Here is a 144,179-nt window from a genome sequence, read left to right as displayed (position 1 = left end):
GAGGGGGGGCATAATGGAGGATTGTCTCTCCTTTGTCCTTTGTCTTGTTTGTTTTGCACACTGTGACCTTCCTGTAAGGCAGCGGACTCAAATGGAGGAGAGTTCATTAAAGCCAGACGAAAGTGAACTTCACCGAAAAGCAGGCGCTGAGCCGAACAAAGATAAGTTGGTAATATTCCGGAAAAGCAATAATGTCCAACAATGTTCTCAAGCACTTTATCGGCGCAGGATTTCTCAACTGCAGGGCCACTTAGCAAATTTACTCTTTCATTTTTCAGACGGACGAAAAACAAATTTCTCGGCACAGAGAGGACTCTGCGGCGTCGATATCCAGCAGAAGAATCAAGCGAGTATTACTGTACGACAAATGTGTCACAAAGTCACCCAAAGACCTCCAGTGGCATGCAGGAATCTCTTTAAGTGCAGCAGCAGTGTTAGCCGGTGACAGGTATGTTTTTGTCTTGCTCGGCAGTGTGTGATGCCGAGAGTGCCCACGCAGAGCTCTTAAAAGCACCATACAAGACCCAGAGTGTCAGAGCACATCACCGCAGCCTTTTAGAGCCACAAAACCCTCTGACAGCACCAAAATGGCTTCTCTTGCCTTTTTTTTTTTTTTTCCTGCACTCCGCTCGGCTCCTTATAAATGACCACATTCAAACCCTGTATGGCTCTTGACAGGCCTATGAATTCTTCTTCCTGAATGGCCCAGTACGAAAAGGAATACACATGGCTATAGGGGGGGCGTGTGAGGGCATTCTGTTCAGACTTTGTTAGAACAACTTAAATGGTTTTCACTTTGATGGTAAGATCTCTTTGGGATGTCGAGGAGAGCCGAAAATGGTCAAATTGAAAATTGTGGAGGGCAGGCGTGGAGTTGCACAAACATTATGGCATAGTGCATGATTTCAATGCTCATATCGTATAAAGGACCCTGCAGGCCAAATGTATGGCGTTCTGCAAAAAAAAAAAAAAAATAGGCTAATACTTACTTTAAACCTATATTTGCAAAGTCATATTTGCAGAACTCATTGCTTCTTCTTTCTTTTTTTTTTCTCCCATCCCCGCTGTTTTTGGGCACTTTAGATAGAGAGATCTCTCCAGCAGAAGAATGAGGGGAGTTGAGGAAAAGGGGCAGATCGGATGACTGCGGCGATAATGTGCGAGTTTGCCAGTCAGGTCTGTCTTCTCTAGCAGAGGGGAGTCCCACGGAGAATTAGCCATGCTGGGTTTGACACAGAATACCCACCCAGATAAATGGCAAGGCTCTGGCAGGACATATTTTTGGGATTAACTCACTGACCCAAAAAAGTGATGTCCGCAAAATGGGATCACCGGGCACGGCGGAAGAGAAGTAGCCATCTCTACAGCTGTTCCCAGCCAGTGTCAGCCAATGAACCTCGATCTTTCAATTACCGTCGTTCAGCTCTCAAAGAAAAAAGGCCCGCCAGGGATTATTTGTCCAGTGCGAAGCTGCCAAGTCATACACGCGGCTAGCCAAAGCAAAGGTATGGATTAACCATCTCCATTCAGGCAAAACTAGCTCTTATGAAACACTGTAAAGAAACAAAGTGGGTTCTATTCAGCGTCTACGATCCTCAAAGCTCAAAAAGGAAATGGCAACATTCATTTTTTTTTTTTTTGCTCATTTAGACCACCACTGATGTTAATCTCCCTTCCTCATTTGAACTCTCCGAGTCTCCGTCTCCTCTTACTCTCTGAGGTAACATTCACACATCACACACTGCAAACGTCCACATGGTCTCCGTGTCTTTGAGTGTTGTGTTGTCAGTGTTTCATGACTTATTCACTCATTTTGTCCCACTCAGGGCATCAATATTTAATAGGGATGGAAGCAAGGTTCCCCCTTGTTTTAATGAAAGGCAAGGCGCGCATGGCCAACACACAGACGTGCGCGCGCACACAACGCAGTGTGTGAACATGAGGATTGTCTGTGTTATAATTGCTTATGCTCACTGCTGTCCACCCGAAATGTAGTCTACTGAGACCCGCTCTCAGTCAACCAACAACAACTACACTAATATGGAGTCTAAACAGATTAGTAATTTTAACTAGCATTAGATGCTAACGCCTGTTAGCTACAAATGCTACACTTATTTCAGTCAAAGAAAAGAATAATGTCTTGGGGTTAAACAGGGATATGAATTTAAATGTGAAAATTTATTGATTTTAAAATAGGAATTCAAGAAACATGTGAAGATTGTACTTCACAATATGCCTAAATTTTTCCTGTTAACGCACATACAGATTGCAATTTAAGGGCCTAACCACCGATGGGGTGTCAAGGTTGACACTTTGACATGTAGGCAAGAGAACTTGAGTAGATAACCAAGTACGCAAAAGCTCAAAATCTATACCTAGGATGACATTTTTGATGGAGATTCAAATAAATATTTAACTGCACCGGTTTCCTCCGTTCTCTGAGTATCGAAACCTGGCTATAACTCACAAGTGAAACTATCTGCATATGATCTTAGGCTGCGTTTAGGCAGGTAAATCAATTGGTATAACCTCGCGCATTTAAAGGGCAAGCACGACTGCATTAACATACCATGTTACTTGATTAGCCACCGATCGGTACGCTCCCACAGCTATATCAATTCCACAGTTAACGCTCATCAAATCTAATCCTGGCTGGAAGTCCCCACGCAGCTCGCTGTCATATCCCCTTGGCAGGTTGCATCTAAACTGATTTGGCAACCTTTTGTCTTCTCTAATCTGGTCAAATCAATGGAAGCATTCGCCCTTCATCCAGTGTGGTGGGGGCTGGGATCAATATGAATATTGATCAATAAGTGGTACTGGATGCATTGGGAGGTCGGCCAGACCTCGTCAGGGTCAGGGCTAATCAGTTTAAGTTGCCCACAGGCAGTGAAATGGGGGCTAAGTGAAGTTTAAGTAGTGACCTGGCCTGCAGAGAGGGTCCTTGGATCCTTCTGCATCATGGAAGCACCCACAGAGAATGAAGGACTGAATAAAGGGACTTTTATTTAGTACGCCAGATCTTTAAACGGATCTATGCTAATGCACCGCGTTTTCACTCGCACTTAAACTGAAAGAGAGAATTCCATATTGTGTCTGACACTGCAGGGGAAAAATAAAGTGTTTTGCTTTCATACCATTCTTTCAAAGTTGTTGAAGGAAAACTTCCAAAATAAAGATTTTGGTATTTATTTACTACACTTTGTCTAAAAGGCAGTCCATGCAAATTAGTCTTAATTGTTTTAAATTAGGCATGTCAAACTCATTTTAGTTCGGGCGCCACATAGAGTCCAATCTGATCTCAAGCTGGGCAGACCAGTAGGATAATAACGGATACCTAATGACAGCTCCAGAATTTTTTTGTTTTAGTGCAAAGAAGAAAAATAAGTGCAATTTTAATGTTTAGTCCTGGTTCTCAGTGTTGTGCTCTGTCCTTTTTTCTAACTAAAACAGTGAACAAATTAGGGATATCAGTTATTTTCACTGAAAAATTCTGGTCTTCTATGTAATTTTCACGCTTTGCAAATTCATGTTGCAGGCCTGATTAGACGCTCTTGGGGGGCGCTTTTGGGCTGCGGGCCGTATGTTTGACACCCGTGTTTTAGATTTCAGACTTCTGTTCTGGAAATGTAACCAAAGTTGTGCATATTTAACCAGGAAATACTTCATGTGTACCACGTAAAATAGCACTAAACAAGTTATGTCCATAATTTGGACATATAAAATGTATTTGTTATTTCACCTTTATTTAACCAGATAAAAAAGACCCATTGAGATCAAGACCTCTTTCACAAGGGTGACCTGGCCAAGAAAGGCGGCAGCACACGTCCACAGATAACACCCAAACAACAACAACCACGAAATAAACATTAAAACAGAAATGCAAACAGGACCAATGGCTTTGGTAACAATTTAAAAACACAGGCACTAATGAAAGGATTTCCGTTGTTGGTCTTTTAGAATACAGCGAAATGCCTCAAATGAGAGAAGTTCAGACATTTTCTGTTCAGACTGAAATGTATTCCGAACACGAGGGACAGCCAGGTGCGAAATGTCATTAGATCTTAATTCTCTGAAGAAAAGAACATAAATATCCAGGGAAATGAATTTCCTTGCAACAATATGACATTTAAATTGGTTAGTGGGTATCATATCGTTTAGCCAAAAAGACACATAGAAGCGTTTTCTGGGCCGATCCATCCATCCCCTTCACTACTCTGTAAAAACTTAGCGTGGCTGCTCCTCGAGCCAAAGAAGTTATTCTTTGGTTGCTGGGGGTTTTTCGTAAAGCACAGGCATTAATGGAACCAGTGATTTTGTTGTTTTTCAGTTGTCTGGAGTGCAGCTCCCTATTTTAAATCCAATGCAGATAACAGTGGAGAACAGATTAGATGGAGCACTGACGAATGAGACGTGGCCATGGTGTCAACACACACACACACACACACACACACACACACACACACAGACAAAACAAGCCTTTAGGGGGGTAATTAACACCGGGTTAGTGTATCTAACCCCAAAATCTGTTCCCCAGAAACATGTTTTAGCAAATCTGCTGACTTTATTTGTCACTTCTCTGTTTAACTTTTTCCCTTTTTCATGCTGAACCTGTAACTTTCCCCCTCCCCTCCCTTCGCCTTCCCCTTTTCCTCTTCTCTCTCTCCAGGATGTACGTCTGGATGCCTGGCCAAGGTCAAGGATACGCAGAATCATTAGAACAGAGGAAGCTGAAGGAGACCTCCAAGGGTCCCATGACGTGAATGATAACACGCTGTATTCTCTGCAGTTAAAGCACAAAGACCTTATAAAACGAGAAGGAAAAGAAGGGGGAAAAAGGAGGAAGTAGAGGACACAGACATTGGAGAGGAGGAAAACAAGAGCATGGTGAGTTGCGGCGGCGTCGGGGCAATAGATGACCTTTTCAGAGAAAGCCCCTTACACAGTCTTGGGCCAAGGTACACTTTTATTTATAGAAGGTATTTATAGAAGCGATTTTCCCGAGGTTATCCTGAGCAAAATGCCAGTTCTCATTACCAGCCGGGTCCTGCCTGTGCCTCATTTTACGGCTGGATGAGCCCAGGCAGCGGGGGACCCAGCGTGCAGCCCAGGGTCACCTATTAAATCCTCATGTCCAAGAGAGCACCGTCATGCACTTCTTGTTCTACACTGGGTGGGGCTATGGAGCAGCAAGAATAAGAGCGGAGCAAACGGGCGGCCAGGTGTGTGTACGCAGGTGTGTGTGCTCGCCATTGTGTTGGAGAGTGATTTATTAACAGAGCATGCCATTAGTAGTACTGGAGTGTGCCACTTAATGTCCCTCCTATTTTTCAGGTTATGATTACATTTTGAAATACTTGTAAAAAAAAATGAAATAAGTAAAATGTCTCTCATTGTTACAATGTCCTACAGAGCAAAAACCTCCTTTTGTTTTTTTGTTTTTTCAGTTACACTTCCCTGACTGGCATAAATTATCACATTTGTGAAACAACTGGAAGCATTTATGGTTGTGTTTGCACACTCGAGTCCGCCGCATCTTCTGTGACTCGTTCCTGAGTCGACACCAGAGTGCCTTTGTGCGTGGATGAATGTGTGTGAATCTCATCGAAGCTGCCATAAGTCACCCTGGCGAAGCACCTCGGGCCTTTCCGGTGGGCCCTGGGAGCCTCAGCATGGGGTCATCATAGCTCAGGGAAACGCAGACGACGTGGAATGTCAACTCAAAGACATAACCAGACATGTGCAGGTTTCAGAAAAAGAAAAAAACACACACACACACAAACGATGATAATAGCAAAGAGGGGCAAAATGATTGCAAAAAAATGCATGCTTTGTAAATACAAAGTGTTATAATTTAAAAGAAAATAAGACTGCGCTGACGACAAAAAGCCAACGAAAGAATTTTTCAACCTGGTCCCTTTTCTGGACTAGAAATAAAATGGATGATGAGGCAGAAAAATCCACCACACCTGCAACATTTTGCTGGCGTCTCTGAACAGGAGGAGTGCAGAAGGTACAGAGTGGACAGATACGGTATGGTACAAGGACAACAGAAACCCTGGGGAACTGCACCCCGTTCACGCAGCGCAGCGTCAAAGGAATCTTCACTTCTCACTTTTTAGTCTTGTGGGAGTCCGAGAGCATAGTGCCGATGACAGATCTGAAGGTCTAAAGAAAGTCTGATACCGGATGACCTGCTTACCATAATGGTTACTCCTTAAAACGTATTATCTACGTTTATCTACGTAAACATATAGTTGAATGCTGCATGAGCTCATTGGCAAACATTTTTGATTCCCTTTTTCTCCTCCTTAGCTTTGGACGTTAATGTGGATTCTCTGTTGCCCCTTTGAGGCTGTCAGATGAGACACCATCACACTGGGTTCTGACAGGATGCAGTAGTAATAGCGGCCGGTGTAGGGTAACGGGGCAAGAACCTTCCTGCAAAAGATCGGCACACACGTGCACTTCTGCGGCTGCTGCAGATGCACGACAGACACTTTGTGTTTCAGGCCTCTCTCAGCTATGCTCACTCGAAGCATTTTGGTTGCATATGGCTACGATGGAGTCGATGGATAGAGAGCAAAGAGAAAGAAAGGATCTGGCTTGCAGCAGGCCTATATTTCAAAGCTTTACCCAGATTACAGTGGAAGATGTCTAATCTGTCGGTTGCCATTTCCTCCCACTGAGGAAGAAATTTGGTTAGATCAATTTTTTTAAAAAATTTTTATGAGGGGGAGATCCGACCACAGGTTTGACATAATCTTTATCTTACTTCTTGGCCTCATCATCTCACCAGCAGGACTAGATTGGTGCCTGTCAGGGGTTGGCTGTTGTCCCACTTCCCCTCCACTTCCCTCCCACCAATAACTGATTGGCTTATAGGATCTACCAAAGGGCGGTAATTCTTTCCATCCCGCAAGGCTTTGTAACACTTAGCATGAATGGAGAAGTTCCAGGGGGAGGATAACTTATGCGAACTTGCTGAGTTTTTATTCTTACGGGCAAATTCAGAAATCCAACATTTGTGCGACTGTAAAAAAGACACGGCAGACGGATGTCTCGTGTGTATTTTGATCAGTTCTGACTGCACCGACTTTTCAGAACTTCTGCGTTAGCCTCAGTGCTAACTAAGCTGTTGCTCTTACACAAGAACATTCAAAAAGACACTACTACCACTACTATCAACAGTAACCACATGTGTAGCTGGTGTGTAGATAACTAATGGAAAGGACCAATTTGTAAGCTAATGTGAGTTTGTTTATGTGATGTCAGAGCAAATGTTGCGCACCGTTGCAACTTTTCTTACTCATTCTAAACTTTGGCATAGTCCCTTCGTATATGCATGTGTGTTTAAATAGGATGCACATTTTCAAACGAGTGTTATATTTGAAATGGTTGCTAATAGTTTTTGATGCCACAGTGGCTTCCTGTCTAACTGATTGCTTTTGATTGAACGTATTTATGCATTTTTATCAGGTTTTCTACATTATTTATTTGATCGCTAGTTTGAAACTTTACATGCTAATTTACTTTAGAAATATTTGGCGCAATCTAAGCCCAAGCAGAGCTCGTCTGAATGAGACAGAAATAGCCTTTTACTCCACACATGCCATTCATTAATAACTTAAACTCTCCGGTTAATCTGCGGACGAAGAACACCAGTGGATGTGGCTTATTTTCCTTGGAGTGGTAAAAGACAAGGACAAGGAGAAACTTTACACAGCAAATTTAATAACAGACACATGGTCCGGGAGTTGTCTGACTGCTGTGCTCCCACAATCCACTGCACTGGCAAAGCGTGGTATCTTCATTTGAATGGTGTCTCTCCCGCCCGCGAGCCTCGGCAAATTAGCTAAAAATCTTGTTAGCCATCAACATCACGCTCAGTATCGGCCATCGTGTGCAGGCCCTAAAGGTGAGACCACCTCGCCCTCCTGCCTCCGCGCCCAGCTACCTTTCCAGAGCCACATAATTCCCGGCGTTCCAGTGTTTGGATGTGAAGGAGCAAGGTCTGTCCCCCAGGGCTGTTTGCCTGCCTGTCTGACATCATAGACTGCGGCATCTTCTGATCCACCAGCTCATAGAGACGATCTGACAGGCTTAATTTACAATGTCAGGCCTTTCAAAACCATTTCCCCCTCACGCTGACAGCAATCCTGCATTTATAAATTAGCAGAAACATTAACCTTTAGACTGATTATAACGTGTTCCGAGGGAGGCAAATTAACTTCCATTTGTTAATGTCAGATTTCGGGTTCAAATGGTACCAAAGAAAATGAAGTAAGGAGATTGAGAAGATAATGTGATGTATCGCGTGTCCAAAAATGAAATGTTTTGTCAGCTCTTGATGATGAATATGATATTGTTTTTGAGGTAATGTGAAGCGTGTTGCACAGCAGGTGAAACTTGGTAATTGCAGTCATGCTCTCATCACACGCAGCACAAAGGTCTTATTGTTTTTGGAAAACACGATAATGTGCGGTGTCTTTTTTCATTTCGCGAGATGAGACCTTCCATAATGAAAACATAGAAAATTAAGAATACGCAGATAAGATTAAAAAAAAAAAAAAAAAAAATACAAGTAAAGGAAAACCACAATACTGCAGATGTGATTTCCTCAACGGGAACGATGCCAAATGAGAGAAATAAGAGGTCTCCTGTTTGTTATTAAAATGCAGCATTGCTGTTCAGTTACATCAGTGTAATTGCTAACTTGTGCCTATCAAACACAGAAAAGTCTTCACACATTGGCATGTAACAGCTTGTCATGAGGAACTGTTGCAGTAATATTTGTGGCTATTACCCTAATTAGAGGAAAGCACACAGATGGTGTTGTTTCACAAACTCGCAGACTGAGAATCAAAATGTCATCACTGCCAAAATTAGTGATGGTCTGAGAAAATAGGGGAAAGAAACGCATCACTCTTTCTAACGGCCCAGTTTTCATTTTCAGAACTTCTTTCTTCTCTCCAAGTGAAGCTGACATTAAATGGCCTCTCTTCCTTGATGAAAAAACAGGGTCTTTAGTGGTGAAACAATGGTACTTGGGTACCATATGCTGGATTTAAACGCTGCAAGACAGCTGTGAAGCCTGAGTGTTCTTGGATGTGGGCCAGCTCCCAGAAGAAGCCTTCCACTGGTTGGAAAATGTTTCCAGTGAGAGCAGGAAGAAGCCACTTTTCATGGAGCAACTTCCAGATGCAGGACACAGAAGATGAGTGCATCTGTGTGAGAGAGCATATGTGTGTGCATGTGTGTGTGTGTGTATTTTTCCATGTGTATGCCATTACAGTACATTGTAGTCAAGCGCAATCTGTGTCGATATCTCTAATGAAGCAAGTAAAAACGCGGGGATTCTGCAGGTGGACATTATGATTAGCTCACTTTTCCTCGACCGCTTTGGACATCTTATTTATTTTGGCAGACATTTCTAAAGACTCTACTTTGCCTGTGCTTAAATATCAATCACTTTTTTTCTTCTTTTTTTTTTTTTTAAAAAAAGAAAACTTTACCAAGAAAGGTACATCTTCCACTTTAAAGACAAAACTGAAAAATAATATCTTGTATTTCTGTTCAGCCACCCAGGAGGTGAAAGGTAGATGTGCTGCTGCACTGTTTCTGACTCTGACTTTATTACTTACCCCCATTGAAACTGTCTGTCAATCAAATCATGCTCCTTCACAGACTAGCCCAAGGGTAGAGTGCTAGTGCACCTCCACAACAATGTTACATTGTTCACTACATATAGCATATCTACCGCGGAGAGACGGAGGATTCAATAAGGAGACCATAAGGTAAGACGATCCCCTTTGTTGAAAAGAATGCTGAAGATTTTATATTGCAGAGGTGAGCTTTTATGTGATGCTTGAACATGGTTATGATGAGGTGAGAAGTTTCCAATAACTGTTTTTTTTTTTTTTTTTTTTTTTTTTGCCTTCAGCAGGGATTAAACAGAATCTATGCCCAGCGCTGGAATCTCAGATTACAAATCTGGCTGCCGCCAGGGGGGCTGTTTAACTCACCTTTGTCATTCCGGCATAATCTCCTCACATAATGCCTCTTATGCGGCGATTTTATATCTTAACACGTGTTTACCAAACACGTTGCGGGGGACTTGCTCGGCGGTCGGGGATTTGCAAGAGAACTGGGCTAGGCTGCACGCGAAATCCTACCCGGCCCCCGACAATACCCCTCATCCTATTTGGAAGGGATTTGTTTACGTTTGTTGGACGGCGAAAAGCGAGGGAGGAGGCGCGATTTTCTACCACCTATGAAGGCCTGAGGTGTCTGCAGGTAGACGCAGAGCAGGAGGAAGCTCTGAGAAGGAAACGGCGCGAAAGAAAGAGAATGAGATATTTTCACTGGGAAGCAGCCTGGCATCAGATTCACTCCTCGGGAGCTTTAATAAAACGTGCTCAGTTAGCCCCTACTCATTACTATACTACGAGTATTGACTTTGGCCTAGAGTCATGACCAGATAAAATGGTGTAAGGGCTTGTCCTAAGTGATTACTCCGAATTACAAATCTGTCTGCATGTAACCCAATACAGCCTGTCTGCTGAGCACTTCAATTCACAAAGAACACTTCCACACGCCTTCCGTGCACACATAAACAAATTGAACCCAATAACAAGGGGCTGATATTTAAAAGCATGTATGAACACGAGCGCCTCGCGTGCACCTTATGACACCAGGAATACATACATAGCGTGCGCAAATAAACAAACACGGAGGACAAAAAGGGGCTTTTTCATTAGCTAATGATTGCAAGAACATGAACACCCCAAGCGCACACACACACGCACACACGCGCACACGCGCACACACACTCTCTCTGCTATCTCACAGTCACACTCAGTCATGCAGTGTTGGTATAGTGTCTGGTCCTGACAGTTGAGTTTTAATTGGCCAGGGTGGTGCAGCATGGGCCGCTGTCATGCGGCTGGCAGTTTGAGGGGTTGTGGGACAGGCCCCACCGTGGGGGCTGTCAAACGGCCCACGGTCTCCACGGGAACCCCCGCCGTGGGTGTCCCGCCTCATTTAGGAGCGCACAGACAAAGCGCCAATTAAGAAGGGCTTTAAACAATCAAACAGAGTTCCTCGGGGCCCACAGACACTCCACAGGGCACTAAGAAAGACAGGCAGACAGACAGACAGACAGGCAGGCAGGCAGAGGCGCGCACATTTTCACGGCCGACGGCACACGCGCACGCATGCGCGCAGACAAAGACAGGAAGGTAAAAATAGACTGATCACGACTTGATCTGAAGACATAATTAATGCTTGCTCAAGAGGTGTGCATGAGCGAACTTGTACGCAGGTTTCCTCTGACTGGAAATTAAACGCGGTTGACAAAAAAACAACGCAGGAAAAAAAGCAAAAAAAAAACATTTTCAGCCTTCACCGCAGACAATAAGTCTAAAGCAACGTTTAAAAAAAAAAAAAAAAAAAAAATCTGAGAACTTGCCACGGTCACAACCCTCCTCACATCTGCCTGCGTTTGCCTGCCTCCAGTTCCACGGAAGGAAGCGCCACTGACTGATACTCCCCACTAAACTGATGAACCTTGCATTTTTAAGAGCAAAGCAGTGTCTTTTAATGTATATCTCTGTCACTCCCCTCCTTTTGGCCCATCTTCTACTATGAGCTTCCATATGCCACTTCCATATGGCCCTGCACCCTCTCCTGACAAGCCCGTGGCTAAAGCCCATCCATCATTCTAGGGAGTGCACTCACTTGTTATCAGCTCAGGCTGGCGCTGGGGAGTAGGGAAAGCAGATGAGAACGGGGCTGGGTATAACAAAATTCAGGCAAATTGCCCGGGTCCCTCCTAGAACTATTTTGTCACCGAACACAGCGTCGTTTGGCTGTGGATGTTCTATTCTGGATTCTATTATCATTATCATCATCATTATTATTATTATTATTAATATTTCTCTCCCCCCTCTGGTGATTTGAATGGCAGATTTACAATTCAGAGGGTGGAGATGGAGATGTGGCGCCTTCTCAAGCCTGAATGCTGAGGGAGAATGGGACCATAATGCAAGTTGTCCTGGAGGGGGAGATACAGGCATGCAGTGGAGCTGGAGCACTGGGGAACACTACACCGCTCTATGGTGGAGGGAAGAACAGAGGCATGGTCTGAACCTCAGTAATTTGAAGACTGCACACTTGTAAAAAGGAAAAAAAAAAGATAATAATTATCACAACAGGAATAATAATCGGAATAATGTAACCTTAACAAGCAGTTTAAGTAACTTTACACTGAGTACTGTGTTCGGTACTGCTCATGAGACGTGGAGAAGAGTTTCAACACGTAGAAATATTGCAAGTGAACGGGAGAAATCCGGAGAAACTAATACATCATCTCTCTTATACAGTAGAAAAATAAACAGTGTCCTTAAGACCAGATGCTGCATGAATTCATGATGTTTATCACTGCTAGTATAAACACGGCCCACAGACGGTTTACATTTCTATTAGAGAGCATGTCCTGCACTCTCTCAGTATTAGAAGAAAAATATATTTTCGAGAGCAAGCGGGTGGAAATGGAACACCGCGCTTGCATTATATTTCAATTATGAAAACATTTCTATAAAAGTCATAACAGCGTCTACGAGAGCGGCATAATTCTATACCCTTCTCCCCGCGCGCTTGCGCGCGCAGGAGCAGTGTTCGCTTACACGTGTCGAGCGGGGCCGTGCCCGGCCCTGCCCGAACCGCTCGAACAGAGCGAAATCAATTCAGAAGGCAGGATAAACAAAGTACACCTCGGGAATGATAGCCTTGGTGGCCGCAGGTGCGACGACATTCGAGCGCTGATAGAGATCGGTAAACACCTCGGGAGCGCGAGGAATGAAAAGAAGCCCCGGAATTTTAGAAAAGAAAAAAAGATCAGAAAAAGAAAGCAAGTGGAGCCGTTCACCTTGAAGGGCGAGGACGGAAGACGGCGCGTTCGGAGATAAGGAAAGATGACAAGGACGGCGCGGAAGCGGAGGCACCGTGGCCATTTTGTGGTATCAGTGGTGCCAGACATTCTATCTTGGAGGGCCGCGTGGCCTCCGTGTGCTTGTGTGCCACGGTGGTCACACTAGCAGTCGGCTGTGCAGCAGAGGATGGGTAATTTTAAACCCCATTAACAATGAGCCATATTTATTTATGAGGCTGGCTGTGAGAGCTGGCTCGGTGTGTATTGTTGCCCACACTTCCTTACTTACAACGAGCGTGGGGGACAGACGATCCTCGTCTGAGGCTTCCTGGGATGAGGAGAAGCCTCACTTCCTTGTAGACACCGTGATAGCATGAATTATTGAGTGGGCGTAAGGAAAAGAAGCAACTTAAATGTATTGTGTGGCCTTGTTATCGGCGCCCACCTTTTGTAACCTTTCAGCTTTAATTAACACTGTGGGGATAACGTGTGGGCGGGGGTGCTGGTGTGGAGGGTGCAGGTTGACAGTTATGCAGATCCGTGACACCGCGTGCGTCTAAGCGCCGAGGGGGGATTTTGTATTACTTTTGCACTCTGGCGTCCATGAGAACGCTGTCGAGATGCACACATCTGGGGACGTTCTCTCCTCATTTCCTGCCCTTTCCTGACGCTGCGTATTATCGCAAATATAGTCAACAAGATTGTTTATTAGCTCACATATTTACGACACGCATATGATGGTCCTCATCCAAAACACTTCAAATGTCCCTGCGCCGCGCTTCACATCGGGGCGAATCAAAAAAACCACAGAGCAGCTGCGCGCTCATCCTTTTCTGCCTGTTTTTTCTTTTTTTTTTTTGCCGAACGCTCTCCCCGATCAAACGCTCTGCGTCTGATTCTGCCCATGTGTCTCCGAAACAACAAGTGCCGCCAATATGGCCGCCTCCCTCTCTGCGCTCCCTGGGCGGGACGCCGCGCCGTTGCCCCCAGATAGCTTCAAAGGCCCCCGAAGTGCCGCGCACAACTGACAGGCAGGCGAAGGAGGCGCGCCCGATGTAAATAAACACTCAGGCATTTTACCATCAAAGAGGCGCAGCCATTGTTGTGGTCAGTGTTGTCTCACGTGTCATGTCGGATGATGTGGCAGGGAGCGTGTTGGGTGTTTTGATGTACAGTGGTGCTTTTCGTGACCTCTTGGAGGGTTACGGGAGGGCGGGGGGGGAGAAAGAGGGCGTGCGTTTAACCACAACGCTGGAACTCTATCGATCAAAGTCAAGTGTCAAAACAGACAATTGGGTGATACGGTATCGGAAGAGTTCTCTCTTTGAAACGGCGAAGAAGCGGGCTTGAAGCTCGTCTGGCTTTGCTCTCAGAGACACACACACGCACTTAGCTCATATTTTATACTTATTTACTGGAGACATTCGGCTAAGAAACAGCCAAACAACAGAAAAGTTCAAGGAAGCAAAGAAGAAAGATGCGTTCGCTTGGATCTCGACTCAAAGTAGAGGCGCTATTAGACGAAAGCATTCTTCTGCATCCAGGCTCTAAAAACAAGGTTTATGTTTCACGCTTTAGGTCTCCAGGCTGTCATTCAAAGAGATTTGTATTGTAAGCAATTTTTCTTTCGCCCCGCTTCCTCTTTTTCTTTGTGTGCCACTGGCGACCATCGTAAGAAAACACCTTTGTTTATGTTCTCTGTTCAGAAAGCACCTCCTCTCCCTTCTGCCCAGCTTCTTCAAAAGATGTGTCATCTTTTTACATGATAGATCTGGACCTGCAGGAAAGCCCTCCCTGTCCAGCTGGGTTTTTATTTTTTTGTTTTTTTGTTTTTGTCTGAGGAGAGTGATGGGGGGTCAATGTGGGAGAAACAGAGAGGAGGCAGTGCTCAAAGGGGGAAATGACCAGAGGGCTTCTTCTCATCCTCACTCTGACCATGTTAACCGTAAAAAGTGTGTGTGTATGTGTGTGCGAGTGTGTGGGAGAGAAAGGGTGAGAAAGAGAATTGGGGTCTGAATATTTCCACCCGGCCTTCACAGCAAAGGCATTTCCATAGCAGGTGGTCCGGCTCAACCGCCATCTGGAGGCCTCGATGGCCAGATAACCTTCGCTATTTACAAACCCCAAACTCTGTTTAGACAAACCCTCTAAAAGCCATGTGATGGCCAAAAGAAACTTCAGGCTCACTTTTGTTTTTAACCAGTGAGACCTGGGAAAAGAGAAAAGTCACGCTGAATTTCCCCAAAAACCACAAAGAGCTGGGAACACGTAAATAAATAGCGAATTAGGCTAAGATTGAGCCGTTACGTCCCCGGCATCTCACATACCAGAAATCACAACCCATAAAGCCATTCATGAGGTCGCATATGAAGTAGTTTCCTACTATAACCCTTCCCAAAAAGTAAAAATAATCATTTCATTTACATGCTATTATGTATATGTGAGACCATTTCTCTGGTATGGGAAATGATTTGACAGGGTAGTGTGACGTCTAACAGAAATTAAAGAATGAAAACAAAATTATATCATTTTCCAGATGTTTTGCTCGAATCCGAACTTCCCTCCCGCTTTGTTTCCACTTCTTTGTTATTCCGATGCTATCTCGCAAGATATACAGCCAATCGCTCCGAATTAATGTTTACACATTTCCACCTTTAATTTCTAATATCAGATCTCCCCCGCGCAGCGCATTATTTCATGGGCTGCGACAGGAGCTGGTTCAGGAGTTTGGTTGAAAACTGGGTCATTTGCATTGCAGATACACCTGAGTTCAACGCTCTTTGAATTTAGTTTGAACATCTTTTCCCCCATGCAGCCCCTCGCGTTTCCCTGTGATTGGGAGTGTAATACGGGCCGACTGCATTAAAGCCATTTCCGCTAAGTGAAATATGTGTCCCGTCAGTGCGGCTCATTCATTATTTATCCGTTTGCTCACATCTGAAACAAACCTGGGGAAAAAAACAAAGCTGTTTATGGCCCTATGGGTTGGAGGAGCACTCGCTGATGTCATCCAGGAGATGTGCTGCATGCTGATTTATTCTGAATGTTATTAACCTTTCCCTCCCCGGAAGGCTCTCCTCGCCACCAAGTGGGGGAGAAAAAGGTAGGAGGGGAGGGGGGAGGCGAGTGGAAAAGGTGTATCAGGGATTGGGTTGCTTCACGTTTGTTCGGGTCAATCTGGGCAAACCCCGTTTCCCTGAGTTCAAAGTCGATAGCATGTGGTTTTTCACTGTCCTGCGAGTAATTATGAATGGTAAAATAAAGTCACTATGATATTGCCATAACGGAGCAAGCTCGCCGTGGATGCTTTCCAGATGTCTCTTACGCACTAATGCATTTGCTACAGCAATAAAAATACTTTTGATTATATTTTCATTTCAAGAATAGCGGGAGCTATCATTGCAACTGGAACAAAAGCACATGAAAAGGCAAATGAAGATCAGAGAAACATGATGAGGGGATGGGATTCCAGAAGAACAGCGTTATTGATGGGGCTGCGCGGGTGAGGGAGAGGGGAGAGCGCGAGCGGGGAGATGGACCGCGGCTCTCAGTATGCAAGTAGCGCGGAATTTATCGCCTCGTTGCAGGGGCAAGCAAGGAAATTAAGCGATAAGAAAATCAATTGAATACTCCTGGATCCATATGAGTGTTGCTAATGTTTGAAATTCCCAGTAAATGTGCAGGGAATGCAGCGAGGAGGGGAACGGAGGAGGATGAAGTGAAAGGCTGCAGGAGAGGACGTGGGTGTGTGGGTGGGTGGGGGTCGAGGGGCGTGGAAGAGAGGGTCATCAATCACGTCTGGGTGACACACAATGAAATCTGACCGCAGCCCAAGATGTTTTAATACGGCATCCATTAGAGCCCTCAAATAAATTGCAATTTGGAAAACAGAACATAATACCAGCCAAGTTTTCCTCATCCATCTTGCAGTGTGTCATGTAATGTAATTGCGTTGTTAATTTATCCAAGAATTTCCTTGGTACACCATTTCATCCGCATTGGTTAATTTCCCTGTAGAGTATATTTTCTCCCTTTCCCTCAGTCAGCCCTCCCCTCCTCTAGCTGTATAGCTAGCTGGGGGCAGAGTAATGTTTCTGCTTAGCATGGCATTAGTCGAAGGGCTAATCAAAGCACTGAAGTCTGTGACACTTTATCAATGCCTGGCTGTGCGCCGGCCAGCCTCGCTGTAGTGCAGATCCAATCAGGCCTCCTCCGCCTGTCATTATGCCTCTGTGGCAGCGGGATCACTCAAAAATGCCTGTGGATTACATCAATATTATTGACAGAGTTTGCGGGCATTCAAAGCCGGGCGGTGGCACTGAAAACGCAGCGCGGGGAACAGGGGCCAAGGCGTTACAGCGAGCACCGGGGCCGGGAGAAGCGGGGGGATATGTGTGGGCACGACCGGGGCGAATGCAAAAAAAAAATCAATTCCATATGAAAAAGGAGAAGAAAACGAAGAAGATGGAGCGAGGGGCGAGTTTTGCTTTTGCAAAAACTTCGCACGCAGATTCGGATGCGGTTAAAATTCACCTCCAGGTTTGAGCTACCGTTTGAGTGAATAATTCCAACAGTGACAAGACAAGAGCCCGGGTGGTTTTCCTGTCAGTCGTAATGGGCTGATGACTCGTGTGTGCAACAATAACACCCGAGACATTTTCTTCATTCCTAAAAGTCTAGATAGGGGATTGGCAGGTTTTGACATCCCCCTACAGCTGCATGGCGTGATATCTACAGGTGCTGACCCAAGCCTTGGTTAGAGGAATACCACAGACAATGCACGGAGGGGGACTAATACGGGCCCCTGTTAGAGAAGTCTCCTCTGGCATCTGGGAATAACCAGAAGTTTTCTTACCTCCTGTCACCTGACTGGGGATCTGGAGGAGGAGGAGGAGGAAGGGGGCTGGTAGGTGAGGGTAGGAATGAGCCCGAGGGAGGAAACGGACGAGGTGAGCGGGATACTTTTTTTTTTTTCCTCTCCTGGTGCTGTCCTGAATGCGTCTCCTCTCCCTTCAGACCCACGAGGCCTGACAGAGAGCGAGAAGCCCGACGTGATCAAAGGGTGACAGCGGAGCTAGAAAGAGGAGAGTCGTCCAAAACAAAGGCTCATTCTAAAGTTCCCCTGTGCGAGGTTTCCTTACCGTCTGACAAGAGAGCGGGAGACGTGGACTCCACCCCTCAGGCACCGCTCATTTCTACCAGTGGACCCATCACAGGGAAGCAAACGAGTCCCCGGTATTCAATTCATAGGCAACATCAGGTCCAAAAAATGGACGCATACTGGACGACTTCACAATCAGGCAAAAGATATTTTTTTTACTTCTACTACTACACTCAGATTGTTAAGTAAGCATTTAGCATTACTGATAAAAAAAGAAAGGCACCGTGCAAAGGATTACCGGACTGTATATGTAAAGCTGGATGTGACGTCATCCGTGGGTTCCCGATGAGTGATTCTGAAGCCCAGTGCAGTGGCTCTAGCTGTCACCATCTTGACAGCGCATGACTCGTCCCAACTCCCGGCTAATCAAAACACGGGCAAAGAGGTGGAGCACGAGTATATCCAGGCAGCGAGCCAAACAACTGCAAACATGTTTATTTTCGTTGCTACTTTGTGAAATCTGAAAGTGCAGAGGAATACTAAGCTGAAATAATACATGTCGAGAAGGAGTGGGCAGCGGGTACAGTATTTCCTCCTGATAATGAAGCACTCAAGTAAATGCATTTAATTTAACCATTGGAACACACTGGCTGTAGGGGCCTTCATTTGAAGCTGATCTGGTGATACTGATGTCAGTGTTGATTAAAATTAGAACTCCGCTTCATAACTCACCACATGGGCTCAGCTGAGCTGTCTCCTCCATGTTCTACAAATCTATCATTAAAACTTCAGCGGTTTACGCCGAGAAAATCTCGCTACTTCCTGATAAATCAGCGAAAGAAAGGCAAAACCTTTCATGCTCGTCCAAAAAGCAGCGGCCCTCCAACCTCACAAACCCCAAAGCCCGGGCTGCCGAAAGGCATATTTATTTTCCTGGTTTCCAGAGGTATAATCTGATGTCATTATGTGGATTTGGCTCAGCCGAACAGCGACGCTGGAAGAGGAACGATTATAGTTTTGTAATCAGCGCAGAAAAGAAACTTCCAAGATTTTCTTGAAAGTGGGCATCTGCAGCTGACAATCGTATATATTTCAGTTTTCATTTCGTACTTAAGGAATTCATTGCGAGACAAGACTTTTCACACATCTCCATAGATCACATTCCCACCATCACTGCCAGCTGTCATACACTGACTTGAAGGGCTGCATCAAAAAAAATATGTTTTGGGGTCAGGTTCTGACCAAGATTAAACACTCATCTCTCTTTAGATGGACAATTGCCTGACATCACACTTCCTCTTCCCTTCTTCTTTATAGGAGTAAATGATGTCTCAGGAGGAACCTGGAGACAAGGAAGAAGCACTTGCCTTCTCAAATCCCACAATCTCACAAGAAGCATGGCTATACCATGAAGACGTGGGGGGTCCTTAGAATCTGCACACTGTCTATTTCCCCCACGCAGCCTGTCACGGACAATGCGGGCCAAACAAGCACTTGTACTGTCTGTCCGTTAACATTCTGACAGGTGAAGTAAAAGGTTGACAGGACTGAAATCCAGCTTGCCTACCCCCCCCAAGACACAATCTCCTCGGCTCTTGGTCCACACCGACGGAAGGTGAGAAATAAATTAGTAATAGTTCTTTATCTGTCAACAACAACACAGGCGCTCCTGGCTGCGCCGCGTGATCCACCGGCGGGCTCGCAGAGGGCAACGCTCGGGCTAAAACTTAGAAACGTGTTCAAGAAAGGCCAGATGGGAATCGAATCAATAGCATTTCCTGCTCCTTGATTAGCCAGCGCTCAGGTGCCTAGGTGTAGGCGGCGCCAAGGTCAGAGAGAAAATGTCTATACGCGCGGCATTAACGTCAATTTGACACGAATGAAACTTCACATCCACAGCCTTTGTCAAGCGGTAAGTTAGTTTTCAAGGAGTGGAGAAGAAAATAGAAGCGAATGGTAGAGAGTAGGAAATCTATAAATGTAGTTAACTGTGATAATTGTCATGCTATAATGTAAAAGTAGTATTAGTAGTAAGTATTATTTTTCAATTAGACATTTTCAAACATACTGAAAGATTCTGATATCGCTTTTTGTGATAAATAAAATGATTATCTTATTATGTTTTAAATTAAATTCATTCATTTAGTGCCTGAAGTATCAATTCATGGTAAAACTACCCACTTGAATCATCCAGTATGGTAAGTCTACATCCATCTGTGTTTTTTGCAGTTCTAATGTCCACATTCTGGCCACATTTTAAATGCTATAAAATCAACACAAAATGAAAAAAAAAAATAAAAATAAAAATAAATAAATAATAATTCAGCCAACCACTAATTTATAGATGGAGCTCTTGCTTCAATTTGTTGGCCTTTTGCAGGCTTCATTTTTAACCATCAGGCTTTCATGACCCCTTAAATCTGTCTGTGGAGTTCTACAGGCTGGTAAAATGGTTATGACCTCTTTATCTGTTTTATGGACTCCCCGGCCATTTCAGATGGGCAAAAATCAATGGCATTTTTGACCGAAATCAATCGAATTTACTGGTGGTAATTTGAACATGCGGCAGCGTGTGGTGCTAAAAAAAAAAATACTGACAAGGAGATTTAAACACTGTGGCTGAACTTCAAATTACAGGTATGGGAAAATAACATCACTGAAATGTGTGTATCTTATTTTTTTTGCTTTAACTCAATGGCCTTGTCATACTTTTCAATTTCACGCGATGATAAAAAAAAAAGTGAATTTGTTTTAATGCAGTGCTTCCAACTAGAAGGGGCGCGGCTCCTTTGATATGACAAGACGTCATTGATCATTTTGTTGTGAAAAGCCACATCTTGGTAATCCCTCTCTTCCTCTTGCAGTCACTGCTCTGTCTAATGATGCACAGATTGACACCGCAGCCCCTCCTCCCTTCATTTCCTCCTCTCTGCCCATCTGCGTGAAAGATCCTAGCACACAGTGCTGCTTCTGGATATTCCCTTAAATGTGCCTCCCAGCCTGAGAGAATAAGGGATTAATGAGATAGATTTATCTTTTCTGGTAATACACTCGCCATTGTTTTCGCCGTGCATGTCTTAAATGCATCCCAGAGTGCTTTGGAAGAGGGCTGCATCATTGAGTCCCATAGATCAGTCGTTGGGCATTTCCATTTCCCTTTAGAAATAAAAAATAAAGTAAAATAAAAAATAGTCATCTAGCCATATACATACATACTATTCACTCAACATTTTTAGCAATTTAACTCGAGGAAGTAGAGTTTTTATGCAGTTAAGCTAATAAACAAATGATTCTTTTAAAGTGTACGGATGTACTTGCTAGATAATTGCCACAATTTGTCATATCTGCTTGAATACATAAGTATAATAAACAAATTATATGGTTTTATATGTCTGTTTAATATTGTTGTACTCATATTAATGGAACATATCTTCTACAGTGGATTTTAATTTTGTTAAATCACTTAACAACCAAATGAAAGAAAGAAAAAAAAAAAAACGGAACCGGTTATTAAATGCTCCTCAATTACCCCCTCAATCCATATCTATACAACCTGTGATTGTACAGTTTACCGACACTACATACATGAACTCATCAAAGAGCAATCTGAAACAACCTGGAGCTATATACGCGAGGAGACAATTACAGTGTTCTTAGGAGAGTAGTTAAAAAAAGGCTAAGAGTCAATAATGACTTACATGTTCTTATTTGGTTTCGTCAGAGCTTTTGCCCTCAGTTGGAAATTGTTTTTGCTGCACTGCCTCAAGGAGGATGTAAATTAGCCCAAGATTTTTATATGACCGAAGATGAATATGCGAAAGCCCTATCTTGCAGGACAATTACACCATTTATGTAGATCGCGGACGCGGCACCAAAGAAAAATTGGCGCGGTTAAATTGCACGGTCCGTCTGAAGAAACACGCAAATCCCTTTTAATAAGGCACATCTCCACGGCATCTGTTTGAACAGTCAGCTGCTAATAATAAGAGGGCATACACTGCAATTATGAAGGCATGAATAACACACACACACACACACACACACACACACACACACTATCCTTCCACTGAAATGCAGGGCTGCCTGGGTGGCAAACCAAAAACAAAACAAAACACAGTGACCCCAGAGACCGGTGGGTGATCTGCTAACAGGTGAAGACCCAGCTTTCAGCAAGCCGGGGATCAAGTTTCTGAAAGAAACCTGGGGAGAGTGTGAGAGCATTGATGACTGTTAATGTTCCGCGTTCAAAGTGTGTTTTCCTCCAATCCCGATGGCCTGGAGCGAATCCAGCACACATCTAACCCCAAAGTCCCTGACCTCCCAGGGTGAATGGCAAGTGTTTTGGAAATGTACAGTGGGAGTGATTAGCTCATATTTAAATGCAGCTTAACAGCCGACTTCCTGAAAATTTCATAGCGATGAAGTAGTTGTTAGTATTCAGTCATCCCAGTAGTTGAAAGTCTGTGTGAGAGGCGAAGGCCTTCCGTGATTTCGATTTTTCTTGGCCTCCGTGTTGAGGCTCAATTTGTGAAATAAACAAGATCATATCAAAATATGTGCTCTCTAGGCTTATTTAGCATGCAACCTAACTCTAATTAAACCCAATTCGGCAAGCTGTCCATCATTCCAGCCGCTCTCCCAGTCTTGAAGTGGTCCAAGGATCGTGCACGCGATACACGTTTGATACATTTTCCGTCACCTAAACGCCTGGTGCAGAGGGATGGCCGTGTTCTTTCCTTGAATTTGAAGGTGAGGGGAGAAGACGAGGGCTAATTCTGCAGAACCAGCGTCTTCCGCGGAGACAAATGAGTGATCGCTCCGCTGGAAGACTTAGCCCCAGTGTCACAGTAATGCGCGTGGCTGTCTGAACTTGAAAAGGCGAAGCAACCCGAAGAGGGCTTCCTCCCATGAATCCCTCGCTCCCCTCCGCACATGCACAGCCATCAGCAGGTTAATTAACTGTGAAAGCTGCTCACTTGAAACCTTAAATCACTCATTCAGCGTTCTGTCATGAGCCACCGGCTTAACCGCGCTGACGAGGGTTCCGCCTTGTTTACCCAACACGGGAGAGAGCGCGGCGCGGAGGTGGGGAAGGGCGGAGATTTAGGTGGTGCAGCAAGGTACGGCGCGAGGTATGGCCGCGGGATTTGGACGGCGGCGGCGGCGGCGGAAGGAGGATGTCGGCGAGCGATCCGAGACCACGTGTGGAAACGTCCCCCTGGGTGCCGCAGTGAATGCGCGGCTCCCCTTTCTTTCATATCTCCGTGAGTGCAGGCTGCCATTCTTTGTGCTCGGCGAAACGTAATCTGTTGATTCAGACCGTTTGAATAATAACAGGTGGATTGAAAATTGAGCGCGCTTGGTGTTTTGGAGGTGAACCAATCCCACCCACTCCGCCAACATGTGCACCGAGTGCACCGAGCCTAACGTAAATTCTATAGCGGCGTTAATGTAAAGCATGAATTCATTCAGTTTTATCTCCAAAGCCATCCTCTCCGCTGTAGGGCACGGTGGCGAGGGATTCCCGGCGTCCCACGCTGAATGTGCCGCGGACTCCTCGGGTGACATCTGTCTGCCAGGCAACCGGCCGCAAGCCGAGCTGTTTCACACCTTTCAGGGCTCGTATTATTCCTGTCTCCGTAGGTCATCCATAATATCCAAATGTGTTTGCTTAGGGAGAACTGTGACGTTTGCCTATTTTCCCTCATTAGTCAAGAGGCTGCGGTGGGATAGGCCTCTCTTTCAGAGCAAGGCCCAGCAGAGAGGCTGTGTTCTCGTCTGCTCATTTCTCCTTTTAACAGGTTGGACATCTCAGAGGCACGGGTTCATTTTGTTCTCACTGCAGGGGTATTGAACTGTAATGGCACCCAAGGGAGGGCCGGACTAATATGTAAGGGCTTTCAACAAGAGCAAATATCTGGGACGCAGATTTGGACTCACTCACGCCTTGAAAGAATCCATTCATTTAAAAAAAAGATGAAAAACAAGTTACGTTTCGAAAATGTGGCCTGAAAACGGTCTTTTCCCTTTGACTGCTTAAGTGCTGACAGTATTGACTGTAAACAAAATGACCGATCTCAGCGTGAGGAGGGTTTCCGCCTCCGCCTGCCTTTACAATCCTCTCCCCTTTCTTTGAAACACTACTGGAGAATATGACGTCCATAAATCAGCCCCCCCAAACCCCCCCGTCCAAATAATCTCATAAACTTTTTTACAGTGTAATTCATGCTCATCAGCATTCTTTGTTTAACATTTATGTTTATTGATAAATGAAGATAGGTTTAAATAATTCAAGCCAAACATTAGCTGTGAGCAGGGAGATTAATAATTGATGGGGTGTGTGAAGGGCTGGGCCACTCTGGGAATAGATAATATTAGCTTAATGCAGGGTTGTGTGAACAGGGGAAGTGTAATGGACCCGCTGCCTTTAACTGATGATGGTTATTGTGGCCTGAAAGTTGTTACAAAAGGGGAAAAGGGGTCTGGGTTGCACAGAGGGGGGAAGGGTTGAAGTGTGGTCATAGATTTGGCTCATAGGAGCTGACAGTGCAAATTGTGGTTTTAATAGCAGGAGGTTTACACATTCTACCGAGAGGCCCTAATGGCCAGGCCTGTGCTTAGCGTAAAGGGAGAAAAATGGCCCTGCGCTATTAAAATGAAACTTGAGAAGGTCCTTGCTCTTAGTTTGGTGTTTTCTTTTTTTTCCCCCCAGTCAAAGTCTGTCTCTCCATCACTCATTCTGATCCCCTCCTGTCCATTTCCTGCTCGGGGTCTCACTTAAGTTTTGCCCACACACCCTCAACGTAGCGGCTCGCAAAGTGATCCGGCGCAGTGACCCTGTGTGTGGCAGGCGGGCTCACTTTACACAGAAAACTGAGGACATGACCAGGTCACTCCAGAGACAGTCTGAGCCTGTGGAACACATAATGTTCTGAGTCGATATTGCATTAAATATGAACATAAGACGACCGAAAGCCGAATCCGAAACACTCTCAGGCCATTTAAGGCCACGCTGTTATATATGTGCATACGTTACCAGTCAAAAGTTTGGGCACACCTTCTCACTGAACTGAATGAGAAGGCGTGTCCAAAGTTTAGACTGATATATGTAATATATTTAAAAGGTGCGCAGGACTGTACACACGCCACATTATTGAGGCATTCCTTTCACACAAAAGAAAAAGCGGCAGTGTTAGATATTACCCATATGCTTATGTTAATGGCTGCTTGGTGCCTGCAGGTCAGCCTGCAACAAAAGGGCTTCATTTATTCTCCAAGGGATACTATTCTTGTTGTGCGAGGCTAGTAAAAAAAAAAAAAAAAAGGAAGAAAGAAAAGATGCAGGGGATAATGTGTATCAAAGGCATAGGAGGATCCCTTCATTCCATATTGCTATCACAGCAGCATATTAGCATCTAAACAAAGGAAGCAGAATCCCCTGCAGCACAGCAGTGTTTCATGTGGTCACTCACTGCCTTTATTTATTTCTCAATCCAACACATTTTATGCTGAGTTGAAGAATCCAGTGCTCTACCCCAACCACCCCCAGCCCGCCAAAAAAAAAAAAAAAAAAAATCCTCTCCAGTCTTCGGTGCAAAAGTGTTGAAGTTGCTGCTTCTTCTTCTTCTTCTTTTTTTCTGCCCTCCTTCTCGCTCCCTCTCTTTTGTTTGACTTTATCACGGAGCTGTGACAGCTGTCATCGCTCCTCAGCAGGCCTCAGATCTGCATTTCAAGGTTTGCGGGTTCACAGGTTCACCAGGTTCTGCTTGGGCAGACAACACCGACGGGCTGCTCATCTGAGATCTGTCTCCTGATGAGTCCCCCTCATAAACAATAGGTCACGCACGAATGCACGGCAACAGGGGGAAAAAAACGAGCAACACTTCAGCAACATTTGTGCCACATCCTCTTTAATGTTATTTACTGGGGAATGTATGGTACAGACGGCAATGCCGATGTTGTTGAAGTGATGCTACAGCACATTGTTGTGGTTTTTATGACTTGGTATAGATAATTATCCTTATATCTATTAATTATGCACATGCAACACACTAGAATAGATAGAATTTGTGTATGGTATGCATCAAAAAAGCATTAAGAACATCTATTAAAAGTTGTATTTGGTGTAAATACATATGGTACTAGGTTTATGTATCGTATGGGGTGTTAAAATGTTTGGGCAATGTACAGAAGAATGCAAAGGAGGACAGCAAGAGTGGTAAAGCAGAAGCAACAGGAATGGAGGAGAACTGGGAGCCTTTATGGATAGAAAGAGCATCGACTCTGAAGAACAGTGATTCTAATTAAAGGACAGAGCTGATATGTGTATTGGTCGCCTCCTTAAAGGCACAATTGTCTTCAAAATGTGCATCTGACATATGCCCATAGTCTACAACAGTGGAAGCCAATCCCACTTTTCCACAGCCACAAATTATTTGTGGGGGAAGTTGATCTGGATTCACTCCGTTGGGAGTCGATTATGCCCCAGCAAAGTTCTGCGTGGACGAGAATGTAATCACATACGTCGTCTGAGCAACACTGAGTTAAACTTGTTTATAGGAAAATGGCTCTGTTTAGTTGTAGGAACCCTCCATCTGGAAGCAAAAGTATTTTTTTGGTATTGGTTAAAACAAGCCAACTGCATGACTCATATAGTCTGGCTAAGTAAGGCATCCACTCTAAAGAATTTTATTTATATTCTTATTTGGCCTATTTAGCCTTTTTTTGTTTATACAGACTGTAAACTTTGAACGCAGAGATTAATTTTTATCTGGTGCATCAGAAAGTTTTCACGGTCGCTTCCAAGATTCAATTTCCCCGTCGGGCTCTCTAGAGATGATGAATTCATAGAACCATACTTACTTTCATAACTTGTGTTTGTCCACCACCTCTATTCTTAGAGCCCTTCAGCTCTGGCACACGGTCATTTTAGTCAGTTTACCGAAACACCGTGGGGGGCACTATATGGCTAAATATGGAGAGATTTAAAACACCTGGCTGTGAGTTTATGCGACCACATTTGGCTTGAATGCAACAGACAGTAACGCAAATATGAAATGTTGTTTACTGGAATATTTTCAAATCTGTTTTCTGGCAAAGTGTGAAATTTAACACCAAATCTTTGGTTGATTAGATATTTTTTGAGTATTTTTTTTTTAATTTCCACCACAAATTAAAATTTTGTTAAATACACATTAACATGAATCCAACATATTTTAGAAAAGGATAAGGAATAGCTTAATATTGAATGCAAAATTATAATAATGTATATTTATTAATAGCACTAGGCCGAGACTCTACTTAATCTCTCCATCAGTTTGGGTGTCCTTGGTCTAAAAAAAACCCTTATCTAAACTTTAGTGGTATAGCAAGTTTGGAATATTAGCCCCTAGAGACCCGTTACGGAGAGTGATGCTTCTGTTCATATAACACACTAACCAAACCATATACAAACTTACAGTATGAAAAGAGACAGCTTAACAATCTGACACCGCTACTTTTTTAAAGGATCAACCAGGGCCAGACAACATTCTGGGCTTTCGTTACAGTCCTGACAGACAGACCTGTTTTGATTTTGACCCCGGCTGCTCTCCTCTAACGCTGTCACTGTCAAAACTGAAATGCCCTTTTAAGACGAATGTTTGACTGGTCAGCTGGTGACCTGCTTCTTCGCGGCTCCTGAATGGATGGGCAACATGCTAAGGCCAACCCCGCAATTTGCCAGATCTCGCTTTGACAGCGCACTGAAAAGGATCAATAATAACCTGTCAGGAAGCGGCAGCAATTCGCTCTCATTTACCGATAAAGGTGAGTTTGTGTTTGACGAGTCGTTGAGCAGAAAAATGGGAGAAGGGAAGGATCAGAAGTTGAGATGTTGGAGAATTTTCAACAGCTTTGGTATAAAAATAAAAAAAATAATGAAAAAAAAAAACACTCTCTTTGGTGATGTTTCTGTGTTAATTGCGTTGTCCGAGCAAAAGCACAGAACGTCTGAGTAAAGTCACCATTGTCTTTAGGTTGGGTTATGACCCCCCGGGCATGAGGAGGACTGTGCATATGTAACCAGGCTAATTTAGACAACGCTCTGAGCAAGCTTTACTCCATAATTCACAGGCTTGCTTTGTTTGAACTCTCTTTCTCCCCATCAGACACCGCTAGGTCTGCAGCCGCGCACAACTTCAGCTCCCCGGCTCATCTGGATAGCTGGAGGCCTAGTCGGAGACAGATAATAGACCAAAGGTACAAAGGCACACATATCTCAATACATGCATGGGAGGAAAAGTGCTGGGTCGTTATGGTAGCCTGAGATAGCCCCAGTCCCATCACTTTCTCTGATGTGTGCGCACAAGGGTGACATGTCATTGTCCTCATGCTCGGCCTAAAGCAAAGCTCTTTTGTTGTCGTCTCCGAATGCATAAACCTTTCTTGTCTGGACCTCAAAACAAGAGGACAGGGCAATTATACGCAAAACACCATGGTGTACTTTAAAAGAATATTCTCTTCATTTTTTCCAATTCCTTTCTAAGAGATGTCTCAGATAAAATTGTTTGAATCACTCCATGGAATTGATATAAAAGTAAATATTTAAGCGATTAATTTGTACCAAAATGCATTTTAATACAAATATTTTTCATTTCCAACATTTTATATTAAAAGTTTTTTCCTTTAAGGTGGATGTTCAAGAAAATGTTGGTACAAAACAAGCAAGAGAGACATCAAAAGTGTTTATTTGCTCCCTCAGCTACAAACGGGGAGGACTAAAATTGATAAGCGCTTGACACGATACTCCAGACGAAAAGCAAATTTCAGATCACTTTGGCGAGCCTTCAAAACAAACTTCACTGCCGCCAAACCGCCAAACGTTACCACGGTTCCTCTGTTCCTCTGTGAGCGAGATGACGAGCGCGTTCTCCCAGTTCACAGCCCTAATGGTGTGTGTGGAAGGCGCGCAGCACCGAGTTCCAGGCTGGCAGGGACGCGCTTAGAGCCGCATACTTGTCACAGCCCATGATATGAGTGTTCCTCTGAACTACAGCCGTGAATAATTTCTTCAAGATCCAAAAGTCTTTCTTTTTTTTCTCCTTCTTCTTTTTTTTTTCTCCACACCATCTTTACAGAACCAGTCACCATGTCCTCGCAACTATTTCAACACTTGCAGCGGAGAAAGCAAAGAGATGGAATACAGTAGTAGTCTCTCTTTGTTTAACTGAAGAAAGTTTGCAAAACTGGGCTCAGAACTTGACATTAAAAGAAGAGCGTATGTGAGCAGTCAGGCAGACGGGCTCTGAGAGGGATTCTGGGTAGGAGTTAGCTTATCTAATTGTAAACTAGCGCACAGTGTGTGGACACTCATCATGCACTTGTCAAAACATGGCCGCCTGTGATTTTGCGCCGCTGTGGTTCGGCTGTTTGCTGAAGATTCTGTTTACACCCAGACAGGCCCTTTAAAAAATCCAAACGGAGAGGACAATTGTAGCAATTACCCTCAGACATACTGTACTGTAGGTGCCGTATAGCTGGAGAAGCTACAGAATGAAAAAGACTCATCACAAACCTCCCTTATAATTATTGCATCATGTCCGGGCTCTAGTTTGAGTCCCATCTTTGAACAAACATTTGCAGATATATATTTTGGTCATTGTGGGTTGGACTGGGAAAGCTGAACCATTTATTCATTATTGGGTTTTCTTCTAAACTACAGCTACATTGGGTAGTTGCACATCTATAGTGCTAATACAGGAGGTGGTTATGAGTTTTGTATGTGTCGTTCATGCAGTACGATAAAGATATTTTTATGTCGCTCCTTTAAAGATAGTCAAAATAAAGGCCAGTAATTGCTATTCATAAACACAAACCGCAAAACAGTAGCACTGACAGTCTGCACTACAGTACATTATACTTGTTAACGTACATGGGTCCGTTGACTCAAATGGTTTTAATAATTTATGTCGGATTAGAAAATTCTAATCTTTTCTTTCTCCTGAGGACCGTCACTTTAATGGAACATGACACCTAATGGGAGATCATGGACAAGCTATATTTTTGTACCGTTTTATTCAATACAAATGTGCAGGAAAAGACCAAGAAGACCATTAAGCATTAAGAAGACCGTGCTGCACTTTGTCTTTTCACAAACCATCAGTATCTTAACATTGTCACATGCTAAAACAATGCTAACATGTGACAATCAGGGGTCAAGGGTCAACAATGTTCATCTTGCACAAATGTGACAGTCGAGGGGGCTTTACCTTGTCTGGTCCGGTCTTAGTGGGTGGTACATGTCTAAGTAGGTCCAAAAGGTTCACAGTAGATCATTGTATTGTCACAAGATGTTCAATGTTGTTTACTCGTCCTTTTAGTGGTTTTAATATTGTGGCTGATCAGTGTATATGTTAGCTAACCATTGGGAGGCCTTCATAGCTGCTAGCTCTTTAGTTTGGGGTGCCTGTACATCTAGAATAAAGTCAGGGAACCACCATCATTATATTTCATGTATTTGGCAGCGTCTGTGCTCAAATTCATGGCAATCTATACAGTAGTTGTAGAGAGGCCTCGCTAAAAGCCAAAAAACCTCAACCTACCGGTCAATAGTTGAGCTATTTCCATGTGAATCTAAGCGGCCTGTGCTAGCTATAGCCTGTGTGGTGACAGGTATTATACTGGAAAGAACATGGGGAAAATGAAAGAAAGCAGGAATGTATCCATGAAGTGCTGTTTGAGTGTAGGCAGATGGATGATCTTGATTTCACAATGGTTAGGGATAAGTGAGAAAAGCCTCCTCGCAGATGTTCACAAGCTGGCGTCACAAGAACATCCCACATCCCGTTTTAATAAAGACACGCTGTCCCACCATGAGAACACCCTGATAGCCCACATCTTGCGGTTCTTTTCCTCATATACAGTGCATTTGAGGGAGATGCATCCTTTCGCATTTGCTGGGACATCCTCGCTTGCCAGGTGTCACTAGCCGCGCAGGGGCCAAAGTTGGAGGAAGGAAGAGGCCATTTTGTTTTTCACCACGGAGCCAAAACTGCTGATGGATGCACTTCCTAAGTCTTTATATCCACACACACGCTGGAACAAATGGTGTGACTGTATGCTAATGTTCTTGCTTGTGGCCATGCATTATCTGCTCAACAGAGCAAAAGATTAAAAACAACCTTGGATCACTTGTGTTTTTTTTTGTTTTTTTTCTTTCAAGAAAAAAAATATTTGTTCGACAGCGTTTTGCACTTCTCATTTAAAGCCACGAGGCATTAATGTCAAGTAATGAGTCAGACTAATCCCTCATTGGTTTCTGTGGCTTTGAGCATTAAAACTTGATGCTTCTCCTCGATTCGCTGTAAATGCCTGTGGACCTCTTAACGTGCGAGCCAAATGCCCTGCTGGCTTGGATTGACCGTAATGGATTTGATCCAGTGACAGATATGCAGCTCTCATAAATTGATTTGATCTCAGAGGACACAGAATGAGAGATGATTTTTACAATTGAGACGTCAATGGAGCATAGACCACAACTGAGGGGATGGAGAAAGTCAATCCCAGCTAAACTGGCAGAGGAAGAATCAAACGTGGAGATAAAATTACACTTTATTAGTAACTCTGAACTTCTTTTATGTTATTTATATGACTCTAACTGATGAGTTAAATATATCCCGTACTCATTCATATACAAAAGCATCTATACAATGCTCATCTCTATGAGCATTGTATAGATCTCTATTTTTTTTTTATATTAATTATTGTTGTTTTACCTTTTATTTCAGATAATATGTATGGATAAGTTATACATTAATACTAACACTATTATTTACATATTTTAGCTTTAAAGGTCTGTAATCTATCACTCTACTGCCTATTTTTAAAACCAGTCACTCAGCCAGACAGAGTCCGATTGCTCATAAATTCAGCATCGAATAAAGTGATCAGATTACATTTAATGCGTTTTTTTTTTTTTTTTTTTTGTATCCGCAGGCCTCTGCCATAAATTAAAACCATCTGAAAGCGTCTGGAGTGCATTTCATTTTGCCTTGATTCATGTGCTGTAATATAACCCCTCTCCGATTCCCTGTGTGGCACAGGACAGCGGCGCGAGTGAGCTGAGTGCGTCAGGAGATTAAAACCTAACCGCGAGATTGGACTCAGGATGTAGGCATCAGATAATATACTAGAGATATAATGAAAGTGTAAACAAAAACCTGGCACCGGGGAGAAATGCCTGCTCATAAAATCTCCTCACTCGCCATTGTCTTTCTAACAAAAGAGATTCACAGGCCTGGCGCCCTTCGAGTTATTAACAGTTGACTGAATTACATACTTCACAACTTTAAGTGATTTGAGTTTTGCCCTGGCTTTTCTATTGCCTGATAGCATGTGCAGATGTCCTTACAAGGGCTGAGTAAACAAGGAGCACTTTGTATGGAAAGGATAGATGGAAGGTGCAGTTGGGAACCCTTCCAAAGATCACAACGTGATTGAAAAACTGATCCGCGAATGTAATAAGGATGTCAAAATATTAAGTTTCCTATCTGGACCGACAAGCCAATGAAATCACTTTGGCGCATGCAAGTCCGCGAGAGAAGATTATGACGTGCAAAGCTCTTGCGCTCTGTCACTGCACTGCTGAGCCCTTCTCTTTTGCAGGATGGGTTTACACCTTTGTGTCCTTGCGTGCCCGGGCTCCTGTAGTGATAGATTGGTCGCCGCTTTTCACGTTGGGAGCAGCACTGAATGAGACGCCTGCCGGACAGCTGTGCTGGCACACACTGCGATCCTTGCTGCCAAGTCACAGAGCCTCTTTACCCCCGCTGCTCCCTGAGCACCGCTCAGTGCTTACCGGCAGCCTCTTCCCTGTCGTGCTTCAATGACAAAACACACGTCAGGCTTTAACAGCTCACTTTGCACTGGCTCGTCGGGCCCCGTCCGGCTCTTGCGCTATTGGCTGGGCCGCTCTCTGAGGTGTGTGCTCAGCCAGTGGAGCATATAAGGTCATATTTGATCTATGTTGTTCATATTATTATATTAGATTACCCGGATAATCAGTGCGAAAATGCGGGGACTGCAGTTTCCCGAGCTGCTGAGAGCTGTTGTTATTTTATTCAAAGTCTAAAACAAAGAATTTGCCACGGGGAGGCATCGCACCAAACTCCTAAAAAAGAGCTGTCTGCGTTTTTGAAGACCTTGGATTGAGATGTACATTTAGCTGCAGTAATTGAAGAAGTTAGGATGAAAAATGTAGAGAGACGTAACATAAAGTCTCATTAGCATTTTGCTGTGGCACCAGACTGCATTAAAAAGAGATGATGAAAAATCAATAGCAGTCATTACACCTCGTCTGCGCAGGATAAAATATTAACTAGTTTGAAAGCTGACCTGAGGAGATTTCTTTTCCTCCAGCGGTGAAGGACTTGATGTGGTTATTGGTAATAAACACCTATAGTGGTGCAACTACAAGCAGGGGTGGGATCATATTTACCAAAGAGATGGAAGATGAGCAGTTAGGTATAATTAGGCCAACTTGCTTTTCTTGTGTGTTATGTCAGTCCAGCCGAGGTGTTTGAGCAGCGAGCATGTTAAGTAATACAAACCCTGGGAAATTCAGTTCCTGCCTTTGTAAGCCCGTGCTGACCCCAGACTTCAAGATGCATATCAAAAGTGCACCACGGCTTTGTGCAAACATCTGTCAGTGTCATCGAGTTACTTTGATCACTCCAAGCTACTTCAAGTGTGAATGCAAAATCTGTTTCTGTGGCATGTTATGATTGTCTGTATGAAAAGCACAAGTCTGAAACAGGAAGCAGATGATGTCATTAACCAGATTCTCCATACATTGTTCCCATTCTCACTGTACTTATCCCTCCAGCCAAGTCCCCCATTCTCTATCTTTTGTGAATGGATTCCCTGTGGAAGGATCGACATGGATTTCACAAACAATTTATCCCAAATTGCAGGAAAATTGGCTGCAGATCTTAAGGAGAGGACGATGAGGAGGAGGGGGAGTACGAGGTTAGGATGATCCACAGGGTATTTATTCACTAAGGCTCTCATGGTCGTTCCACAGGGTTCTCCCCTTTCAAAATAACTCACAGCCCCCCTTTAACCCCCCCCCCTCCAAAAAAGAACCCCCTCCTTCATTCGCCGTTTCAAATGTATTAATGGGCCGGAACCTTCCTGGATGATCTTGGCCCTCTCCCTAATGAAAACGCTCTGCGCCTGGATCCCAGCGCAGTAATCAGGCTCTGGCCTCCAGAGCACTGGGGCATGCAACATGCAGAGCAGGAAGAGCCCCAGTGTGACCCCACACTGTGTCCTTCACTCACCCCATGTTGCCCTGCGCCCTCTCTGGCCTGGGCCTCTTCTCCTCTAAAGCCCTCAACGCCAGAGGCCAGAAGAACTGGACCTCTGCGGAGCGAGGAGGAAAATCCAGCAGTTTGATAGACTAGAAACAAGGCCCTCTAACAAATCTGCTGCTCATGTCAGACTTTACTCCAACGCACTTATGTAGGCGATTACAGCTCACTGTACTGTACTGTGGTAATTAGAGCCAATGAAAAAGGAGATTATTCACATATTTTGTCATGTTTGTCTGACATTGTTCTGCCTGACCTGTTTTCTGATCAATTTCAAAATGGACCTCAATGAGGAAAAAGCTCCTGTTTCAAAATATTACATCATGTTTAGCTGTGGGAGCTGTGTATATTGTGATATTGTGAAACCGCCTTCGGGTATCTCGGATGCATCTTCGGATCAGGCCCCTCGGCTACCGCGAACAGAGGCTATCCACATGAACACAGAAATAAAAGCCTTCCATTTCCCAGTGAGGTGTCACCTTTAAAAGCTGATGGGGACAAAACAGGAGCAGAAAACCCACGTCTCTCTCCGTGTTTAGCCTGTCGGTAGCCAGCAAGCCTTTGTTTGGTCTGTCCTGACAGCTCTCCTTTAGTCCTTTAGCCTCCCCCCTCCTCCTCCTCCTCACCAGGCCCCCGGGCCTTCAGCCTCGAGGTAAGCCCGGCCAGATGTGGCGACCCGGGGTTCTTTACAGCTGCACGTGTAGCAGGGGCACTAAAATGATGGGGCAGTCGCCGGGACGTGCATCATCTGTTTTAACTTGTCCGTCTTCCCTGACAGACCCGCTGAGTGCTGTTTTCATTCCCCTCGGATAATATCTTTTACAGTTTCGCAAAACTGTCAGCGAACCCGAAGCGCCGAGCCCCACCTGCTTGGTTGTTGCCCATCACCCCCTAATGACAACCAGACACCCTCAAAGACAGGGCACCAAGGTGCTAACTACCCCACAGAGCTACAGTATATGTACCGTACATTCGCCGGCTCGCAGTTTCCAGTTGGGGAAATTTCTTCGGATCATTTTAGGGCAGTTGAAACTCTTACGATTTTGTCTCGTTTTGGGGGGGGAAAAAAATAAATAAAAAAATCCACTTTCAGATAAGTGCAACTCTTTGGATTCTGCTAAAACATCCACCGCTCTTTGAGGCCATTTCTAGAAACACTGCCGATCTGAGACGCGTAATAATCTAATAGAGGGGCGATGCCACTCAAAGTCAACGACACAAGATAAACTCTGAGGACCATTTTCGCAAATCATGAAAAACGCCCCTCTTACTTGGGTTTATGCGAGAGACATTTATGTGTGAGCACTTCCTCGGGGGCAATTTATTTGAGAATAAAAGAGGAGCCAGCCTTCACATGTGTTAGTGGAGCGTGTGACAACTACACTATGGTCTGCATTTGTTTTTCTTGGGTACTTCCATTCTCTCTCTCTGACCTTGAGGAGGTGGGGAGGGGGGGGGCGAGGACTGGCGGGCAATTGTCTGGTGTCTCGAATAGTTAAGTCAGACACTTCGCCGCTCTACAAAGAACTGTAGCCGCTCTAACTGCTCAAGAAATTATGGAGAAAAGATAATGAAAGAAAATCTGTCAGATATGAAGAAGTCTCAGCTTTTTAGTGTCAGCGCTCAGCCAGGCATAAAATGCTCCATTTAGACCCCTTTCGAGAAACAAAGCTTTCTGGCACAGCCTCACAGGTAGTGATTGTCTGAGAATGTAGGGAAAGATTTCCATTTCGTCCCAGCCCCCCCCCCCCCTCCTCATCTCTTTTTCCTACACATCCAACCTTTTCTTCTCCTCAGCCCTCCCTCTCTCTCTCCCTCTTTCTCTCTCTCTCTCGGGCTCATGCGAGACTGTAGCGTTCGGCAGCTCAGCCAGGAGTTGTGAAGCAAACTTGGTGAAAAGCAGCAGGAGATGAATCTCTTTAAGTCCCCTTGAACAACATAAAACAGTCTGGGTTTCCATTATTCAGGGGCCTGTGCTGCTTGTTTACAGTGGAGTGGGCCCGCTGCACCTGCACTCCGGATGGCCTGACAGCTTGATGGGCCCTTTAATGGTGATTCACTGGCCAGATCTATGTGGATAAAAATGGAATTCTGGGAGAGCAATCTAATAAGAAAATAAAGCGCTGAATGGCTGGCTGTTGGATGGGCTTGCTGGGCCCTGTTCACCAGACCATGCTGGCTGGAAATCAAATCCAAACTTTGATCTTGGGGCTTTATTACACGCTATCACCTCAGCTATGGGTCCCTTCAAACAGAATGTCGCAGGGTCAAGTATTTGGTACTTGAGTTTTACCTTTTAAAACTCGGGTTTTAACCTTGATGGTCTGTAAACAGGAATTCAATCCCGGGCGTGGAAGATTATTCGGATGTCTCTGGCGGTGTGCCTGCGGTGAGCTGTATATTCTACGCAGAAAAGAAATAAAATATCAGGCTGGTATGGAGCTATAACAACAGCGCTTCTAAGCCGCAAACGCTACTGTAAACAGAGCACATTGGGTACACACTGTACTGCGCGTACTGCACAGAATAAAACGCAGACACCACACTCCACTGATTGCTTTCCACCAAACAAATGTATGTATTTTCAAAAGCAGAAAGTAAAAACAGACTTAACGTGCAGAATAATGAGTCAGGAAAGTTGAAATAAAATATTTTGTGCCTCTTCACATGAAATAATTGCGATTTGCGATTTATCCTCGATAGAGAAAGTGTATCTTTATTAATCAGTCTATTTCAAATATAATTGATGCGTATAAATAGTAATAAAAAGGCTAATTTAAGGGCAACAGCGTATTAACAGATGCAAAACAATTATTATTTCTATATGGCAATTAAATCTTTATTTTCTATGTATCTTATCTAATTAGCTTCTGACCTCTGAAGGCATCCGACCCTGCTATTTCCAGCCCCTCTTCGGCGAGGTGTAAGGTAACCAGAGGCGGTCCGGTCTCTAAGATGTTCAACAGCATGTACCCATTAAAGGCAGCGCATGGGACTGTGCACACACACACACTTCACGCAACCCAAACATGTACAGGCACATGAACGTCTACAAACGCTCGCACGCACACAAACACACAGATCCGGGGCTCTAACTCGCAGCCTGCATTGATCTCCCTTGTCATATATCATTAATGAGGGTATTAAATCCATGTTAAGGAAGCAGGAGGCTGGCTTTAAGCGAGGGTTTTCTGGAGCGGGCTCATAACACAAAAGACCCTCGCTTGAAGTCTCCCCAAAGGACGGGCCACTCGCTCCCTGGCTCTCCTTGGATGAGGAGCGCGTTAATGGAGTGATGTCATGGTGGCTCATATGACTGCTACCGTCCAGGGACGGAGGGACCCATAAGGCGACCCTGAACCTTTGAACGTTGATGGACTAAATCACTAACGGTATAACTGCTTATAAAATCACACAACAAGACTGGAAAATTTCCTTTTAGCTGTTGTCTATTGTCAAATTTGGGATTTTGTAGGTAGTAAAAAGCAAAGGTACGGTGCAGCCTGATTAAAAAAAAAAAAGAAAAACGTTGTCATACTGTACACCAGATGTATTGATCAGGCTAAAATTCTCCCCTATGCGCCTCACCCCCGGGTTATCATCGCATCATTACCATCCGGAGTTTGGAGAGACGCTACAGTATGATATGGCAAATGGACTTACTATTGATTTTGTCAGAGAAGGAGAGAATGGCAGATGGAGAGGAAGTCAAAGGAGAACATCTGGAAGGCGACAGGGAGAAAGGCGGTGTATGAAGGGCCCCGGATGACAGATGATACAGAAGGACAGCGCGACATATAATCCCGGTTAAACGCGTCTGAAGAAGAGCGGAAAAAGTAGAGAAGAGAGTTTGAATTCCGGGCCAAACATATACGCAGAATGTGCCTTTTTTTTTCTTTTTCTTTTACACTCTCTTTGCTGTCATTACAGATAATCAAAAAAGACAAAATGACCATTTTTATCTCTTAAAGGAAGGCAAAAGCTGCGGCACGTTACTTTGCTCTGACTAATCCCATTATGAGAAGGAGTCTTTGCTTTGGAGAGAAGCAGAGGTGTTAATGTGATGAGCAGCGTGAGAGCTGAAAAAAAAAAATAATAAAATGGGGCAATCCTTCCTTTCGGGAAAGGGATATCCTGAGGCACGGCTATATAGACCTTAAGTGCTGACAAAGAAGATATTGTATTTTTCCAGTAATCCTTTTAAACACCACAGGGCAGAAGCATGCAGCTCATTTCAGAGTAATGCTGTTAAATTTCATTGAGGAAAGACTCCTATTGTGATTTTATCAATCATTTACTACAAGCCTGACAGAATAATGTGAATATTCATGCGCTTAAAAGTCACAGCGTGCTTCTTTGAAGAGGGAGAGAGCGAGAGAAAAATCTCAGAAAGTAAAATAATGGCAGCAATTCCTTCAGAATCAGGTCATCCACACACACACAGACACGCAAGAGACCAATATTTTTTTTTCTCTCCTTCTTCCCACTGGCTCGGTTTGTTTTGTTCTGCTTGATTAAGCAAGAATGCTGGAAACTGTATGTATTGTTTCCGCACCATGAGCAGTGTCTAAAATATTTGCTGTGCATTAAATACTTTAGCAGACAATCAAAATCCTTTCAGCACTCCCCATTACCGTGAATAGGCTTAAGGGAAAATAATGTGCTGGGCATGCCGGTTTCGGAAAACATGTCAACAATTCGTCGTCAGTGGAGTTTCTGCTGTCAGGTGGAGCTTACTAGAGGCTACGATTAGCGCGGATTTGTGTGATGCACCATAACCTTGACACTGAACTGTGAAACCGCTTCACGCAACATTCCAAAGCACCCGTCAATCACCTCACACCTACGAGGATAAATATCCATCTGCTAAGGCGGCCCGATGTAAGACGTGCAACAATGTGCTCTGTGTGGCTGTTTTAGCTGCAACGGGAATATGTTTTGAAACAGATTACCGGCTGCGTTTTGTGTGTTTCGACATCACGGCTGACAGTTTGATATACAGAAGTCAACGTTACTGACAAATTGACCCCATGCAATTACTTGCAGGGATTGTGGTTGACTTAACAGAGGAGTGTTCGTGAACTCTTTCCCCGTCTTCGCTTCACTTTCTCAGCGCGGACCTTGAGGAGGCATATACAGCTGCATCGGATGCTGGCTGGCTGGCTTGGCCCCCCCCCACCCCCCAAACCAACCCCTGTGTCACGAGACCCTCTGACCAGACAGACTTTTCATTATCACAGGCACAGGTGGATCCTCAGTCCGAGCCGTTCCGCTGTTCAGGCTCCGGCCGCTACGAGAAGGCCGCCGTTAAGAGTAGAGGTTATGTGAAATGTGAAGGGAAGGGAGGAAACACATTTTTCAATACATTAATTTTTAGGAAGCATCTTTCACAAATGTCTCCGCTATTAGCTGACCCGCGGGGACGCGGCCGAATGAGTTTCACCCAACGTTCAAGGTGGGATAGCAGCTTTTAGGAAGGACGTCGGTCAGAGAGCATTCGCCTTAATAAAACTCTCTTTAATCACTCCTGTGACTCCCCCCCCCCCCTCTCTTTTTTTCTTTTCTTCGACCCGTGTGTGCATGTAGGGAAGAGCGCGAATTTTTACTATGCATCGATTTAAATCTACTCCCTTCGACTTGTCAGCAGATAAAAAAAGGACGCAAAGTCACAGGGACTACAGTAGCCAAGAGGAAAACAAAAAGGACATAAACCAATTAACGGCTAGATGGATGTTTGGATTTATTGCTGGGTTTTTAACTGGACCTTTTCTTTTTCTTTTTTTTTCCCTTCCCCCGACAGAAACTGCACGTATTTCATGGAGTACGGGTGAGAAATACAGGAAGTCTGGCCGCTTCACGGGGGGAAGCTGGAGGTGTCATAAGGCCACCCCACCGAGAGGAAAGATGGGCAGAGCTGCGGCGGAGCAGTCGGGGCACCTCACAGGAGACCAAAGAGGATTTCACACCAGTTGTGGACGATTGTTTCGGTTTATCCCAGAATTTATCTCTGGGTTATTAACAGCCCCGCCTTACTGGCAGGAGAGCAGCAGCACCACACTACTGTTTAAAGCCAATGTTTCTGAACTGTATTAGGTAACAGTCAAATCAAATTACGATTGTCGAGAACGCTTTTGATATAGCACTGAAGACTATTTGTGTTTTCGTTAGGTTAACACACTGACCTTGCCTCTTGCCATTCCTCCTGGATTAAGGGTTCTGGCAGGGCGGTGGAGCTGTCAGTCACCAACATGCCTGGGCTCATCATCCACTAATCATCGGAGTTTATAAAAGTCACTCACCTCTGACAGGTAAGGATGACTGATACCTCACAGCGGCAGGCATCGACATGCACGCTATTGCACCAGAAATCAAAACAGGAGGAAGCGGCCACGCTCCATTCACACCGATTGGGGAATAACTCCTCGACGAACAGATTAAAGAAAATATTTTTTTATTATTATTTTTATTTTTTTTTAGTTCGGACGATGGAATTCACAACAGAGTTTGACAAAGGCTGGCGTTCCCGTTGACGTCTCTTCATCCGTCTCCCCGTGCCATCGGGGCTCTGGTGGGGGGGTGGGGGGGGGGGTTGAGAGATGAGTGGCGTGGCGAGGTACGCGTTCGCCCGCTGGTGTGACGTAAGGGCAGTGTTTATGCGACATCATAAATATGCATGTTGCTTTGCGCGGCGCAGGGGCATTTATGACAGCGGAGTGACAGTGTTTGCACTTTCAGAGGTCATTTACCTGTCATCCGCAGTGACAGCACGGATGAACAAGGCTGAGGACAAACACACATCACATCCTGACAGGACAGTTTTAAAGCGGCTAAAGGGGAGTTTAATAAATTTAAAAAAAAAAGAAAAAAACAATAACTTAGTGTTTCCCTCGAATTGTCAAACGAACAGATTGGGAAAGTTTAGATGAGGACGCTGCATAAAAGTCAGGAAAGGTATGGGAAACGCAGTGATGTAGTGGTGTGAAGGAAAGAGATAGGAAGGGAAAAAAAGTTCTCTTCGGATATTTATAACTGAAACCCAAAAGCAAAAAGACATAAAAAGACAAATATTCTCCCAATGGATAGATTTTTTATTTTATTTTATCGCTCAGCTTTCGATCTCCAGGATACTGTCCATTGAGGCTTATGCACTCTACAATATAGCGCAACACTGCACTTCTGTTTCGCATTATCATCTTTTTTTTTTTTTGGACAGTATTGTGCTACTTTGGAGTATACATGAGCCCTCGCCTCAAAATAATATTTCCCAGACCTAAAAAACTGGCCAAAGCATGTGGTATCACTTTGATGCGAGACTAGAAAAGGCTGATATCATCAGGCTTTGTGACCTGATGCTTGTCCTGTGGATGTATGAAGCCGTTAGGGAGATGTCTGGGCTGTGATGTCACGCAGAGCTGGAGACTTTAAACAAAATAATATTCAAATACTGCATAAATTTCACACTGTAAACGTTTTAAATTACATAACCTATTAGAACATATTACATTAAATGCGCATGTCGTGGAATAAACCCAGCAACTATCGCTACTCTGAGACCAGAACAGAAAACCTCACACAGGGTAAGCGACGTCGTCTTAGAAGGCAAGGTTCGGGCAGAGATGGATGAGCCTCTTTCCCGGGGTCAACACAGGGCCTGTCAAAGGGAGGTGCTGATCGGCCGGGGTGAGCCCTGGATATCTGTGCCCCCCCCCCAACCCTCGCTCCCGCCTCAGACAGATCATGTGATGTGCAGAGCTATGTCCAAATGAACACAGGTGCTCTGATTCGTCCTGCATGTTCCAGCACAAATCCCGGCATCCAGGGGATCCGCACTACCCCTCCCCGAAGACCATCTGCCCCCGGGGATCTAATGTCAACACCGAGGGGAAGTTTGGAAGCCGGGGTGGAATCTAAAGCACTGAGTCAGAGGTTTTAGAGCATGTGAGCGAAAGCTGGGACAGGCTTTCTTTGATATCGCTACAAATGTATTTGACCAATTACTTTCCGCAGTGTAAAAAAAAAATAAAAAATCTTCTGCACAATATGCTAACATAACAAAGTCTTTCAGCCAGTCTCTCCTAAGGGGTACGCAGTGAGTTATAAAGCATTATGTAAAATAATAGAAGGGGGTCGTACAGGAAAGCAACATAAAGATTTGTAGCCACTACTAATCACACGTGTCAGTAAGCTGAGAAACTGATAAAGCCCACTGAAACCAAACCCTGCTGTGCCGGGACTCACAATAGCTCACTGTTTCCCTTCTTGGATGCAAGTCTCAACAATCTCCTCTCACTGGGTCAAAGTGTTACATGGCACAAGTCCAAACATAGGCCTACAATAAATAGAGAGTACTTCAGAGTGCTCAGGGCCCTGCTGCGGAGGGACAGTGTTTGGATAGGCCCTCCCTGTCTCATCCGCATGCACTGAAAAGCTGGATTAATGAGCTCACATGCGGCATGTTAGATTTATGTATCTCACAGCGCTGATCCGTCTCGTTAGCCCGCCGCTCTCTATCACAGGACGGGTCTCCCACTGACTGACAAACCTATGTATAAAGAATTTGGAACTTGACCCCGTGACAAGCAGTAGATCGCATACGATGTTTTTTTTTCGTGTTTACGTGGTAGGAATTAGTAGCTTCAAGGGCTTTTGCTTGGAGTTTGTCCACCGTCAGTGTGTTTTGAGCAAACAGGATTAGTTATGTGTGTGTGTGTGTGCGCGCACATCGGGGCGCGTGCATAGCTGCGTATTGACAGTAAATTGTTTTGGAAAAAAAAATCCAAATAGCGGCGCTGCCTACGGGAGAAGGAAGTAATACTTATGTATGGCGCGTATATTTACTGTAAAGAAAAATTGGGCGTGCTGGAGGTGGATGCCGAAAAAAACAATTTGCTCCATTCCTCTCGCCCGCCTGGAGCTGGGGCTGATCTGTTCCTGGCATAGGCCCCAGGCACTGAGAGCGGAGATACACTCCCTGAAATTATCAGCCTGGAGAATAAATACAAGTCTATCATGGCTCAGCTGAAAGACTCATTAGGGGCTGGAAGGACAGAGGGAAGACGGAGGAGTCGGAGGATGGTGTAAGTTTGTTTGCGCACGGGTGTGTGTGTGTTGGGGCCGAACGGGGGAGAGAGCATGATCAAAAGCGAGGGGGAGGCAGGAAATGATGCAAGGCTGTAAAAAGACAAACTGCTGCTGATGCTTATTTTCACTGCACTCACCGCTAAAAATGGACTAAGGTCTGAGGCCCAGAAAGGTTAGGGCTGATGCCTTGGAAATGACCCGACACTCCAAATAGCCCCCCTGCCTCTGTCTAAACGTCATTGTGTGAGTACCGCCTGGAATACAGATAGTTCCTTTGGGGTCAGGATCCCAGGAGATGGATATTTCCCCCATGTCCATATCTACAGAGGAAAGGAAATATTAAACAACTCCACCACACATTGATCTCTCCGACCACAGATGCATAGACTACTTTCTAACTGAAATCCTGTCGATCCAGGAAGCAAGCGAGGCGGAGTAAGAGCGTGTGTCTTCGACGTCTATATTTAAACAAAAGGACAAAGAGAAGCAAAAACTGAGGCAAAGTGAAAGAGTTCAACAAACAAAGACATGGATAGCTACACTCTCGAACCGGAAGGCAAGAGGCAACGAGGAGACATCAAACTGTCAGAGTTAGTCTATATGCGGCATCTCCATAAACTGCTGGATGCAGAGAGGCCCGGCTTGAGGCCAGGGCCACGGTCCTGCGGAGAGTTCCACTAAAGTGAGCCCGGGGGAGTCCCGGGCCAGGTAAAGTACTATCCCAGCAACCGCTCCGTCCCCTGCAACTAGAATCACAGCCCATGTAACAAACGAGACAGAGCACATCCACCACTGTCTCTCGGAGTCATTAACAGCCTTCACTCACGAAGATTTATGACCTCATGATAAATGCGTGTGTGACTAAGTACAATAAAGACACTTCCATGGATAACAGCTTATTTTTGTCCTGGCATGGCCGAGCGTGCTTCACTCTCTGCAGCGCTGAAGAAGAAAAAAAAAAAAAAAGCTGAACAAAATCTGAGGCCCATTTCTGTGCAGCTTTTTTCCATTCACAACCACCGCATACTTGCTTTTTATTTAATGTTTGTATGATAGATTTAACCTGGGCTCGATGCTGCTATAAGATCTATACCTTTAAGCTAAAACAGCCTTCTACTAAAAGGTAATGGAAGCGATAAAGGGCTCGATGCGCAAGTCAACTTGCAGCGCGAGGGGATGCACACTACCGCGCAGACACGTAGCACTATCTGGCAAAAGAACACGGCAGGTAATCTGAAGCAGTTCCAGGACTTTGTGCTGCTTAGATGGCTCTGTGCCTTGAGGGCCCGCTAAACACCGCTCCCTTGGCTAAAACCCCGCAGAGGGAGAATGAGGGGGAAATCAGCGGCTGAGCTCATCCAGGCCTGCAGCACAGAGCTAATAGCAGTAACCCTCACCTGTCCGCGAAGACTCCTGCCTCCATGTGTGTGTGCAGTGTGTACCGTGCACAGGAGTGTGGAACTGGGGGAAAAGGGGGTGAAGGCCTGCGCTCATATGTGCGTGCGCGAGCGCGCGCCAAGAAAAGCCCTTGCCAAAAGCGCAGCTGCCTTCGCGTGACGCACGGTTCCATTCCATCTGATCTATCTATCTATCCGGAAAATGAACAACCCGCTCTTTTTTTCTGCGGTGTCTTTCACTGACACCGCCCCCCTTCATCTCTCCCTCTCCCTTTCAAATCTCTCCTTTTTTTTCTTTTTTTTTTATATACTCCATTTGCTCTTTATCTCATAATTTCTTCCAGTCGCGCCGTCTGAATCTTCCCTCCAGACTTATTGTGCAGGACACAACCTGAAGCCCCGGCCATCCTCCCGTGGAATGCCATTAATCCCAACATTCCCGTCGCTGTCCAAAGTTCGATGATTAGACCGCGCTCTGGCTGCAGAGTTAAGCCACAAATTCTGATGAAAACGTACCGCCGCCTGCACCTTCCTTCTTCTCCTCCTCCTTTTATGCTGCTGGCACGGTACAAGCGCGCAGGATGGATGGAAAGTGCGGTGGAAGGAGGTGCTGCCTGCTCAATGCCAATACACAGCAGAATGCAATAAAAAGCAGGCATGTATGTTGGAAACTCACCATGGGGTAAAAATAGGGTCACAGCAGAATCTCCTTAAGCAGAGCAGCTAAGGGAACTGGGAAAATTGTCAAACGATCATCTATGGTGTGGAAAAAGTGCAATTCAATGAACAACTTCAAACAGTCTGATTACTTCAACTCCCACACGGGTGGGTGGGGGGGCACAGACAATACCATGCAGTATGATAGATCAGACTCTCTGCTTGGGAAGCATGGAAGAGCGAATGATCACGGGGGGGTGGTGAGAACTGCAGCTGGAGATTTGGAGGTCCCTCTGCACCGCGCGAACGGGCTCCCAGATTTTCGGGGGGCAGCTGAGAGCAATTTTTTGCAGATGGCACAGCGATGTGCTTGCGTCGGGATTATAAATTGTTTCTATTGTGTTCCTAAAGCCTGCTCTCATTTAGCCTCATCCTATCTGCGCCTATAATCATAATCAGTAACCGGCCCGTCCATTTTAACTTCTTTCGCAAACGTCCCCAGATTGAAATCAGCTTTCGGAGGACTTCGTTGGGCGCGCTCGTTCAAACTAAACGGCGTTCGTACTTTCTGACTGAAGGTTATCGCGCAATCGGATGTTGACCGAATGAAAAAACAGAAGCCCTTCAACAGAACGCCGCGACTCAATTAGGCCCTTTAACCGAACCACGGCAAACAAATCACTTTGTTGATCAATGTCTTCAATAATTAAATGCTGGGCAATAGCTTTTCTGTTTGGCTGCTGTCAATACGGCTGAAATTTATTTCTCTCTGCCTGTACAGGAAGTCAATTTTTACAACCTTTTCGATTTTTGACTGTGAAAGCAAATAATTTGAATGCAGCAGTGAGGGGGAATTAAACAGTCTGCTGTGTAACTGCAGACTATGATGTCTTTACAGGTTTTTTTATTTTTATTTTTTTCTGCTGCAACATTAATCAATAGCTGAATTCAGATATGCCCTGTAGTCCTTAACCCCCGTTCACTATACTCGAGGAATGCTGGTGCACAAGGCCAAAGATTTGCAGTATATGAATATGATATAACCATCCAGCAGTGGTGCTATCCACAGCAGTAATCTAACATGATGAAATGCATCCTCTGAAAGCATTTCAGAAAGTTTTCTGCAAGGGTTTGACTGTGTCTCATGCTGTACTCTCCCTCTGGATAAGACTGTATATGATTATTTTCTTCTAACCTCGGGCTATTTACTACACTTTACACTGACGAAATAACTTACTTTCAATCGGCAACCCGTGCCCTCTTTGTAAGGTAATTTCCCTTGCTGAGAATGGAGCAACCAGAGGAGGAAGCAAAGGGACAAATTACCCTCAGTGTCTAGACGGGTGCACGGGCAACAACAAAGACTAACCTCTGCAGAGAGCACATCTGAAGCAAGAAGACAGGCACGCGGTCAAATCTCCAGGCTGCACGAACGAGGGTTTACAGAGCGGCCATGCAACATATAGCATTTGTACCTGCGCGAAAGCAAACAATCAACAACAAACAGAAATGAATAATAACGTTGTCGGGCAGTGGAAGGAAGAGCGGGAAACATAAATCACGCAAGTATCACAACGCAGCACCTCCATCTGCAAGGTTCCCTAGGGAGAAGGTCTGGGTAGACTTAGATCCTGGACTCTCTCAGAGCTATGTAAATCATACCTGCCGCATTAGACCCTCTGCTAGACCCCAACAGCCCCCTTCAGACACTAGTCCCCTGCTCAACTGTTAATTCAACCCAGAAATCACTACAGCCGCTGAGCCCATTGCTCCAACCTAAGTCTCAGAGGAAGCGCTCTAACCCCAGCCACAAAACTCCAGACCTCTAACCTCAGCTCCGGCACTGCAGCCCTGAATCACGGTTGCGATGCTGCAGTGTCTTAGGTTCTACCTCAGTCCAAGACCCAGCCTTTCAATCACAATCACGGGTTGCTTTTGAAAACTATACTACATGCTACAGTATGATAAATTGATGCTGCCATAGTGAGTTTGCCTCTCAGTTCCTTGAAATTATAATAAATACGCACGAAAATGCAGGTAGTTAAGCGGAGGAAGCGAGAGAAGAGTTAAAAGTTTAGCTTTGGAGTCTATATTTGATCCTTCCAGACACTTCATTGGGAGCCCAGCAGGAGGAAAAAAAAAAAAAAAGTTGCTGTTGATGGAATGCAGCCATTTGTTTGACCCTTTGGCCGTCTCAGGGAGGAAGGCCGGAGACAGGTAGATATATGGCCAGTTTGTTATTGTGAATTCCAGATCCTGTGATTATCTCCGACTCTCAACCTTCTGGAGTTTTTTAATCCGGGGATTCCTGAGACAGTTCACTTGAGTCGCTGACGTCGCTCCGCGCTCACCTTTCTCTGAACCCCCCATCCCAACGCCAGCGCACACACGGCACAAACACACACAAGCTGCAGGATTCCCTGTTTAAGGGAAAAAAAAAAAAAAAGAAAGAAAAAAGAGGAGGAGTAGGTGGGGAGGTGGTGGTGGTGGTGGTGGGGGGGAACGGTACCTTACAGATTCCAGGGCCGGGGTCAGGTTTCGTTTTAATGTCCGTTCGCATGCGGACGGGGGGCTGTGGGAGCGGGTGGCTGGGGAAAAAACTGGGGTTAGCGTGGAAGGGTGTGGGGTTAGCGGGAGTTCCCTGTGGCAGCCGTCCATTCTGCACATACAAACCTGCTGATGTCACACACCGCTACTTGGAGGCCGGGTGACGAGAAGCAGCTTTTAACTGCTGCTGATTTCTTTCTCTGCGCTGATGGGAAAAAAACTGAAATTACCGTTCGCTCTTTCAAAAAAAAAAAAAAAAAATGACGATAGACTAGACAAACAGGAGACCCTTGATAGCTGAAACTTCTAGACAAAAGGAATCAAGTTTCTGCGCCTTTCTCCAAACGAGAGGTGGCTGATTGAAACCAGATAAGGTTCAAATGGAACTGTTAGGTCCAGTAATGAGATTCCCCGAGTGTATGTTTGGATTAGGTGATTACAGACCTTGCCTTCCTCCTCGCAGTCATTCACACATGCACGTGGACACACTCCGCATGTAATACACGCATGCAGGCACCAACAGTGAGGAGCTGAGCGCTACAGGCTATCATTAGGGCAAGAGTTCAAGAAAATGGTGAAATACAACTCTGCCTTCCTGTCTCTGTACTTTTATAAGAAGGTGTAGCGGAACAAAAGGAAAACGGTTTATGAAAATAGACACAGCCGGCAGAGCCTAAACAATAGGCCAGCTGGTTCTTTTTGAACGTAATGATCCTCGCGGCTTCGCACAGGCGTGACAGGGTCTGCGGAGTTACCAGCTAATGTTAAAAGACGAGCGAATCTCAATAACGGAACCTGAATGTGGGACAACCGCCCCCTTATGTATGGAGGGAGAGAACTAAATAATGTTGTTTTTCCTCCATCCTGGAAAAAAAAATCTATTTGAATTATCAGTTTAAATACTGCATTTGACTAAATTAAATCTTTTATAACGCAGCATAGATCTTCCACGCTGCCAATGTGCCCTTGGTACTCCTGGCAAAGTATATTGACATACGTTGAAAGTTTGTAGGCTTAGGTATTCAGAGGAAAAAAATATGCCGCGCATAATTAGGTGATGTTTCCATTTTTTAACTGCTGGGACAACACTGTCAGAGAGGCTTGCAGCAGCTCACTTCAAGAACGGTGTGTGTTGTGTGTGTGTGTGTATGTGTGTGTGCGCGCATTGTTCTTTTGAAAAGTTTGTCACAGTGACAGCGTCACCGGGGTTTTTGACATCGCCTGTCATGCTGAAGATCTCTGCTGCCTCTGTTGCTGTCACTCCTTATCAGCACTCATTTCTTAAGTTTATGCTTGCAAATATTCAAAAACCGTATTACCATACCTACCGCTGCCAGGGGGGCAGAAATGAAAGGAGGCAATAATCTCTCTCTTTCTTTATCTGCGAGCTATCCTTCAGCAAAGTATTCTGAGCTAAGGATTTTCAGCGGGCTTATATGAATGAGAAGGATATTAATGTTTTGATTGTCATCTTTTTATTTTTTTTTTTCTTCCTAAAGTGATCCAGCTTGTGTTCTCTATGGCAAACACTCTAAAGTTATTCTTTTAATACTCCTCTAAATTATTCTATTTCACCTCAGGTTAAATGGCATTGTCACAAAAGAGCGTATATAAAATTATTAAATACGGCGCACAATAGTTTGGGGAGTATGGGGGTGGCTTACATGCACATTTAATTGCATTACAAGACAAACACTTAGCACCATAATGCAAAATCACAGCAGTACAATTTCACAGTGCTTCCGCACAAAAACATGCCGCCTGGCATGCATTTTGGCATATCCATCACAATGCTCCTATCTGCAAGGTGCAGGGTAACCTGATTTAAGGGCAACTTATTGGATTTGTGGGAGGGACAGAGAGGGGTGGAAGGGAGAAAAGAAAAACAAAAGGGAAGGATTAATCACGATGCGGCGGCCTGACAGTGCCTACAAAGGCGGCCATGAAACAGTTGCTTGACGAGAGAATGATTGCAGGATCTGCAAGTAACCGGCTGCCACTGGCGATGTTCTTCCTCCAACTCAACTTGTCAGGTGTAATCATTTTGTTAAGCTTAATGTTTTATGCAAATGCACTTGGGGAGAGTTTTGTCAGGGGGCTGGTTGTTGTTTTTTTTTTTCCTCTGTTGTGTGATGTATGTGCGGGTACGCAATGTGGTTCAAGGGTGTATGTTGTTGTGTGCGCGCGTGTGTGTGTGAGGTGGAGGTGGTCCGCATTCGGCAGCGCATGTGTGTGGTATTGTTTTTAAGCGCTCTGAAAATATTTGCATTCCTCTGAACCCTGCCTGTGTTGCCCTGATTATTTCCTGTATGCATCAGGGTTTTCTCACATGGAGATCACAGAGCTCAAGTCACATCACACGCCCGCCTGAAGAGGAGGGAGCCAGCGCTCGCGAGCGTTCCTCCAGCCCCCAGCCTGCACTCTTTCAGCGGGGAGGGAAGGATTAAAGGATCAATGTGGAGAGGAGAGGACGGATGTGTTTATGCACTTCCTTGGCTGCAGAACGCAACTGATTTTCCACTATCTGCTGTCACGAAGCTCAATATATTGGCCTGGTCTCATTATGATATATAGAGCCATGTGTCCCATTTGTATGGATAGACTTGGTGGAATCCAAACTAGACTTTCAAGGTGACCAAGAAAACTCCAATATCAATATCAAAATCAATATATCAATTTTCCATTTCTGTCGCCACTAATATATAACAGGGCTTTTTTTGGTGTTATTTATGACCACAGTAATCACCGCTACAGTTCCCGGTTTGTAACAAATAATAGGTGGTACAGTATATCTTTAGGAAGAAAAAGGATGTCACTGTATCAGCCCAACAATACCCAGCAGACACAAACATCAAGCCGTACTTATGGCTCTCTGGAATCAAAAAAAAAGGAAAAAAAAAAAAGAAGTGTTTCATCCATAAATATCCCAGGTAATCATCTCTAAAAGCCAGCAGAGGGAGAAGAAATGCAAGTAGAAACCTAACATGGCCCCCAGGTCCTCTTTATGAACTCACGCCTTTTTGTACTTTTATTGAGCTATATCATTTTTTATGGTTCATCATCATCATCAGAGGATCTCATGTGCGAATCAAAGTCTAATGTCGGGGCTGAGGGAGGAAAGAAGTCGGGCTGAATGCGGTCTTAGCCGCGGGTTTCATTTTCAATCGTCCTAAACCCCCCCACCCCTCCACACACACACACACACACACACACACGCGTGCCTTAATTCGCTGCCAGATGCAATAAAACGGATGTAGCCTGTGGAAAGCGGGGTGGCTGCCTTATCTACGAGATGATATTCACTGCCTTCCCTTTTTTTTTTTTTTATCACCTTTAAAACTCCCTCACACTTTTACACAGCCGCCTGAATCATACGCATAGGTTCACTCTTCCACACTGTGTCAGTCACTCAAAGGCAGGGGAGACGGATTGAAATTTATCTACACTTTTAAACACTTCGCTGCTTTGAGTGAAATTTGACAAATTGCTCATTTTAATTCCCCAAAGAGGACATGCCCCTAAGCTTTCACACTATGAGTTTAAGTTACATCCTTTTCATCATTGTCTTCATTTTCGAACTGTTTTGAATGGGAAGTTGAATGTTGATGATTCGTGACTTTTGACAATTATTTTTGTGTCCGAAGGGGAAAACGCTACGTGACATTTAACCCTTCGGTTCGGTTGCGCATCTCCCATGTGCACAGAAGTCCCGCTGAAAATATCCGAGGATCCTGTTTGAACTGACATGACCTACAACGAGGGAATAATAGCGCAGAGGGGAAGAGGGAAGTCTGATGTAGTTCACGAATGTATGCGAACTATTTTCATTCTTTCGCTGCCAACCTACGCCGCCGAACGCAAAAATCAATCCATCACGCGCCTTTCAAGTTCAGAGCTATCTGTTGTCCTGGGCGTGATTAAGTGAGTGATTCGGAAATTATGGCGGCCTCGGGCCATTTACGAGTCAACAATCGGACCGAAAGCTACTGTGCGTCTAAACATGGGTGGTGCCAGAGGTACAGTACACACTGCTCTGTTTCTTATCTGAGTTTAGAGCTAATGTGAGAGTTGTTTTGGAGGAAGGGAAACCTAGCAACCGCAGATGGCCTCCACGTGCCGTTCATCTAGCCATTTGTCTTGTCGGCATGGTTCTCTGGGATAGTTTTTCAGAGGCTGTACTCAAGGAAAACAGTTCGACGGAGGAAATGACATTCAAGCTCAGGATCTTCTTTACACTCCTTGTATAACCTAGGCTTAAAGGGTGACTCCACCGATTTTGCACACATTCTTTTACAGAGCCGGAAGAGCACAAGTGCATACGTGGCATCGGTGGGCACCCTTATAATATCATTAAAGTAAATATTTTTTAGCAAACCAGTGCACCAAAGATTGGAAGATAATCAATAGAGGAGGAAAAAAAATCAACAAGAACTTCCAAAAGTTTCTTTTATTCTAAAGAGAGAAACAGCCTCAGGCTCAAAGCTTTTTTTGGACTAACGCGGGCACTCATACAAACTCATAATCAGCACACGCACGGCCAGCGCTCCTCCTGTCCTTGCTCTGGCTGGCTGCTGCGTACCGCAGCTGAATATTCATTCTTTTTGCGAGCCGGTTCTGACGTCCCTCCTGCACATAAGCAAGCAATGAATAAAGTGCAGAGTCCAATAAACACCGGATAGTGTGCAAAGTGGATCTGAAATATGGTAATGAGAGTGTCTGCATGCGGTTGGACTGCAAAGCCAGACCAGAGAGGACAAGCAGTGTTGCAAATGACAACAAAGGACTCCAATACTACTGCACAGGCAACAATAAAGTGGCATCCATGGGTGCAATTACAGAATTACTGGAGTGGTGTAGTGGCTTTTTTTTTTTTTCTCATTAGAATATTACCTCTGGCTCCCAAAAGCAAGTTGAACCCCATTACGATGACCTTCACTAGTACAGTGCTCATTAAAGAATGCTGAAATGCTCTTTTTCATCTGTGGCCGTAATGAGGGGACCAGTGTACATATCAATATTGGATTTTATCAAGAAGGACCCAGGCAGCAATTACAAAGACCTTTTTGAAAAGTTCACTTCTATTATGCCCCTCTACCACTGGTAATGACATTGTGGCCATAATCGCTCCCCCATGTAGTTAATATCAAATATGAAACCAGATATCAATGGCCCCAGAGACGGTGTGTCTGTGTGTGTGTGCAAACATGTGCCTGCATGTAAGCACTATCACAGTGTAAGCAGGCGCGTCCTTCATTGCATTGTGTCTTTAATCTTTTGATATTACAAGCCATTCATCATTCCATCCTGACACCTTTATAAAATAAAACATACAGTAATTAATTTTGCTAGATGCGGAGAGCGGGAGAGAGAATAGAGGAGGGGAAGGGGGTGATGAGGAGATGGTTACGGAGACAAGGTTTGGAAATCCAAAGTTAAGATTAAATTTGTGTTATTTTATGTGTCACATCCAGTGGGAGGAGGGGGGGAAAAAAGGGTTTTTAAATCGTGGGTGAGTCAAATCAGAGGGAGATTAATGAAGCTAATGGCGTTAAACATCAGATTAATCTGCTGATTTTATGCTTGATTACTGAAATACAGGTGATTTCTCATTTATCAGAATGAATGCGCAGGGATATCAGACTGTTTGTCAGATTTAACCAACGATAAATATCAATTCAGCGCGCAGATGCTGTAATATCCACTAAATTACAGTATGTCATGCTTCCCTACACATGGCCTCACGAGTTTCTACGCAACTGGCTCGTAAGGAGGCTGATTTTAATACGCCATATCATAGATTATTATTGCTATGTTAATCACAGGCGCTAAAGCTGAACTTCCAAAATTGACCGAGGCAAGTTTTCCATAATAAAATATTTTTGGAATCTGATACACAGGTGTATATTTCACTACAAATATAAGAACCCACTGGCAGTATATATATACACACACACACACACACAATAAGGACTGCACAGAGTGTATAACACAATACACTGGATGTTTTCCAGGAAATCATTACAGCTTGCCTCTGCCTGTCAGTTGTGGGCTACACATCAGCCGGCTTCACACACCACCATGCTCCTAACCCCTCCAACGCTACTGCAGACAGAGGAGATGGATGCTTACACGGTGGAAAGTATGAAATTAAAAGGAAGAGGCTGATAAACTGACAGCAGGCACCTCAGGATAGAGAAGCAGGAGATGGAATGATCTACCTGACTAGAGGGTGGAGCACTGGGCCGCTGAGGGGAGGCTGATGGATGTACGGCGTGAGGGTAAGATGTTTGCCTGTGAAAATGTTGCTGTGTTGTGTGTTCTTTGTTTCGTTTGGGATATGCATGTTTATACTGTACTGTATGCACTTTTTTCATGGATAGATATTGGTATAAAAAAACAAAAAACAAACAAATATCAATAATGTGTAAAAACAGGTTACACTTTTTCAGTAACTAGAAATGAGCTATTTAAAGATGCACCGGTGTTCGGTGGTCTATAATCCAGAGGCCTTTTCAACTCATTCAGATCATGTTAATGTTAGCAATGACATACACGATCCAATAAATAAATAAATAAAAAATCTGAATAATTCCTGAAGATGAAATACTTATTCTTTCCTCAGATTGTTGGTACCGGTGGATTATGGATAATAAAAGAATTTTACCTGTTGTTTATCTCAGGTCACATCAGCAAAACCTCTGATTGAGTGACGCTGGCAGACGAACCGAACCTCTTGAGCGGCTCTTTGAAACGTACGAACAATGGGAACTGAGTCGCAGTAACGAGCAGTTCTAGCTTTTGTGTGTGTGTGTGTTTCAGACAAATTTTAAAAAATGCCGCAGTATCTTGATGCACTTTTGCGATGACAAAAACAGTAAAGCAAAGTGTAAAATCTGTACGAAAATTACAGCGTGCTGAGCAAGGTCTTTTCCGAATTTCCCATGTGATTAACAAAATCACAAATTTCAGATTCAAAGTCAGGTAGCCCACCAACAGAATGAGGATTGAATGATTCTGATCTCACCCTACCATTCCTCCCGGGGATTCATTCTCAGATAAAATGACTTCTCGGGGCCGGCATCTTGAAAATAAATAAATATCTAAATGAGCCAGTCTTTTAAACGTCTCTCTAAAAGTGAAGGATCCACAATAAATGGCTACTTCTCATGAGCCGTAAACCCCATCTCTAAGTATTGCTGTATATACTTTATGCGGCGGCGCACATACAACTTTTAATACTGAGACTCGGGCTTGGACCCTGCCAACACATGTGTGTTAAAATTTAAGGGGCAACAACCAAGACATTACTGTAACTAATTTCCTTAGACCTCCACGTCTCTGCGGCAAATGTTGAGGATGTAGTGGCCTTTCGAACTGGCTTTATACCTCCCTCTTGCCTTCCCTTCCTCTTCTAACAGTGGTAAGCCCCCTGCGCCCCCCTCGCCCTGCACTGGCCGGCTGCTCACCCCAGCACAGGTGTTTCCCATTGCCAGTCACAGTCTCCTGCCCCAACACCAACATTGTTTTAAGGCAGAGGACTCTGGACTCCTTCCAGGGGCGTCTGACAAGCTATCGGGCCCATGTTTATCTGCACGCATAAAACTGCATGCATCGCAGTGTCTACTCGCTCAGCCTCTGGGGACAACATATGGTTTTAACATTAGTTCGTCTGAATGAAGTACAAGAGAATCAGCGAGGCCTTTAGCTGCTTTAAAAAACGGAACCCGAATGTACGCATCATGCACTGTACACAGTCACAAACACTACACAGAACAAGAGCCGTGTGATTGGGGCTGTTACCATACCTGCGTTAATGGGAGCAGCACGCATGCAGTCATCTTGATAATTTAATTTGAGTGCGCCCTGAGGTGGAGCAATCTTTATTTCATCGGCTCAAAGCAGTTTCTTTCATTAAAATGTCTTCTTGTCCATCAGAAAGAACCTGTTCCTTTTGAGATAAGCTGCTGCCGGAGTTCATCATAATTGCAAATGTTTGCCCATCATGTAAAGACCTTGTGGGGTCTAGTATTCTTTGAGATGAAAAAGGTTGCCATGCATACAAATCAGGAGAAGTGACAGTAATTCCTGCCAACGTTTTCGATTAGTGGAAATTCATAAAGAAGTGTCAGAGTTTCTCTGACCTACAGGGTTTTATCATTTGGCCTCAAAGTGTGTTATAAACACGAGTAATTCCAACCATATACATATCCCCAAAAAAAGGCATGTTTTTGTGTAGGTCGCTTTAAACGCCAACAATTTCAGTGCACTCGAAACATTTAGACGTGAAAATGAGTTTCGCCGTTGACTTGAGTTTCAGACTTCTACTCTCTGTGTCTCCCACACATTTAAAGTATGCACATTAATGTACACTGGGAAACACACATGTAAGCGCACACTCGTCTGCCTCACTCCCACGCGCATTTCATGGCGTAGACGGGACTAACTGACAGAGATTGCCGGGTAATTCAAGCCAACATGATTGACTTTATGATCACTTTAAAGTCCCAACTGGTCTTTATGCTTTCAAGAAATGCCAAAAGTTTCCTGCACAAAAGTGGCAGGGAATCAGGCATGAAGGGAACAAGAGGTAGAGAAACCCTACAACTGCTTTTCACTCGAGAGCCCACCTCCCTCACTCTTTCCCCCTTGGCACTTTTAATGGCATAAAATTATGGGCCTGCAAGAGCGACAACAACTGTCTAGGTTTAAAGCATAATACGTTGACAGGAGTGACACGGCCATTTTCTCCTCCTCCATTAGCGTTGAGACGTGGCCACCTCCTTTTTGCTCTTAAAGAACCAACCACACTGGCAGGCTATAGTTGTCAGACGTCACTTCCTCTGTCATTACCCGCTGACACACTGACTGCCGATGCTTTCATACTGACAGAGAAAATATATCAAGGATTCTGAAAGTATTTCAAGAGTGGTTCCCCCGTATGGTTATGTTACTGCAAACTAATCGCTAGGTGGATGGAACTCAGAACAGAGAAAATAAAATATCTGGTGTGCTGAAAGAGGGCTTCAGCACCCCATGTAACACGAAGGCCAACGTAAACTAAATTTTCTGTGGCATCATTGTCAAATGACTTCATTAGTCATGTACTGTAGGGTTTATTTTTGTATTCCCTTGCAAAATTCAGCCCGTTACAAGCCAGTTGTGCTCAGGTCCGATTAGTTGACTGGACTTTTGCCTTCTCAAAAAATAATATAAACTCCCCTTCTCTTGTGCATTGCCTCCACATTTTTGATCCACGCTGAGACGAGCTGTAGATTCTAGTGTTCTACCTTCTCTGCGAGTCGCCAGGCCCGGTCCAGATTGAGTTCCAGCTCGGATGCAGCACAAAATCTCGCCCACAGCACGAACAAACTTCCAAAACTGCCAATCCGCAAGCTAAAGACGGCGACCGCCAAATCCGGCAGAGTTCGCCTCTGCGGCCTAGGAGAAACGGAGAGAAGAAGGAGAGACTGCACGATTCAAATAAACTGGGAGAAGATCGTCACTCATGGAGAATTTCAGCGGAGAACGTTGGCTTCGCCGAAACCACATATGAGCGAGGCCTCTGCGGAGAGAAGGAACAACCTCCGAGCTCTGACGTCAGCTTGTCTCCGCTTAGCTGTGCATCAAAGCAAAGGACTGGACCTATGACCCGTCATTAGCTCCTCAAGCTGGTCATGCGGCATCATGTTATTAATTGTGGCACTGAAATGCGTTGCCATATTAACCAGCTCACGCTTAATGGTGTTTTGATTAACAGTCCCCAAACTAAAGCGACAGTGAGGTTAATGGGAACTTTTAATAAGACCTTTAAAGCACGTAGTGTACGTGTGTAAGTCTTTACAGAGATTACACACAAACAGTCATACACATAATTAATAATACTATCCCTACTCATTGTATATCGTCTTACTGCGTGCTTTTCTTTTGGGGGGGGCAATCATAGTAAGCATGGAAAATAAGACTGAATGGCCCAGGAAGCCTCCGCTGACTTGTCTGCGTAGAGCCTCATTAGGGACATTGATGGATGGGCTATTGCCACCACTGGGCTCGCCCAGAAAAGCCCTGTGTATTATTAGTGTTTGCGTGTTTCATAAACTGACACTTAATTACAGGTGCAAAATCATACCACGTACATTAACGAGTTACGGCCCATTGAGTTTAATGCGGCCTGGATGTTTAAGGGTAAGAGGAGACGGAATGCGACGCTGTGACCAAGAACTGGTCAAGGCTTGATGATTTAACGTTCATGTGTCACGAGGGAGAGACATAAATAACGCGTTTGGAGATTCTATAAAAACCTATAAAAAGGATTTTATTGCAGAAAATGTAACCAAAATTAGACGCGCTTACTATTGGGAAAATAAATAAAAGTCTTTGAGAAGTTGAAAATACAGCGATTGACGGGACATTTGTATTTAACCCCCCGAGACCCGGCGTCCTCATATGGGGACGTTACTTTTTAGGTTTGCTGCAGCTTATTCCACTTCATTTAGACTGGTTGTCATCATAAGGAGACACTTTTGTCTGCCATGTACTCGTAGCCAAGGGTCAATACACTGTTTATTTATGCTTATTAACTTTTCTAGTTTGATATGACATGAAAACTTAACAAATTCACAAGTACTCATTTGAGGACGTCGGGATTTCAGCGTTTCCAATTCTGCTTCTACATTAAAATAAACAGTTTTATATTTTAGTACACACTGGTGACTTAAATCGTAATATATAGTGTCATCATATCTGAAAGAAATTAAGATGCTTTCCAAACAAATGCTTGGGTCTCAGGAGGTTAAAGATTTTAGTTCCAGTTGTGGGAAGTCGAGGTCTCTTAAAATAAGCTGAAGAAAAGGCAAAAGTTTCATTAATCACTAACCTTTAAACAGTATTAAAAAAAAATGTTGTGAAGTTTTCAAAACTGATTAAAAAACAGAATGAAATGAATGAATGAATGAAATGAAAATATATTTGGAAAAAAACTTACAACATCTTCATTTACTGCAAGAAACAGCTGATTTTTAATTGACTATCAGGCTTTGTGTTACAGGGAACTCATCCTTCCCTTCCCCTTCACACACGCACACACAAAACTGTAGTTGTGTATCGGATTTACAGCTGATAGTTTACTTTTATACCAGAGGAGGTCATACGATATGATATTTTCTGTTTCCCAAAATGGCTTCAGCCAAGAGCCCAGACGTATAAAACATACTCCTGACAGCGATACATTTCACGTGATGACACTACTCTGAAACAATCTCGATATTGCCTTCCCCTGTCATAAACAAAACCCGACCACAGTTCTGTTCGCCGGTGTGTGTGTATGTGTATGAGTTGCTGTCCAAGTTGTCTATCCAGTGTAGAGAGGGAAGAAGAGAGGAAGAACGGCAGAGGGACGTGGAGGGGGGAAAACTCTCTTATTCTCGGCGGCGGCGGCGGCAGACAGAGAAGGTAGATGGGTTCACTCTGGGGAGAGCAGTGGGAATGGTTGTAAAATGCACAACTCCATGGTAACTGAAGTAGCTCTGCTGAGAAAAGAAACAAAGCGGGAGAAAGGGCGGGAGACAGGAAGGAGCGAGGAAGGCTGAGAAAGAGAGGAGGAAGGAAGAATGAAAGAAGAAAGAAAGCAAGGGAAGGGAGGCGAGCAGGCAGACAGAAAGGGATGGAACAGACATGGTGGGGGGTGGGTGAGGATGGAGGAGAGGGGGGGGGGATCTGGCAGGTGCTTCATCATCTGCTGAGGCATTGTCAGGCCGCCCGTAAACAGTCATTGGGCTTCTCGAGGGAGCAACCTTCTCCATAACTAGCACAGGTATAAATCTGCCTCTTAGCCACTAAATTAGACACATTCTTGAGAGAGCCTCGCTGTGCAAGTGCTGCACAAACCTGAGGGGAAAAGGGAAGACAGAAAATTAAGCTAATCCACCGAGAGTAGTAAACGAGGTGTATGAATAAGGTATGGCCTGTGTGAATTTAACCAGATGGCCACTTTGATCCACATGAAAAATTGTTAATGTTTTCTCAAGCAAAGCTGTTATGAATAGTTTCTTTACACTGAGCAAGAATTAATTTCCCCCCACCGTCGCGAGGAGCTGTCACTGCATCATGTGCAAGTGCCTGCTGTGGCTCCGAGCCCAGCGCCGAGTCCAAGGTCTGCACTCTGTCACCTCGTCACCGTGTTTATCCTCCATTACAACTCCGAAACCAGTGACACGCCCAAGACTCCCTCTCTCTCTTTTATTTTTTTTTTTCTCAATGAATTTCTCTGACCTCTAATGTGGTGAAATTGTGGAACAACCTGACACCTGGGCATCATTTTTGGCAATTACAGGAGCCGGTGACGGGAGGAAAGGTTTCCAAGTGCTGTGACGGAACGTTGATCTGCGTTTTTTTAAAAGTCATGTGGTTCTGCACGCTCCAGTCTAAAAGTATCCGCCGGAATATTTTCCCCCCCGATAGAAGGAATGTGACTGAAATTTCGTTGCGACGCAATGAAAACGTCAGAGGAGTGAGAGCAGAGGTAGGGATTGTTTACGTGGCGCATATATTTGCTCAGCGTATCTGAAAGCTATCTGCAGCTCCGAGCAACTTTTTCTGAAGTCGGAGGTCAGGTTTGTCATCGAAAAGCCCGGCAAACATGGAACTGAAGTGCGCCGCTATGTGTCGTAACAGGATGTTAATCTCAAAAAACACTCCATCTGTATTTGCTAAAGCGTTGCCCCGCTCACAACCTGTTTGCTGAAATATCACTCACTCTGGAATCCTCTTGTAGGTCAAATCAAAAAGTGGGTTAATCCTCTGGCATTTTTCAATTCAGAAAAATCAAGTAATGAGACTTTATTTTTATAACACAAAAAATGGATCCACATACTCCTTATGGTGAGGCTGAAAAAAGTAAATTAAAATAAGCATTGGCAACATAATAAGGAGAGAAACAATCATTTTAACATTCACACACACTGTCAGTATAAACATCATATTCAAAAAATAATTCAACTTAAATACTATTTATTGTATTTTTTAATTACGCTGCACATTGTTTTAACTACGAACTTTCCACAAGGCACTCATCAACGCACGGAGTCTCAGTCGAGGCTTTTTCTAGTCCCACAGCTTAGCGCAACTAGTTCCCCTCTCACACAGTTTCTCAAAAAGAAAAAAGAAAAAAGAAAAGAAAATCCCCACAGGACTTTTTAACATTCTAATAAAAGATCTTTACAGAGTGGTGTGAGTGTGAATTTTGAAGATGATGCTACAGAGGGGGGGGAAAAATAGAAAAGGGGGAGAGAAAGAAAAAAAAAGACGTGAGAGCAAGATTGCTCAGTGAGGGACGGGGGGATTAAAAGGGAAGGTGCTGAGCGTGTTTTGCTCGTAAATCAAGAAGAAGGCGTCGCGGCGTACGGTTAAGTTTGGCTGAATCGCGCTGGGCAATGAGAACGCGGAGCCTCACATGACGCCGACGCGACCTCAGTGTACAAATCTCATCAGAATGAGACACGTAAAAGTTTTTACTTAGTGAACTGAAACACCCCATTTATAATTTTTTCTTTAATTCCCATTTTGTTCTCGGAAATTTCATTACGCATTTTTGACTGATCACGCGAACGGTAATGTGCAGCACAGCTAAATCAACCACGCCATAATCAACCTTTGATACAATAAGCCCAGTGCTGACAGAAATAATCCACTGGCCACCTTCTCAATGAATAATTGATGCCCATCTTAACGGACTAATGAATGAATGTGGTTTGGGTTTGAGTGATAGCCCTCTCATTGGAAAGCTATCCCAGGAGGGACGGGGCACCGGAGAAGGAGGTGCCATCCTCCATAACCTGTATAATTGGTCATTTGACATGAGCGACTTGACTGCGTGTGTCCGTGCGCTGCCAGTGAAGGCTGACCCTTTTGCCCCATTGTTTATTAGCGCCGTTCCAGGTTATCACACCAATTACGGCTGCAATAACAGTGATCAGTAAATGAAAACAGAAAGTATAAAAATGCATACTATTAGCGGAGTGGGTGGGAGGATGACGGCCGGCGTGAGAGTAGTCGTTTGACCTTACTGAAAGCAATTTAGGACAGAACAGAGAAGTCATTTTAGAACGGGAAAAAATAAGATGTAAATTGAGAAGTTCATGCTGTGTGTTGCGGGTTAAAAAAAAAAAAAAAATCAGGTGACAAGGCTTCAAGGCTGTTCCTTGTGTGCATTTGTGTTGGGCTTGTCCAAACAATCATACTTACATTTTAGCACTATTACACGCACACCCTTTTTTTCCACAGGTCTGATAACATTCTCACTGCAGTTTCGGTGTGGCACTCTGACTAAACAATACCTTATTGACATGAGCTCTGGCCTCACAATAGCCACAAAACATCAGGGTTCCTGTTTTTGTTGACACTGCCGGAGCCCTCCATTGAAAGCAAAGTCACTGTGGACACAGCAATGCATAATTGGAGCTCTCTGTCATACAATACAACAAATCAACCCTTTAAATGTTTGTGCATGATAAGGCGGAGAGAAGGCACACAGAAGGGGAGTGGGACAAAGGCGGGCGGTGGTGGCGGTGGCGGGAGGAGGGGTGGGACGGGGGAGTCAGGTGAACAGAAGTGTGGAAAGTTGATGGAAATGGAGAGTTTAGAGGCTGTGGAGTGGAGCACCACTAGGGGACAGTAGTAAGTCATGGACGGCAGCAGGGGTGCGCGTGCAAGTGTGTGTGTGTGTGTGTGTGTGTGTGTGTGTGTGTGTTTGTGTATGCATGCCAGTGTGTGTGTGCGGCAAACACCGAACAAAAGACTTTCTTTGTTGCACTCTCAGATAATAAAAGAATTCAGAAATAGCTACTTGACTGCTTTAGAAAAGATCTTGACAATGCGTTGGCCCATAATGCACAGGAGCAGCTCCGCATTTACATAATCATATGTAATGTAAACCACTACGAGGCTCCTCAGCCAACAAACAAACCGACCGGGGAGAGGGATCCACTTTCCCCTATGGACTTTATATACTTACTAAAAGTATATTTTGCTTCATCTGCTCACAACAATGGGACAGCGTTTGCAAATTTCCGTGGCCTCGTGTGCTGATGACGACAGGAAATAAGCTTCTCGGGTTTGCATCCACTTAAAAGCGCCCGAGCAGGAGGCACAGGTTTTGAGCAGCATTTTTTTTTTTTTTTTATTATTCACTTAAAATGATTCATAGATTTAATAATTGCAGTTTCCTAAAGCAATAAAGCTGATACCAACGCGGAGAAGTCGAAATTGCAAATATTATATAAGCTTGTGTGTTAATGAGACAAAAATAACTGGGACCCTCTTTTTTTTTTTTTTTTTTTTGACCACAGATTAAGATGAATGGCCGGTCGATTTCATGCTCTTACTTGAGGCATTACTGCTTAAAGTATCTGTTCTCTTTGTATGTTAAAAAGGGTCATTTGTTTAGTGACTGGCTTCAGCTGGAGAAGTTAACACCTCCGCGTACCTCTGACGTTAGATATGATTGTCAGGAGGGAGCCACTGTTCCTTTTTTTTTTTTTTTTTGCTATGGTAACCAAGGACGTATATTCAAAACATGTTGCCGCCTCCACCTCCCCCTCCTCCTCGAGCAATTAAAAGCAGAACAATAACAATATCCACCAATGACAGTGGCGTCCGTACAGTAGTTATGCCCTTCGTTAGTTTCACGGCGTTTCCTCATGAATTAGTTAAGACTGTTAATTGCACATTTATTGCACTCAAGGCCACAGAGAGATGCACTAAACGGCTCTAGAAAAAAAAAAAAAGAACACTTGTTTAGGAATCATAAAGCACGATTTAAGCTTTTAGATTACAATTTAACACGGTGTTGGGGTAAATAAATAAAATAAAATAACACATTGTATTTGCTTTTAGAGGAAAATGCTAAATTAAAATGTTTGGCTAATGAGTGAAAACTACACATTGATAGATAAGAAAATTATTTTTGGGACACTTTATTTTGAAGGAAACGTAAAAAAAAAATAAAAATAAACAAAAGGCCTAATTATTCCAGTATACATTCGCCTCAAGTGCTCCCGCAACGTCACTATGTTTATTTTAGAGGCAAGAAAATAAGGCAAATATCAAAATGATCCGGCAGCATAATCTCTTTGTGTTTACACTTTATCATCGCCTTTTCTGATCTCTGGCGTGTTTCATTATGGAGTGATGTTTGAGTGACACCGCGCCGGCTGTCACAGCCATGTGCTGAGGTTCCCTCTCATTTCCAGCACCAGCGACAATAATGACTATTCCAGTGCTAGCCCCACTATTTGTGTTATTGTTGTGGGGTGTCAGACACGGGCCCTGACGTTTGCTATGCTATCAGCAGGAGTGTACAAATACAAACACATTTGCCTGAGTTATTGACCTTTATCTCCCCACTTTCTTGACAGCCTTCCCCAGTTATTGACAATACAAACACATGGGACGACGCATAACCTTTCATTTACAGAGCACTTTCTCTCTCTCTCTCTCTCTTTTTTTTTGTCTCTCTCTGTCTCCCTTGTTCGTTCCTTCCCTCAGTCTCTCCCGTCTCTTCTGCTCTTGCAATTTGTTTAAATAAAACGGGGCAGACAATGGTACTGCTCATTTCTGCCATTTTTCTTTCACTCCAAATTTCAGAGGATAATATCATTAAACCGATACAATGGCTGCTATTCAGCCTTAGATACACAGATATTTCAAGTATTCAATATAGTTTTGACATGCTGACATTAGGGGAGAGCGTTGTTTCCCTATTTGTTTGCTTACAATGTTGATTCCGTCATAAATCTTGGATTCCTAAGGCAAGATGTTTGTCTTTATGATGTTCAAATTACCGCTGAAATATATACACGGACCGCGGAGAAAGTGAAAACGCAAGGATTATGCAAAAATGTGCACGGATAAAAATCATTTTGGAAAACCCAGAATTGCTAATGTTGAAAAATATTTACAGGGTATATGTGACATTAACATTTTAGTATATAGAAAGTAGCTTTATTTATGCAAAATGAGGAACAACATAATTATTCTGAAAATTGGACTGAATCCATAAAGCCATAATAAACAGAATAATTTATTGCGTCTCAATACAGCATTGAATAACAACGGTCATAAAAAACCACTAGTATTCCACTAATGATTCTCCTCCAGGATTTATTGTGTTTTTCAATGTGTGTCCTCTTGCATTTCAGCGTGAAAAATAGCATACATAAAACACGGGTGTCCCCACCAGTCAGCTCCTCTGCAGGTACTTCAGAGCCCCCAAAATTAAATTTTAAACAATCCAGACCATTGTTTGGTGACCATGGTTAATCATCAAGAAACAAAGACATCAAACAATATTTGATAATGAGAAAAATGCCTCCAGGATATTAGGGGATTGGAGGGAGGGGGAAGGGGGGGCGCGGGGTGAGGTGGGGGGGAGAGACACAGCGTGAGCCTCGGCAGCAGAGCTAGGTGGAGAGGCCAGACCAGACACAAGCCGCATTCACATGTCTGTGTGTGGTGATGGCGGGTGTCTGTGCGCGCACACACACACACACACACACAAAAAACATTCACACACATCACAAACTACGTCAGACGCGTGCACACACACACACACACACACACACACACACACACACACACACACACACACACACATTCGCACAACAGATCTTACGGGGGTTTCAAAATAAATTCAAAAATTGTCTTTTTTTTTTTTTTTTTTAAGTTCATGACGAGATAATTAGAATTCGGTGTACGGAGCCAGTGGTGAGATTACAGCTTTGTGAAATTGTGCTTCATTTTGAACTTCACTGCATCACGCCTCAACCCAATTATCTGCAGTTAAAATGGCTTAGTGTGGCTCACAAAACAGTGACAGACGGAAATACAAACCAAAAAAGTTTTCTTTATAGATAAAAAAAAAAAAAAAAGCTAAAAGACTCAACTTTTATCTGCTGTTAAAATATAAATAAATAAATATATATATATGCATACTTGCACAATTCAATATGAAAGGTTACTGCATTTGGACATCCATCAATATAAACTAAAAAGTGTATTCGATTGCAGGACCATGTCATATTTTTTCAAAAAGGGCTTAATTTTTCATTTTCAGTATTTTTTCTGTAATAAATGTAACAGGGTGGTTTCATTTTTCATCAGGCCAGTATAATTAGTGCTAACTAAAATAAGAAGTTGGGCAGACGGGGGAGAGGGAGAGAGGGAGGAAGGGAGGGAAGCAGGGAGGGGAAGGAGTGTTGGGTAATGAGAAGAAAATGTTTTTTTCCCCCTTCTTCCTCTGTCATACTGTTATTGGGTTATCCTTGATTGACGCAGCGTTAACGGCCGGGCCAGATCGAGGCAGATCCAGCAACCTAGGCCGAACGGCAGCATGTGCAGCCACCTCGGTCATGCAAATTGCACCCGGGCAACCCGTTGACTATGATTAATGAGCTTGGGCTGCAGCCTTTGTTTCCGCATGCAGCCGTTTAGAGCGAAATACAATCCCAAAATATTATCAATCCCCTATTAATCCAGTAAATTTGCTCACGTTGCACATGTTGTTTTGAGCGATTTACTGCCAAATGTGCATGTGCGTTTGCACGTGCACGTGAATGTGTATGTGTGTGTGTGCTCAGGGTGAGCGCAATTGCATTTAATTACATGTCCCCTAATTAAATTCATTAAAGGATAATAAAATAAATGGAAGAAACAGCTTTGAAAGCTTGGGCGAAACACATGCGTCTTGTCTTCCGTGATGTAAAATATGGATGTGGGATTTTCAGTGGCAGTCATGCAGTACAAGGGAGATGCATGAATCCGATACCTTGCTAATACTACAGGCATTTCCTGGTTATGGTTTGCCTCATGTTTAAACTGTGATTTTTAGAGCCGAGATCCCAGACTCCCTGAAGATTGGAGAGCAATTCTGTGGTGGAGGGGAGTGAAGTCACCGACTTCACAAATGGAAAAAAAAAAAAGAAAAAAAAAAAGGAACTATTATGACAGTAATGCTGACAATCTATGGTAACAAAATGCTCTCTTTGAATGGTGAGTAATATCACTTGGTGTGGTAAGGAGGGACTAATGTGCAAGGCATGGGAGGGCTCGCAATTTCCTTAAACTGCGTGATGAGTAAAGGAAATTACGCAGCCTCACAAATCTTAAATTCATCGACTGAAGATACTGTTGATAAAAAAAAAAACAAATTTCCCATGCACGCACACGCTTTCCCTCCCCTTCGGAGTTGCACACTTTCCCCCCGCTGCAAGCAAAATGTAAATGTTTTCCAGGCATTAAGGTATATAAGTGCCATTAGTGGCACAGTGCTTAGCACTACAATGGTGCGCCGAGAGCACTGGAGCAGAGATCAGTGCAGCATCTCCTGGATATCAGAGGGAGACATCCTTTGTAAATTCATCTCCTGCTGTGTGCAGGCTTCACAGCTGGTTAACGACACTGGGTGTACCACTGCCCTGTTTACACACAGCCTCCACGGCACTCATCTATCCCTCTGCATCCTTCCCCCTGCATCCCTTCCACTGCCTCATTCAGCTCACACACAGTCCACTGTGCCTCTCATAGTCATCAAAGATCCATCCTGACGCAAACTTATTCAACGCGAGGGTGTGCGCGCACACACCAGCACATGATTAGACCCGAGCAAAATATCTGATCCCCCGGCTTTTGGAGCCATTACAGTACACAGCCTCCCAGCCCCTTCTCTGATTTTTATCTTTTTATACCATCACATTACACTGATCCTTTTATACCTATTACACACGCGGCTCCACACCAAAACCCCTGATCCTCTGATACCTAGATGAGTAAACTGCTCCTCCTGCCCCTGACCTCAGCCCTTTGTAGCAATCAGACCAGACTTCCTCAGAGGCCCTGATCTTATCTGGCCATACCAATCCCACTACACAGCTCCCTTTTGTAGCGACCACAGAGCGCCGAGCCCTTTCAGACCCGGGGACTGTGCCGCTGAACACAGAGCCCGAGACCTCAGCTCATCTCAGACATCATACTACACTGCCCAACAACAATGAGCTCTATTTTCTGATGCGCCATAGGTCAGATAAAGCCTTTCCGCTCACCGACACATTGTTCACCCACAATGAAGAGAACCAAAAGAATGTTTAACTCCACCATAGAATTATTTGATATAGTCGTTCAGGCTCGCACACAATAATGTCAATTTGATTTTTTTTTTTTTTTTTTTTTTTGGGAGAGAATGGCAATGCCTCTTTTTTCCCCTTCTTTTAGAAAACACACACACAAAAAAAAACATGAAATGGACTGAAAATATAGGACATGTATCTGTATCTAAATGGAAAACATTAAAGAGAAAATCTATTAGGCACTGAGGTTTAGCACTGTTCGGAGACTAATTACGCAATAATGCCATTGTAAAATTATATTGATCTCAAGGGATGTATTTGACAAATTGGGTCTTAAAGAATTAGTCCTATCCCAGTGTCGTCTAAAATCAACAGCCCAACCAGAAGCAATAAAATCCAAATACTGATAGAATACCAGAAGTTCAGCCGAAAATGTTACAGCTGTTCTTTTGAGTTCTTTAAATTCAACATTATCTCATGAAATATTTGAGTCTTTTCTCCTGCGGTGTACCATGAGATGTCATTACATATTTTTGCAGCTGTCATTTTTCTAGCACTACCTGGTGAAAAAGGTGTGGATAATTCTGGAGCCCATGGCTGGGAGTAACACGTGAAACCTCCTGTAGGCTTTTAGGAATAAATTAAAGAAGATCAAGGGCGCGCAGTTGCAATCTTCAACCCTGACTCAGTGTTGGCAAAGGTGACACGCTCAAATTTCAAATGGAAACTAACCACTGATTCACACGGGCCGGAGTTAAGATATAAGAATGCTTTGTTTGCCTCTCTCTGTATAATTTCCCGTTTTAATCCTTTCAATCTCTTGCACGTAAAGCTTTAAATAGTGCAGCAATGTATACACAAAAAACGGGCCACTGAAGTTTTGTCAAAATCCCCAGCACTGCCAAGGGAATATTATGTGTTCATTTTAAATATTCAGTTTGGTCCTATCTCAGTCTGTTTATTTTTACTTCCGCCTCTCGGCTGCAGTAACAAATTGAGATAAAGCCAAAGTTAAATCGTTTTGGGAGTCATCAAAAATACAAGTTGTCAATTTCTGCATATTCCTCTGCTGTCATCATCAATAAATGCAACAACAAATGGTTTCCTCTGCCACAATTAGCTAAACTGTAATTCACATACGGAATTAAACCCTCCTTTCTCCCTATCCCTGCGCCTCTATGTCTCTGTTACACGCTTCTTCCTTGAATAAATGAGTGAATTCCAACAACAGTTGGAAGAAAAATACTTGCGTTAAAGGACTGCCTTTACTACTGATACCTGCTTTTCGTATGCGTCGCTGGCAGCTCATGAGAAATCCAGTGCAGTCACACAGTGAGCAACACGTTTTAATATTGACGCCGCCTCGTGCTGCGGAGCAACCAATCATATGCCGGTATACTCAGCGCCAGCGAGGAATCGTCCAATCAGCGCACTGTTCACACAAAAGTCACCTCTTCAACTTCCTAGCGGGAAGCAGCTAACGGGGACTCTCTTCAGGCGTTAGGAATCACAGGTAAACAAGCACCTTTACGTGCTATTTACGGCTCCGGAGTATTTTTTTTTAACATCATGTCACGAACTGTGCGCGTGCAATAACTAATGAAACATGAGACAAGATGTTTAATGTCGTTATTCGTGTGTCGCGTTAGCCGTAACATATCGCTGTGTTTTCTAACCAAGCGCCGTTGCCGGTAGGTTACAGCTGTTTTTGACAGCTGCCAGTCACATGATATGTTGCTCGTGAAACCAGATCCCTGCAAGATCACGAATTAATCTGACTCTCGTGTCTTTTTTTGTTGTACAGATAGACACAACAGTTAATCAAAGATGAGACTGTCTCGAGCTGAATATAAGGAGATAGTGAGATACACAGAACAGCTGAGACCAACACGGCAATGTATGAAGATGCTGAAGGACAGATTTCCAAAGTAAGTGCTACAGACAAGACGTCGTTTATTTTGTGAGATGATTTTAAATGTGGGTGCGTGAAAACACTCTGTGGAGCGTCTCCTAACAATATGACGACAATTTGAGCACACAACAGATGCGATTATAGAGAAGTCATCTGAATACATGAGAGCATGTTAAGGTAAATTCAGTAATGACTTCAACTCCCAACAGTAGCGTCATTTATACCCCCCACCTCATTTTTATCTTCTGTTATTAAACATTTCTAATCCCATCTAATTCACTTGTTATGATCACTAATTAATTCCACACAGGTTTCTGTATGGGCTTGCACCGCAGCATCAGCCCGTGTATTGCCATGCAGCGCCTGCGCGTCCAGCAATCGAAGAGAGAGGTTAATGGTTGTGTTTGCCTTTCTCCTTGACACTGAGGGCCCTCACTTTATTGAATGTAACATGTGTAATCCCCCAAGGCCACCAGGACACCATGGCTGATCCCGTCGAGGTCACTTACAAAGTCGCATGTATTTGGCTCTCCCTACTTCCATTGAGCCCTAATCACCAATGTAGAAGAAGGTATCAGGTCCCCATGGGGGACCGAGTGGAGCTTTAGCTCGCCTTTGTTCTACCCATCAACCATTTACAGAATATGTCATGGGTATGAGGTGCATTCAATATCGTTAATGTGTAGTCGCCCACTCAAGGAGGTAGTCATTATGTTTAATTTGAGTTTCCTTTTTCCCTTTGGTTTCTTAATCCACACTGTCTTAAGCAAACAGTCCAAATGTTTTTTTTGTTTTTTGTTTTTTTTTAAAAAAAGGTGGTACTGGTGGGTGTAATAATTAAAGGAAAACACTGGACCGTTTTCATTCCAATAATTCTGCATGCTCTCTCTCTCTCTCTCTCCCGGAGGTGCTTGCTCTTTTGTTTAGTCTTGCTGGTTATTGTTATTATTTCCTTCACCATAACCAATCTCGGGGAGGCCCTTGCTCTTTAAAAATCCCTGAGTCTCGTCACCGGGCCTGACAGACAGGCACGGCAGCAGTGTTTTCACAGCCTGCGAAATTATTCTGGTTGTCCAATCAGCTGAGCTGGGCTCTGGAGGGTTAGTGATTGGACTGGCAGGAAATCAGGCTCTTAAGACATAACATATCGACTAGGCCATCCATCATCTCTTAGCATGCGCTCAGGCACAGCAGTCAGCCACCCCCGCCCCACACCCCTCCTGTCCCCTCGGACCGTGTGGGAGCCCTGCCACTGCGTAAATATTGGCCAGGCTGGGGCTGCCAGGGCTGAGGTTGGGAGGGAGGAGGGGGTTCGGGGTTTGTTGTGGACAAGCGCGCTTTGAAGAGATGGGCAATTGAGTGGTTTGGTTATAATAGTCAAGGAGTTAGAAAAAAGGCATATGGAAATCATATAATTTCGCCTTGTATTCTGTGATTTGCAAACAATGTTAAGTGAACTGTAACTTCATGTGTTGTCTACCACTTGTCATAACGGAGCCATGTGTCATATTTATATGCCTATTATTTTGTCATGGTGTATAAGCATCAGAATGGTTTTTTTTTTAAGCTTACAGCATGATAATTTTATTAACTAACTAATTAATTTGCAGTTGAGGCTGCGTTTTAATATGATCTGAAATCATAACGGGTATGATGGTACCATTCAGTCACTTTATAAGTCCTCCTCTGGATAAATGAGAGTTTGTGAGCAAATTGCAGATACACATAAAAATTGAAGTAGATTTTGACCGTTTCTATTCACACTGTGACCATATCAAAACATTAATTAACTTAATAAAATGTCGATATAGTTCAGTGGGGGTAGCCATTGTCCTCGGGTCTATGAATGCTAGAGTGAGTTCATTTCATAGTCATTGCTTTTGATTGGGGACTCAAAGGGGAAGAAATGTAAACTTTAAACAAAATGATTATTACAGACCGTTTCAAGGTAATTTCCACGGACGGTCTGTCAGTCTTTTGGTCGCGCTGTGAAAAGGGTTAGTGGGAGGAGAGAGGGAGTGTCCTATAGACAGATAGAAAGAGAGAGATTGCGATGTGGAGTCCCTCATCTGTAACGGCTGCATAACACAGATGTTGGGAGTCATCTGTCAGCCTGGCCTCTCTTGCTGGGCCCGAGCTGCTCTGGGGGGAAAAGAATTGGACACGGTGCTGTCACTTTTTACCCCCACTCACAATGGAGGGACATGCAAATATCAACCCCCATTCTTGCCCTATCTTCCTTGCCCTCCTCTTAGCCAGCCGTGGTGTCCTGTCTGGTATCTGGACTGTGGCTAGGCAGCATGGGCGGGGGGGCGTATGGGGCGGGAGGGCTCATCGCAGGCCGGCGCGGGGAAAAAATGTGACATGAGTCCCATCAGGTCCTTCTCTTGCCACATATTAGAATTGGAAATGATGTGCTGCTCTCTGAGGCCTTGCCTGACTTCCCCTGGGTCTAGAGGGGAGCCCAGTCCTTCCACCATTCGTCCCCAGAGAGAGTCGGTGCAAGGAGGGCAAGATAAAGAGGGAGGGAAGGTGCGAGTCCTCTGTGTCCTTCTGTGCTATATTATGAATGAATTTGGATGTAATGATCACTCCCCCCCTCCCTTTAAAATGCCATTCAGCTCACTCCTCATATGGTTTTCACAGTCACGCGAGTAGGAGGGTGAGGGGAAAAAAAAAAAAAAGGGGGCAGATGCCCTTGTTTTGGAAAATGCTTAAACAGTAAAGTGTGAAGCGTCCCTCCCCTCTAAATACAGCCAGTGCCTCTCTCTCTCTCTTTTATTCTCACACACATATACACACACACACATGCAAAGCTCCCTGGTGAGGAGTCCCTGAACGTTTTTCGAATCGGGCCCTAATGTGCCGTTTTCATCAGCACTGAGGCGGGCTGCAATATGGTGCCGGAGTGCGCTCTGGGAATATGAATGTTGATTAAGCATGCGTTCAGCCTTTTGAAATTCTGAAGAAGTGTCAGAATAATGGATGTTGAGCAAATGTCAAGCATTTGTTAATTTCTCTGTTATTTGGGGTTTATCTAGCATGATCTCCGGGAGGAAAGCGCGGGCCAGGGTTGTCGTGGCATGTGCCATTGATATGGTGATTTCTTGGCTACAGACACTGTTTTTGATGGTGATATCTCGGGATGAAGCCTAGGGACCTGCTCATTGATTATTTATTGCGGTTGCAGTGTTTACCTCTTTGTTTACGTGCTGTTTAAACTTAAGGATTCACGCCAGGCAAAATGTATTAAGCTCGCAAGATATTTAAGTATTTAGTTTTAAAGGGCGTGATAGATTATAAGAAATTATGTTTTTCGTAAAGAATCCCTACGTTTATCTCTCATTTCAGCTTCTTAGTTTAGGGTTAGGGTTGTCAGCTTGTCTTAACTGTATGAGGTAGTTTAGTTATTTGTTCTCACCTTTAAATTTATACATATGACTGTTTTTAAAAGATAAATGTATAACTTTTTTTTTTTTTTTTTTATGGGTACCCAAAACATACAGCGTGCCCAATAATCATTACTAACATTTTAAATATATTTGAGTCTTGGACCGTGGCTATATTTAACCGGGATATTTCCACAACTGTCTCACTGGAATCAATTGAGTTGTTCCGGTGTAGCTCGCGTGAAGTATTCCACAGCTATATTGTAGGCTGGAAGTGGCAATGACATTACCCAGAGACTGATCAAGTGCAGAGCCGGTGGGGGCAGCCCCGGCGGCTTCCAGTGCGCGGCCTCACACTTCTGCCTGCACGTATTGAACAAAACACAAACTGGCAGTTGGGGCTTAGGGGTACAACCCTTGAAGGCGGATAGGCTGGCAACCTAATTCCACAGCTTTATGTGGTTAGATGAGCACTGGAAGGGTGAAGGGATGAATGAAGTGTAAGCGGAGAGGAGGGATGTAGAAAGAGGAGAAGCTGTGCTGAGTTTACAACTTCATGTCAGGCTAAGGAGTTCATGAATAATAGATGCAATCAATTACTTGATTAGGAAGCACAGGAATGACTACTTCCTCCTCATATCGTAGGGACGTTGTCCAAGCACACTCTAAAGATTGTAAAGCCTTTTTGGCTCATTGAACAAAAAACACTGCGGTAAGCAGCTCAAGGTAGGTACGGCTTATAGTGATTATACGGGACACTCTCTCGAAAGTTATGTGGTTGCTCCATTGGAAGCCAGAATAAGATGTTAGTTGTTCCAAATGTTTGACAATGGAATATGAGCTATTTTTTGCAAGTAAAACCAACGCGCAGTATATCTGCTGTAGTTGGGTAACCATGAATGTCCCCCCCCCTGTACTCCCACAGTCATACAAACTCTCAGGGAAACTTACATCCCAGAGTACCGCAGTCCAGCTATAGTGGAGTCCCTTGCCCGAGGTTCTCTTTGCATACTGGGATCAATTGCAGCAGAAGAATGAAACAAATTGCCCAGAATGGTACAAGTTCCCCAGCCACGCTTGGGGGAGTAGGCAATTGGTCAGCGTAATGTGTTTCTTTGCCAGACCGGTGGACGCTCGCCATTTGACGGATAACACGGACCTCATTTTCAGTTTTCCATGAGCCTTTGCAGAAGCAGCAGTGACAGTAATTACATTATAACAATGGCGACACACCATAATAGTTAGAACATATTTTGCCACGAACGGAGCTGTGAAGATCCCCAGCTTTCAGGAGGAATCACAATTAGAGTGGTGACTGTAGGGACTTTCTCGCCATTTTTGCCTCCGTTAGGTAACGGTTCTGACATCTCGGGGCACCTCAGCGGACAGAAATTTTAAAGATTGTAATAAAGTGAAAGAGGCTGCGTAGAGGTCGTATTTTTCATCTATTAAGATAATAGTAGGCGGAGAGATGCCCATGTTGTGCCGCTGCAAAAACTATTTCTGTCCGTGGCCCCCCTAAGGGCTTGTAGGTTTCTATGGACTTCTGCATGAAGGTGTTACTGTGGAGACTGGGGGTGACCATCAGTGAATACAGCAAAGTCAGAGAAATTATTGATTTAAAAAAAAAAAAAAAAAAATGATTACACGTTTAAAATCAACTCTCATCACTTCACATTAATCGTACCAGAGAGAAGGCTACGGTTGTTTTACAGAGCAAAGTAAAACTAACTCGAACTGTAAACACGTGTGCTCAGTGTGCAAGTATTTGTTCGAAGCTCCGTGACACACTGCGCTTTGTGTTTGTTTCTATCTCTTGTCAAAATATATCACATTTATACATTAATGCGTAAGGATTTCATTTATTTATTTATTTTTTTTACTCTCTACACATTTGTTTTGCCGCTGATGACGGTAGGCATAGCTGAGAAACAGATGTTAGCATTTTGCCTATCAGCATGTGTAATTAGCAGCATTTGCATACCGAGCCCAAATTCAGCTGTTTTGCACTTTATAAAATATTGATGTATAGGAAAGTAACTGCTTAATATATTATTGTCTGCACTCTCGCTTGAATGAGGCCTTTAGATCTTGTACAAATCTTAAACATGCTGAGGGAGCGTTCTTTCTACTTATATAGGTGTGGATATGAGCAGAAAGTGAGATTTAAACCGAGCTATATTTTCTTACACTTCCTAAGTCATTTCATCCTTTTTCTGCAAATGGTTTCATGGCCGTTAGTAAAAATATGTGCCGTGCCTCAATTAGCCAGCTCCATGCCCCGAAGAGTCGCGCCATGCAACACTCCCTGCATGCAGATCCACCAAATGCTAAGTACTGTCACAGCATATGATACCAATGCCATTAGCCAGGTGGCTTTCATTACCCAAATTACAGCTATTGTTTATAATTAATTATTTGTAAATAGGAAGATTCTGAATATAATTGATAGCTTGAATTTCCCTCATCTCCTATTAATTAGGTTGATGGGAATTTCAAGGCTTTTCGCCTCATTCTGTCCCCCCTCCCTGCACGTTTAAGACGCCGATGCACTCTGAATACACATGCGAGGCTCAAACTTGAATTTGTGGAATTCGTGACCAGTGGATATCCTAGCTTAATAGAGCCTGAAGCCATGACCAGGCAGCCATACCAGCTCTGTGACAAAGTGAAAGTCCCTAATTGTTTTTAATTTAATCTGCTGCTTTACTATTTTGGGTGCCAGTGCATATTAATGTTCCGTCTTATGTTGTAAGGAAGGGTAATTAGGTTGAGAGTGAATGATTCCCTAACCACTCTTCTGTCTCCCAACCTTCTGTTTCCTGCGTGTTCTAAATTATATCCGAGAGGGAGGAATTTCATTTCTTCCCTTCGCATAAAGGTCAATGTAAGGATGCGGCTGCGGTGTCAAACTGTCTTTCGGTTCTTTGTTTGGTGAAACAAAAAAAAAAAAGGTATTAATTAACTCGCATGTTTACCCTGACGTCTTACCAATACGTTAAAATATCAAGATGTGTTTATTAAAAGATGCACTTTCCCTGAAATATAAATATAAGAAAATATGAAAATATTACAAATAAATTACATAAATGCAATAATTGGTTGTAAATTATCTTAAATTATAACCCAAACACCAACAGTATGTATGTTTCATAGAGAAATGCTAATCATTAACCCTATTTAACATTAAAAAAAGACAAAGAAATTTCAATTAATTTCTTTTCTTACCGTTATAGATAAGACAGAAACCCTCAATGGTAGTAGTACAAGGCAAGGAGGTGGATGAGTTGCTGTAAAACTGTAACGCTCATGTTCAGCAGGCGGATCACGTCCTCATTTTAAGACTGCAATTGGCTTCATATTTTAACATGAACTGAGAATAATGTGCCCAGGAGAGCAAAGGTTGGCTATACATTTATGTAAATCCTGCAGTAACTTACTGTTAATGTCTGTTAAATGATAAAAAAAAAGAAGCGTTACAGCAGTGTTAAACTTGATGGTAAAATGCGGACGACCCCTGGTTTTGATCCAGGTGTCTGCGCTTGCTGCGTGACGTTGCTCTCGTTCCTTTTATTGTTTAGTCACGTTTTCGTACATCTGATTCCTCTCAGCGCTGCGGTGCTTTCGCTCAGTTTTATGTCTGCGTATCTTGATCGAGACAAGGAGGGAAAACAAAAGTCCCCCCGAAGTTCTTGGCGTTTTTGAAACGGGGCATGTTGTTATAGATATTAAGAGCAGTTTACGTCCCTTTAAAGTTAACAGGGTATAGATTTAGCAATTAAGCAGTAATCATGCTCATTATAGAGAGTAATCCATTTAAAACCTAACAGATGTCTTTCTCTGACGGGGGTAGGGTGGCGATGGTCCCATGCCAACAATAAGGCTGTAATGTTGTTAAAATGCTCAGGTGCAAGGTTGAAGTGTGGAAGAATTTTTTTCCCCTCCCTTAAGTGTCCACATGTTGACAGTTGACCATTTAATGGGCCACTTAATTGCAGTGGCCCCTTCATCCCCGAGCCTCATAGTAAATTAATGCTGAGGTGGCAGTGTGTGCATCTTCAAACACTTCTCCTTTGTGACTCTTACACTGTGTTTGTCTGTTGACCGCTTAGAAGTTGAGGATTTTGTTGTTCTCCAGTCAGAGCAATTAAATGGTTTGAAATTAGCAAGGAGGACCAAGGAGGTGACATCGTTGGTGAGTTTTTTTTTTCTTTTTTTATCTGGAAATGGTCACAGATGGAGACTCCAGACAGGAATCGATGTTGGAGATCCTTTTAGCTTTGTCCTGACGTCACACGGTCGTTTCATTGTTCGCGGTGATTGATGCTGAAGGTCCGCGTGGACTCGATATTTTAATGCAGATTGGACGCTTCAGCTGCTCATGAGTATTTACATACTGTGCCATTCTCAAGTGACTTGCAGTAAAATGTCCATTAAATTTAACAGTCAAGTGACTTGAGAGCAGTGTGTGGACACTTGAGGCCACCCAGAGCAGTGTGTGCGCGTTTTCTGTTGATGCGCTCTGTGGAGGTACGCGCCAGCCAATTAGAATTACATCTCTCAGCCGGCGGATGCAGTGGGGACGTGGTGAGGGACGTCGAAGGGACATCGAAAAACGGGCTGCGAGTCCCTTTCCGAAGCTGCCTGTGTTCCCGGTTTGCCTCCGCGCCAGGTGTTTGACATTGACTGGAGCTGGAGATGAATGTAGCTCATGGCAACCCGTGGAATTGAGCGACTCCTGGGAGTCGCCGCCTCGTGCTGCGGAGGTTTCCATTTTCAAAGCCCATCAGTTGCAGCGGGAGGGGAACCACCAGAACGTATGCCACCGCTGACGGTCGGAGGAGGAAAACTTCGTCCCGTGCTACGGCGCAGACAAACACAGACACTCATTGTGGTCATCCACTTTGCAAAGAGGCCTAACCAGACAGCGTAACTGCCAGCGAGGGCCGTGTTTCCCTTAGCAATTGAACGTGAACCGTGTCACTTATTTGCATGAACATCATTCATTTCTCTCCGGTCTCGTTCATACTGACTGTGAGTAAGTGTTTTTTATTGCTTCCGTGCTGCAGCGTTTCTACTGGACGGACAGAGGATAGAGAAAGATTCTCTGTGTGACTGAATGGGGGAAAAAAAAAAAAAAAAAATGGCTATATTTTTCTCATCTCTCATACCACACACACAACCTCCCCCTTTCTTCTACCCCCACGCCGTCGTGGCAGGAATCCTTTGTCAGAGGTGTTCATCTGGAACAACTTTGCCACACTTGTTTTCATGTTCTTTTAGATTACAGGGCAGCTGGCCCCAGCTTTGAAGCTCCCCTCTCCCTTTGTCTCTGCGCAATGCACTCTGGTAATTAACTTTGTCCTTCTTTTATTTGTTCCAGTCACTCGCAGTCCACTCTTCTGAGCATCTTCTCCCTGGAGTACCAGGTTAGAAGTTTTCTTCCTTTGTGAGCCCTGACAGGTGCCTAATTGAATGATGAATGTCCCTTTATTTCTTTGTAATTGAACTGCCAGCTTTCTGATTGGTTTGGAGGATGCCCCCCTCCCAACCATAGCCCCGTTTATTCCGCACACCACCACCCCCCCCCCCCCCCCCCCCTCCTCCTCCCCCTCCTCCTCTTCACGTTCACGTTGAGGGCCTTTGCCTGCCTGAGCCTCAGTGGATGTCTGCCAAGCCTTCCCATCCATCTGTCTAATAACATCTAGCCCCTGCTTATTTGGTGGACCTGTAATAAATTATGCTAAACCATTATTATTCTGACAATAATAATTTCCCCGTGTAGTGCGGCTGCGTGTGCTAAATGTTTGCTGACTCGCACTGTCACTGCTGCTTTCCACGGCTGACAGCGGATGATGATAAATGGCCACTGCCGCCAGTGGCAGAAGGCAGCACAGGCAGAAAATGGAGTCATTTATCATCCCACTGACAGGTGTCAGTCACACTGCCCGTCTCTGCGGAATTACATTTTTTTCTGTGTAGTAGTTTTTAAATAAGTTGTTTTTAACCAATGCTCTTCCTCTTTTATCCCGTGTCCTCCTCCTTCTCGGCGAGGATGGCAATTGAATTGCATGGAAATGTCAGGGTGTGGTATGTGGAATAATGTCACTGTTTGATCCAAAAAGGGGGAAATGAATACAAGGCTCGAAGGGGGGGGGGATGGTGTGCGTGAACAAGGTTGCCTTGGCTCACTTTGACCTCGAGCGAACTTATTGAAATGAAATTACTCTGACCCCAAATCGCTTGCGCTTGTTCACACAGGATAGTGAGCGAAGGAGGGACCAAGGCTGTACAAGCCTGCATTTTAGTCAGGTGGACCTGAAATGGAAAGCACTTTTCTACTTAAATAGAATTTTACACATGCATCATTTTTACAGCTTTTATGTAAGTTATCATTATCATCTGCATTGTTTCTGTTATTTACCTTTTCGTTGGCGTTCCAGAAAAGGACCAAAAGGACGATCTCAAGACACCATGCACCAGATGTTATTGAAAACCACTACCAAAGGTATTACTTCTATTACTGCACATTATATTATTTTATTGCTTTCCCTCTTCTGTCTAGCACTCTCCATTTATTGCCTCCCAATGTCTATTACTATTATTATTTTTTATAAAGTCTTTCTCACGCTCTCCATCTTCCCCGCGCTCTCACCGAGGACAGGACTCGCCAAAGTCACATTAGAGTAGGTGGGCCACCATGACAGTTATAATCTCCACCAAACAAATCACCACCCTCAAGATTTATTCCAGACCTCCACTCGCACCCGCTGAGCCGAAGCTCTGTTCTCCTTGTCAAAACTGCGAGCAGGGAGATAAATAAATAAGGAACCAATCACCGGACATTGGCCTTACACGGGCTTATGATGGGATGATTATCTGTAATTCGATGAATATGGCTGAACTATAAAGGGGAGGGGAAAAAAACAGGCCGTACAGGGAAAATCCTCTTTGCATATTGCAATTAGCCTTTATCTAGCTTATTAGGCCATTGTTCTGAGGAAAATTAGGCTGGATAATGCATTTCTAATCCACTTACAACAACAAACCTCAGAGATGATCTGGGTAAGATCTGAGGGGGGCTGCAGTTTTAGCTGGCGAGGGAAAAAAGGGTTTTTGGGCGGCAGGGGTTAACTAACTATCATATGCTTGTCTGGCTTCAAGGAAATTTGAAGCCCTTCAAGCAGTGCTGTTTTAACCGCACAGTGCCTGCCATATGCCACCCAGGGCAAAGTCATCAGGGACATTAGCATGTCTTGGCTAGCCTGGTCTATCCCCCTCTACCCTTCTGTCTGCCTTTGTGGGCTTTTTTTTTTCACTGCTGCTGTTGTTGTTCTTTGTTGTAATGAAGGTATCTGAGTGAAGCCAAGGCACAACCCACTGCTCCTGTCCTGCTTGCGTTGGCCAATGAGGTAATAGCCTAACCTTTATTTTCTTTTTTTTTTTTTCCCTCCTCTAACTCTATGAATAAACAGGACTTGGTTGCAGTTGATTCTCTCCCTTGTCTGTTAGCCATTACCAAAATTGGTAAAATGGTCTATTATCAATTATTTAATGTAATTAGCTCTCGGCTCCATTAAGCAGATGTGAAAATACTTTTGGTGTTTTATTATGTAATTTTCCAAATTGCGGTTCAGTTTCCACAAACTGCGGACAGGTGAGAACGGGGTCATCGGTTAATACCTCTCTTGATCAGTTCATCAGTTATTTACCTTAAAGGTCAGCGTAGGATCTGGACTCTGGTTTGGGCAGTAGCAAGTTTTTCAGTGGTACAAAACTCAATATAGTAGGTGGGAGGTATTTGTGTACTTGCAGTAAGGTTACTTTAAAGACTGAAGTTATGTTTATTATTTTTTTTATTTTTATTTTTATTCTGCACCCAGTCAGTCTTCTGTTTGAGTAGTATCAAATGAATTACTGTAGACTCATTATAGTCAATTTGAGATAATTACACTATTAGTATTATTATTATTATTATTATTATTGTCATAATTAATTTGGATATGGAAATTCTTGCATTAGCCTCAGTCTCATTTTGATTATCAGAGTAGACTGTGCAACTTCTTCCAACATTTCAATACGCATTTCAATTTTTATTGGCGCTTTCACTATTCAGTGGGATTTAAGGTTTTCTTCATCTAAAATCAGAGCAGTTCACATGCGTCATTGCTACCTCAAAGCTAACTGCCATTATTCATTCTCCATTTAATTGACGTGTGATTTTTTTTTTCTTCTCAAAAGGATTAAATTCAACACAGAGATAACTGTCTATGAGCCATTTAACTGTCATTTTAATATGCTACTTAACATTTAAACCAAGCACTCGTGGTCTCCCAGAATGCTAATTGCTGTAGTTTCATCTCTTTATGAGACAATATATCTTGAGCGGAGGAAAATGATTAACAATGATGAAAACTATTCACGGATATGTTTTTGCCCCTGGAAGGAATCCGTGAATGAAGGTCCTATATTTGCAGTTTTTTTGCATGCTTTATGGGGGAGTTTTATGCAAAGGTTACTAAAACATACTGGCTGACAGTACCAGAACTGGTACTCTAATACTGCACTGTCCTATGTGTTACACCCATTAGCTTTGGGGGCTAATAAAACCCAGAGTTTTACTTAACAATAATTATTTTCAGCAAGAATTCAAGGCTCTGTGAATCTTAGTCACATGTTAAACTCATGAAGTGCCGCGGCCTGACTTGGGAATGAAGATGGACTCGTGATTAATATGAAAATTAGGGAGATGCAAGTACCTGAACTAATCAGGTGGTCCTTATTCAGGCTGGGCCAGCGTTGGTAATGTTGCCATTTTTCATGTGTCAGCTCTGATGCATGTTACCAGCAATCGGAGGCTCTCGTCTTTTCCAAAGGTGTGAATCGAGAGCAGGCCCATAAGCACAAAGGGAAGGGTAGAGAGGAAGGAAGAGAAGAAAGGGAGAAGAAAAAAATGGTAAAAAAAAAAAAAAAATGATAGGGAAGGAAGGACACTGCTGTAGCTGCAGGTTACAGATGCTACATCTGAGAAGCTATCAAAGGTCTTAATGAAGATATAAAACTCTGCGCCCATCCCTTAATTATTATAGACACGTCGGGCCTTTTTTTTTTCTTCTTTTTTTTTAACATGCTGCTTTCGTGGTGCAACATTATGGAGATGTTAACAAACACTACTGTGGGTAAAAAGGCATTGTTTAGACAGAAGCGTCTCTGCTCCCAGCGTTACTAGGAAGCATCAGAGGAAAGATGAAACACTCTATTCTCGCTGCGAGCTGAGGGCAAATTCACTTTTGGTCCCCAATTATGCTAACAAGAGGAAAAATGATCTTTGGCTCGAAGAATGTTGTTTCATAATGAGGTGGCTAGGAATGGCAAAGTCTTAAAGCAATGTTTTAATTCCCCTTATCCTGAGTAGGCTGGAAAAAAATCTAGTGAATGACTAATTTACAGTGTACATATTGTTTAAAGGTTATATGCAATGCTTGTGAAAACGCCTTTAAAACTAATACATGTATTTCCATACGTATGTTGGCTGTTAATTTGACTGTAATAATAATGACTGGTCCATTATCACCCTGTAAGGAATTCATACGCTGCATCGTGCTGATACGAATGTGGCCAGATAGACACTTTGGGCATCAGTCATTAGTGTCCTCTTACCTGTCAGGTCTTCTCCCTGCACTCAAACCAAAAACCTCTCAAGGTGTCTTTGTGTTCAAAGCATGCTGCAGCCATAGGTTCAGTCCTCCCTATTAAGGACCGCATTCCCACAATCCCTCAGGTGTGTCCTATTGGTTCCTGCGGTTTTGCCTTGGAGATCATTCTATGATTAAAGCTTTCCATTGTCTCTTGCCTGGGCATAGAGTGTGCTGCTTTTTCTTACAAGATGAGAGGCTGGGGTTTTCTCTTTGACAGAGGCAAAGGCAATTCAGCCAGGTAGCCCGGCTGCGTAATAGACGATGCGTTGTTCCTGTGGGAAAGGTTATTGCAAAAGCGAGACTTTCAAAGAGCAATTTGTGCCGGGATTGTCAAAAGTCGGGTGAAGGTTTGGAGATGCAAGAAAATAATTTAGAACCATTACAATCATTATTATCTATGTGACATCAGCCAAAGGCGGAGTGGCTGTGCAGTTTCACTGCTGTAATTCTTAGTCTCTTTGAATTATGTTTGCACATCTAGCCAAATATGTGGAATTCAGGTTTGTAAATGGGACAGTTCTCCAGAGAGGCATAACAATTCTGGCATTCCTATGTTTTGAAGTAATACGAACTCCCCATATCGTGTTTTTATTAGGGCTAATCCTCGGTTTTGTCGTTCAATCTCTGTAAAGGTGGATCTGTCTCCAGCGCTGATGGCTCGTATCATCCTGGACAGGTACCTTCAGGGCCTGGACGGTGGAATGCGTGAGTAACGCTTCTCCATTTCTCACTCTGTCCCTTCTATCATTCTTCCCATCAGTCTTAATTGTAGCACTTTGTCTTTTGAATCCCTTTCGGTTTGAGTCCCAATTCCACTCTGGCTGCTGTATTTTCAGCCTGTCCAGTCCTAATGAGAGATAGACCGCGTTTAGTAGTAGCTGCATCCCAGGGCACATGACTGGCAATTAAGTACTAGGAGGACCACCCACCTCTCAACTGCAGTGTGGATCAATGCTAGCTCACCTCATCAGTGTTATTTATAACGCCCCTGATTTCTTTCCTCGCCCTCCCTCATCCCCCAATGCATCCATCTATCCCCTGCCTTCTCCTCTTCCCCCACCCTCCACCCCCCTCCCGTTCTCCGTGCCTACTGCAGGCCACCGAGGAAATTGAGTTGAGGAAAACTGTGGCAGAAAAAGCAAACCTCTCCTAGGTAGTGCTGACGGACACACTGCGGGGGAGCAAAATTCCAGACACAAATATTTTTGTTGAACGTGTCAAAAAGATTTCCCAGAAATGGTGTGAATTATCGTCCATGTACATCCTGGTTAGTGTCATTTTTCTGTCCCTGGCTACAAATTTCATTCATTCTGCATCTCGCACAGATTCTTTTTGGGAAGATGCTGGCTTTATTTTTTATTTTTTTTATTTAGTTTTTTTTTTTTGTACGTGATATTTGTTTATCCGTTCGGAAACCCCTTCTGTGTTCTAGGGCGTCCGATATTACGTATGGCTCCATATCATCTCAGCGGGTCTGTCCTGAGGACTGGTTGCACGTGTCTGTGCGGGAGCCCCGGCGCTTTGAGAGTGAATCGCACGATGTCAAAAAAGACGTGCTTCCAATTTAATCAAGAAAGAGATTAAAGTGGATGTGTGTTATTTTCAACTTCGCCACAGCACAGCCATTTGTCAAAGTCAAAGATGTGATTGCTTTGGACCCACCGTTATCCACTGCCTGTCAAAATACAAGTCTGAGCAGCTTGTAGAACAGGGCATTCATCCAGGAGAAGCACTCTGTCTCAGATAATAGCACGCTGCATCCGTCCATCTCCATACAGTGCAAACATGCTTTATTATTGCTCAGAATAGATTTGTAGCAGATGAACCTTCCTGGATGATCGTTGTTTAATTTCGACGGCGCTGTAACCGCGCGGCATCTCACTTCTGTTCTGCTCGGGGTCTCCTCGCAGAAAGCGATTTCGCAGAAGCCGGCCGGCTTTTACGGGATAATCTAAGATCCAAATCGGCCTGACAAGAACCCATGCTGCTGCGACGACATTGTGATTTACCTGAAGTAAATGTCCAAGTAACATTTTATCCGTTGAAACTGGTTTGACCGTTGCCTGCAATATGAGTCATACGTAACATTTCCAAATGTTGGCGTCATTATGCTGCAGCTCTCCATTGCTGCCATCTGCAAAGTCAGCGGCCGTGAGGGTGACTTCTGTTTTTGACACAGCTTTCCCTCAACCTCCCGGCGACCTGCTCGGCCTCCGCCCGTACGTGAATTGCGACCCACATGGGCGGCGCGGTCCGACTCGTCGAATCCCCTCGCTGCGTGTATATTAGACTCCAGTAATGTGTTTCCACTGTGGAGCAACGCAAGGATAATTGTCTTTGCTGGCAATTAGCTAACAGGTTGGTTCAGTGCTATTGGCAGGCATATCTGTCATGCCCCCCTCCAGCCCCGGACCGCGCTCCAAGTGTGTGTGTATTTGTGTGTTTTAGTCAGACTCCAGAGGGAGGGCAGGCAGGCAGGCGGGCACACTGCAAAGATCAATAGACTTCTATATAAGGGACATTACCCCCAACTGGGTGAGTGGCTTGCTTTTGCCTAGCACTGTCGTTTTTTCTTTTTCTTTTTTTTTTATTCCCCTTCTCTTTCCCTTTGCATTTAAGAGACACAGGAATGGGGCCTCTGGGACTGTGGAATATATGTACAATCACTAGCACCGGATCAATACAGAGTTTTAAATTGTTTTTTGTACCTTCCTTGTTTTGTTTTGCTCGCTTGTTGTCGCCCCCCCCCCACGTACCACCTCACCCCACCCCACCCTCCGCCTCTCCTCCCTCCTCCCCCTCCTCCCCCACCGCCAACAAGCTTCCTCCCTCCTCTCCTTGCAGCAGCTTTGGAGGGAGCATCAGTCAGGCAGAATGAAAGACTATCTGGTGGCGCTTGTAAATGAATCAATACATTCAAAGCCATTTTATCGCATATTGAATATGATATCAACATCCATAATGCTCCCTGCTTCATGAAAACAGACTGGGCAGTAGGGGAGGAAAGGTCACATGTGCGCCCAGTTGATGCAGCCGCGGTGTTAAATGCCAGCGTTCTTTTAAGGGTAGTTTATTTTCCTCAGCGATGTTCTAATGGGGAATTAGTTTGCACGTTCCTGCAAGCACCGAAATCATATAAAAGTATAGAATTAGATAAAAGAATAATGCGTTGTTTTGTTTTATTTATTAAATTACTCATCTTCAAAATTGCATATTGCAGGTATTGCATATGATGAATGTTGTTACTTTTTCTTTCACACTATACATTTTCTAAACTATATATACTTTATAACGATAATATAAAGCTATGAGCAAACTTATAATGTGTAATAATAATAATAGTAATTTTTAACAATGATAATGTGATGTGACATTCAACTACACAAAAATATGAAAAATGTAGTAAAAAGTTAAATGTGTGATATTTATTCATCATATTAATAAATTATATAAATATATATATATATTTTTCAAATGCAATAAAGTCAATAATCCAAATAATGACATAAGTCATAGGTCTTCAACACAAATTTAAATTTCTTTAAATACACATTAACATGAATCCAGCATATTTTAGTAAAGGGATAAGGGTTTGCTTAATATTGAATATGAAATGATAATAATAATGATAATGTATATTAATCATTAATAAATTTAATATAGAACACATATAGTAGGTAGCGGGTCCCTACTTAATCGCTCCATCAGTTTGGGGGTCCTTGGCCTGAAAAACAGTGAAGAACCCTAACATATCTGTACTACAGAAAAGTATAGTGTTTCAAATGTTTACATTGGGATGAATGCTGGTCTATATGAACACATCTAAATCTACAGTATTTACTGTTTTTGTGAATATTACAGTCACACAGTAAACCTCTGTATTGTCATACCAGTTCTGTGTCGGCATAGACACCTCTAAGAAGTCACCAGCAGACACACTGGGGGAGCTCATGCTCTTTCCTTTCCCCCTCCTGCTATCTCTTCATCTTTCTCTCTACTCCTCCTTTGACAGGAGTTGATGTGCCTCTAGATTTAGACATACTTTTTTTGAGGAGGCAATTTTGCTAGCTATTTGACCTTTTCCATTTTCCCAAGGCCCAGCTCCAGATTAGATTGCCGCTCCATGTTTTGTAACTATGTGATTCGACCGCCTTTAAGATTTATTGTCACATTCCTTTACAGAAGCCTTGTACGCAAGGTTATAAATGTCCTGTGTTTGATGTTAACACTGTGAGAATGTTAGTGTCTGCCGCGATCCTTGGGTTCCTTGACGGAATTCATAATAACTTCAGCGTTTTGCAGATAAAACGTGTTGATAACCGAATATCGTATTATGTTCCGTCGCGTAAAATCACAGCTTAATCCGCTATCATTGTTATGGTTCCTCCTCTCTTGTCTTCAAGTGCTCCTCTCTTCTCTCTTTCACCTCTTCACTATGGCGGAGTTCCTGTGTGTATATTCAGCCTCTTTCTTTTTTTTTTTTTCAAATAATGAGAGTAAGGGCACTTCATTAGCAACAGGGGAGGGAGTAAGGAGGCAAAGACAGCATGAGCGCGCGCGCGTGTGTGTGTGTGTGTATGTATGCAAGGGGTGGGTGCGAGGGAGGTAAGCAGCACCGTGGCACTTCACTTGACAAGTATACTAATTACTCCTTTTCAGCAGAGGAGCTCCAGTCAGCCTCTGCCACAGTCTAATGGCCTGACCTGGGAAACCTCTCTCCATAGCAGAGCCTCCCCAGATCTACTATTACTCCAGCTTCACACACACACACACACACAAGCACACACACACATACTAACACACACACACGGAAATGTAGAGTCTCATCTCACCGCTATCAGGAAGAATCAGGTGGAAGCAGATCAGTTCTGCCCCAGTAACCTCTTCAGGGACTGGGCTCCTCCTGCATGGGAGATACCACCTCGTATCATCAACTAGCACCTACGCACAACCACAGATAGCATTAACCCAACCCCCCCCCACCACCACCACCACATCTTTTCTCTCGTCTACCACTCTCTCCTTCTTTCCCATCTTCTGTTTTTGTTTTTTTTTTCTTTTTTTTTTTCCAATGCGGGAGGATAAATTTAAAAGGAGTAAATTGGAAAATCAAATGAGGGCTTTAGGCAGCCGCAGAGATTTGCAGAGCTGTCGGCCAGTGTTGGAGAGCCTCATCCATCATGTCCCACAAGTAGTCAATTCCTCTAGTATCTGTAAATGTTTTCAGATATTAGCCAATTTATATGCTCCGAGATTCATCATGGAAAATCAGCTTTAGCGGTGCACATTATCAGGACCTGTCTCTCCCTTGCTCCATGAAGTTTGATGAACGAGTGCCCCTCCACAGCTCAATGGCTTGCGTGTGAGGAGGGTGTCTGTTTGGGGGGGGAGGTGTGTTTGGAGGGGGGTGGGGGGGTGGGGGTACGCAGCGGAAATGGGTACCGGCCCCCTCCCCACACACGTAGAGGAAAAAAAAAAAGTGGGTTTTTTAATTAATAAACAAACTTGCAGAGGAGCTCATCAGTGTCAGGGCCAATAAGAATCGTCATCCGTTATTGTTTATTACGATCCTCCCTCAACAAATGTTGCCATTTAATGAGGTTTCTCCGCGTTTTTTTTTTTTTTTTTGGTGCGCATTTGCGATAATGACTTTTTCACCCTAGTGGAGAAGAGAAGAGTGCTTACAAATGACGCGGGTAAGCGATGAGGAATCGCGCCAAGGTTGTGTTGCCGTTACCTTGCTTTACATAGTTTTATCTTGTTTTGGAGTCGCATATGAAAACAGGCCCCGTGATTTGTTTACACTGCTTGTTTTCTTTAGCAAATCCCAATGGAGGCGTAGCGTTTCACATCCATTCTTCCCCTCTTCTCTGTTGTTTCCGTTCAGATGTTGACGGTGTGATATGGCGCCTTAGTCAGAATTTATACCAACATGGGACAATTACAGTAAATTTGGCGAATGTTTACAAGGAGCAAAGTTGTGCTGCGGGGGCTTTGTTCTCGGCGTCTGCCGTTCTTCAGGTTGTGCTTTTTTTTTATTTTCCTGCGCGTGTTTTATGTGTGCGCCTGTGTGTGTGTATTTAAAGAGCGCGGTTCGTGTGTGTGTGTGTGGCGGAAAGAGGAGCTCAGGGGTGTCATAGAGGTGTGCTGCCGTGCAAGGCGGGGGCGTCTTTAATAAATGTATGCTGATGTTGGAGGCTGCAACGATGCGAAGGATGCGAGGGCCCTGTTGTTATTTACTGCTGTGTTTGTGCACAGCAGCGAATCCCGGGCCTGCAAATGGCATTACAGCCGGTGATGAATGAGCATTAGGGTAAACTCATTTTAAAAGCATCCTGATTTATTAGCGGCCTGGCCTTCCATTTTCATCAGGTCAATGCTTGGCTGAAATTCCACAATGTCAGCGCCAAGGTCACCTCTTTATGGCTATTTTTAACCCCATCGCTCAAAAGGAGCAGGGGGAAAGGGATCCTATCACTTATTATGGCCATCCACCAAAAAATAAAAACCGGGCGGGCTTGAGAAACGCAGGAAAGGAGAAGTCCGGTCCTGGGAGCGCGTGTTATGTGAGAGACCGAAATGTGGTGGTGGTCAACCTCCAATTATGAGCGCTAGTAAGACAAGAGCTTTAATGGCTAACGTTTGCCTTCGGGGAGGTTTATTACACACTACTGTTTTGCAGAAGCAGCGTCAAATCTATAAAACGGCCATTAGGAAGAGGGGAAAAATCAATCAAAATGCCATTAAAGTGGAATAAGTTGCCAATATTGCTGATGTGGTTGCGGGTCCTTTGATTTTCCTTCAGATTATTAGGCACAGTCGAGTAGTGACTTTGTTAAGGGAAACCAGTGTTGTTGGGTAGTAATACGTCTCCTGGCTTCATAAAGTTTGCAGCCTCATATTTCCCACTTTATTGATTATCCATTATCATTTGTCATGAGGTGTCCTAACTCAAGGGGAAAATATAACCCTCTTTCTTCACCGCCGCCCGCTCTGCACAGGAGCATGGTATGGATCTGCGTGTGAAGGTACCAATCTCTGAGAAAAATGAGCAGAGAAATAAAGCACAGCCCTGTGCCTCGCAGCTCTATGAGAGGAGTGTGGGGTTATGGGGTGGGGGGGGGGGGGGGGCATCGTGGCTTGGAGAGGCGGAAACAGAAAGAAGGGGGAAAAAAAAAAGCAGTGGCAGAGAAAGATAGAGACAAAGACACGCAGAAGAAGCAGAAGAGATGCGTGTGCCGGATGGGCTTTGTTCTTCTTCTTCCACCCTCCCTACTTTTTTTTTTTATTTCATCTTAAGGTAGATGAGGGATCACAGCGCTGTTTGTCCTTTCTCTCACTAGGAGCAGCGCCAACGAAAGAAATGCATCGGGGAAGAAAGAGAAAAGAAAAGAAGGCTCTAAGTGCCTTTCTGTTAATGAAATTCATTTAACAGAGGCTTAATGATCCAGTCAGCAATCAATTGATCCTTTTCATTGGGGGTTTTTAACTTTCTTTTTTTTTTTCTTTTTTTTTTTAATCCATTTTTATAAAGCTTCAAATAAGCTGTTCTGTCTTTAACAGTTATACACCGTGTGCAGTTCGCTAGATGAGTTTGAGAATCACCGCAGTGTTGGTACAGGCACCATCCAAGCCTGAAATGTGAATAGAAACATTCCTTGCATTGTCTGTAACGCTCCAAGTCTGTCAGGAGCGTGTGTGTGTGTGTGTGTGTGTGTGTGTATATATATCACTAAAATGGCGTGCCTCGACCATTTCGTCACACAATGATACAATCCATTTAATCCAAATCTTTTTAAGAAATGATTTAAGGATTTTTTTTTTTTTTTTTTTTTTTACTGTTGCAGGAACCGGCGAGTCAATCTGGCAGGTCCCCCCCTCCCCTTTCTGATTTATAATGTTAGTAGAGCAAGAATGGGGATGAGAGATGCAGAATAGTCAGCGTTCATAACATAGATAAACTACATGAAGCGCCTGTTCTCTGGACTGAAACATTTATCTATAGGAAATCTGTATAGACACCAAGCAGACATCTAATGGACTAGTGTAGAAATACTGCACTAACAGTGGCATGGTGAATTACAGTATGTCCTAGCTGGCTTTAGTCTCCATATGTGCGCTGTTGCTCTTAGACGTTTTTTAAGACCTATATATGTTTTTTTTGTGCATTTCCTGTCATTTGTAGACTAATAATTATGTGAATTTTTGCCTTTCCATGTTGTTCCCAGCCTCCAAAACGGTCCTTAACAACATGCTGAAGGAGCCGTCTTTAATCCCGGACCAAATTTTGGCCAGCAACATCTACCAGGTAAGAGACTTAAGCTTTAAAGATTTAAATAGTTTGAATTTATATCGTTTAATTACTTCAATTAAATTTGATATCGCATCGCATTTTCCATGCAGCAAATCCAGCGCTTATGTCAGTGAGTTTTTAAACGTTGCTCCATCACCTGGCGCGTGACAGACGGCATCAGGCGCTCATGTTTGCTGATGAGGTCACGTGAGCGCCGGCGGTCATGCCTGCCAATCTGCCAGCGTCTCCCGCGCCTCCTGTACGGGGCTTTCCCTCACCTCCCCTTCACCCGTTCTCCACCCTTCCCCACCCGCCCCTTTTGGTGCGCCATAATATTTCTTCCCCTTCTTTTCAGTGCACAATAAATGACTGCTGTTATGGACCGCTGGTAGACTGCATCAAACAGTATCCTATCCCATAAAAGTTTAAGCCTGAAATTGACGAGGAGCTATTGAAGGGGGATGAGATGTGTCTGGCTCCACCTGACATAAAAGTTCTGCTTCACAGAGGAAGTGTTTCATCCCGCCTGCCATCCCACTATCACCGATACTTGGAAGGCTGGAAGGCGATGGAGGGAAGAGGAGGGAGGAGGAGGAAAAGAGGATAGGTTGATTTGAATGCATCCCCATGTGCACGCAAAGGATCAGACCCGATGTTCAATGATACGAGCAAAGAAATTATTGTTCAGAAGCCTTGTGGAAGAAAAATAGCAGCTATTCTAACATTAGGATTTTTTAATGCTTTTTAATTGGATCATATTTAGTTTTGATGAATCATATTCAGTTAAGCACCACGGAGAGTTTGGGGAACATCAATCCACTTAAACTATTAATCTAGATTTTATTTATTCATAATTCAATTGTTACTATTATAGTGTGTTTTTTCCCTTTCAACAGAACAAGTGGGAGTCCATCCTATTTAGGGGCAACCAGCTGGGTCGCACGCCAACTGTTTCCTAGGGGAGGAGACTTATTTGAATGAGCGTACATGTGTACGCCCGTGTGTTATTGTGTCTGTCCAGGCTTTCTAGTGCGTGGTGGGGCTCTGTGGTTCTGTTCATAGCCAGTCAAGCCTGTCCCATCCTGCCTTCCTTCCACGTCCCCCCCCTTTTTTTACCATTCTGCTGAAGTCCTCTCAGTGTCAACTTAAAGTCAGTCACTCTCCCGCAGAGAGTTCATGAATACCGCCCCACTGTTATGCGCTTTCAAAGAACTCCGTCCTTGTGCGAGAGGAGTAGCTCTTTGTGCGTGTTTGCCAATCACGGCATGTATGTATTAATTACAATCCACTTTGAGTGATTAGCGTTTGTCGAGGAAAACGTAATGCCGTAAGAACCGCAGGTTACCCGTAAATGGCAAAGAGCCCCTTGTAATTGCGGAACTCCTCTCTGTGCCGTCAAGCATTGTGCATCCTAACACAAAATGGCATTTATTCTAAAAGCATTTTTCCTTCAAAGATTTTAGAGGAATGAGCAGAGCGCCGAGTCCACGCTCTCTGCGCATTTTGTCAAACTGGCATTTGCTTCGACTTCCTCATTTAGGTAATGCACTTTGGAGATTTGTTGTGAAAGCAGATTTAACTTGACCTGAAACTCTGATTATGCTCCGATGGCATGAAGAGAAGTGGCTTTCACTTTGCATTGTAAACCGATAGTAGTGGCGGTGGTGGGGGTGGGGAGTGGGGAGTGGGTGGGGGGCAGAACCTTAACTTTAGCTGATGTCAAACATACGCTTTTTTCCCCTACTTTTTTTTAAGCTTACATCACCTTTATATCTAGATGTTTTGTGGTCGCCGTAGTAATCAATTTTACAGGTAAAATGTCTCGCAGCCGAGTTTTTGTGCGTCACTATTTGCATTAACGTAAACACTGTTTTAGAGCTTCTAATTCAATTTCATGTCATCCCCCTGCTGAGTTCACATTGTTCTGAAATGATTTTCGTAAGCTGCATAAAGCACTGCTGTTTCTGTACTGTATGTTTGGATCCTTAACTCTATTCTCAGTGCTATCGGCCAAGAGCATGAAGTGCTGCTCTGTGACAAACTGAAGGAGAGGAACCTTTCCTTTCTGGGTAAGCCATCTTTTGACCTTCTCATTATATTTTTAAAGTCACTTTGGTCATGGAAATTTAGCCTTTTGGTAAGCTTAGTAAAGGATGGACAAGACATGACTGATGCAGTGGATGTTATCTCCTATTGATTCACTAACAACCAAGAGCTCTTATCATATATCCTGGGTTGTTTGTACACCAGCTAATAATGATTATTTAAAGAATAAAAGCTTTAAAAGCCGCTCTCTGTTTCATCAACGTGAATATTTGCTCCTATCGGGTTGCTTTTTATATATATATATAACGTGTGTGTCAGGTTGCCGCCATTAAAGGCACCTTTGACTGGAGACGGAGCAGGAAAGAAGGAAGGTATTTTTTGGTCGATATAAAGAGTGCGGCCATGTGGTGGTTGTGAAGTCATCTACTTTTTGACCATTGCCTTGTGCGAAATGAAATCAAGGTTCAGGCATGAAATTGTGGGACATCACCTCCAATCCCATCACCACCCCCTAGGTCAGATGAGTGATGAAGGATAAAAGTCATTCCCTTTGTCATTAAGACCATATCATTTATTTGGACATAGACTGCTGACCTTTCTTCAGGGCTGTACGGAGGACTGTTCTAAAACTGTCAGAGTTCGGGGGGCACAGGGGCCACTGAAGCGGCCTCACCCCGCCTGATAAATGGATTGGAAGTAAGCTACCCAACAGCAGGGATGGCCCATTAATTTTAATCAAAGCTGATGTAAAAATGCGATCAGAGCCACATGAGAATGTCAGCAGCCCAGTGGGTGTGAACAGAGGTTCCCTTCCTGCCACACACACACACACACACACACACACACACACATGACCAACATTACCACATCCAGGATGCCCCTCTTGTACCACAGGCTACTGGCAGCCTCGCTGACCTCTCTCGACTCTCTTTCTTCATCTTTGGCCCGTGCTGCCTCCTCGCCACCGCTGACACCACCACCCTCCATCTCTCCTCAATTCCCCTCCATGCCCCATTAGTTGAGCTTGGCTGGAGACAAAGAGGCAGGCCTTTGGAACTGAATGACCTGGTCAGCCCGAGATTTAATGGAGAAATCAGGTGTTGTAGGGATAATGGTCGAAGCACACCAGAAGTCAAGGACAATGGCTGCAGCCTGCGCAGGCAGGGGTCAGGCTTACAAAGGCTATAATGCCAACCTTGTCCTCTTGCTATATATTTTATAAAGCACTGACGAACTGCGGGCCGGAGAGCGGCTCTGTAACTGGGCTTTACAGGTTTTTGTGCATTGACAGCAAATACGTGGCAGATGTACTTAATGGTTTTACTGTACTCGCTGTCCTCTGCTGCTTCGCTAACACTGTGGGGTTTGTTACTAGCCATTTGGTGAAATTGGTTAAGTCAGCAGCCTGTGAATGATGTTCATACAGCAGCTTGTGCAGCGAAGCAGAACTTGTTCACCGAGTGAAAAAAAAAAAATAAATAAATGAAAAGTCCATTAGTTGTTAAAATTCTTCACTTCATCTCCTGCAGATGAAAACCAGCTGAGAACTATGGGCTACGACAAAACACCTGATATCATCCTGGAGGTTCCTGTTGGTTAGTGTTAATATTTTAAACGTCTATTTACATCTAAAATAACTACTTTCAAACCGTACGCCTAGAGGAATATGCTGTTGTCAAAATGTTAAATACCAGATTTTATGGAAAGGATGTGAAAATGTTACATGTCCCTTCAGGATTTTGCTTGTGTGACTTGTCACCAGTTCTTTGAGCATCGCTGTGTGTGTGTGTGTGTGTGTGTTTTCAAATAATGAAAAGCTGTGGAGGGACACATTGTGCACTGGATCGAGAGCAAAGCATCTTTTGGAGATGACCACAGCCATCGCACCTACCTCAATGAACAGTTCTGGAGCTACTGGAACAGGTGAGCATTCCTCAGTTACCATATATTTTATCACTTCTTTTTTCTTTTTTTCCCCCCAAACCACAAACCACCATTGACTTTTCTCAGTATCATAAAAAGCAACTCATATCTCTGTCCCACAACGCTCACCACTTCCTCCCTGGCATCCAACCGCAGAATTCCTCATGGTACATTTGTATGTTCTGCTACTTCCACATCCACTCCTGTTGTTGGAGCCTTTAACAGCCTGAATGGCCTGCCAGTGCGCTCGATTGTTTTGTGGAGTACACACATTGTGTTGGAAGGGAAACTAGGAAACGGGTGATTAATGCAGTGCATCTGTTGTCATGAGAACCTTTGGGCAGGAACCGGCTCGTGTGGTCTGGCCGTGCTAGAACAAATGTGTGTGTGTGTGTGTGTATGCAAACAAATTTATGAATGAATCGTAGAAGTGACCCCTGTTCTACATACGCACCTATCTCCTCCCAGGGATCCATAAGGATATCTTATTTATTTCAGCTGTCACAATTAAAACATGAAACGTACATAGTTTAATGCTTCTGTTCACCTTTTGGAAATTTTAGTGTCCAGTTTCGCTTGAATCGTCTGATAGGTCAATATTTCATGATTAAATTCAAATGGTGTCATCCAACGGTAAAGAAAAAAAAAACATATTTAGCATTATAGCCAGGGGAATGCAGGTTTCTTTCCAAGTAATCAGAGAGACGTTTGTGATGGGAAACACACACACACACACACACACACACACACACAGACACACACACACACAGGAGTGGTGGTTGCTCACACATGGTCTTCATATCCCTGCCTCACTTGGCACTGGGTTCCGGTACCTCGCCATGGCCCTGATCCCCATCAGCTGTGATGGCCAGCTGACATGTTGTGACATGGAGTTGGAGTGGTGCGAGGTTCCAGTCCTTGACGCTGTGTCTAGAAACTAGACACTGTTGAGTTTCCTAAATTTTCTGTGTCTTTGTTTTGGTTTTATTGATGGATGTACAGCGCCGGAGTGGTATCAAATTTTTGGACCTACAACAGAGAAAGTGATGCTGCATCACTGAATGAGTTTTCAATTTGGGCGTAGTTTCGCAACCCAAAACAGTCCATCAATTGTCTGAAAGACAGGTTTTAGACATAGAAAAACTTGAAGTTTTCCTCATATGGTATAGATAAGGCATTTTCATTAAAGGTAGCTTGTATTCTTTAGCATAAAGTTGTTGCATTTTACCATAGAAATTAAGCTTTTTATAGTATTTTTTAATATATTTTTCCCCTGTTATATGGGAGTTATTGTGTGTACGTTAGAGAGATTTCTGTTTTTTGTTTTTTTAAATCATATAACGGTCATAAATGCATCTCATTCAGTAAATGACATCCCTGTCGACACATGCTTAGAAGAATATTTTGATTATCAGGGATATGACTCATCACAGAGCAGTTAAAATCCATTAGATGAGGTCAAGGACATAATCAATGGTGTGTTTTATCCTCTCTGAGTAACATTGTTTTATTTGGAAATTACCTACTGCTAGAAACAAAGCTCACTGAAGTGGAATTTTAAGATCGAATCCTTGGTGGCTAGCATATTTGTTAGCTCTCGTATAAGGCATAAAAGAACTGAAGTTGAATAAAAAAGGTCAAAAACATTCCTAGACCGATGGGTAATAAGGCCGTAAATGATCTCAGTCTCTAAAATTATATGAGAACTCATAGGTTTAGCACCATTATCTGCATGAAATTAAGGCTTAATGTAAGAAATACTTTTAATTATAACGTCCAAAACAAGGCTTGCAGACCAACATAAGACTCAAATCATCAAACAATAACAACTGTAGCACCGTGGATAAAGTTACTTTGCAGTCAATCAGAATATCAGAATACATACAGCTTGATTGGACAGTTAGTCTGAGCCTCACACCCATTTGCCCATGGGTGTCTTTCATTTATATTCAGCAGGGCAGTCCTGTCCAAGTGTATTAAGGAGCTGACAAAGTAGATCTCATCACGTCAGCCGACAGCCGAGTCAGACAAACATTGTGTGTCAAAAAAGAAAAGGAAAAAAAAAATGTCAGTCCCTTCAGACTCTACCTTTTCCCGCACACGTGTAAATTTTAATTGACATTTACTCCTGACATTTCAAAATGCTCTTCATCTTTGTGTAATTGTTAGACCTCATGCGGTATCGTCTGCACGTTCATTTTCACGTGTGTGTGTTTGGACATGATGGTAATTTGGGTTCGGTGCATTGTAGTCACTAAAACATAAACAAGTAGAGAAGCAGGTGACAAGAGAATGATGGGCTGACGTCATTCTCCCTTTAGTTTACTTCTCGCGAGTTGGTTTAAGTTCATAAGACGGGCCCCGAGGGCCTGATGTTTGGGTTGTTTGTCCATTCCGTCATTCCTCAAAATCAGATTTCAGTGCTCAAGTTCAAACCCTTCGGTTTTCTATTTAACTGCCCTTGGAATGGCACACCAGTGTTTGTAATTACTTCATTGCCCCTGATTGACATTTCCACTGATTTGCTTATTTTTCATGAATTCCCTCTTTGCTTTAACTGAGCGGCTTCACCCATTGCTTGTGTTAATTGTTCTTCGTTTGCCCTCAAGCATTGCAGAGTGGGGATGTGTTTTTGTAGGCGGAAAGAAAAAAAACATAACTAATTTTCCCTCCAAAGCCCTCACCAACTGCATTTATCATCCAAACAATAGTCTTGCCAACACACTAACCCCATAATGAACCCCTCTTCAGTGGAGTGAGGGGTAATGACGCTTCACCTACAATGCTCCCAAGAAAAAGGAGAAAGGATGGGGGGAAAATGGAGAGAAAAACGGTCTTGTGCAGAATCAGACAGCGCGTTCAGGCCCAGTGCCTGGATGAGATGGTGAAGCAGCAGCTATTGGTGTCTTCCAGCCATCAATCTTAGCTGGTGGCGTTCCAGAGCCAGCGAGCCCTCTGCTCTGACGGATGTTCACATAATTGAGTGATCCATCTCGCCCAACTATCAGAGTTGCATAAAAATTATTCACCTGCTGGTGAATATTAAACACATAATGAGCCTCTTGTGTGTTTTAGGAGAAGTGGGTAAGGTTAAACACAGCATGTAATGAAATATGGACTCTAGTGTGGTACCACCTTAACTGCCCCTCTTTGATTATAGTGTGCTTAAATCAATTATGGTTGGCAAAGTTCCTTCCATAACTCTGCCAGCTGCAGTTAAAGTCCCCCCCCCCCCTTGCATTTGCCTGTCTCGCTCATCGTGTACTTAATCCAGAAACCATGCAGGTAATGATTATTTGCTGACTTCCTGAGTGTTTGTTCACTTACAAATATGTTCATGGAATTATATAGCAAAAGCAATATGGGTTTTTGTGGTTGCTAATTGCACCGTGGCCATTCCAGTGAATTATGGTTACTTAATTACACCTATAAGGCGTAACATTATGACCACCTTCCTAATATTGTGTAGGTCTTCCTTGCGACTCCAAAACAGTCGTGACTCATCAGAGAATGGGCGTGGACCTCCTGAGGGTGTCCTGTGGTGTCTGGCAACAGAATATTTGGGTTGAGAGGACAGGCCTCTGTGGATCAGCTTGTTCCAGCACATCCCACAGATCCAGAGATACTTGATCAGTTTAGAATCTAGTGAATTTGGAGGCCAGGTCTACACATTGTGCTGTTTTTCATGTTTCATGAAGGTAGATTCTGATAGTTGATGGATGGCTATGAACAGACACACAAACTAACAAAAGAAATACCTGACAAAAATGGCTACAAAATTACACTGAAATTGATGCAATGTCTCTATTTGGTTTTCTGTCTGGTCCACTTTTTGTCTTATTTGACTAATTATTAACCCTTCTGGCCCTTAATTACCATCCATTTGGTAAATAATACACGTTAACCACACAAAAAAGATTTGTTGTATAGCAGAAAAGCTCTAAATGCAGAGTTGTATAAATAGATTCTCATTCTCACATCCCCATTCCACCAAACCCTATCCAACGCAGACAATAGCCTGTGGGACAATGAACATGGACGCCAGCTTGCCCCCCCCCTCCTCCCGAAGCAAATCAGCTGTGCGATTCGTAAACTGCGAACGTGTCAGAGTTGAAAATGTTAGCGCTCTTAATGGAGGCTTGAAAAGGTTAGATCTGATAAAAAGCTGTCAGCCGTCCACAAAAAAATGATTTATAGCAATATAATGGGACAGTATGCCTCATTTCTCCCTCATATGAAATGGGGGTTAAGACTTTTGGGTTGGCCATTATACATCATCTGGCTTGACCACTTGGAAATTTGTTGAGACTTGAATGCACGAGCACGCATTATGCTCCATCTGGCGCCTTTGTTTCGGTAATTTTGAAAGTCAAAGTCCGTTGTATTATAGACAACTTATATCCTATAACCAGGAGAAAATGCTCACGCTCCTAAAGCACATATTGATCTCCACTCAAAATTGTCCCTGCTTGTCCTTTGCTGCTTCTTTGATGTAAATAATGGACATTTCTTCAATTGATAAGGAAGTCGTAAGTCTGAACTCTCTCACCTGCCAGACAGCTCCTACAGCAGCACTAATCTGCTTGCTGACACACTAATAGACTAAGCAGACAGAAAGATTTATGTGATTTTTTTATATATATATATTAGTTGACACAGCTGCAATTAGACACCTCTTTGTGAACTTTTTCCAATTACGCCGCGAGTGTTACAGAGGAAATTGCGCGGTAATTCTGTTACGGTCTCCGGACGTCAATCCATTTGCGACACCGAATTAATTTTTTGATCCAAGGTATTGTGCGTTGCCGTTCGTTTTTTAATGGACATGTCCATCATTTTTGTTGAACTTTCCAAAGGAGGGACGACGGGAATGCTTAATTAGTGGAGTGTAATGACGCAGTGTCAACCCTTATTGAATTTATCTGATTGTGGCTTCGGCTTTGAAAAAGGGCTTAAGGCCTTTTTCTTGACGTCATCTTGACGATATGCTGATAGTTTTGAATGACTTATTGAGTATTAATAAAGGTTGTTGCTCTAGAAAGGTTTTCTCGCAAATTACCAGGTTATATGAAGCCGTTCGTGGTCGTAGTACCGTGAGCGTCAACGGCAAATGCATCATAGAGCCAGAGCAGATAGGGGATGTCACCTGAGAGAGGGCGCCCACAGGCCGTGTCTGCTGCTGATACAATGAGGCTGGACATTACAGGGCCATCCCCGAGGACAGGTACTGGCACTTCTGGGGTGACAGTGTGACACCTCCAAGACCTGTGCCCTGCCACGCTTTACCTCAGGTGCCTGTCAGAGATGCGCACAACAAAGAAAGAGGGGAAAATACAAAAATAAATAAAATAAAAAAATCCCCACAGCAGTAGAAGCCTTTAAAGAATGGCTGTTATACACTAAAATGAGGCCGTATACTGGCCTAATATTTAAACATCGTGCACTTATTATCAATGGAAATATTCTAGTTGTAAGGTTAATTTCATGTATTTTTCAAATGCAATATTTTCTTTTTCCCGGTAAAGCGCAAGCGCCTCCGACGTAGCCTTTCTTCTATTTATAGTTATGGATGCCCCATGCAGTGCAGGAACGTGGCCTCTTTTATTGTTTCCTTTGTTATGACATCCTCTCGGAGAATATTCCACAGCTAGAAAAATAGCTCTCCACAATGGTGGTTCCTTTAGGGCTTTGCAAGTGTTTGTTTTAGGGCATATCGGCACACAGAAGTGCAGTGCTGGCCCCCAACACACAAGCAACTTGGAATATTAATGGCAAATGACATGCTGGCTCTGATGCTTCAAGGATTTCATGCTTTTAAGGATGCACATTTGGGTGCATTGTTTAAGGCGTCTGGGGTGTAATCCGCACTCTCAGGTCTCCAGCAGCCTCGGGATTTAGCTCTGGTTAAGCCTCCGTGTCTCCTATTTATTTTAGTAGGGTTGTGTGTGTGTATTATCCAAATTTGTCATTTGCCATTGAGTGTGAGAGCCGCTTTGACATGGCCGCTGTGTGTATAAACGAGGAGCGGGACAGAAAGCGGCACCCCAGCGATACATACCCCTCCTCCTGTCTTTCTGCTTGCCCGTGACACCGTGAGATGGAGAGGAAAGCCTCAAGTAAAATGAGGTGCAAGCATGTCTGCTCCGTGAATTCCTGTTTTGCCATGGAACTTTTTAAAGATGCACGTACATTTTTTTGTCAGCTTTCACGATGTATGTCATCAAACAGAGACACGCACTTTTTCTCCCCCACCCCGCCCCTCACCCCTCTCATTTTCTCAGTCTCGCTGCCTATTTCCCCCTTTCTTTTTTTTTTTTCCCTCTACATTGACCTTCTGGGTTTTTATTCCAGGAGGAAGTCAGCAACATTTGTAAAGCATAGGGGAGTTTTGTGGGCAAGCAATAGAATTATAGAAATGCTTTTTGCAAAAGTCAGTCTAACGGCAGAATTTCAATGACTGCTTGACCTCCTAAAGACATTTACAGTTTCCACACATTGCACGATGCTGTCTGCGCATTGCAAAGATCAACACTCTTTATACAGAAGTAGAAAATCAGAACGGTGTTTTATTTTTAAATCTATTAATGCCGTTTAACGAAAGGGTTTAATTGTGTCTTAACCTTATTGATAAGAGAGTTGAAGGAGGACAGGCATTGTCCAAACGCTGAATTTCTGCTCCGCTGCTCTGCGTTGGATCTCCGTGACAGGTTGATGTGCACATTCCCAGAAATCTACACTTCGCTGTGACTGATGACCTCAACAGTTGTCATCGCTCCAAAACGTAGTCAACGTCTCTGGCCCAACAAGCCCAGACCGTTTTCCCTCCTTCTGCCTCCTACACACCATCCATCCTGAGGTCTTTTCTTTGTGTGTCGCACAGATTTCAGTTAAAATGTTATTCATCATTAGGGTTAGGGTTAGGGTTAGGCTCCAATGTTTCGCCATTCTATCCCATTCGCAATGGTTTGAAATACGCAGAGAAACTGCACAGCTGTTTAGACTCTGACATTTAACGGCGTGCTTACAAAACTAGGCCGACACACCGGAGCACAAGTATAAATGCTTACAGCAGCATAGGCCTCTCGGAAGCGCCGTGACGTAGGCTCCACGTAGATTCGATGCTGGAAGCATGAATCTAGCTTAGGGCTCAAGGGGAGCACTGAACCATGAGTACTGTGGCTGGTCACAGCAAATGAATGAAAACCAAAAAAAAAAAGTTCTTAAAAGTATTTCTTCGTTCTTTTTGCTGTTTTAGTTCTGAAATATTTAACAGTTTCCTTTGGGGTGAAGTTACCATCACTCTTAATTTTTATCTTCTTATTCATATCATTGCTATCTGTGCTCATCATTAATAGTATATCATGATACTTGAAGATTTAATTGAGCTTTTTCTCAAGTGGTGTTTTACATGTATAAATAGATAGTTCAGCTTAGCCTAAATATCTCAGCTTTAATTTATTTGTTGGTCACCAGTGTCTCCGTGTATTTGTGGACGCAGAAACGGTAAACACTCTTTCTGTTTCAGACAGAAAATAAATAGAATATATTTCTTTTCTTTTTTTCTTTTTTTTTTTTACCAAATGACGACCAACGAAACAATGCTTCATATTTCTGCCTTTGTGTTTATAGAGCAGCTCTGTGTGTACCAGATAATGGGTAGGTGCTCGTGCTCCGTGGAGGCCCATCAGTCACCATGTGGAGCTGGACGCTTGTGATAAGTGGTTCCTTATAGATAACCTAGACAGTAGGCTTCTTTTTATAGGCCCACTGTCCCCCACATAACCTTGTTTTTCGTTGTTTTCTTTTCCACCCGTGCTTATCCCCCCCCACTCTTTTTTTTTTCCTAGCAGCGATTTCTTGTTTAGCTTTGAGACTTTTATGCTTAGCATTTACATCTTTCCCTAGTCAGATCATTTCCACCAAGTAATGAATGAATTACTAGCAGACATGTAATCCCGTGTATACACTAGATAAAAGAATTACGTGCAGCACATGTGCATTCACGTGCATCTGTTGAGCTTTATTTTTCAATATTAAGTGCTATCTTGGCTCGGAGTGACCCCCGTGTATATTAAAATGATAGAGATTCTGTTAAAAGCTTTTTTTGTGATTTATATCAATAAAAAGCTTTTGATATTCTCAGCCTAGAGGGAAAGTGCTTCCTCTGTTTCCTGTATCTCACTCTTTCTGGATAATACAGCAAATATTAGATAAGATTTTACAGATTTTTTTTGTGAACAGATTTTTTTATTTTTTTTGTTTTTTTTCCATATGACCTAATACTTAAACAAAAATAATATATATATGTATGTTCCTATATGTGTTTGTGGTCAGTGGCAGTCATTTTGATTGATGTACTGTAAGAAATACATGTATTTCCGTGAACTTTGCTTTAAATTTCAGTGTTAGTTCACTTCACTGTGCTGTTGCCAGAAACAATGAAAGAGATACAAGCACATTTGAGTCTTCCCTCACTGGCCTGGCATTTGTTAAAGAGCTTCGTCAGGACCCCCCCTCCTCCCCTCTACCATCTTTGTTCTCAGGCAGCCCTCTCCTTCTCCTGTCTCTGGTTTGAGTTTCAGGTCTTTTTTTTTTTCTTTTTTTTTGCGGTCTGATTGCCTGATAGCTTAAACATCTCTGCCTGCCTGTCCTTTAGTGGGAGTGTGTAATCAAAGACACATGAGGAGCCTGTGTCCATGCGCTGACCTTCTGATTTCGCTCATCAGTTCTGGGGGTTAATGTACAAGATCTATCAGGTCAACAGATTTGTCTTCGCAAACTCTTGTCGGGTCTATAAACGATTAGACGGGGGAAAAAATAAATGCGTCTGGCCGCGGAGTCTTATTAAAACTTTCTGGTACGCAGTACACGCTGACAGCGTTTCTGCATCATGTTCTTTTAAGCAAACTTTGTAACAAGGGCTCAAGGAGTTAAAGTAATTACACGATCTGAATTCCAACTTCTTCTGCTGTCAGTGCAACGGTTCATCATAAGCGGGAGGTTGAACTGGACGATACCCAACCCTTCTCATTTGGGCTGATGCAAGATAACGGAGGCCTATATTTCTGAACAAGTGAAACATAAACTCCTCGCAAAGTTAGGGGGCTCCGACCCGGCCTCTTTGAGCGGCCGCCACGGAGATGTCGGAGAAATCTATTTCTCATTTTGAGTGATATCTCTATCAGCTGGCACGTTTGCGCCATGAATCTTCCCCCGCGTAAAAACCCACAGCCTGTCTCTTCGATGACGGGTGTGTGTTTTTAAATGACCACTCTTATTTTTATTTCATTTTTTTTTGCAATGAGCGTCTCCGTGTCACGGAGGTTACAAGCGAGCGGGCAGAATAGAGCTGTCTGGTGAAAGACCTCTGATAGAAAGTGCCACTTCCATTTGAGCACAGCTGCAGCTGAGCCCGGGCTGGCTCGCTGTCCGGACCCGACACTTCACATTCTCTTTTCTTGCGACTGGAATGGATGTGAAAACTATTAACTTCAGACAGAGTTTTGGCCCGACCGTTTCTGATCCCGCTTTCCTTTTTCACGACTTATCTTCCGCTTGTTTTGTCAGGGCTCGGCGTCTCAGACATCACTTGTTTTTTTTCCTCTTTTGAAAACTTGGACGGAAGAAAAGTTACAACAGCGACGTACTATTTCAAAAAATAACATGTCACGCATCATTAAATAACATGTCATGCATGCATGCATTAAATTACATCTTACTTCACTTTTTGTATTACTTTTCCACTGGACATACCATTGGGTTTCACCTCTCCTAATTTGGTGATGAGGAGCTTTAACAGTTTGAGGAACTCTATCCCCAGAGCTGCTGACAGTCCTTTCCCCCCCTTCAGTTCCTGCTAAAGATGGAGCTCGCGGTTTGAGAAAAGGCTTCTGGCTCTGCTTTAAATATTCGTTGCGGTTTGCATTAGAAAGGGGATAAATGCTCTGAATAATGATCAGAAAACATTTAGCTTCAGCTGCCAGGGTGAAACAAAACACACTTGAGTGAAACTTTGAACTGGTCCGCCTTTCTCTCCCCCGGCCGTTTCGTTTTCAAATTGCAGCGCTGAGTTCATGGGAAACTCGCTCTGAGGTTACCTGCGCCCCTGCAAAGTGATGGGGGGCGGGAAAAAAGGGGGATTACGTTTTCAAGAATGTTTTTGCAGTTAGTTGAAATATTACTAACCTTGTCAAGTGTCGTTTTGAATGAGAAAGCAAACATATTTTAATCAGGGTTTTTAAAGGCAGGGCTTTCCAAACTGTGACTCCGGGAGAAAGGGGTCAGCTAATTGCGACGTTTGATGTCATGTTTGGTCTCTCTCTCCGTTTTGATGCGACTGCCTGGGAGCGTGCTCGCGCTGTTCTCTTGTGTCTCCCCGCCTCTGTCGCACACACGCACTTCATCACACGTTGTCACGTGGAAAAAGCACCGAAAGGTCTCGGGGTTCGCGGTGCTGTAATCTTCATAAAGTCTTTGCTCCTACTTCCTGTCAGCCCTCCTTTCAACTTCAACCCCTGACCTCTCTCTGCGTGCATCACAGAGAGTTCGGCCGCTCCGCGCAGACCCCACAGCGCTGAAATTTTAAAGGCCGTTTGTGGATGAACGTCTGCGCGAGCCCAACAGATCCCAGTTCCCTTGTGAATATATTAGCGACTGGACCTCAGATATGTGCACAGCTCTCCCACCTTCCTATAACAGGTTAACCTTCCAAACACACGGTCCCAAAACTCTTTGGTTCTCATAATTACTGTTTAACAGCAGCAGGAGGGGGGAGGGGTTAAAGGGATACACATTGTAAATTATGTTTGACAAGGTGGGGTTAGTGGTTTTGTCGTAGCTTGTCTTTAGTTATTACTCATACTTCCTCCTGCCGTAGATAAGGTCTGCTGGTGAACATACCAAGGTGAGTGCTGGCGCAGGGCCCTTATCGCTCGCATTGATTTAGGGTAAGAACCCAGCGACAGGGGTCATTGTGCAGTAGAGCTATCCATCATTCAAGTTTGATTTCTGCTCAGACCTGTCTCCAAGTTGTCTAGGCACAGGCTGGCAGCTCACGAGGACTGGAGGCCACGGGAGGGTTGGACCGTTGCTGGGCGTGATGCGGATAGTGTATTACGGAGCCGCTAATGCTAACTCTGTTAGATTACATGATTATATGTGGTTTTTATTTAAAAAATACGTCCATGTAATATTGCAAATTTAATTAAATTGGCTTTTAATTGTACGGAATCCATACCAATTTGATTGATATTTTAATCATATCTATGTATAAAAAAAAAATATTCAGTTTTTTTCGTTTTTTCCCACCAGAGGCTGATTACTCTACTTCACAGTGCTTATAATAATTTTCCACGCGTTCTGTTTCCTTAGCACGTCTTTAATACTGTCACATTTTCCCCCAATTTAAAAATTCAAGGTAGCTCTCTCTGGTAAATAAACCTATAATCATAAACACAGGAGATGAGTGTTTTTTCAGATGTCTGAAGATGGGTCTTTAGTGCGCGGTAATGTTGTTCATGGCCTTCGAGGCCAGACTTGTAACGTTTGGCCTAAACGTCCTATTTATCCTGGCGTCAGGACGGGGGAGCTCACACTTCCAAAGTATGCTCTGAGTCATGTTATTGATTTGTCACGACGGTTATTTATTGCGCTTTCTCTGTAACTTCTGCAAAAGTTGGAGGCCGGCGGAGGTTCTCCCGGAGTGCCTGCATGTAAACGGTTATAAATGGGCCGCGCTTAAGCCTAAAGGGAAAGGTGCTGGTGCAGAACCTGAAGCTCTCTTTAGTTATGCTGAAATACCTAGCGAGCACGGCGGCGGTGCTCACTCCAGCCTTCCAGAGGATAACTTAAGCAGCTAATTACACTTCAGTCTGTAATCAAACCCATGTCAGGTTGTCTGAGAACCTGGATTTGTATGGTGGATTTCGGTTAAATACAGGAGCAGCTTAAACATTTTATGGTTCTCTCCTCAAATTAAAGTTTTTTTTTTCTCTGCAATCCCCTCTAAAATATGTCATATCCCATTACACAAATTTGGATATGGTAAATTAGTGAGGGAGAATGCTTACGCTATGAATATGTTTTTTTTTTTTTTTTTCTCCCCGTGCTGCATGTAGAGGGTTAGCTTGCTGGGGGTTGGGAGGGGAGGGTGTCTTCAACTCTAAAAAGTTGTCTTGAATTTTCTCCCCCCGGAAGATGATGTGTTTTTGCAATTCAAATATTTGCTTCATTCTCTTCTCCATTGCAAAGCTCCCTTTGAAGCGGAAGAGTTCTATCAGGACCAATGACAGTGTGAGCGTGCAGCGTGACAGCGCAAGAGGCAGTGCTGGACTATTTCTAACTGCATATTTAAATAGCATAGGAAATCCAGAATCAAAAATGTATGCAAATGACGGCATGTTTTGCATGCTGATATTTTTATGATTTGGGGCTTGCATATTCAGGTGGTGTTCAAGTGCGTGACTAGCTTTAGCAACATTAATCAGAACTGCTTCGTGTCTTCACCATATCCTTGATCTCCTTCTAAACAAACATTTCTGGGGGTGGAAGGCCTGCAATTTGGTAGATTTACTTTTAATGAAAGCTTTGCTTAAGGTTTTATGGCTTGCTTTAAGTGGAAATACATATTAAAGTCTTTGGGCTTCGCAGGAACACATGTAGCACCACTTCTTATGATGATTTGTTTCTATTTTACATATGGAAGATATAACTACCTGACCTCTTTACATTCATCGCGGCTATATATAACCCTTGTTTCTTTTATGTGGGAGAGCTCCTTGTCACTTTGATGAAAATTTTACGCACCGTGTGGCCGCTTGTAGGTGCTGCTCTTTATGCCATGAGCTTGAGGGCCTCTCTGCACTTCTTAAGGTATAGAAAATACACTATGAAATAATTAATTGAATTGTCATCTGTATGAACAGTTCTTGCTCTCTGCACCCTATAATTCCAACCTCTTTCTCCCCTTCCCCGCGCCACATTTTCCCTTCTTTTTTTTTTTTCTAAACAGCAATTAATCTCATTTTTAGTCCAATTTCCAGCCCTCTGCTAGTGTCAGAGCGAGTCCCCTGTTTTGTTCCTATTTGGCTTGGTTCCTCTGCATAGTCATTAAGGGCCCAATTAATGTCACCCTTTAGCTGAAGAGTGCTCATTTTTATTGGGGAGCTGACAGTCACCGCCATGAGTGCCGCAGTGTAATATGCATTAATTGCCCCGTAACACTGGTAATTACCAGTTCTTCAAGCCTCTCAGTAAACTGTCATGCCCAGACACGACTGCTTTGAAATAGATTACTCATTAGGGGGACCTGCCCTGTTTTCCAATGGGGGCTCGCTGGGTTGGCATAAAGACGAAAAAAAATCTGGTGCTTGAACAAATAGTTGCCAAGAGCAATTTCCTATTACAACTTCCCAGTGACGGCTTTTCTCTTTCTTTCGTTCCTTTTTTTTTTTTTTTTCCTCAGATGGTTTTCCAGCCGTCACTTGAGGTAAGGATCAGAAGTGGAGTTAGAGGTCCATCACAGATCTTGCTGATAGCAGTTGGTTTGTCTCCTCGTCCCAGTTTGACTCCTTGAATGAAACTGTGCCACGGGATTTCACCATTCAGAATATCGCCTCGGTTTTTAACTTTTTTTCTTCCATGTTGATCTTATTTCTTTTTTTTTTTTTTTCTTTTTGCCCTCGATGCCCAGAGACTAGTGCTGCATTGAAAGTGTCAGCGTCGTTGCTTGATGTGGGGCATTTCAAGGCCTCTGTACGTGAGATCAAGGCGGCGTTGATGCGAACTTCTTGTTCAAATATTGATGCTAACTTTGCTCGACTCTCGTGTTTGCAAACTCTGGAATCTCGGTTTTAAACATTAGCTCGCGCTTCGCCGTTCCTGAAACGTGTTCCGCGTCCCTGTGCGGAGAAGAAAAAAAAAATGTTTCAAAAAAATTGAAAGCCAATGCAAATACGTGAATTTAAAGAAACGGTTAGAGGACAAAAGCTGAGGATGTAGTGAGGGTGTCACCTTTCCTCGGCGATAAGATATTATAAAGGAGAGACCAACTCAAACAATGTTAGCTATCACACATCCTATGCACAGAAAGGTGTTGGCCTGTTTAGTCACACTCGAAATAATATTTACATTTCACCACAGCTTTGTAAACGCTCCAAGTGTGTGCTGGGGCGATTCCTCTCTGGTCCCTTTTCTTTTCTTTTTTTTTTTTCCCCCCAAAAGCACCTTTGTGTCATTACCCATTTACCATAGCAAGGAAAAGAACAGAACGTGAGGACCAGGGAAATGTCCTCCTCGCACACACACACACACACACAAATGTAAAACGCACAAATCCACGTGCGCGCCGAGCTTTTGTTTTATCTCCCTTATAGCACCTGCTTCAGGCAATCTGCTCCCACTCGTCTCAAATGAATTTTGTCACGGCCTTTCAGATTCTCAGCCGGCGATGCGCTAATGAAAGGAGATAGTACAATTTGAAGTGACCAGGTAGCAGCCAGCAGTGCACAGCTGAGAGCAAGGGATGGGGACACTCCCCTCCTTGAAACAAAAGACAAGTCAACCGTCCACTGATATACCCATTACCCTTCTCATTAATGCCCTGCAGACCTCGGTGTGTGTGTTGGTGTGCGTGTGTGCCTCTGTGCGCTTGTGCGTGCGCTCCTCTGTTTGTGTTGGTTGAACACTTATCGAATTGTTTATGACAGGCCTAATTGGGCTAATTGAAGACATTAAGATTACCTGTCAGCTGTGTGTATCCAGACTCCCTGTCTGTCTGACAACTTCTGACAAGTGAGGGACCCCGTAGCATCCGCGGTGACGGCGCGTTCCCGGGCCGTGATGTGGACAATGGGGGCCGCTCTAATTTGGTGTGGACGGGCTCGGCTGTGAGTGTCGGGCGTCCTGTGCGTGCGTGCGCGCGTGTTTTTTGGTATGTGTGTTAAGTGTAAGTGCGAGTTGGCCGGGCTAATGGAGCCCCCCCCCCCACCCCGCATACACACACACACACACCACCCCACCCCACCCCACCCCCTCCTTGGCAATGTGACAAAGCGATGAGGCGGTTTGAGGGGGAAGAGGGAAAGGGGCCTTCGAGTGTTTAAGGACATGAGAGGAAAGGTGCTCGGGGTGATGGCCTTCGCAGACTGAGTGACAAGAGAGGAGCAGTGACATCTGCGTGTCTTTGGGGTTATGGACGAGCACTAATACTGCTTTATCAGCACCCCCTCTGTGTCGTTGTGTGTTTTGACGAGGGGGAAAGACCAGACTGTAACCTGGAATTCCTCTCAGAGTAGGTCCCGCAGTCATCTAGCATCATCAGTGACACGAATTATTCATCCATACTTTGTCGATAAATAACCACATACCAGCAGCAGCCTCTGAATAGGTTTTTTTGTCCCTCTGAATGTCTTAAGGTGAACAGACCGCAGTCCTATCTTCTCAGGCTTAAGGAATGTGCCCGTGCATATCTGTATCAACTCACCCTCCCTCCCTCCTTTCCCCTCCCCGCTCACCTCTCCTGTGTGGGCATTGTGTGTGGGGCTTTGCAGTGTCATCGCTATGACAGATCAACGCTGTCAGCCCAGGAGATCCCTCTGTTTGTTTGTTCTACTCCAAAAGGGGTTAAACTGTCAAGTTGACAACTCTCAAGACCCTTAGACTCTCCCCTTCTCTCCCCTCTCTCCAAACGCTCCCTCCCTCCCTCCCTGCCTCCCATCCACCTTCATCCCCAAACGAGTGAAAATCAATACCAGATTGCCCGAGGACCACTGTTTGGTGTGGGCCTGACCCCTAGATGTCCCCCACTCTTGCTTCTTTCATTACATGTAGCCCAGTATTTAACTTCCATCCTGATCCCTCGCCTAATTAGTTTCGATAAGCTCCGAGTCTCTCTCTCTCTCTCCCTCCCTCCTTCCTTCTCTGTCTCTTTATCGCTCCCTCCTTCTCCGTTACGCGCGCATTCACACACACGAACGCATCAAACGCACAGACATTTTGCTTCCTTGCCCTTTGTAGGGACACCCTGGGCTGGGAGTAATAAAAAAAAAAAAAAAAATACTAATCCCGACACGCGTGCAGAAGCCCTCAGCTATGCTTCAGACGGGATTATTGTTTAGTTTGCTTTGCAAATTTTTTAAAACTACAATGAAATTAGATTTGCGCCCCGGATTGTCAATGAAAACAATGGGGGTATCCCGTGTTGCCCAAAGCTAATGGTGCTCTACGGTAGGCCTGCGTGCTTCGTCACTGCTTGCGTCTTCTGTTTGTTGTTAAGCCACTGACAAAGTAACCACTGATACCGTGTAGGGAGATGCAAGTTGACTCAAAATTTCCTAAACCAAATAACCAAATGATCCAAACACAGATAACTAATAAGTTCCTGTGGTTTTTCTGCAGGAGGTCTCTGTCTGTGAGTGTGAGTGTGTGTGTGTGTGTGTATCTGTGTATTTACGTACCACCCAGATGTCCAGGTGCCGCCACTGCGCCGGCTGGCCCGTCGAACACTGACAAGCCCCAACGACAAGTCGACCCCCCTGCTCTGCTCACTCCCCCCCCCCGGGGGGCTAAAATTACCTTCAGGAATGTAAACAGACTGCCGAGTAAGCACACGGATTTCTGCGGCCCTTACGCCCGCGTCCCTTTCCAAAGTTGCCCCTTAAACTGGGACAGTTGCATTTTGGACACGGGGGCCAAAGTTGATGGCGATGATACCTTAAGCTGGCTTTGGCTGGTTTGCTGCAGCAAATCTCTGTTAAAGTAATAGTTTGTCTGGTAGTGATAATCATTTTGCTGGACTGCAAATGTTCTCTGTCGCAGCTGATAAAGATATATATATATTATTTTACTCCTCATATCTCCTTCTCCCCTTTTCATTTTAACAGACAGACAGGCATTCACACCAATTCATTAGGTGTTTGTGGGGTAGCTGTAAGCAGTGGAGTCTGGGTGAAGAAGTTCAGTGGGCCGGGCGCTGACATGTTGATTTAGTGGTGGTAACACGACTGCACTTCCAAAGGTGCTGACTTGGACGAAAGCCAGGCCTCTTTTTCTCTCAGGGAGACATTAGAGACCACACTCTAATTTTGGGCCAGGGTCGCGCTCGCGGATGCGGGGGCCAGGAGGCCTACACAACAAACATTCACACCTGCCTTTCCATGACTTTTGATTCAGCCTCGCTTGAAGCGGTACCGGAATTTACGATGTCGGGCTTATTCCCGAACCTGACTCGGGGATGGAGCCGGCGGGTCGTGCGGCCTTTTTCAAAACGGAAGAACGACGAGCGAAAAGAATCGTCATCCGAAAGGAAACATGGCCACCGCAGCTTCATTACACTTTTGCTGAAACAGGATACGGGGCTATATTCAGGAATCCCCTGCCTTAATTAATTATAGGTGTTTACAGACTGTTAAAAGATGGATTAATGACTTCCATTGTTTTTGTATACATTCTTCATTAAATGCACGTGTTTAGTTAGTAAAGTGACTCGTGGCATTATGTGTGACTTGTGTGTGTGTTTGTAGCGGCACTCGCTTTGCAAGTGTATGTTTTGTTTATTTGAATAGCATATGTGAAAGACAAACAGCCAAGTATATAACACACCTCCTATGACCTCATATATAAACATGATATCTATATACACAGGCACACACACACACACAACACCGTTCCTCTCCTGGACACATCAGATTTGCAGGCGCCCGGTCAGGCTGACGCTGCCCTAGCAGGGGCAGATAGGGTTACAGTACAAACTGTTGTTGATTAGGGCCGTGCCTGTAGTGGGGGGATCATCCTAAATTGAAGACACATTAGCCGCCAGGGTTAAGGACTGGATTAGGACCAGGGCTTTTCAGGGCGAGGACCCGCAGCAGACACAAAATGGCCGCCCCTCTGCCTGCCTTTGACTGCGCTTCCCCAGAGACAGGTGGCAATTATCGACCAGGGCTGCTGGGAGTTCACAATAACAGGTTAAAGGAGCATGTATCCCCCTGACGATGCGGCCCTCTCTGTCTGCGCAGCCCCCAGCCTGCTCGCCCCGCCACCACGGGGAGCTTCCTGTCTCCAAGCAAAGCTCGCATACACGGGGACTCATCAAAGGCAGGAGGGACTCTCTGGACAGATCTCCAAATTAGCTCTGTGGTCGCAGTTTGGCTTTGCAAACTTGCATGCCTCATCTGAAAAGCCTCTGAGATTTTTTTTTTCTTATTTTTACTTCCCCCTGTGTAATATAATTAAGGTCCACACAAACTGCTCCGGCAACTGCATTTAAAACGTATTTATATAGATCCAGGCCCATAGAAACAATTATTGCCTACTCGGGGATTTTACTACAGAAGGGATCACCATAATAGAGTTTAATAATATCAGCATCAAGTGTTAATGAATACCCACTCAGTGTGTCATAACCGAAGAGATCATGCCATTTTCATGATGTAGAGGGTCATTATAGAGGATGGGGAGTCAGTGTCTGAGAAAAGATCAGGTGAGCTCTGGCCGTTTGATTGTTAACCCTTATGCGGCCGGAGAGCTCTTACCATCACATAAACGTTACTGTTGAATGTGATACTTTCTAAAAAGGACTTATTATCCACAGAAAGTCTGACGACTGAGTACTTTAATAATTCCAGACCGACTCTCACATGGTTTGCTCTGGTGCCGTCACAGAGCTGTCGTCGCTTTCTTATTATAGTTGTACGCGCAGTGTCCTCCGCGCTGTTTGGACCAACTTCTGAACACTAAACAGACTAAGCCAAAGCCAGACCACACCTTGTTTGGTTTCGCTCCACATCCAAAGCAGACCGGCGTGTGTCAAAGCGCGTTGGACCGTGACGCCGCAGATCTGAGAGGGGGACCGGCACACGTTGCACACACAGCGCACACTTGTCCCTCCGATACGTGCCGCTAATGTGGCAGGCGACATGCTCAGTTAAGGGACTTAACGAGTTCCAAACCCTGATTAAGACTCCCCCCTTCAGCTGGGGGGGTGATGTTTGGGAAGCTCGGTGTTGTACAAACTCCTAACCGGGACCAAATGCTGCCACGGAATAGGGCTTTTTGTGACTTGAAATTGTCTTATCAAATAGAGAAATCAAATAGAAAAACAAACAAAACCAAAAAAAACAAGGTGGATGTTTATTAGCTCATTTACATAATCATGTGTTAGTCACCTTATCAGTCAGTTGTCAGATTGTGTGTGTGTGAAAGGTGATAAGATTTATGTGAGAAGGTGGCTGGGATGATAGGAATTCGTTGGAGGAGGACTGAGGTCAGAGAAAGTGATAATTAATCAAATTACTGTGAGGAGAAAAACTAACTCCTATACTAGGCAGATGTCTTTAAAGAACACAGATGTTGGGTGTTAAAGGTCTTTAGGGTAACAACAAGAATAGACAGTCTTTAACTGTTTATCGTGCAAAAATAATGTCACATAACCTCTGTGAAGCTTAAATGAATTGCTTATTTTTAATCATAGATCATAAATTTGTGGATTTTGCTACAAAGTACCACAAAGCTGGACATAAAAACAATTAAAGACCTACTGTTAATGTATGTTTATGTATGTTAAATAGCATTGTAATGTTACCAGTAGTGCCATTTTAGTGGTGTTTAAGATATGTTTACCACTTAACTCTATCTAGATTTGAGGCTGGATATCAGTAATGAACGGAAATGACTAAAAGGACTGCATTGCATTTATGTGAAGTTATTTTATTGCATTGCTTTCCAGAAAAATAAAATAAATTTGCACATAGTGCTGTGATTTTTGTACAAAATCTTAAAAACAATTGGCCATCCATTACAAAAATGGAAAGTGATGTGTCATATAATAAAGTGTACCATAGTGCTTCATAGTAGGCGTCAACAGATTTTACGTTGGGTCGAAGGGCTCGGGGTCCGTTCTGCTCTAGAGGTGACATTCGTTGTGAAGGTTACCAGGTAAAGAAACTGATTTTTTTTTTTTTTCTTCTGGTGTATTGATATCTTGCATTAAGCCCCTTCCACAGTTTCGCTCTCTACCCACTGCACTGTAGCTGACATTTGGTTGCTAGGGGACATTCCAGGTCCTGGTTGCCAATGTAACCCTCTCGTGTGTGTGTGTGTATATATATACACACACACACACACGTTTACATGTATTTCCCACCCCAAACATTTCCAAGTGAAATTAACAGAATATAAAACATATTGCTAGTATTTGAACAGTGAACGCTGTCTTTCCTGCTTTCTATTTTAAAGGAAAATAACATCTATGGTGCCACTGTTCCGTCTGGGTTCTTCCAATGCGCCAAGATCACTATCAGCACGGGGAATTTGGAAATCAGAGTTTTCCATTTGGTGAACTCATACTTGCATCATGTGCCCGTCAGCCTTATCAGATGCTCCCATTGGTCATACCCTCAAAGTTGAGATTAGTTCCACTTTGCGTCTCTTGTGTGTAAAACCCCTTTAATGGGAATAAATTAGCTCCCACGGCTACACACAACTCAGAACACACTGAGTCGACCTGGCCTCCCACGCCTCTCTTTTCACTCACACATTATAAGCTAGTGTACTACACAGTCATAACACACTAACATCTACCTTTGCGTTACGCCTTAATTTTGATACTTGAGGATTGAGCGTGCCACCTTTGCCTTGTATTAGTGTTTTGTCTTGAACTTAAGGCAGGGTGTGTAGTGACAGAGAGAAAACTGAAAGTATTGTATTCTTAGCGTCGGTCGTGTTAATAACTTGTCTGTGGGAGTTTAACTCTTCCATTCTGCTCCTGTAATTTATGGACAGTAGGATTTACAGTTTGCAGGAAGGGATTATTTGCCTCCCTGTTCGAGGACACCCCCCCACCCCCCGACACAGTCAGCCTTTAAATATGCTATTTGCGAAAGGAAGCTCATCACCGGGGCTGACTAACTGGCTGCAAACATCTACTGTAAGGTCATTAAAATACACAAGCTGGGTGTAGATGGACGTATCACCTGGCACGCACCCCTCCTCCCCCCCCGGGTAACTGCCTTCCCTCTAAAATGCCATCACGCAGGAGTTATCCCGACCCCGTAAATAAACTCCTGCACCCGTTGCAGAGGCCCGACCTCGAAAGAACAGGCCGTTTGTCACTAATTTGCACAGTTTCTCTCTGTCTTTTGCTATGTACACAGTTCTTCTGTCTCCAACACAGAGACTTTTATTCCTCCATCGCTCTCCCTCGATCACTCTCAATGCTGTCTCTCACGAAAGAAGTTGAGCAGGTTCCATACCTGCGTTTGAGAGGGCAGAGAAAAGAGTGACTAAAGCTAATGTTTGGCAGCGCTTTAGTGGCCCTACCTTATGACCTGATGTATGGATGCTGAAAACAAAGAGGTCTTTGTGGAGGGACCTCGGAGACACAGAGTTCAGCCTCAGGTAGAGGCTTGCAGTGTCTAAATCATTGCAGGGGCGTTTGTTTAAAATGGTTCCGTGAGTAAAACGAAGTGAGGCGGTTTTAGAGCGTGAATTCATCTTGATTTTATTGATAATTTGTCATGTCGTCTAATGTGCTTTGGCAGACGCTCTCAGTCCCCAGTTTTTTTTGTAAAGCTTTTTCTCACCAAACGTGGCAGATCAAATTAATTTTGATCTGTGTGTTGGTTGGAAATGTTAAACTCGGTGCTGTCTGACCTCCAGCAGACTCCTCGGAAAATTAGATATAAAACAGAGGATGCAAGTTTGCAGTTTCTTTAAAGGTTGCAATTGGTTTATTTTTGTACTTTTATTAGCGTTCTTTTCTTTTTTTTTAACCTCTGCTCTCTGTAGGTAATGCATATGTTTGTTGTGCATTTAAGATGCAGAGATTTCGTTCTGCAATTTTCCTCTTTGTGTGAGGCCGTGTGTGTACAGGCATACACTAACGACATTCCCTCTTCTCCATTCAAGGTTTCTTTCTTTTCTTTCTTTTTTTTTTTTTTTTTGTTCCTGAGTGCCTCGCTCTCATTAAGCCTCTGTAGTAAGCCGCTTGGCACCTGCTTTAAATGCGACCACCAGCAGCTCATTAACACTAACGAAAGCGTGGCTGGCAGCCGCGGTCCACGCCCAGGCTCGTCAAGTGGCCCTCATGCCGAAATTAGCTACATTTCACAAACAATTTCGCCAGCTCGTTGCGTAGTTAGGTGTTTATTGGAAGATGGCTGACTCCGACTTAGAGGTGGTGGTGTGTAATAAGCACATGCCAGGTTAAAACGATCCAGCCCACATAATAAACCATAATTTGCCTACAAATTTAAACCGAACTTTACTTCCTACTTTCGGGGCGTTGGGACACATAAGCTTTAGAAGAACTGTGTGCACGGCTATATAAAGCATCATGCTCCATGTAGTTGATTTCTGTAACTTTTTTTTCTGAAGAGTCTCACGCTGCAGTCGTCAGGCTTAGTCTTGGCACCCTGACCGCTCCCTTCCCCCCCCGGTGTTATTGTTTCTATTCCCAGTCTCTGATTTTTTTACCTCAAGGTCCCTGTAGTATTGACTTGTATTAATCCTGAGCAGGATTCAAAGTCCATTTATTTTCTTTACGCTATGGAAAGGCCTTGGTGACACGGCTCCCCAGTGTTTATAATTTTGCTTGTTTCAATTTGTACTCGGCCTCCCCCGACAGACCTGGGACATGATGTATCGTGCACCGCCGCCTTATCTGTTGATGTACAGTTTTAACCTTTTCAGAAGGTTGCCTCTCTCCACTCCGCGCAGACTGGTCTCGCTCCTCTCCCGTTTCTCAGCCTCACCTCCCCGTCCAGAGCACAGGAAACGCATACAGCGCAGCGGCTGAATGAAAAAGAAGAGCATAACCCCTTTTCCAAAGCCATCTAATGTAAATGTTTAGGTTTTCTTTCCATAACATTTCCATATTAAGAGTTGGCGGCCATGTGCAGCGCTGGACCGTGGAAATGATGAGAGTTTTGGGGGGCTTGAGCTTTGTGCAGCGCTGAGAGGCTGAGCTATGTGTGTGACATTGCGGTGAACTTGCAGTGTGCATCTGCAGGCTTTCTCCAGGGCTGTTAGCTTTGGCCCTGTTTGCTCACAGATACAGCGCCGTAAATCACACACTGTAAAACGCAGAATGCAGGGGATGGGGCGAGAGATGCATGTACTGCTACGGGGGCCTCCTGAAGGACGGGTGTGCGTGTATGGCCGCATATTTCCTTGTACATGTGTCTGTCTCCATGCGGGTGCTGTATGTAGAACATGCGATGCCTCAAGGCCCAGTCAACACAGCGCAGTGCACGTATATATATTTCTGGCCACGCCGCAACAGCTGTGTCTTGTGCTCGCTTTTGTAATTTATGCGTTCTCAATACTTCGTCAAACTTGTACGGTCAGCCCTCGAGGTATTTATCAGAATGTCCCGAGTTATGACCGCACCGCAAAATGATAAAGATATATAACATAATCGCTATTAAAATAGAATTTATTTGAGTCAAACTTTTAATCTGAAATGACTCATCCCAAGTTTTATGTACTTTACCTTGGAACTGAACTTACACTCCTCTCCGTGGCCCTCCTTGGCCGGCTTCCTGTCTAGGTCTCCGGAGGCCCCCGCAACATTGTTAACTGTCTGAGGATAGAGTATCTGGGACTGGAGCACTGTCAGCCCCCTGAATCTGGTCTTGCACGCGGGGGCTGGAGAGCTCTCCGTTCAGAGTTCAACTGTGACATGTCTTTATGCATGGCAGCTAGTGTTCAAAGAATAGGCATGATCTATATGAGGCAGAGAGGGGCCACTGGTGGCTCTTTGGGGCTTAATAAATAGCCCGAAAGATGATTTATTTCCTTTGTGAAGCGAAGGAGTTAAGAGCCCCTCTATTTTAATTTCAGCAGCCCGTCAGGTATACAGTAGCCGCGACGTGCGGCAACTGCGAACTGATGAGGACGGACCAGAGGGGCGGGGAAAAATATAAACATCTTATATTTAAACTGTCTGAATTTGACTTCTCTGTTGCTTGTCTTTATTTATAGCCATTAGGAACCGAGGCGCTCGCCAACTAAGGCAAAGTTGCTTTTGCTTTCAAAGTGAATGTGAATGAAACAGCTGGACGCTGTTGGACTGGCTAACATTAACCACCAGATGCCGTGTGTTTAAGTCTCGGGCTTTTGTGCTGAACTCTGTGTGCTCTGTTATGTGCCAAAGGCTTCTGATGACAGGATCCGGAGGCCTCGGCGCAGTGCTTTGTTATTTCATAGATTATTGTTATTTCACTGCCATTGTAACGTGATCGAGTGTGTATCACCCTGTCAGAAGGATTGTTATCTTCCCAGCGGTGTTTTTGTTTGATTCAGCACAAGTTTCCTGGATGGTGATCAAAGGAAAATACCTAAGCGACCTTATCTCTCACAAATCCCTCTCGCCAGAGTCCCATCTTTCTATCTCCTTACTAACTTATTCCTGCTTCTTCTTCTTTCTTTTTTTTTTTTTTGCTATGCCTTCCATATCCAAAGTCAACAGCTGTAAGCATTTTACAGACATTACTTTGAAAGCCACTGTATAACTCATTTTTTAGCTACTTGTTGATGACAGCAGCGATATTCTGACAAAAGACCGTTTGTGTTTCTTTTGTCTTTTCCTTTTTTCTTGTCTCTCCCCCTCCCCCCCCCCAGGTTCGGTCCGGGCCTTGTGATCTACTGGTACGGTTTCATAGGAGAGCTGGACTGCCAGCGAGACAGAGGCATCCTACTCAAAGACTGCTTCCCCACTGACATCGTCACCCTGTGCCACGCTACGACGACGACGACGACGACGCAGGAGCGATCGCCGGAGAGCCGCAACAAGGACAAAGAGTGAAAAACGATTAGAAGCGGAGCATTAAAAAAAAAAAAAAAAAAAAAAAAGATTGGAGGATGAATGGGAGGAAAGAGGGAGGACGGCAACAAGGTAGCGAGGGTACGAACGCTGAACTGTGCAGGGGTGGATACCTAGATCCGGAAGCAATTTGGCTTTCCTGCGGTGCGAGTCTACTGACAAAAACTCTGCCCTGAACTCCACCTGACCTCCTTTCTCCGTCTGTCTCTCCCTCTCTTCCTCTCATTCACTGGCCCGGAGCGACCACATGTAAATACGCACCGGCATTCTGCCGTGTATCCGACGGCGCGGGGTCAGATTCGTACCTGCGCATGAAAACATCGCCTTGGATGCTTTCCCGGGTTGCGGTCGCCGGCACCTGGCCCTTGGATGGCCTCTCGCGATGGAACGGCCGCGGTGTGAGCAGGGGGGGCCGGGGCAGGACACGAGGCCGTTCCTTATCACACCCAGAGCCCTGGCCTTTGTCACTCCTTCCTCCTCCTTTCCATAGGCAGATAAGAGAGGTGCGGTCTGGGGGGCTGGGTGGACGCCTGTCTCTCACCTGCGTCACTCGGTGCCCTCTCTGTCGCTTTCCGAGGGGGTAAACAGGATAATTTCTGATTAAGGCTGGACTCGCGGTGACCTTTTTTTCGCAGTTTTTGTTTTGGCGCAGTGGTTAAAACTGAGCGCATTTCTTCATTTTTGAATGAAAGTGAATTATTTTTAATTCGCTATTAATTACAATTTTCTACAAGGTCACAGTTTGCCAACTAGCACTCGGATTATAGTTGGCTTTCAGCAAAACAAAATGATGAATGGATTAATAATTTTTCCAAACAGGCACATGTATCTTTACTGTATATGTCTATTGTGCTGCAGGATTTATTTTGTGTACGTGTCTATTATCAATAAATACATTTCGAACGTGTTCTTGCCATAAATGTTTAACGCCGCCTATTATATACTTCTTTGCTTGCGCGTCTGCAAGGAACACCTGAGCGCCGCGTAAAGGGTGCGCGACCATCCCGTTTGTCTGTTCTGCTGCACGTCTTTATAACCTCGGTGCACTTTATGAGCAGATACTGATGGAAGAAACACAGCAGGCTGGGGGTGGGGGGAGCGAACGTAAAGTTGAGTGATGCTTTTAGAGGCAGATATGCACTGCCTACAGGGGGTCCCTGTCCTGTCCCCCTGCTTTACGGCACACGAAAACGATAAGAGGGGAAGAAAGTGAAAGGGGCGAAGAACCTGCCAACACCTTGGAGAATGCATTTTTAAGAGGGGGAATCATTTTCCACATTGTGACTCCTAACTGTGGCCGTGTTGGAAGCGAGCAGTTAAAGTAGAGGATTTGTTTTTATTTCCCAATAATCAAGCGGCTGCAAATCACCTCACCTGCTGTCCTGTGGGGAGTTGCATCAAAGATAAAAAAAAAAAGAAGATATAAATGCAGTGGTGCTCTTGTCAAATGTGACCCCGTTATTGAAGAGAAGTTCCCAATACAGGATAAAAATAAATGTTCCTATGTTTGTTCCGCAGTCGTGCACTGTTCACAGTTAGAGAGATATGGTATGTGGGGGTTAAATACCACTAAAGTGTTGCTTGATTTGTTACCCTTAAACCTCTAACCCTCAGCCGGCTCCCTTCTAGGCCTTGATCCCTCCATGAGGAGGCCACTGGGTCACCAAGGGGTCGCCAGGCGGCCATGGCTTCCTCTGTAAGGCCCCCCCCCCCTGCTCCATGTGGTACAAAACAACTGTCCCCATGTGTCTAGTTAAACTCGGCCCTACTGCCTGGCCATGGTATGCTTAGACATCAGTTTATGGCTCCTGTTGGACACAAAAACAGAGCTATTTTACTCGGGGAGGGAAATTTCTCCATTGAATAAGAACAGAAAAAATGGAAAACAGCAGATTCAGTTCCTCTCAAGTTTCAAGCCTTCCTGCCATTGTTTTCCAAGATGGCTGTTGCACAAAAGAGGAGCCAGGGTCAGCGCCTATAAATTAGGTTCTGCACACAATGTGCACTAAATACAGCTTTTTTTAAACCGACTTCAAAGGCGAGGCCCCGGCGTCAGCGTCAGCTGACAAGATTTCCATGATGCGAGTGCAAATATAGCAAGAAAAAAAAGCTTCCATTTGATGAATTTTGAGAGTCAGGCGTCTTTATTTCGTGTTTTCCTTGCCCTTGTCTCTCATCCCGTTTGGACTCATTGTTCACGTTGCAACAATGGGGCACTCGAGCGCTTTCCAAATAAGGCTAGTTTGTCGAGGTCACTACCTGGGACTGTGAACACCCACGTTCAGGAGACACTTGACCCTCAACAGGCCCAAATCTGCACGTTCCATATTTTAAGAAATGTTTGACTTCTAGTATTATGTGACTACTAATAATAAAATTAGGAGGAGGAAAAGTCGAGCATAGTATAAGTCACGTGTTACCTGTGGCAATGTTACCATGAACGAGATTCGATGAGATATAGTTCCATGTTTCATTTCGTAATATAGGTTGCAGTACTTAAATCTGCGACTCCCAGGTGTCAGATTTGTTTGACAAAGTTCACAGCATTTGTGCTGTCTGGCCTGGGCCTGCAGGCAATTGGAAGTCCGCTATCCACTCAGATGTACATCTTGGCCCAATCTCTTCCACGTCCTGCTGTTTTATGCCTCTTCAGCCAAGCTGCTAGATAGACCACTGAGACACGGCGAACGAGAGAAGGACAGGACCAGAGGCTGAGGGGTAGGTTCTATCCCTCCAGCAGACCACCAAACGGACTTCCTCCACGCTCCTGTGTTATTTATGTGGAGAGAGCTCTGGCCTGTTTCTGCCCCAGGCAGCATAGTGCTTTTAGTAGGGATCCGCTCAGCCACCCCCCCACCCCCCACCCCACCCCAGCCAGCGAGACATCACAGGGTGGAAATAAATAAAGGTTCTCCTGGAAGAGTCAGAGCAAGCTAGTTTGAAATTAAGAAAGGATTTTTTAGAGGGCTTGAATAACAGCACTGGGGAAAAAAAAAAAAAAAAAAAAAAAAAGAGGCCTCTCCGCTCGGAGCTGCAGCAGATACAAAGATATTTCATTTTTATTTTTAGGAAGCCCTACCCGCTAATCAGAGGCTGTTATTTAAAAACAACAATGGATCATGAGAAAAATGGTTGGGGGGATTTTAAATGGCAAAGCGGTGGATGTTTGATTGACAGGATGGAGGACAGATGGTATGTTTGAGGGAAACTGAACAACTATGACACATAAATTCATTCAGAGGGGTGGGAGGGAGGGGGGTGGGGGGGAAGCTTTGGAGGATAGTTTAGTTTCCTATGATTCACTGGCAGTGTTGGACAAGCAGAGACACGGCCAAAGCTTCAAAAACCAACAAAACGCCCTGCAAAAAAATCTCTTGTGACGCTGACGCGACATCAGATCGTGCACCCAGGGTTGGTCATTGAATTAACATATTTTCAACGGCTTGAAAAGCAACCTCCCGTTGTTGTCCGTCAGAGTGAACAGCCCGGCAACGGGAGCCTGGCGGTACACCGCGTTAAAGAGAAAGGTGTTGACTGGACTCCGTGCTAATTGAGGTATTCCATTTAAAGCTAAGCCCCTGTTTGTAAAAACAGCGATGCTTGCTGCGCAACCCATGCCTTTGAAAAACCCAGGAAGCATATTCGGAGTTCCTTCCAGTGAGACCTGATATACCACGCGTCAGCGGCCATCGCCGAGGCCTGTCACAGTCCTGAGTTTAGCCGAGGTGTCACACATCGGACGTGTTTCACGGGGACTATTTGTGCTCGGGTTTAACTCATCCCCATTGTTCTAACATGTATTGTCACGACTGAAAAGGAGGAGGGGGAGCACTGCAGAGCGCACCTCTGAGGCTCGAACCACAGGGGTGACAGCCTGCATGGAGGCCGGCTGCTCCGGCGTCGGCCACCGGAAAGGTCAGCCCCCCCCGAGTGGCATTTGGTCTGTGACAGAAGTGACCCAGAAACTGTGTCATCTCCTGTTCACAGCGAGGTCCAGAGGAGGCCCGGTAACATCCGCAGAATCAGGTATAGGCCAAGCATGCTGACGGGTAGGGGCGAGGAGAACAACGGGGCAGAGGAGGCGGAAGAGGCGGAGGAGGCTAGTAGGAAGGCGGCGGCAGACACACGATCACCAGTGACATTCTAAAAGATTAGAGCTGTGTGGTAGGAAAATATGACTTAAGTCAGGGGGGGGAAAAGGTTAGTTTGCAAGAGGTTGGAGAAAAATTTTGATTTGGTCAAAACAAACCTTGGCTCACCCTTTCCCTCGTCCTCCATTTGTAAGCGCGGTGGCCTGATGAGAGCTGTCACAAGCTTGTTATTATGAAATAAGTGCGCTTAGGAGGAGGCGGGGCTACTGTACACGCTGGCGGCAGCCATGGAGATGAGTGCGGCTATTATGGGATGCATGGACCACATGCTTTGATTGGTGCTCAGAGCAAAGCTCGAATCCAGGGCATAATCAGAGCCACTAATCCAGTTGATAACAGTGGGTCTGGCCCCGCGCAGTGTGCCAACCCTGCGCTCATTCAGAAGTACCCTTGCATTTGTCAAAACAAGCCTCATGATCATTTATCACGCTGCAATAAATCCTGGCTCGAAATCCTAACGCACAGATGAGACGGCTTCTCCATTATGTACCGACTCAGCTTAAATTTGGAAATATCTGAAAGAACAGATGTGATTGGGTATTTTATTGAATTGTTGCCACTGGCAACATAATATTTTTGCGCTGGGAAATTGTGAAGCGAGGGGATAGAGGCAGTCGTTTAGCCGCTGGTGTCGAGAAAAGGAAGGAGCAAAGAGAGGAAGAGGCGGACTGGACTTAACTTTTTTTTTTTTTTTTTTTAAAGAATTTATTTATTTATATTGTGATGCTTTATGAGCATTTTGAGGGGCCTTCTCCGTGCCTTCTCTGTGCTGAGCAATTAACCGCTGGGCCGAAAGCTCGGTGCCAGCTCCAGGGCTCCTTTAGCTAGAGAAATGTGGGCCATTTGTCATTTTTACAACTCATTTTCACCCCAAAACACTCCAATATGTGGCTGGATACAACCTTGCTGCTGCTATGTCCTTGAGTTCCTGTTGACAGGTAAATATACACTTCCATCCAAACACATGTCCCACATCGTCTACATATGAGTTATGGGAGGTCAGCCTGAGAGGGATCGATGTTGCAGTTCACTTTTAGAGGCCTGATGATGTCATGTTGCAGTGTACTGTGGGTTACGAGGCTATGAACCTGTTGCTACAAGAAAGCAACGATCACCTGTCTTGACGCAACATCTGTGCCAGAGTTTTTTAAAATTTATTTATTTATTTTATTTTTTTTTTATTTGCACACACTGACCCAATCGCCCACACTCACTACTGTAACATCGGCACGTCAGCCCTCTGAAGGCGTCCCAATCCCACAGGGATCACCGTCAGGTCACACAAGACGGAGGAATGAATGGAGCGATGTGATGTTGTCATTCAAATGCAATGGATCACTTGAACTCCATTGCCCTGTTGTAATGACCCTGTGTAAGGGCCTGTAATGTGGTTTTCCCATTGGGTTTGAGAGAAACCCTACGCCGGGCCATTCAGGTGCGCAATAAAGTGCTTTTCACTTTCGGAGGACTTCCTGTCTCCAGTGGCGTTCTCCATTAACTCCTCACAGACAGACAAGAGCCTTTCTATTGGCCCAGACGCTCTTTATCGCTGCAGTTATTCCCCCCAGGTAGGTATGGCGCTACCTGGCCTGCAGATAAGATAGGATGCCGGCTGCCTGTCATTATTGGCAGATGAAGGCTATCTGAATATTGACAACGGTTTACACTCCTTGTTGAGAAACAAAGTTGGACTTGTGAGACACAGTTGCACACAGGGCTTTTGTTGTGTAGGGGAGATATGAAAACCCAGCTTCCCTGTGGTCACACACCCAAATAGCCTTATGTCACAGGCTGCAACCCCCTCCACCCCCTCCTCCTCTTGCTCCTGCTCCTCTTCAGTTGGCTACTATTTATTCCCACCAGCTGTAGTGACGTGCTAAAAAAGTTCTTGACACCAGCTATTGCTTTTCATCACCGGAGCTTCCGACTGCTAACAGGGGCAGAGCTAGCTCTTCCTGCCTGTCTCATATGCCGGAGAAAATACTCACACACAAACGGATCACTGCGATATTACAAGATATCGCCTTAAAAATAAATAAATAAATAAATAAACAAACAAAAACAATGTATGGAATAAATGATGCTTCGTTGTGTGGAAAAGAAAAGGATTATATTTAAACAGCAGTGATCATTATCTGTGTTGCGTAGGCGAAGGAAGCAGGAATTTTATTTTACCGTTTTTTTTTAGGTTTTAATAATGACAAGAGGTTGATCGCTGATTAAAATAAATAAATCAAATAAACGGTTATACTTTTATTTATAAAAAATATATATGAGTAAAACGATTATAGTTTATATTTATTTATTTTAATAAGGCGTAATTTTAGACGTCTGATTTCTACTTCCGGGTGGGTGGACTTGGGTGGAATTCCCCGAAGTCGTTATCCGCCATAGAGACGATCACAACTTCACACAGTTGTTTTGTGTTTGTTTTTTCACAACATATTGCCATTTATGTACGAATGCATTTTTTTTTTTTTTTTTTTTTTTTTTAGTTTTACTGTATTTTCCGTAAGATATTTTTAATAAAATAGAAAGACGTTTAATTTAATCTCCAAACGACAATAGTTACAATCATTAATTGAAATAATTAATTTAAAAAAAAATAATTCTTTTTATTTTGATATTCATCGAATACAAACGAATTATATATGTATAGTACCTAATATTATTATGCATAATCAGAAGAAGATGGTTTATGATTTTCTCTATCAGTCTGCTATTCTTTAAATAATATGATAGATTATTAAAGCAGTCTGGCCAACGCAGTGGGCCACCTCTGTCTCTCCTTGAAGCCTTAATGTGGAGCTCCATCCTAGTGACAGCAGTCTCCTCTTCGTCTCTTGTCTTCGGTTCCTTTCCTGTGTAGACCCCTGCGCCATTACACTGTTTTGAAAAATAAGGAGAGGTTTTAACTGCCACCCGAGACGATAATGGTTACCGATTCTGTGCTTTCAGTCATAATCTTCAAGTGGGTCGTGATTAATGATGTCAGTCTTAGCCGGGTCCTTCAGGCCCCTGGCTGGATGACTTCAGCCCCGCTGCCCCAGCTCTTCAGACCTCTTTTCTTTAAACATGCACACGCACACACACACACACACACACAAACCCGGGCTGCAGAGATGTTGCGGTCACATATTATGAATTGCTCATTTCTCTTTCTCTGTCACACACACATATACACACTCAGGAAGGGGAGCCGGGCAACAAGTCCCCAGGTGCAAAACATAATATTGACCCTACAATCCATCTTTATTGATTTTGCCATCAACGTGGCCTCCTAATACATGCATAAGGAGCTTTATACCTGTGAGTAAATATGAGATGAGAGTCTCTGGAGGTCAGGTTTGCTGCAGCAGGTCGGAGTCTTATCATCGCAGGGGCTGAAACGGGGTAAAAATGGTGGGTGTCTCATGAGGTGAGGAGAAATAGGCCATGAAAGGGCGGAGGATGTGAGCGCTTCTCGGTATTTAAAGCAGAAATGAGATGAATGAAAGCTCCCCCAGAGCTGGTGTCACAACAAGAAACTCAGACAACCCGCTTCTTCTTCTTCTCCTTCTCCTCCTTGCACAAACACATTTACTCTGGCCTCCAGAAGGGGTCGCCATCATGTAATAACCGCGCGCCCAAGGGTGTGGTGGGGAGGGGGTCTCCAGCTCCCGCTCTCTGTCTCTCTCGCTTCATGAACATTGTATTAGAGTTATTAATTAATGCAACTGTGATCACGCTTTTAGAAATGTGCACATTAATCAATAACCCGGAGAAAATTTCACATTTTAGAAAACCAACTGTGTTCTGTGTCCGCTGCTTCTCCCTACACCACCTCCTCCTCCTCCTCCTCCTCCTCTTCTCCTTCAGCCCTCTTCTGTTATTTACAGTTCTTGTGAAATGTCTCACTTTGCTGCCCTCGGCTACCCGCAAGATATTTCTAACCTTCTTTTTATTTTTGAAGCTCTCCAAAATAACCGAAGGAAAACAAGAATAATAATAATAATAAAAAAAAATCAACTTGTGACAACAACCCATAAATTAAAGGAATCGATATTTTCGCCATTCACGTGTGAGGACTTCCGCCTCATAATGGAATAACGTCGGATTTATTTGCAAATCTTATGGCTTCTCAAGCCATAAAGCGCGATTATTTCACCGAGGGGGAGAAAAAAAAAGCCGGTCAAATGTTGACAACCTTGGAGAGAGAGGGGGGCGCTGGAAAAAGCCAATGTAATGAGGAAAAAGAGACAGGGCCCGGCCCGAGGCTTGGCTAATTAAATCTTAACTGATTGAAATAAAGGTTTGAGTACCTCAAGGCTTGACTAAACTCCGGCTATTTCCCTTTTTATTGCGCTTTATTTATTCCGCACTCGCGTGCCCTCCTCTCGCACACAACTGGCCACTGCAATTTTCACTTTCTGCTAATTCCAAACCCCCGTAGCTATGTTATTTGACTAATTATAATTCTTTACATCATTAAGATTTATTTTTGTGGGCTGAGCGTGTGCGTGTTGGGGAGGAGGGGGAGGGGGGTGACAGTCGCTCGTTTTTAAGAAGACAACTACCACTGAAGTGTGAAAAAAAAAGAAAATCGCCTCTTAATTCGAGCAGCAAACAGCCCTGAACATCACCCATGCATTCTTAATCTGAAATGAAATTTAAAATTTGTTTCTCGTGTATTTTTTGAATGCACAAAAAATAATAATAATAAAAACATTTCAAGCAGTATCAGAATTGCACGTCTTTAATAATATCCCAGAGTTTCATTTATTTATTTTTTAAGATTTAAACCCAGATAAAGGCCATCTAGTAAACAACGAGCGTTTGTAAATAGCCAGACCATCTGTAGGCGCGTTTCTTCCTCCATTGTCTGTGGAGAGAAAAAAAAAGAAAAATACTATCATAAATGATAAATAGATAATGGAGCTGTCTCCTGCAGACACGTTCATCAGCGGTAAATGGGAGCTGGCGCGCAGCACCACGGAGAATTAAGGCGAAAGAGTTTGCAACATTCCTGCAGGGGATAAGTTGTTGACAATTAAAGAACACACACACACACATACACACACACACGGAGGGAGGGAGAGAGATAGCGAGAGAGAGAAAGAGGTCAAAAATGCTTTTACTGGCCGCGTCTTTGTGGGTTATTCGGTTTATTTTCTTTCTTTCTTTGTTTTTTTTTTTTTTTGCTTTTAATTTGAGGACTTCCTGCGGCCGCCGCATCCGGTGCTGCTGTCACCGAGACGCAGACCGAATACTTTATGAAGATTTATATTTCTAGGTGACATCACGCGTTTGCTATGAGGCCGTTGCTCTCGACTGTGTTCAGTTTGACTTTCAGGTTGCCAGAGGAATCGCACAAAATGTGCATTTGTGTGCTTTCATGTAGCTCTGAGTCGCCCTCGCTTTGCTGGATTCAGAACTATAAACCGTGATTGCCGTTTCCCCCCCACACACACGAAACACACGGGCTTGAATGGTGCGTTGTGGATATCTAACCATAAATAAATAAATAAATAAATAAATAAATAATAAATAAAGAATAAAAAAAGCGATTCAAGCAGTAAACCACTGGGAAAAAATGGGAGAAAATTGAGAAAAAAGAGATAATAAATAAGGGGACACATTAAGGTCAGAGCATCCAAACTGCGTCCAGATGAAGTTTTAACCTCTCACACATTGTCTTTGTGGAGTTTGCACAGACCAACCCTGCCCTTTATTTAAAAACAACACAAAAAAAAAAGAAAAAACAGCCAGTCTTCTCTTCCAGAAAGCCTTTTCGGTGGTGCTATAATAAACCATTTTCCCTGGGCTTTATTGATCAGTCACTCTGAGCTAATGTAATTATCCTCATCAATAGGGGGACTGCAGGGAGAATCATTATGCGGTTGACATTGATAAATGATCAGCCAAATGCGGCCCTTTTCTCCCAGGGACCCCCGCCTCTGACCCGCTCTCACAGGCCTACATAACGTAGTCATAGAAACACCTTATGGCAAGAGGAGCGAAAAACTGCTGAAATGTTAAAAAAAAGAAAGAAAGAAAAAAAAAGGAGGGCATCGTGCACACTCACATACACACACACGTACACACACACAAAAAACTAAAAACTGTCCCCCAGAGCATGCCGTTTTGGGGAGAGCCAGCTGCACAGCGAAGGACACCCAGCCCCTGCTTTATGACCACCATCCAAATCAGCAATTTGAAAGAAAAACAAAAACTTTTGTCTTCCTCCTCTCGCTGCTCCCTCGCAGATGCGCTCTAAAAATATATATTTGCAGTCCCCTCTCTTAGATCATAAACCCCACTTTAACAGATGCTCCGCAGAAGAGAGGGAGAGGAAAAAAGAAAAACAATAACATAAGCATTATTAACATGTCGCCTCTGTAACGCACACACGCGAGTGTTTCTAGCGGGAGATCTGGCTGGATGTGCGCGCGTGTGTGTGTGGACTTTTAATATTGTTGCACGGGAGGAAAGTGTCTTCCAGAGGAACGGGCTGCATTGTGCAGCAGTGCAGAGGGAATATATTCCTTATTTTATTCCTGCAGCAGCAGCCCGGACTGGCTTTGACAGGGAGGAGATGAAGGGGAGGAGTTGTTTAGCTCGGCTGGATCATCCATCATCCCTGTCACACCGAATCGGCAAAAGGAAAGCAGCAGAGGCAATCTACCTTCTGTCTCATCGGGGAAGAGAGGGGGGGAGTGGAAGGAGGGAGGGAAGGAGGGAGGGAAAGGGGGAGTGCGGGGAGTGAGGGAGGGGAAAAAGAAAAGAAAAAAAACTATTAATATTAAAATCCTCTCCATCCACAGTAATCCTCACGTTTTCTCTCTTTTTCATCTGATAATCTCCGCACAAAACGGAGGGCTTCTTCCTTCCGTTTTATCCACAGAATAATAGACCTCTAGAAAAACAAAAAAAAAGAAAGAAAAAAGAAAGGGAAAGCTTTTAAATAGTTGAGAGGAGAAGAGGCAGCATTAAACAGACTCTGCTGCAAAGCCAATAAAAACAGGTTTCCCTCCCTTCTACCTGGTTAAGGCCTTAACTTCCATTCGTGAGCACGTGGAACACAAACACGTCCGCGTTTTCTACACAACAACCGTTCACACGCAATGTGGAAATCATTTCAACCAAATCCTAAAATCCCCCCCAGAGGCCCATCAGCCCGAAAACGACTGATTTAGATAAACGTACATTAAACTGTCTAAGTTTTAGTTTTTTTTTAAATATATATTTTTCTAAAAAAAAAAAAAAAAAAAAAAAGGCCTTCCCATTCGGAGGTGTTAAGGAATATTTAGTGCGCAACAGTCCTTTTTCAATAGATAAAGAAGTGATCAGGCCTGAAGCTACTTTGCAAATTAACTAATGTTAACAGAAAAAATAAATATTAAAGAATTGATGGGCTGATATTTTTTGAGGAATAAATAATATTAATGCATTTAAAATAAAGGATTGTTTCATATTGAAATGGAAAATAAAACAAAATAAAAGTTAAGAAACGACGTGCATTAAATACAATTAATAAACTCTATTTTTATAATTATTATTATTAATAATATTGTGATTATTATTACATTTGTGTCACATAGGAATAAATTAGTGGAAAAGGTGTTTGCAGTAAAACATTTAAAGCAATATTATTAATAACAATAAAAAAAAATTAAGAATTGTATGCAACATAGAAAAAGTTTAAATTTCTCTGCGGAGGAGAGAAAATATTTCAGCCGGAGCGATGTTATCATTTCTGCTTTAAGGCTGTGACTTGGATGGCCGCAGGCAGACACAGGCGGAGAGATGCAGAAAAGAGAGAGAGAGAGGAGATAGCCCATCAGAGCCCATCTGAGTGGAGCCCTAGACGGCAGTGCCAGATCCGGCCGACAGGCGGCGCTGCAAAACGGCAGAAACGAGCACAGAGAGAGAGAGGGCCAGCCAGCCGTGGATCTCAGACTAGGAGCAATTATTCTGGGGGAAAATCATTGCTCTATTGTTTGGACGACCAGAGATACAGTTAAGGATGATTATATATATATATATTTTTAAATATATATATCAACTTATTAATTTGCTTTTAAAATGTTTTAAATGTTACGTTTGAATAGTGGTATAAAAATCTACTACTTAAATCATGTTTATTGCTAAATAAAATTCAATAAAATTAATAACATAAAATCCATGCCCTTTAGGAAATTGAATTTATTTTTGTTTACTGTACCAGTGGACTAGAGTCCACAGTCAGCTGTTTCTATTTACCTCCACTTACACCATCTTTTGGTCCAAAACCGAGATGGGCTGCTGATGAATTTGCTGTGTAATTTGCCCCCTTAATTTGCATCCCCTGGTTATTTATCATTTGGAGGGTGCATTTTGCGTGCCTAAATAAATTGCCTTGGCAAGATGTATTTCAGCCATAATTTGTTATTGTCATTTTAAGAGGGCACTCGACACATCAACGGGCAGCCTGGTTTCAGACAAGCTTCCGCAAACAGAGTTTGCCGGACGAAAAGCGAGAGCTGCTGCGTTAATGTATGGTTTTAACAGGAAACACTGTCCATAAACAGGTTTTCAGGTTATTATTCTTGATAATAATAATAATAACGTTGGGCCAATTGGTCTGGTTGAAATGTGAAAAGGTGAATTAAGACTTTGCTTGTAACACAGTTAATCACACAAAAATCTAACAAAAATCAAAAATGAAATATTTATTACAGCATTTGTGACTGAACACCTTTTAAACATTACGTCACAGTCCTCATACAAGTATTTAATGTATTTTTGACAAAGCTTAAGGGAGACGGCATCTTATCATCTAGTGAGGAACACGTGCTGAAAAAGGAAGGAATTCATGGACATACAATATCAATGCCACAGCAGATCTGAAACTAGCAAAAACATTCTTTTTCAATTGAGGTAAACACATAGAATATCTAACATGAAACAATTAATAGACTGAACTCTGTACGAAGTTTGTTACAATATTCTCTCAGCTTTTTTTTTCTTCCCGCCCACCCCTCCCCCAAAAAAAGCATCGAGTTCATAATTTAAGTTTTTTTTTCCTTTCTTTTTTTTTTTTTTTAGTTTTTTTTTTTTAGTTTTTTTAGTTTTAGGTTTTTTGGTGCATCAACCATCAAATGCTTCTCCAGTGCCACAGAATCAACGTTTGTGTCAGCATTGTCCTTATGGCAAGAGTGTTGATCCGCAGGTAAAGAAGCGCCGCAGGATGTTGCTTTTCCACTATTAAGCTTCCTTCAATAGGCTCTTAGCAATGAGAGTCCAGGGTACAAAAAAATAAAATAATATTAAAATAAAAATGTATAAAACCAACACAATCCAGTGCTTGGGCAAACAATTTTTTTTCCTTTAAAACCTACAGGGCAACATTCATTCATGAACGAAAGAAAAAAAAAAGATAGAGAGAGAGAGAAAGAGGGGCATGACAAATGTTCAAACTGAATCTTCTGGAGAGATCCGGTGTCATTTAGCAGCCTTTTCCCATCATGCCCTGTTCTTATGGGGGGAACAGGACCTGATTGCCCTCTGTGGTTTGGAGCCTTTTTGAGATGTTCCATCTTCTTATTGTTTTTTTTTTTTTTTCTTTTATAGTGCTGTGCTGCGAGACAGTTTCTCCTCCAGGAAGGAGCACACACAGTGTGAGAGAGAAAAGGTTAACCTTTAATTCTAAAACTAGCTCAGGAAACATAAACCATGTGATCGAAAAAAAAAAAAAATGCACAAGTTTTAACTTATTTATCTATACTTTTTATACTACAGTAGTTATAACTCTTGGAGTCTTTCCGTTGTTTCTTCTTCTTCTTCTTTTTTTTTTTTAAAATCCAGAGTGATATTATTTTTAGGAGCGTTTGAGCGCGTCACATGAAAGTGTACTGAACGTGTTGATGACGGTGCATGTGTGTGTGTGCGTGTGTGTGTGGGGCGGGAGGAGGGGGAAGAGGGAGGGTGTGGCGGAGAGTGTGTGTTCCTGTGTGCATCTGTCCATTCTTTCGCACACGCGTGTACGTCAAAGCATCCTCTGTTGATCTTTACCAAAAGCCCAAGACTTTACAAAGTGTTCTTGTCAGCTTGGTCCTCCGTTTGGATGAAAGTAACAAAATTGACAAGTGTTTTTTAAAAAAAAAAAAAAAAATATTATCACAGCTCATCTGGAATTCTGTCTCTTTAGTGTCAAATTCTGGTCAAAAGGGTTTGCTTCTTATTCTTAAAAATAGTCTCAAAATAGGATTTATTGTGGGCTGCTGCTGCTTTCCTTTTTCCTTTTTTTCTTCTTTTAGTGTTGTCTTGTAGTAGCTGCTGTTGTCTTGGTAGCAAAGTTCCCTTATACTATTGGGCATGGATGTCCAGGCCTTGTCCTCCAGTACTGGGGTCGATGGGAGTGAGCAAAGGGGGTCTCTGCGCAGACATGGCCATTCCCGGGTGCGACGAGGGTCCTCCGTGCATCAGCATGGCGTGGTGAGGGTGGTGGGGGTGGTGGTGGTGGTGGTGAGGGTGAGGGTGAGGGTGGTGGGCGTGGGGATGGTCGGGCAGGTACGCGTGGAGCGGGGGTCCGTGTCGGAGCTGGGAGGGGTGGGAGGTCATCTGGTGGGGGTTGGTGTAGGTGGATGGGGCCATGCTCATGCCCATAGGACCGCTCTGAGGTACGTACTCCCCTGGCATGCCTGGCAGACCTGCGAGAAAGAGACGGACGTTTATTTACACGGTCAATAAAGCAGTTTTCCTCGCTGCAGCTCCGACATGCTCGTTCTCCATTAACGGGCCTTAATTCAATTTAAACTCAACTTCACCAACAAAGAGCTTAGCAGATTTTATGACACTCCGTCTGTGACTACAGAGCTTTTAGCCTCTAGAAGTAAAGAGAGACATTATTGCGCTGGGCTATTTTAGGCTATGGTGAGTGGTTTACAATGCCCAATAGCGTTGTGGTCAGGTCTCAGGTTGGAAAATGATCCTCAGTCATCCACAGACACTGAAGTCCTGGAGGATGTGAGGAAAACCAAGCAGGCGTATTGATGTGGAGAAGTGCTAATACTTTTACAAGTGGAACAGTCAATTCCCCAGCTGAATTTAGTGACAAACCCGAACAGGCGCTCTCTCGTGGGGCCGTGGCTCTGTGAACATATTTGATTTAGAGCCCCTTACAGAAGTTGCTAAATAATTTAGGGCCCGGTTAGTTGTATCACCGAGACGGCGCACATTAAAGGCTTGTTTCCGTCCCCGAATGAGAGCATTTTTAAACAAAACAAAGCGCCGCTCACGGATGCGCGGAGTGTGGGTTTTTTTTGGGGGGGAGAAGAAGAAAGGGGGGGGGGGTCGCAAAAACAGCCGCAAAGACCGAGCGACGGAGATGAAAGGGAGAGGGGAGAGAAAGGAAGGGAAAAAGGAGGTGCGGTATGTTGATGTCCCTTAAGATGAACTCCGCTTCATATGTGTGGAGACCCCAGCATGCTGGCATCTCTCACGCTGTGACAGGACCCGGGACACAGAGCTGGCTCAGCAGTGCCACTGTTTGGCTTTTGGCACGGCTGTTTGTTGTAATCAGAAAGAAAAGAGTAAGAAGGTAGGGGGGGGGGGGGGGGGGGGGGGTTCCTGGAGCCTGGGACTGGAGTATGGGAACACGGCTGGTCCAGAGGCCTGGACCTTGGGGAGAGACGAGTGAGCAGGAGGTCCCGCTGGAGCCAGGGGGCCTGGGTCTGGGATTGGGTCTGTGCTGGCCTGCTTTGTAATGTGAACCCCTGGGGGATTAGAAGCTGTAATAGGAGGGGAGAGGTCGCCGCAAGGTCACTAGGCATGCTCGCTCTCTGCATTCCTCCACCTTAGTACACTGCAATTAAGAAATTACACTGGAGGGCCCCCGGTAAGGGGAAGAGGAGGAGGAGGAGGAGGACAGAAAGGAGAGAGAGGGACAGCGAAGGCCCGAGATTAATGGCCGCTGCTCGAAAGCCGCGCCGTTTCCTTAAAAACTCCACGTCGGTTCATTCGAAATGCAAGTGTTTGTCAGGGCGGGTCTCTTAAAACCTCACTACCGGGGTCGTAAAATGAAATAAATCATCCCGCGTGCTGGGGTATGATGGGTGCCCCCGGTCTCCATATAACCTCGACCAGCCCCTGTTAAAAGGCCCAGCAGATGTTTTTGACACTGTAAGCTGGTAATCTCTAGTCTCGTAAGCTGCAGTCATTCCGTTAAGTAGATCTGAGACCCCCCCCCCCACCCCACCCCCCCACCTCCTCCTTTATTAACAAGAGTGGTGAAACCATCTGAAGACAATAACGGAGGACACACCGGGCCCCTCGCTCCATCTCTCGCCATCTCTGCGTGCCTGCCTCCCTGTCGCTGTCCTGTTATGGCACAGCACTCCCGCTCAATGGCTGGCCCATAATTAAGTACCAAATATACCATATTGTGAGGCTGTGTAATCAAATCAAGAGAGGATAATATTCCTCTGTATTAAGCTATTAATGTAATTGGTCATGAAGCATAAAGTATGTTACGTAATTAAATAGTCTCAAAATTATATAGGCCTATATTAAGAATTAGCCAACCTGAGCAAATGTTGTCTCTGTGTGGCTGTTTTAGGGAACATTGCTTCCTGACCCCCCCACCACCACCGCTACCACCGCCACCGCCACACACACACACACACACACACACACACACACACACACACACCCCGCTGCCATTAGCAAAGACAGGAGAGGATGAGAGAGACAGAGAGAAAGGGAGCAAGGACTAGAGGGGTGAAATGATCTCTGTCGGCAGAATTGCCGCTGTGACCCTTCGGAAAATCCGGCCTCCATTTCCATATAAAGGGTTCTTTTAATCAAGGTAAGTGTTATTATATTGTGCCTCATTGGGCAAGGGAGTTTAGGTGTTAAATAAAATCTCGTCTGCCCCGCCGCCTTCGGGATGCGATATGTCTTGATTTTTCAAATGTCAGCACTGTGGCGGAGCGGCCGGGGCTTTAATCAGACCGCCGCCATTTAGCCGCGTGAGGGCTGAGAGCGGGAAAGAGAGAGAGAGAGAGGGGGAGAGACGGAGCGAAACAGTGACACGGAGAGACGGCGTCTGTACGTGTGAAAGAAGTCTGCTCCTCCACAAAAAAAACAAAAAAACACAGCGTGCACTGCTTGTGCGTCTAGAGCCTTATAAATTTATCTCATCGTCTCACAGCTCTTGTCTGCGAGTCTCAGGTCAGGCTAGTCGCTGGCCCCCGCCCCCCCCTTAAATCGTCTCCCTCCAGTAAAAAATAATCAAAACACACGGGCCCCCCCTCCACCGCCTCCTCCTCCTCGCCGCCGCCACGCACTCATTCCTCCCTTTACACAGCTCAAACCAAACCCCCAGTGAAGGATCGGCCATGTCACCCACGGCCCGTATATCTCGCTCAGGGACCGTAATGTACTGCGGTGTTCCCGTCTTTGCATATAAGATAATTTGGGCATCAATCCTTCCCCAGACAGATTTATGTCACTCGGAGGACAGTTTCACTTCTCCTTCTTTATCGCTTCACTGGAGCCTGCTTAATTTCTCCCTGTCAGCCCCCTTCCCCAGGAGATGTTATTTTTTCCCTAAATGTCCAACATTTGCATTGGCTGTCCAAGATGGGGAGAGCGATGGCGCTGTTGTGATAAATAAATTTGAGCACGCCGTGCCAGGTTTGTTTCCACCCCCCCTCCCCGACCACCACCACCACCCCTTCTTCTGTTGTTGTTCCTGTTTGTCTGGCGCCACAAGTCGGGGTCCTCTCCGTCCCAGGATGGTTCCCTCTTTTCTCTTTTCCCCACAACCACCCACCCACCCGTCTACTCTTAAAGCATCTCGCTACAACAGCCCTGCGTGCTAGCCGATAGCTGTTGCTGGGGAGTTGGAGGAGGAGGAGGAGGAGGAGGAAGGAGGAAGGGGAGATCGCTGCCAGTGTAAGAAGCGATTGTGCTGGTGAAGTGAAAGGGAATTGTGGGTGGAAAATAAAATGAAACCCACAGCCCGACAACAAAAAAAAACAAGAAAAAAACAAAAAACAAAGAGAAGAGCCCAGTACTTACTTCCCCCTTTTTCTTTGCGTTACAAGATGGATGTTACATGTAGTGCCATTGCCCATCCATGCCCATATTCATCCCCATTCCACTCATAGGCCCTAGAAAGAGGAGAGAAGTGCCAGAAAAAAAAGGGTCAGCGGGAGTTTGAATCACAGGGAGGTCAGAGAACCACTGATAGAAAAGGGTCGAGGTCGGTTAGCTTCAGATGGAAAATGAGGAAGGAGCAGAAAAGTGTGAAGATGTAGGAGTTTTATTTTTTATTTTGCACCGCATCCCGTGGACCCCTTTGTTATGAGGAGTGAGGGATTCACCCTGATGTGTATGATTAGAGGGGAAAAAAAACATCAAGCAAGGCAGGCAGTGGACTGCTGAGGGAACTTGTAAAGGGAACTGTCATCGCGGTTAGTGTTAGGTTTACGTCTCTGACTTGGGGACCTGCTCCATGCTGAGGTGACTAAATCTCATGCTTACAGGCAAGAGGATCAGTGTTGATCAGCTCTGCGATAACCGCGGCTTGAAAAACTTGTGTTGTGGTGGTGAAGCAGGCATGACGGAGCGGGGTGGGGGGTGGGTGGGTGGGACGAGATGAGGCGGAGAGGCCCGGTGGACGGACTTACCGGCTGGCCGGATCCCCATGTGTTGCTGACCGTCCAGCACGAAGCTGCCCATCGGCTGGCCCTCTGGACTGTACGCTGCTCCTTGGCTCACTGAAGGATCAAGAAGAAAACCTGATTGTAGTCAAAACGTGGACATGAAAAAGGGGGGGGAAGGGGAGGGGGGAGGGGGGAGAAGAAGAGAAAACACACCAGACAATCAGCAATTGTCTCAGCTCCAGCCCAAACATACTGTAAGACATTGTGCTCATGTTTGTGGACCGCATTGGCTGACGCGTGGCATGCAAACACGCACACAGTGGGTCCTTGCACGTGCAAGCGCGCACAAAAAAAACGCGCACGGGGCGCGCACACGCAGCCAGTGTCATTCAAAACCACGCTCACAGGAGATACATTGTTCTCCGCCCCGAGAGAAGGAAGCATGCAGTTTGACAGGATGAGAGGAATTTCTGCCACGGCAGAGTCATATTCAGAGTCCTTCCTCTTAAGAGGCGCACGGCGAAACACTTCTAAATCTACAAAACGCAGATAATCCTAATTATTCCGCATTATCAGCGATTCACCTGATTATCTGTCGAGATACAGAAGGCACGGCGGCATTCGTTTTGCTTGGCGGTATCTTGTTTTGCTTATTATTAGCCTTAATGAAGTAATGCTCTTTGGCGACTGCAGAAAACAGTCCATTCTAGCGCCATAACAGCATTATCTTGGATAATCTGTAATTCGCAAAGATTAGGGCGGGGGGGGGGGACGTTAGTCATGCTGCGTTTGCGGAGATCGCTGATCGGCAACACATTAGACGCACGCGTGTCAAATATTCAACACAAGGGGAAGGAGTCGCCCACATTTGCATCTCATTTTTTTTTTTTTTTTTTTTTTTTTAATCACGGCCCGTGATGTTTGCTTGAACGATCTCCAACCCGGCACGCAGGAATCTTTACGAGACGGTGAACTTGCTAATCAACAAAAACAGCTTTTCCCTCCCCGAGACAAATTGCCCGACTTCCTTTTCTTTTCTTTTCTTTGGTAATGTCACAGTCAGTGAAGCTTACAGGGCGACTGAATCATTCCGCGCGATCACTGAGTGACGCCGAGTGTTTACTGCTCGGTTTGTGCTTTTTGTAATCTGTCCACAATAGATATGGAAAATGAGTTTGTTATCAGCTCACAATACGAGCCTTTCTGTATCGGATAGATGGTGAATCACGTTATGAGATCGGACTTAGTCAAGGGATTAAAGGTCCTTCTCTCTCTTAAGGGTTTGTTTACGCGACTATGAATTAGAAAAAATAAAAGATAAAAATTGATTTGCCTGAGTGACCGTTTGAGATGGTGGGATTCTTGGGGGAACAAACTAAAAAAGCAGCAGAAAAAATGAGGGGAACTCCTCCTTAACCCCGGACTGAGGGGGAAAAAAAAAAAATCAAAACAAAGCAGACCGAAAAAGGAGATAACTCATAAATTGCTGCTAGCGTTTCTGGCACTCCTCTTGTGTCCAATTAGTAATTCACAGAGAGAGTGCTAATATACCTCTCCCTCCACTTAGACTGGGAAATCTCCAATTAGAGTCAATCAGCAAACGGCCTGCACCACTGCTGAACACATCTCATTGAGAAAATGGAAGAGGGGATGAACGGAGGGAGAGGAGAAGGAGGCGGAGATTGCATTTTTTTTTTGTTTTGAGGGGGAGTGGGTGTGCAAAAAATAAATATATAAAAGAAAGAAAGACAGAAAGAAAGAAAGAAAAATCTGGGCTCCAGGCATGATGCTCTCGCCAGTGAGGGATTCCAGAAAAGGGGGTGTCTTCATGCAGGAGGAAAGAAGCGGTTGCGCTAGCGCAGATCAGCTGGACGGCTGTGTTTCTCTCTGTCTTTTTGTTTACCTGCTCGATTTGACTGGTCAATCATGGGTTGTACTATTCTTCTCCTGGCGTTAATAAACCTGGTGGAGGGAGAGAGAGAGAGAGGGAGAGAGAGGAAACACACAAGAGAAGAGGGGGGGAAACAAACGTTAAATCACTGCTGCATTCACGCTCGGAGAGATTCATCACAAGCCTCCACAAAGACAAAACAGTTTTGCATGACTTAATGGCTACATTAGCCTCCGAGTCCTTGAGAGAGGCGCGCACAACAAAACAGCAACAAACAAAAGGGCGATTGTGCGCTGACTTGGGAACCCAGTGAGGGATACTTTTAATGTTCCTTATGATCTATTCCCCCCTCTTTTAATAAAGCTTTTGATTACGTTTGGTTGCTATGGGCACCTGGGAGACATTCCTCAAGTATTAAGTGCAGCTTGGGCACAGAAGAACCCTCAACATGGCACATCCCTTCCTCCCTTCCTCTTTCTTTCTCAGTCGCTCCTGCAGCCGAACAACACGCACGCCAGCTTTGCGCGTCGTGTACAGTATCCCCGCCCACGCGCCTTTCCCCCGAAACGCTGCGGCGTTATCGCGCGTCGGCATTTCAAAGCGAGCCTCAAGTTTTGCAAAACGCAGGGCACAAATGGCTCCTTTCACTGCGCCCCGCCACTCCGCCCTAACCTCCACCTCCGCCCTCCCCCTGCGGGACCCCCGCTCTGGCCGCATTGTAGGGGGCTCCGCTCCCCTTCCAGCTGTCTAGAAATGAGGACCAGGCATGGGCCACTCCGTGCTTTCACAAGGTATTGTTATGTCAGCGAGCCCATCAATTAGGCTGTCTGAAGTTTTATCACCGCCACGGCAGCGAATAAGTGCAGCTCCACAAAGCCGCCCCGGCCTGCCTTGCTCCTGCGGCTTTTCCAGCGCGGAGCCCGGAGGTCACGCGGAGGTGACGGCCAGCCGGGGGCAACCTTTTTTAACTCGGAATGGGATGCCTTGGGCCGCGTCAGATGCAGGCCGGTCAGTCAGGCCGAGCAAAGCCTCCATCTCTCTTTCTTCCTCTTTCGCCCTGCTCTTCTAGTTCGGGGCCTCGTCTCGTCCGCTTTCATAAATTCACAAACACGAGGTTGACGTAGCATTCGTTCGTCGCGTACCGCCGCCATGTGGTTGATATTAAAGAGGGGTCTCAAATCACGTTGGAGCTGTCCAGCATGAAGTCCTTTGCTGGATCAAAAAAAAAAAAAAAAGAAAAAAAAAAAAGAAAGGCCTCACCGCCCTCTTCTAACATTCGGGCCATGGCACCATCAATACAGCTGAAGAACTGGTCATTAGAAGGCAGGGAGAGCTGGAACCAATTTGGGCTCCTAATCCCCCATGAAGCCCTGATACCTGCCCTTACCTTCTCCAATGAACTTAAACGCCTGTAATCTGCCTGGCTCAAAGTGACATGGTTAAACGTACAAAATGCACGGTTGGGAAAAGGGAGACGCTGTGCTCATTTGCCAGGGGGCATCCAGAGTGCAGGTACGCAGAGGTGCCGCGGGCCCCCGAGAGCAAAAAAGATGAAACGCGTCCACATGAGAAATAAGAGAGAACGAAAAGGGGAGGAAGGAGGGAACGAGGCTGGAAATTATATGATTGTGATGCATGATTTAGGATTTAAGGGAGGAATGAGGATTATGTTTTATTAACTGTGAAAGTTTTTTTTTTTCTTAGAAGAAAGAGGACAAAGCATTGTTAAGACAGCTATGCTGTCAGACGTGCCTCCAGTGCTTAAGAAAGGAACACGGTTCCAGCATCAAAACCAGCTGAGCAAGTAAACAGAGAGACATTCCTGGTGTCACGGTTGCTCTCTAAGCACAGGGTGCGAGGCTTGCCAAAATGTATGTTCTGTTTTCCGCCTTTTCTAGACGCACTAAGGGGCTCAAAATCACAACCATGCGCATTCTTACCTATTCTAGGTCATAATCCTGAACACATAATATTAGGAGTGTTCTTCCCAGGTACTAAATTTGACCATATGGTTTCCAGCGACTGAGAAGGTATATCTCAACACACTGGAGGATCCAAAGAGTCGTTTACAGAACACTGATGAAGATCACTTCTTCCTCTGGCAGAAAATGCACTACTCATTCCTGAATACAAACATGAAATGGATATTCAAATATTTTCCCTACAGTCAGCTTCTGATGGGCCGGCTTCTCGTCTGCACTTCCAATTGGCTAGCTACAATCGGATCACACCACGCGGCCACAAAGGCCCCGCTTCTGCACGCTAAACAAGTTGCCACAGTAACCGGCAGGCGACGAGGTGCACTGGAGGGAGCGGAGCGGCGGAGGGGGTTGACCAAGGGCCCCTCTCGTGGCCTTAGAGCACCTTTTATCAGTCTGAGTAAAGCCAATTGAGATTATCAGAGCCCGGCCTGATAACACTGTTTTCCCTCGACCCGTGAGCTGCTAATGGAGTGTGCTTAGAACAACACACCAGGAATCCTCCAGAGATGACGGCCAGCAAACTTGGACGGACGGTCAGACGGACGGATGGAGCGGAGGACCCGAAGCCCCGGGAGAGACACAGAGGTTGACCACAGGGACTCAGAATTCCTAAACCGCTCGCTAAAACATACGTACACGCTGTAAATCCACACATCGACACCATGAACATGACCACAACTACCGCCAGCGTGTCCGTGGGCTAACCAGAACACAGGAGGCTCACAGGGGACACTAGCTGGAAACCTCCAACCCGAAACCCGTGTTTTATTATCTACATCTGGTGGCCTAGCTTATTATGGCCTGCCTCTGCTCAGTGTTAGAGCACAGAAACACACACACGCACACACACACACACACACACAGTACACAGAGTACCTCTCAGCATGGGAACTCCATGCTGTCTTCAAACAAATAATTAAAGGCAAGGTTAGGGGGTCGCGTGGAGGTCATTCGTTGGGATACAGCTCAGAATGTGCACAATACCCCAGGAGAAAGTGGGCCGGCGGGGGCAGCAGCCCACTGCTGTTTAATGCGAGCAGCTGGTTTAAGCCAATGAGTCTTAAACACATTTTCAAGTTGCATATCAAAAAGTGCGCTTTGGAGCGCGCGTGTGAATACGTATTCGCGCGTCAGTCAATATGCGTGTGTGTATATCGCGCATGTCAGCACATTCTTCGCACGCTACTGCCAACTGGCCCACAGTAGCACGTCCCGCCCATGCCCTGAGATGGTGCGAGGGTTTGCATGTGTGCGAACACATGCGTAC

General features: G+C 44.3%; 2 protein-coding genes and 1 long non-coding RNA gene across 10 annotated transcripts in view; 1 reads left to right on the top strand and 2 right to left on the bottom strand.

Annotated features, from left to right (window-relative positions):
- Positions 1-69,549: 69,549 nt before the first annotated feature.
- cdin1 (CDAN1 interacting nuclease 1) lies at positions 69,550-121,165 on the top strand. Of its 3 annotated transcripts, none has more exons than XM_047610184.1 (12): positions 69,550-69,690; positions 69,982-70,105; positions 78,862-78,907; positions 79,922-79,986; positions 80,830-80,890; positions 83,809-83,881; positions 91,405-91,484; positions 91,825-91,874; positions 93,471-93,538; positions 95,045-95,110; positions 95,333-95,438; positions 120,057-121,165. In XM_047610184.1, the coding sequence occupies exons 2-12, from the start codon at positions 70,005-70,007 to the stop codon at positions 120,238-120,240; spliced, it is 900 nt and encodes a 299-aa protein (XP_047466140.1). In that variant the 5' UTR covers positions 69,550-69,690; positions 69,982-70,004; the 3' UTR covers positions 120,241-121,165. The 3 variants fall into 3 exon arrangements, with proteins under 3 accessions (XP_047466140.1, XP_047466142.1, XP_047466141.1); XM_047610185.1 differs by lacking the exon at positions 69,550-69,690 and adding an exon at positions 69,751-69,868; XM_047610186.1 differs by lacking the exon at positions 78,862-78,907.
- Positions 121,166-126,876: 5,711 nt separating this feature from the next.
- LOC125023881 lies at positions 126,877-131,633 on the bottom strand. Its single transcript, XR_007114673.1, has 2 exons — positions 127,717-131,633; positions 126,877-127,295 (listed from the first exon to the last, which is right to left on the bottom strand). It is a non-coding gene; the product is annotated as an uncharacterized LOC125023881 (long non-coding RNA).
- A 1,442-nt stretch (positions 131,634-133,075) lies between these two features.
- The window catches only part of meis2a (Meis homeobox 2a), a 79,333-nt gene continuing 68,229 nt past the window's right edge, over positions 133,076-144,179 (bottom strand). For 2 of the 6 annotated variants that reach the window (XM_047611590.1, XM_047611591.1), the window contains 3 exons: positions 140,943-141,001; positions 139,064-139,174; positions 133,076-135,079 (listed from right to left, as the gene is read on the bottom strand). In XM_047611590.1, the coding sequence (XP_047467546.1) occupies positions 134,736-135,079; positions 139,064-139,174; positions 140,943-141,001 (514 nt within the window). In that variant the 3' untranslated portion in view covers positions 133,076-134,735. Of the gene's footprint in view, positions 135,080-138,452; positions 138,545-139,063; positions 139,175-140,942; positions 141,002-144,179 lie in introns of all 6 variants that reach the window. The other 4 variants (XM_047611594.1, XM_047611593.1, XM_047611595.1 and 1 more) reach the window with 4 other exon arrangements.

Source organism: Mugil cephalus, chromosome 17 (assembly GCF_022458985.1).
Source record: "Mugil cephalus isolate CIBA_MC_2020 chromosome 17, CIBA_Mcephalus_1.1, whole genome shotgun sequence".
NCBI classification, from domain to species: Eukaryota; Metazoa; Chordata; class Actinopteri; order Mugiliformes; family Mugilidae; genus Mugil; species Mugil cephalus.
Note: the sequence above shows the minus strand (reverse complement) of the source record. Positions and strands in the feature narration are given on the sequence as shown.

What these genes read in the sequence shown, in the direction of transcription:
- cdin1 (XM_047610184.1), top strand. Translation starts at nt 70,005, where the DNA reads ATGAGACTGTCTCGAGCTGAATATAAGGAGATAGTGAGATACACAGAA. An exon ending in CTGAAGGACAGATTTCCAAA is followed by an intron (nt 70,106 to 78,861) that starts GTAAGTGCTACA and finishes TATTTGTTCCAG; the next exon opens with TCACTCGCAGTCCACTCTTC. An exon ending in CTGGTAGACTGCATCAAACA is followed by an intron (nt 91,875 to 93,470) that starts GTATCCTATCCC and finishes CTCTATTCTCAG; the next exon opens with TGCTATCGGCCAAGAGCATG.